Source organism: Crocodylus siamensis, chromosome 5 (genome assembly GCF_052110815.1).
Source record: "Crocodylus siamensis isolate JL-2025a chromosome 5, ASM5211081v1, whole genome shotgun sequence".
NCBI lineage: Eukaryota > Metazoa > Chordata > Crocodylia > Crocodylidae > Crocodylus > Crocodylus siamensis.
The window spans coordinates 81,500,120-81,609,089 of NC_143399.1; the positions used below are offsets into that span (position 1 = coordinate 81,500,120).

At 48.2% G+C, this 108,970-nt stretch overlaps 1 protein-coding gene and 1 long non-coding RNA gene across 5 annotated transcripts; one reads left to right on the forward strand and one right to left on the reverse strand.

The window, feature by feature from the left end:
- Nucleotides 1-7,896: 7,896 nt before the first annotated feature.
- On the reverse strand, nucleotides 7,897-106,509 carry LOC149864361 (scavenger receptor cysteine-rich domain-containing protein DMBT1-like). Of its 4 annotated transcripts, none has more exons than XM_090049522.1 (19): nucleotides 106,290-106,509; nucleotides 105,548-105,595; nucleotides 103,687-104,380; nucleotides 50,102-50,251; nucleotides 42,880-42,906; nucleotides 40,955-41,284; nucleotides 38,495-38,824; nucleotides 37,463-37,792; nucleotides 36,360-36,689; nucleotides 34,588-34,917; nucleotides 33,829-34,158; nucleotides 31,736-32,065; nucleotides 30,795-31,124; nucleotides 29,842-30,171; nucleotides 28,252-28,581; nucleotides 19,569-19,898; nucleotides 11,169-11,498; nucleotides 9,776-9,889; nucleotides 7,897-9,188 (listed from the first exon to the last, which is right to left on the reverse strand). In XM_090049522.1, the coding sequence occupies exons 3-19, from the start codon at nucleotides 104,204-104,206 to the stop codon at nucleotides 9,046-9,048; spliced, it is 4,914 nt and encodes a 1,637-aa protein (XP_089905648.1). In that variant the 5' UTR covers nucleotides 104,207-104,380; nucleotides 105,548-105,595; nucleotides 106,290-106,509; the 3' UTR covers nucleotides 7,897-9,045. The 4 variants fall into 4 exon arrangements, with proteins under 4 accessions (XP_089905648.1, XP_089905647.1, XP_089905649.1 ...); XM_090049521.1 differs by having other exon boundaries at nucleotides 105,548-105,667; XM_090049523.1 differs by lacking the exon at nucleotides 50,102-50,251 and having other exon boundaries at nucleotides 105,548-105,667.
- LOC149864362 (uncharacterized) lies at nucleotides 78,330-101,863 on the forward strand. Its single transcript, XR_016442644.1, has 3 exons — nucleotides 78,330-80,371; nucleotides 87,311-87,396; nucleotides 87,479-101,863. It is a non-coding gene; the product is annotated as an uncharacterized LOC149864362 (long non-coding RNA).
- Nucleotides 106,510-108,970: the final 2,461 nt, after the last annotated feature.

Genomic DNA, 108,970 nt, shown 5'->3' on the forward strand with positions numbered 1-108,970 from the left:
CTTATGCAATGACCCTTTTTATAACCAAAATTTGTTATATGCAAGGTAAATACACTATTATGCGATCGGCATAGCTGCCCTTCCCCGACAAGTAGGGAGGGAGGGGAAAGGCCCGTGGGGCCAGGGGCCCATTCATCCGAGATCCTGCTGCAGCTGCTCTGGGAGCGGCGATGCCAGTGGCCTGCAGCCCCTGGGCTGCACGTGCCCAATCCCCCTGGGGCCCCTCTTGTTCCCACTCACCCAGCCCCTGGGCTGTGCCCTGCTGTAGTGCAGGCAGGTGGTGTCAGCTGTTTCCCCGTCTGCTGCAGCAAAGTCTGGGGTGAGTGGCGAGAAGTGGAGGCCTGGGTTGCAGCACAGCTTGTCTCTGTTTGTCTGGGGGTCAGTACTGCATGCAAGGTAAATTTGTTTTATGCGAGGTACTGTAAGTCTGTAAGGGAAGGGCGGGGGGAAGGGTGCATTGGCCGCTCCCGGGGCTGCACCAGGGAGCAAAGAAGAGGGAACTGTCAGTGGGTATGGGATGGGGGCGGTGCACGGCTCTTGCTGCTACACACACCCTGGCAGGGCTGCGGGCTGGGGGGTTGCGCTGGGCTCTGCATGTGGGGGGGGTGCCCCTGGATCTGTGCACGGGATGAGAGCAGGCTGCTGCTGCAGGCTGGGGCTGGTGGTAGCACTGGGCTCTTCCCAGCGCTCGCTGGCAGCTCTGGGAGGGTAGGTTGGGAAGGGCTATGGCGAATTTTGGGGTGGCAGCAGCCCTCCTCCCATCGCCACTGTCCTCGCTGAGTGCTGGGAAGAGCTAGTGCTGCCGCCAGCCCCAGCCTGTAGCAGTAGCCTGCTCTCATTCTGCACACAGATCGGGGGGCACATGCCCTCCGGGAAGAGCCCAGTGCAGTGTCCCAGCTCACAGCCCTCCCTGGGTAAGCATAACAGCAAGAGACGCGCCCCCGCATCCACTGACATTTCCCCCTGCTTTGCTCCCTGCTGCAGGAGTGAGAGTGGCCGACAGGCTGTGCCGCACCCCTCTCCCCGCCCCTTCCCTAGTCTCAGCTTCACTCCCTGCCTCACCACCGCAGGACAGCATCCCTATTTGTTACTTTATAAACTGGATTCCCTTAATGCAAATTTGATTTATGCATAGTTTTCTGGGAACGCATGTACTGCATAAAGTGAGGGAAACCTGTACAGACATGGAGCTCAAGGAAACAGACTGGTAAAATGTTTCTGAGTGAACTCCAGTCCTACTACTGGAAAACTGTGGGAGAGGATGGAGAAGACATAGCCCATGCCACCTGGAAAAGGGACACTTGGCACGAGTTATTCCAAGACCCCCCGAGAGGCAGAGTGGACAGGGGAACGAAGAGGACAGTGACGCAACTGGACGTGGAGACAGAGGGGAAGACAGCTGCAGGATCAGCAGTTGCAGAAGTGACAGCAACAGCAACAGCAACAAGGACAGTGAATGAACTGAGAATGTAGACCTCAAATCAGGGGAAGGACTAAGGGACTGTGATGGGTTAGGGAAACGGTGGTGTGTGGGTGCGTGGAAACACAGGGTAGGAGGTGCGTCTATTGGAACAGGTGCACATCTTTTTTAATGTGGTTCAAGGTCTGTGAAGGAAAGCTTATGCTAGATGCTGTGTATGTGCGTATATATATAGAGAGAGAAAGAGAGAGAGATTAAAAAAAAACATGCTGAATTTTCAGTGCCTGCTTTTGTACCCAGAGTGCCAAGGTCTTTTCAGTGGAGTTTAACCTAGTGCTTGGCTGCATAGTCTGGGTAGACCTTCCTTGCATGGACCCTTTCTTGCAGAGGTGAAGGCAGAAGGTGACAGCAGCATCTTCCTTGGCTTGTTGTCATTTGATTCTCTGGCCTCTTACTCTTCTTCCTGTGTTCTGCCCTGAAATCATTTACACTCTCCAAAATCTCAAGGATGCTGTGGTCTCCTATTACTACTTCTCCAAAATGTGGACTTCCTTCAATGATCCAGAGTCCTTTGAACAGTTCCTGGGTGACTTTCTGAGCCGGAATGGTGAGTGTGCCTCTGCAACTAGGAGTCTGGGAATTATTGCAGGACACAGGGGTCTCTTCTACTATCAGTTGGCCTGTCCAGTGCCAGGTCCAGACATTTGCAGAGGCCCATCAAGCTGGATGCCTGAGGTCTCTAGTATTCTTAAACTCAAACTCTGGACAGAAGGTGGAGAAGTTTCTCACTAGCTATCATCCCCTACTGCTAACCCCTTCGTGAGTGTGGGGGGCATGACTCCACATGTCACAGGATCCTGGCTAGCTAGGTGGGATGCCATCTTATAGCATTAGAATTATCTACTTAGTTGCACTTCAGACACTCCATCTGTGTGTCAGCACCCAGCAGGTGGTGAGAGGCAGACACAGTAAGCACAGCAGCAGGTAGGAAAACTTCTCCCTTGTGCAGCTTCCCACACTGAACTGATTGCAAACAGCTCTTACCTGTTCTTTTCCCTTGCTCAGATCCCCAAAAGACTCAGGTTGCTTTATGTCCTTCCCCTCATGCCCAGGCACTACCATACCCTTCTACCTGTCCCTTTCCTGCTGCCTATCCCACCTGCAAGAAACTCCCTCATAGATCTGCCATGATTCATTCTGGCACTGCCACATGGATCCTGATTTGATCACATTCAAGTCTGGCTGGAAATGAAGGACAAAGAGAACTTCTTCATCACCTATGAAGAGCTGCAGCAGGTAAAATGTGACAGCTCAATGCCAAGTAGTGTAAATTCCCTCCCTCTCCTCCCCTCCACTGGAGCCATATACCTCCCTAGAAGTTCAGGATACTGATTTACCCAATACCTGTCAGTGTAAATCCCAAGGAACCCATGGCTGAGCCATGCAAAAAAGTGGAGTGAGTTGGTACCAGAACTGTCCCTCCACACCATCCGTATCCTCGTTACACATACAACATTTCTGCAGAAACTACTTGCCATGTGGAAGCCTTGCTTGAAAGCTATCTTTGGCTCTGGCCCGGTCTTTTCAGTGCTGGGGAGGTATGGGGAGAGGGAGAAGTCTTCTGCCAGGGCATGCCCTTGGTGTCTGTTAATGCCTGTTGTCTTCTCAGACCCCAAGAAGAACTGTGGGGGCTTTGGTCCACTCTACTCCTGTAATGGTAACCCTGTCTGTCACCCTAGGACCTGTGGGGGTTCTATGGGGCTGTAGCCTGGTTACTGTAATTGCCTCTTGTTTCCCTAGGACCTCAGGGGCAGCTTAATGAGGTTCTTCCAGTTTCTGGGGCAGGATTTGGATGATGGAGGCATCTCCTCAGTGCTGGAAAATGTCTCCTTCCAGGCCACGAAGGGAAATATTATGTGCAACTTGACACTGCTCCCAAGTGACATCATGGACCAGGAGAAAGGCACATTCCCAAGGAAGGGTGAGGTGATGAGCACCCTTTTCATACTGCCTATGGATCCTGCCACCCTACTGCTGGTCTTGCTGATGCCAGGAACAGCAGTGCCTTAGGTTGGCATGCTGGCATTGTTTTACAGGTGAAATGGAGTTGAGGACTGGTGCACCTGGGCCTCAGACATTCACAATGATGGGAGGTGCTAGGACCTAGTTTGATGGAGTTAATTCTGTCTCCAGGGAGTTGAGAGTTGGGGATCCCAGCTTGGTTCTTTATGGTGTCATAGCAGACAGAGTGGAGCGATTCTTCACTGAGGGCCCATATCTAAGAGACTCAGCCCCTTGCTCTAGGCATGAGCCCTCTATGGCAGTGGTGCTCAAACCTTTGGCCCTGTGGGCTAAATAAATGGCACAGGGCCAGTCCATGGGTCAGAACGGACTCTGCACCCCAGGAATCAGGCTGTTGCATCCAGACCCCAGTGCCACCAACTGGCCCTGCATGCATAGATCAGCCCCCTAGGATTCCATGCTGCTTCATCTGGGCCCAACACCCTGGGGTTGGGACCTGTGCTGACCTGTGCTGGATCCAGTACACAGGGCCATGGCCTGTGGGGCTCCCCATGGATCTGTGGGGAGCCTCACAGTGTGGACAACAAAGTGCCAGGGATCAGATCTGGCCCATGTCACCCCTTTCCTATAGCGAACAGGACAAGGGGAGATAACTGTGACCTCAAGGCTAGGTCTCAAATACTGAGCTAATGCTCCCCATACTTTCTCAGGAATCTGTGGTGACCAGACAAATCATTTCATGGTGGCACAGAGCAAGACCTTTGAGATTTATCAGGACAGGATGCAGGGCTTGCACAAGGCCTTCCCCTGGGAGGAATGCAAGGATCTCATCCCATCTGAGAGCAGTGATACATCAAAATAAACTTGACCACAATGTCTTCAGGGGTTTGGGCCTAAGTTATTGAAGGTGGTATAGTCTCTTGAGTCCTGTGGACCAGGCTAGCACATGGTCTGTTTCTAACAGCATGACTTTGGGCTAGTAGCATAGTCCTAGCTGATATCAGTTCATGAATCTCACATTGTCTTTGTGCTGCATCTAACCCCATTCCTCCATTCTGTCAGGCATATGGCCCAAGGCAACTGTGGTCTCCAATGCTAATTCCACCAATTGCCTAGTGATCGGTGAGTCCCCTTGGGCACAGGGCTGTGGGCCATAGGAGTTCCTGTTCTTGCCTGCGAGGCTGTTGTTCTGGATGCTTGGCACGCACTGTTGCTGGCCAGTAAGGATAGGGGTGCCGTAACTGGCTCCTGAGAAATTGGAGGGCATGATTCTGCATCCATAATCAAGGCTAAATTTTTGCCAGGCATGTGCAATGGGGAAAAGCTGCCATCCTCTTAGCCAGGATGAACCTGAACACAGAACTTGGTCCCTTTCTATTGCATAAAAATAAAAGGACTGCTATACTGAGTCAGAACACAGGTCCATCTAAGCCCAGCATTTTGTTTCTTACTGGCAGAGATCAGATGCTCAAGGGGAGAGTAGTTATGATCCATCTTTCCTTACAGATTCTAGGATTTACAGGCTTAGGATGCAACTATCAATTTTAATTTGGCAGTTGCATCTCTAAATAACATATTTAGTACCCACTGGTGGGCCTATCCTCCATGAATTTTTCCCAAGCCTCTTTACAACCTGATTAAATTATCAGTGTGTACAATATCTTGTGGCGACATCACTTGCATATCATGTGAACAAGAATTTTCTATATCTAATTTTAAAACTGTTTTCTAATAATTTTACTATACACCCCCTAGTTCTAGTTTTGCCGGAGAGAGTAAACTCTAAATTCCTATTTGCATTCGCTGTGCCGGAGTTGTCAAACTTACCTGGCCTCCAGGCCAGATCTGGCCCATGGGGCTCCTTTCAGGCTAGATGTAGATGTAGCAGGTTTTTCAAGCCCCTCATCATTCTTGCTGCTCTTCTCTGTTTTCTTTCCTAGCTCTGTTATATCTGTGTTGGTGCAGGGGCACCAGAACTGTACACAGTATTCAAGATGTGGGCCAGTGGTTCTCAATCTTTTTACTTGAGACCAGAGGTATAATGAGCAGCACGTGCATCCCAGGTACCCCCTGTTGGTGGGGGGGGAGGTGGGGGTGGGGAGGTGCTGTTGAATGCTAGAGAGGTGGGGTTTGAGAGAGGGGGTTGGGAGGGGAGAGGACAGGCAGGAGTCTTGTTGATGCTGAGGCTCAAAAACAGTCCCTGGCTGCTCTCACTGCATGGTCCCCCCATTTTAAGCAGCAGCATGGTGGCTGTGCATCGGACTCCCGCAGCAAGAGCAATATCATGGGGCAGTTTTGCTGCCAGAGCATGGACTCTGTAAGTGGGGTGGAGTGCGGAGTGATTCTGGTCTCCCTCCTAAATTGGCACCCAGGGCTGGAATCCCACTCACCCACCTCTAGACAGACTTGGGGCACCCCTTGAAAAATACCAAGTTTTAGTGTTCATGAATTTTTTGACTATGGAAAAATTATAGAGCAATTTTTCTGTTTCAAAGAACAGAAAAAGATCCCAGCAATTCAGAATGTTTCTAACACTCTGGATTCCTATTTGAAATGTATGGGTTTATCTTGTGAATCATGGTTGCATACCCAACAGTGCTACCATTCATGGCACCACCAGGAACCCTTGTAAGAATCTCAAGGCACCCAAGTAGCGAATTGTTGATTTTGTACAGTGGTAAAACTACACTTTCTATTTTTGTTTTTAATTCCCTTTTTAATAATTTCTAACATCCTGTTATCCTTTTGGACTGCTGCTGAGTTCTGTCCAGTTTTCAGAGAACAATCCAGAAGAATTCCAGGTTCTCTATCCTGAGCAGAAAAAGCTAATTTGGAGCCCATAATGGTGTATGTGCACCTCATGTTACTCTTTCCTGCATGCAATACTGTACACACAATAAACATCATCTTCTGGGTCTTGGTTTTGTTTTTTTTTGGGGGGGGGGGGTTGTTGCCTATTCACTCTCTTTTAAAAGATCTTTCTGCAGTTCTTTAGTCAGATTTGTTTTTTACCATCCTAAATAATTCGGAGTCATCTTGTTGTCTCACTATTTATCCACTTTTTCAAGTAATTTATGAATTTGCTGAACAGCACGGGCTCCACTACAGACTTTTGGGTAAAAGCACTTTTTACTTCCCTCCATTGTCTCCTGTTCCTTAGCTAGATCCATGAATGGACAATTCCCCATATGTCATGACCAGCAGTATAACTAAGTGTGTGTGTGTGTGTGTGGGGGGGAACTCAAGTAGAGCACCAGCCTTGGACTCCTATTTTTGTGCCCCTGTAAGTTGGAGCTGCTGCTTCTACCAGCAGAGTCACTGCTGCTGATATCCAGGGGCTTGGCCAGAGCCCTGTCCTATGAGAATTACTGCCCAGTTGCACCTCTGGTTGTGGCAACCGAATTTCATTAAGAACTTTTAGTGCAGAGTTTGTCAAGCTTGTTAAAAGTCCATATATCAACCCAGTCATTCTGATCCAAATGCTTGTTGATATCCTAGAAGAACTCTAATAGATTGGTGAGAGAGGACCTCCCTTTCCAAACAGAGACCACCACCATGTTATCAGGACACGCTAAAAAAATTGCTGACAGGAGAATGGTGGCTTCTCCCACTCTATTCTATCCAGTGGGTAAAGCCAGGTTCCTGGCCTGGGATCAGAGCCCTATTCTTCTAGGCCTGCCTCCCTGTTGTTTATGCTATATTTGTGGCCAGGTTTTTCTTCCAGCCATTGGTTCTCATTAGTTTCCTCTGCTAGAAAGAATAGCCTTCTTGTACCCTCTTGGTTCTCCCTGGGGAAGTACTTTGATACTGTAATCAAGCCATTCCCTTTATGTCTCCCAGTTCAAGGCATTTTCTCTATCCTTCCAGTCAGTTTTGTGGTTCTTTTCTTCAGCCTATCCAATTTTTCAGCAATTTAAAATGTGACCACCACAACTGAATGTTGAATTCTACACAAAGAGGAAAATTATCCTTCTTTTCCTTCTGATTGCTTTCATATTATATATCCATGGAACACATTCACCTTTTTGCCACATCTTTGAACTGGGTGCTAACATTAAGTTTCTGGCCCACCATGACCCCTCCATCCTTTCCAGAGTCCTTGCTTTCCAGGACACAGTCCCCCATCCTGTTGGCATGACTTACAGCATTCCTTGTTTTAGAAGTATGACTTTGTACCTAGTTTTGCTAAAACTCATTTCCTCTGAATGAGCTTATTTCGACAAGTCTTCCAGATGGCTAAATATGTATACCTCATATTTAATTTTACTCTGCCAATCTTTGTGGTATTTGGGACTTCCAGATCATGTCCAATACATTATATGAGGTGAGCAACAGCTGCAAAAGGACCCAGCTGCATCTTGGACCTACGGTACACTCTAGGGAAGCAACTGCCATAACTGTGACATCGACACGTTCTGATAGCAGTACAAATGAACTAAATCACTGTAACTAACTCTGGAGGAAACAACATTTATTTCCAAGAGTTTTGCTACACTTATATTGTGACAAGAGCATGCAGGCATAACAATTCCACTATTACAACCTATATTAGCATAATTCCATACAGATACAATTGTTACATCTACCAAAAGGCTTGAGTTGGCAATTGATGATATAATCTTTAACAGAAATACTTAACATTATCAGGTCTGGGTCTAATCCCTGTGGAAGCACACCAGGAAAAATCACATTCAGTGATGGCTTCCACTGGCAGTTATTTTTTTGAGAACTATCAGTTAGTCCTTAATCAGTTTATCATGTACTGTATTGACATTGGATCAGGTTAATTTTTCAGTCACAGCACTGTGGGATGAATGAAAGTCAAAGTATATTTGCATCCAGGTGATGGTCTTTGTCAACCAGACTTGTAATTGTCTCAAGGAATTAAATCAGGTTTGTCTGACGGGACTATTCTCCATGACACCATACTTTCTGGCAGTAAGGCCAATCCCCTCTCAAATTCTTTTTCACATAAGTCTTTCTGTCATCGTTTCCTTTGCATTACTCTGACATCAGTGGAAATAGTCAGTCATAACCTGGATCATTCTGGCTGCCATTTCTGAACAGTGGTATGACATTGGCATTCTTCTTATCTCCTGGATCTTCCCTGGTCTTCCAAAATGGATTAAAATTAGCAACAGCTCACCAGAAATCTCTGCAACCAACTTCTAAAGGAAGTTACCTGGGCTTGCTGTTCTAAATTTGTTTACCTTTAGTAGGTGCTGTTTAACATCCTCCGCAGGTACTAATGAACTGAAAAAACAGCTCACCATTCTTCTGTGATATGAGCAAGTTTAGGCAGCATTATAGGGAAGGAAGTCCTGACAGGGAAGCTGCAGGAGGTAATAAAGCTTGGGTGCCCCCACAAAGAGGTGGGGTTTTACAGCACCGGAAGTTCCCCAGGAGATCTTGGTGAGAATTATGGCATGGGAAGTCACCCCAGGGGAGCTGAGATCCTCAGCAAACCTAATACTGTTCAAGTGTTCATCAAGGGGAACAAGCATCAAGACTCCCCCATCCCCCAGGGAAATCAATCCAGTGACTCACTGCACCAGCTGCCGACTGCAACAGGCTTCTCTGCACAGGGGTCCTGTCAGCTCATCTTAATGTGTGACATCTTCTCTCATCAGCTGAGCTGTCTCACTGTCAACCTCCCCATTGTGTCCAAGCTTTGCTGCCAGGTATGTTGCTCCTTGGGCTTGGGCTGCTAACCCCATGTTCCCCAGCTCCTTCAGGTGTACATGGTCTGCAAGGCAATGGGAAAGAGAAACTTGCCAGGGCTCTGTGACTTTTGCCTCCAGGATTATATCAGCAAGGATTAAGTGGGAATGTGACCTCCTATCTACCAGGGAAGGGATACAGGTACAGGGTGCCCATATCCTGAAACTGTGGACCTAGACACCAAGGCAAAGCAAAGCCCTGATCTTGGGTGGGTGAATGGATGGTGTTTGCACTCAGCAATCCAGATCCTGTCTGGCTTTGGCCCAGCTGGTCCTGGGGCCTTGGCACCTGCCTTTACTTCTGTGTCCTAGGCCCCTTAGAATGTGTGCTCAGTGGGATAGCAACTGTGCTCCTCTGAAATACAGGGGGGCTCTTAATGTGGGTGAGTCTGGAAAGAGGGCAAAATGGCAAACTTCAGTCAGCATGGTTATGAACACAGGTGGGTATGGACATGAGGAGCAGGACAGTGGACTCCAGTCAGAGAGGCATAAGAATAGCTGGATCTGGACACAAGGGCAGGATGTCAGTCTCCCCCTCCCCTAATCCTGGCTCTGAACAGATGAGAAACTGCTTACAGCAAGCAGCATGGTTGGAGGTCCAGGGGGTTCTTACCTAGGGGACTTCCAATGGTTCCATTTTGCTTAATTCTCAAGTACAGCAGGATACTGCAGAGCAGTGCCAGGATGACAACCAGGCCAATCAGTGCAGAGCAGAGCAGTCCAGGGCCTTAGGAGAGTGTCAGAAAGTGAACTGTGTCCCTCCATACATTACCCACACTTCAGGCTAACTCCTTCCCATGCCCTTTCATTCCCTTATGCTGACTCCCTCTCTCCTCCCACAATGATCTTCCCAAAATTGGGCCTCACCAGCAGTTTACCCAAGGGTTGGTGCCTTGCTCCAACACCCCTGCAATGCCCCCAATTTCAATGTCCCAAATGCCAATCCTGGGGCAGGTTACACAACTTAAATTTTACTGTTGGTCCCTCACAAGGTCCAATCCCCAGGGCCCGGCCACCACTGCTGGAACATGTTTTAATGAGAAGCATAGGCTGAGCGCATCTACAAGTGGAAAACTAGAGCATACATTCAGGTGCAGGCATAGATTAGCACATCACTGGGTACATCTACATGAGATGCTACTGTGCAATGATTACTGCTCCTTTATTTACTACTTGAATAATTACATAGTAAATAAATGCACAGTAACTGGAGCTACCATGCAGTAGTGCCAGTGAACACCTTTTAAGTGATACTACTGTGCAGTAACCTAATAATACTGCACAGTAGTGTATTAGCACTGTTGGTGCTGCGATGTCTTACTGTGCAGTATTATTTGGCTGCTGCACAGTTAGTATCTCATTTAGACATGCCCACTGGGAAGCAAGAACACAGGACTTCCTGTTTTGCTTTTTGAATAATTTTCTGTTGAATGTATTATGGCATCCTATCAGGATTGCACTGGGAGGCCAAATGCTATGCACTCATGCCCTGTATGCTGCCATTCCTCTCCAAAGACTCCCTCCTTCAGCCCCCTGGAAGCTGTATTTCCTTGCTGCTCCTAAAGGCCCCCTCCCTCTCATCTGATCCCCTCTCAGGGCCATTCTCCAGTCATTGCTCCCCAGGATACCTGTCTATTCTATGGCCCCAAGATGCCTCCTTTAACACTTCTCCCCGTTGATTTTTCCTGCTGCCTCTTGAAGCTCTTGCCTACGCAGCAATTGGTTCCCTCCTCTGCCTGACCCTGGTTCTTCTGGCTGCACAGCCTTTATGCCCCTCCTGTCTTCTGTGCTGCAACAGTGCCAGGACTGGTAGAAAGGCAGTCCCTCAGTGGAGGAAGCTGCTCAAAAGCAGATGTGCATATTCCCCTAATAGGATGCCTCAGTGTGGTGGCCATAATCCTGGCTGTTCCTGCCTTGAAGCTGCCTCTGATTGTGCCTCCAACTAACATCTTCCTTGGCCTGTGGGATCAGGGGCATGGATATGGCACAGAGCCCTGGGTACTCACTGGTTTGTCTGGCACACACCACACCAGCTGTAGAGCCCTGGATACAAAGCCCATGACCTAATGGCCTATATTGGCACTCCGTGGCGAGAGACTCTGTGCCGGTGCAGTTCATGTTCTCTAACCAGATGGGCCTGGTTCCAAGGCCGAACTGACCCCCTCCTGGGGCTGACTGGGCTGTGCCACAGCCCAACTGCTTGCATACCACCGCTGCCTCAGTTAATCCCCATCCAGAATCACATACACTGCCCCATGTGTCATTGTACAGCACCTCCACTCTTCCAGAGCAATGGGTAGGACCACCTGTCAGTTGCAGCAGCAGCGGAGGAGGACCTGAAACACAGATCATAGGACATGAGAAACTGCCTTCTGATACCTCCAGCCTCAATCATGGTACCAGGCAGAGAGAGCATGAATAGACACCACACCAACTTGCAGCCTGTGGGCTCCTGCTTGGCCACCCTTATCACTCCAGATGCCACTGCTGTTGGAATCTTCAGACTCCCCTTCCCTCCTCTAGCTTCCACAGCACAGTGGGAGGGGACACCTGTGCAGTGCAGTGGCAGGGTTGGGGAAATGCCACATGGCCCAGAGGATGTGGGCCATGCAGCATGAGGCCCCTGAACACTGACAAGTTGAACAGCCACAGAAGTGATGTGCCTCTATGGGGGGAAATGTGCCTCTCTAGATTACTGCCTTGATGGCAGGGTGTGGGGCTGCAGCCCGGACAGAGCCAACACCTGGTAGCAGCAGGGGTGGAAGAGGCAGCACGGAGTTGTTCCCCGCCCCCCCCGCCCCCCGGTCAACACATACATATTCTATGGCCAGTCCTGTTCTAAATCACTCTAACTTTAACCTAAAATGAAACAGGATTAAAGTTGCAAATGTTTGCTACACTTGTATTGTTAAAGAACAATAACATTGTAACAGTTTACATTGGTACTCTTTGATATGCATACACTTGCCATACCAGTCTATACCCTCAATCATGTGAAATAATCCTTTTACTGTACTCAGCCCTCTAAAGAAATTACTTATAATGTTGTGTTCAATTTTGAGCCCACACAGCAAGACAAGGACCAATTGTAGAGAGTGCAGAAGACAGTAAGAAAAATTATCGAAGCGCTAGGAAAGAAGGAAAGACTGAAAGAGAACAGCACTTGTTTAATTTAAAGAAGATAAGAATTAGAGGAGCATGATAAGTTTTCAAATATATAAAGGTTCCTACAAAGAGTAGAAAACTGTCCTACAAGTCCACAGTGGATAAAATTAAGTAATGGGCTTTAACTCCAGCAAGATAGATTTAGTTTGAACAGTGGCCGGGGGGGGGGGGGGGGGGAATGGGGAGAGGGGAATAGAATAGTTCTCTAACAGTACCTGTGGAGATTGTAGTATCTCCATTATAGGTGGTTTTAAAAGTAGCTTAGACAAATACTTGTCAGGAATGATTCAGAGATGAGAATTTATCATGGATCAGTTGCATGGTTGGAAGAACTTTTGTACAAGCTTTCTACAACCAAGTTCCTCAGGTCTAAGATACAGGTAAAGGCAAGCCAAATTAAGTAACAGGGAGGAGGTTCTGTGCAAATAGAGGTATGGAGGAGCACTGTGAACTTGGAGTTAAGAGGCATTAAAAGTAGTTCAGTAAAATAGGCAAGAGTGGGCACATCTACACGTGCAATTCGTGCAGCTAAATATACTCTGACACAATCTGAGTCAGAGTAGACTAATCCTGACATCACTATCTACACATGCTGGACTGTCAAGCATGTGTAGAAGGTGACACTGTACTATACAGCAAATTATCTGCTGCACAATAAAGCATCTCATGTAACAGGGTGATTATTGGCAGTATTTGTTTGATTGTAATGGGCACATCTACATGAGATGCTTTACTGTGCAGTAGAAATAATTATTGTGCAATAAGCCTCTATGTCTACACATGCAGATGCTTACTGCTCAGTAATTGGCTCTAATCATGAGTAAATTTGCTACCTGAACATTCAAGTGGCAAATATAGTCATGATTATTAACTGAGCAGGAGCATGTGTAGATTCCTGAGCAGGAGCAACTGTGCTCCCAGTCTGTCAGGAAGCAGAGGGTGGGAGATTGCTCCATGCCCTCAGGAGCTGCCTGCTGTCAGGGCCAGCTCAGCCATCGGAGCTAGGGCAGGGGCCCCAGCAGCAGGGGGCTCCCATCCTCCACTCCATGATCACAAGGTCAGGGCTGACAGATCCTTATCTCCCCACCTGACCCCCCACAGTCACAGTCACAGTCACAGTCACAAGGACCCATCCTTCTCTCCCAGCCTAGGTCTGTGACCATGGGACTCGGGCTGGGAGAGAAGGCTCTCTCAGCTCTGACCATGCAATCACAGAGTGGGGGCTGAGAAATGAGGATCTCCCAGCCTGGGTTCTGCAACCAATTTCAAGAGTAAATTGGATGCTTATCTTGCTGGGATCCTATGACCCCAGCTGACTTCCTGCCCTTTGGGCAGGGGGCTGGACTCGATGATCTCCTGAGGTCCCTTCCAGCCCTAATGTCTATGAAATCTATGAAATCTATGAAACCAACTTGGGTTGGGAGAGAAGGATTTCCCATTCCCAGCCCTGCAATTGTGGACCAAGGGCTGGTAGCTCCCTGCTGTGGGTCGGGGACATCCCTGGCACAGCTCTAGTGGTGGAGCATGCCCCGGCAACAGGCAATGTCCCAGCCCCTGCCAGGAGACAGCTTAGAGCTCAACCTAGCTACCAGTTGCAGGGCCTCAAGGAGTGGGAGCAGTATGTTAGTAGGAGTATCAAATCTGCTTCCATGTCCTTGCATATATAGACATGTGCTCAGGAGAGTTTACTCTCAAGTAGTTTACTCAAGAGTAAACTGCTCCCAGACAGAGCCAGATTTACACTTCATGCACCCCTAGACATCCAATCTTCAGCATCACCTATCTACTCTGACTTCTGTTTTTCTGAGCCAATGACATTTCAACATCTAGCGGTCACCTGTACTGTGGGTAGTCCAACAGAAAGGTTTCAAGCATGTGTTGTGGTTCACTGTCCCTATCTATAATACGATATATGATATATATTTTTATGCTTATTATTCTTTTTACTCCAATAAAAAAATCACAACACTAGAACATCAGTGACCTGGTACACCAGCACCCCTAGGCACATGCCTACTTGGTCCTATGGGTAACCCAACCCTGCTCCTAAATTTTTGTTCATGGAGACACACCCAACAAGCCATAAAGCCACTATTTGTAATCATGGGTAACTGGTGCCACCTTAATCGAGGGGGGGGGATATGTCCCTCCCCCACCAGCAACCAGTCAGTGACCGGGGTGGTCCACCCGGGGCCAATCTCACCAACCGGGGGGGAGGGTCCCCTCATCCAATCTCACCAACCGGGGGGGAGGGTCCCCTCATGACTGATCTCACTCACCAACTTTTGGAAGTGGCCACAGCACTCCCACTCCCTGGCTGGCACTTGCAGGGGGGAACCAGTGCTCCTGCTGGTCCCCCCTGCCTGTTGCCTAAGCGAGGAGTCAGTCTGTCAGGGGGTGCACATGCACCCCTGTGTACCCCTTATGCATCGCCACTGGTTTGTATTAAGTCCAGATCTTTTACTGTCCAGTAGGATTATGGCTTTCTGTTCTCAGATCTATCTTTTGGAGGTGTTTTTTAGTGGGCATGATTGTTCTGTGAAAAAAATAGGCTCATTCCTATTGGTGTTTGTGTGTCTCTGTCCTTTATGGGAGACAAGAATATTTGTGGGTGAGATCTTTTATTGGACCTACTTTATGGTTGGTGTAGTTAGTATCAGGAAGATTATAATGGACCTTTTATAATATAAAAGAATATAAATCTTTTATAATTTTTCTGTACAAATTCCTAGCTCTGCCACTAACTGGATTGCCTATTCTATTGCACTGTTTGTCTTCTCTCTCAGACTTGAGAAAGTGCATTTGATGCCTGGACAGCACTCCCAACTACAGACTTAGTCCAATAAAAGATAAAAGGAAAAATCCTTGCCTATCAGATATTTCCAGGACCATCCTGACTGACTACAACACTGCAACTCTATTACTACAGGAATGATTTAGGTAGAGTTGATCCTGCCTTGGGGGAAGTGGCGGAAATGACTTCGTAAAATCCCTCCAGGCACTATGCTTTTTATGATCCTATGAAATTCCAGGATTATGGGGAATAAATAAAATTAACTTAAATTTTAAATAAACTAAGACTCATTTAGCATCACAACAACTTAATAATCAAATGCTACCATGCCACTGTTTGCTCTAAGGGATTTCTATGATATTGCTCTACCCTGCACCCTATTCCAAACCTGCTCCTTGTAATCAATAAAGTTCTCCTTTGTACCTAGTATGGGAGACTTATTGGGAGAGGGCCTAGATTGTGTCTTGGGGTCCCCTTGGTTCAGCTGAACAAGGGAGATCACTGTTTGTGCTTCAGACTGAGGGAAGCACCCCAAGTTCTTGCAGTGGGTCAAGTACTCTCAAGAACTACTAGGCCTGTATTTCCCAAAGGACAAAGGTCCAAGGTCAGTCCAGAATCTAGGTGTTAGCATTACTCCCAGGCATTACCCCCAGGCTTGTGGATGTGCTCCAGGAAGGGGGTCAGCCAGATGTGAGGTGCCCCCAAGGAGGCAATCAGAGCCTGGAAGGTGGTTGGATGCAGTGAGGTGGGTGGCTCAATGCAGGAGCACCTGCTACTGTCCCACCACACCTCTTACCACCACAGCCCTAGGCTGTAGGGGCAGTGTGGGTGTGGGGGCTGGTTGGGGGATGAGCCTGGGCAGTGATGTTCTGGGAATGCTCCCCAGGGGAAGGTTGCTTCACACACAAGGAGTTCCCCCATTCCAGAGAGTGATTCTAGGGCAGAGAGAGCTACTGACACAGAAAGCCCCAGGAGCCCAGTTGGGAGTCATAAGGGGCCTGTCGTAGTAGTGCAGGGATCCTACCACAGGAATTCCAGCCCCAAAGGTGTTCGTAGAAATTGCTTTCTTTGTCATTTAAAGCCCTTTACTGCCATGACTTAACAAAAGTGCATGACTTTACAACACTTTATAAATGGGTACAGTGCTTTAAATTAACCCTTCTTAAATGAGGTATTAAATTTGAAGTGTTGTATTTTACAGCATTTCAGCAACCTACCATGTTTTAAATAACTTCTGTAGACTGGCCAAATTTCTGATCAGTGGAGAAACCCCACAAGGCTGTGGAGTGCCTCCTGCCTCCTACCCTGGAAAGTTCAGGGAGGCACAGAGACCCCCTACCCCCACCAAACACTTCTATTATGTTTAAGACCTCTGTAACTTTATAGTGCTACAAAAAGTGCTCTAAATTACAGTACTGTAAAATGTGCACAGAGTACTTCTGTACACCCCCCAAATCCTCAGAACTGCTGATCTCCCCCACTCCTTCCAGCAGAGGTGCAAGTGACTTGAGTGGGCCCCCTTTGGGAGCATGACCTTATGACTGGATAACTGGCAGGTAGAGGGGTTTGGAGTTGGAGTGTCAAACTCCTAGCAGCATCCCCAAAGAACCCTGTTTCCCCTTCCTCTCTCCCGACCTCCCACTCCCTCTGTTTTCTTCTCTAGCTGTTCTCCTTCACCTCCTCCTCTGCCCTCTCCCTGGTTAAGACTGCTTGAGTTTCACTGGTTAAGACTGCTTGAGTTTCACTGCTAGGGAGCTGAGAGTAGAGCTGCATGTTGCTGCGTCCTTCACTAGAGCCCCCTGGTGGTGTTAGAGAAGTCTGCAGCCTTGTGAAAGCCAGGAATGGCACACGGGGGCACGTCTACATGTACATTAATGTGCTTTTGCTACTACATATTAAGTTTAGTACCTCTAATATAAATGCGTGTTAGGCTGCTCTAATGCACAGTAGCAAAAGTGTGTGCCTTTTCAGTGACGCTTTAATGTGCACTAGTCTATTTCTACTGCATATTAGCGCACTATTTTAGATATGACACTTTAATAAGCAGAATAGGCTACTGAGTACTTATTATGGTACCTATTCCCTTCTTTATAGTCAGTCATCAAGCTAAGGGCATCCTATGGCTCCCTGTCTCTTGAGATGAGCTTTACTACTGAAAGGACTTTGGTGATGATATTTGGGGCCCTGGAAGGCTTGTTTAGTCCAAGGCCACATAGAATCCCACTCAGGACAGGCCTGGACATTTCCTGCTCACACTCAGCCTACTTGCACCCTCAATTATATTCCAAACTGGGAATATGTCCATGAGGTTCAACAGGCACTTACTTGTATGCTGAAAACTGAGGGCCAGACTCAAAGGCCTCACCACTCAAGTTATGGGTGTAGAAATTGAGTGTGGGTGGAGAGGGGTGTGACATGGGCAAGACCTGTTTATGCTTGTTCTAGCTGGGAAACACCACCATGATGGTACAGACAAGCTTAAAGACAGCAAAGATAGGGTCCTGATCTGGTAGGGTTCCTGACCCACCCAAAAGTGTAGACACCCCTTGTCTAAGGGTCTTATGACAACATGAGAAAGAGTGTCCTGTAAGTAGATGGATGTAGACCAGTTCCCTTCATGCAGAGATGGGAAAGCTGATGCCAGAGCAAACATTTTGAATTACAGCTTGCTAATGAGTGTCTCTTAAGAATCTAGTACCAGTTGCCACCCCTCTCATCTCTTTAGAATCAGGAAAAATTCCTGTGAAACTTCTTTCATTTGAGGTGCAGGATAACTTGTTTATACACGACAGAGCCAAGGGCGGGGGAGGGTGAAGTCCCTTCTGTAGTAGTGTCTCATGACAGGCATCTTTGAAAAGAGACAGGGGAGGGGAATTTGGGGTAAGCAGCAATACAAACCAGACGGAATCCCGTTTTGTTATGATTCTGAGAACCTCCTGGTCCCTGCTTATTTGTGCCCAGGTGATATTTGTGCCCCGATCTGAGATGGGGCTCATGCATGGCTCAGCTACATGATCCAACATCCTGATCAAAAACAAAAGGCCTTACAGATGAATTCTAGGCTACAGTTGGGTGTTTATGCTTTGAATTTCTGGCTGCTCTCTAGGAGGCTACTCTCCAGCATGAAAGGTAGGTGACAGTAATGCACCTCCCTTTGGGGATTCACAAACTAAGTCTAAGGGGTCCACAAAAGATTACTATGATCAATCAAACATATGTGAATACCGATCGTTACAATTCAAAGAGGTCCACACCTCCATACACATTTTTTTAGGAGTCCTCAAATGAAAAAAGGTTGAAAACCACTGCTATAGGTAAAAGGGTGAACTGAAGCAACTGGCAGAGTGGATCTCACAGACCTCGGCAATAATACTTGCTAAGTCATGGGAGACAGATAAGGTACCAGGAGACTTTTAAAAAGGCAAAAAAGAGAACACAGGGAATTATATATCAGTTTGCTTGATCTTAATATGCAGGAAGTTAGTGGAACATATCATAAGGAAGTTCATTTGTGTGCATCTGGAAGTGGAAAGGCTGACCACAAGCAGTCACTATGGACTTCCCAAGAACAAACTGGGTCAAACAGAAATGGTTTCCTTTTTTTAACAAAATATCCAGCTGGGTGGATGAATGGAATGCAATGGATATAATAGCAAGCCAAGGTTAATCATAAATGGATCCGTGTGAGAAAGGCATGAAGAGATCTAGTGGTTGGAATCAAGGCTAGGCAGGAACTGAAAATGGTGAAATAATAAATTGATGAATTAATTTCTGGAGGGAGGTGATGGGTTCTCTGTTGTTGATATTTCAAATGTGTTAAACATCTGTCATGGTTCAAACACAAGTCACAGGTTGGATCAATGAACTTCTGCCTGAAAATCCCTGGCCTGTCTTGTTTAGTTGGCCTGTCTGGATAGCCATAATATTCTTTATCAACCTTAAAGAATATAAACATAATAATTTGACCAGTTTCTGCCCACAGCTTCTGAATGAGAACAGGCCCAGCTCAGACTCCAAGACAGAGAAAGAAAGTCAAGGGGTTCGGGACAGACAGTGAGGAAAAATTCTGTGTTCAGGCAAAGCTCGCAAGGAGTGGCACAGGTTCAGACTTCATTAGCTAAGGTACAGACTGCCAGAGCAATGCAGTTAGGAGCCCAACTCTAGTTTCTAATCCTTGTGAGCTTCTGCAGGACCTGACTCCCAATTCAAACAACAGGATTTAAGGTTTCACAGCATACCATTGAACCAAGAAAGGCCAAAGTGAACTTTCTGCTCAGAGCTGGGAGAGGAGCTTGCAGAACTTGTATCATACCCGTTCATACAGCACATCCCCCTAGGGACATGCTGAGGCATTAAGGACATCATGGATTCCTAGAGGAAAGTATCATCTACTAAGTTTGTGGAGCTAAAGTATCATCTACTAAAATTTGTGGAGCTTGAGAGTTACCTGAGCACACCACACTGGCATCTTCTCCATGGTGGCAGTTATTTTCTCCCCAGGGCCTGGCCCTACATTCAGAGAGGGTAGCTTCTGCCCCAGAGCAGTTAACATCAGCCAGCCAGATACGGTCAGATCCTCTCCCAAAATTAGCTCCTTCTTGGGCTGATACAGCTTTCCCACAGCCCAGCTGCCTGCAGACCACTGTAGCATCTTTTTGGTCCCAGCCATCATCACACACAGTTCCCCACTGCTGGTCATGGAGCACCTCAACTCTTCCAGCACAGCGGTTTGAGCCATTCACCAGTCGGAGCTCTGCAGAGACAGGAATGTTTGCGCCTGTAAAAAAAGCCAAGGAAAGAAATTTACAAGCATTCCTCTGCTGTTATCACTGGTGAGGTGGGGAAATCATTCATTCATAGGACCATACAGCTTGAGCACACTGTGGCTATGCACCATCAGCTCACTCTCCAGCACTGGCATGCAGTCACTTCTGGGGCAGGACAGTACCCAGAAAATGCCAGTCAGTACTTTGGGGTTCTCAATAATTCTCAATAATTGATGTGGAAATAACTCAGACAAGGTCTAAGAAGGCTAACAATCCAAAGTGTGATCTCACATTCAGTCCTCTTGAAGAGGTGCTGGCTCCAGCTGACAGCAGTTCTGACCCGTGAGACCTGTAATAAATGGCACCCCTACTGAGTCATATGCTGGTTGGGAGTCAGAACAACCTAAGATGGGAAGGAAGTTTGCACTGCCTCCAACACCCAGCCCCTTTTGACAGAGTGCTACTATAGTACTGGGGCATTTAAGTCAGCAGTGACTTAGGGAATGCAGAGCCCTGGACTGATTGCCTCCTGTTCCCTGCAACCTCATCTGCTAGGCCTGTGCTAGGGCACTCTGTCACAAGAACATCCCATCATTGTTAAAAATGAAATATTGTTAAAAATAAAGTATTGTTAAAAATGCACAGCTTGCATCTTGCACCCGATAAGAAAGAAACACTGCCAAAAACTTTGTTCCTTTCCTAGCCTTGCCACAGCTTTTCTTATACTAAATCGCAGACTCTCCCCCAGCTTCTCCCTAGCCTTTCTCATACAGATTACAGAAGCTGGAATTCAACTGATTGTGTCCTTGAAAGGGGGGGGGTTTGAACTCTTGGTGACCTATAGTAGTCTCTGAGCATGCTTAATTAGCTAATGCATATTTACCTCTCCACCCTGCATACTTAAGTAGTTAATTATACTATACATGCAATGTATGTAGTGATGTAACCACATGTATGCTTGTATAAAACGGAAGTGAGCTGTAAAAGTTCCTGTTTCTGCACACGTGCCCAGGAAAAAAAAGATAAATACAGCCTGCAAAATTCCTTGGTGGGTTCAGAGTAATCTGAGTTCTTAACTCTGCTCTGACCCTATTTGCAAATACACCTTTTGTGCCATCTAATGAGTGTGTGTCTGTAATTTTGGTGGCCTCCAAAAAAACAAACTGCTTTAAGCATCCATCTGGCACCCCAGATGGGACGTCTCTGGATCACCTCGGGGCTCAGTGACAAGATCGTCTCTGCCACCACGGGGAGTGCGTACCGAGGCGCCTTTTTGGGCTCGCCCAGGGGGTTTGAGACGTGAGTCGGGGTACCCGAGAGATTAAAGGCTCCTGTGCAAAATTTTTGGTTTCTGAGGACGCCAGACACACATTCTGGCATTCTGATCGAGATCTCTGGGGCATTTGAGTGAGTATATGAATTCCCTTGCCCAATTTGGTCTGGATCCGGGAACAAAGACGCGTTCGATTTGGTTTAACACTGGGAAATTTTCGGCCTGGTATACGCGAACCATCTGTAACTAGGATCTTTTGGTATTTGGTGTGCATTGGATGCACTTTTGTGGGCATGTGGGTGCGGGTTGCTCCCGTGTAGAAAACTCAGATATGCCTTTAAGTTATATATTACAAAACTTCAGTAAATTTGCAAAGCAGGCAAATTATGGAGTAAAGATGAAAAAGGGTGATTTAATTAAGTTTTGTCAACTCGAGTGGCCAACATTTGGGGTCCACTAGACCCTGAAAGGATCCTTTGTAGTAAAAGAAGTGATAGCTATCCATGAAATAGTTATGCAGAACGGATATTGGAATCAATTTCCTTATATCGATTGTTGGTTGTGGGTGGTTCAAAATCAGCCACCTTGGATTAAGAAAAGCTTAGTAAAGTCTCATGTGATGGTTGTTAAAGGAAAGACTTGAGGAGGACCGCCTGTACTCCCTGAGTCTAATGAGGGGGGGAATTCTGAATTGGCTGAGTATCGAACCCGCTCTCCGGTCACCCTGTCAGGTAGCAAGGATAAATCAAGCACCTCCTCGGGATCCAGTCCCTCTGCACCACTGCTCCCTCCCTCAGGGAAACCATCACCAGCATATCAAAGCATACCTAATGATTCAGAGTGTGAGCCTCAGCCAAGTGCCCCATCTAAATCAGGAAATAAGGGCTATTATTTGCGCAAGACTGTAAAATCACAGCCGGTGCTGAATTGCCCGATGCGAGAGGTTATCAGAGAGGGGGGCAATGCAACTTTTGTCTACACCCCATTTAGTACTTCAGATTTATTTAACTGAAAGAATCAGAGCCCCTCTTTTCGTGAAAACCCTGAAAAGATGAGGGACCTGTTTCAATCTATTGGAAAAACCCATCGACCCACTTGGGCTGATGTCCAGATGATGCTCCAAACCCTCCTGAACCTGGAGAAGAGGAGATTAGTGTTGGGGACGGCAAAGCGCTTTGCAGCAGCCAGGGTAAAAGTGAAGGGAGCTGCTGGTCGTACCTTGCGTGATACCTGCCCTGTTAAGGAACCAAGATGGAATAATCATACTGCAGAAGGAGGAGAGCTGAGTGCACGGTATCTGGAAATTATAGTGAAAGCAGTGGGGAAGGCAGTGCCTCGGGTTACTAATCTGTCTAAATTGTATGAAGTGAGACAGGGAAGAGAAGAGGATCCCTCAGCTTTCCTCGGGAGGCTGTATAAGGCGTTCTGCAGGTTTTCGGACCTAGATCCAGAAGCCCCAGATAATCAACGCATGGTAAATCTTATGTTTATTGGTCAATCTGCTGCTGATATCCGTAAGAAGTTACAGAAAACTGAGGGAGGTGCTGGGAAACCAATTTCAAAGCTGGTGGAAATTGCATATAAGGTATATGGGAATCGTGAGCATATGCAGGAGCGCAAGGAGAATAAAAAGGCTCAGCAACAGATGGCAGCGCTGGCAGCTGCTATAACTGGAGGTAACCCTGGAAAGGCTGGGATGCAGAAAGGGAAAGGAAAAAGAGTGGGAGCAAACGTTTGTGCTTACTGCAGGGAGAAAGAACACTGGAAGAGGGAATGCCCAAAGTTAAAGGAGAAGAGAGAGGGTGAACCAAGAGGTCACCTCCTGCGGGCAGAGGAAAAGGGTAAGGTCACAAAATGAAGGGAACGGGGATCTAAGACCACTACCCTTCGGGTTGGAGCCCGAGAAGATCCCATGGTAACCATTAGGGTTGGTGGCAAAAACTTTGAAGCCTTGGTGAATACTGGGGCTACATTTTCAATGATTCCAGAAACACCCCCCTGTGCAGGAACTAGTGAACAACATGTACTTGTGGAAGGGATTGAGGAAACGCAATCCCGACTCCCTGTTTGTAAGCCACTTCTCACCAAAGTTGGGGACCATTTGCTTGAGCACTCCTTTGTATATTCTCCAAGTTGCCCAGTTGCACTACTTGGGCAGGACCTACTCACAAAATTGCAAGCTGAAATATTTTTCAAAAACGACCAAATGGTGGTCCAGCTACCTGTCAAGCACAGCTCGAACTATCAAATGGCTCTCCTGGAGGACCGACGCCCTGTAGTAAGTTCTGAAAATCACATAACTGGAGTAGACCCTTCGGTATGGGCTGATGGAACCCCTGCACGAGCTAAGTCGGTCTCCCCGGTAAGAATCATGCTCAAGGATGAGGAGGGGCCCGTTCGGGTAAAGCAGTATCCACTCAGCCGAGCGGCCAGAGCTGAACTCAAGCCGTTAATAGAGAAATACAAGAGGTGCGGATGGCTACTGGAAGGGTCCTCACCATATAATACCCCCATTCTTGGAGTGCCGAAGGCAGATGGGGTCTCATACAGACTGATCCAAGACCTGCGAGCAGTAAATAAAAAGGTTCTTTCAGACAACCCTGTAGTCCCGAACCCACACACGATTTTAACACAAGTACCAGGGAAAGCTGAAATATTTTCAGTGCTAGATTTAAAAGATGCTTTCTTCTCCATTCCCCTTCACCGAGAGAGTCAAAAATTGTTTGCTTTTGAATGGGAGGATCCAGATACTTTCCATAAAGCCCAACTCATGTGGACAGTTCTTCCACAAGGATTCATAGCAGCCCCCCATATTTTCAGACTTGCCCTTCAGAAGAACTTGGAGGAGTGGAAGGGATCACACCCCGCAGTGACTCTCCTCCAGTATGTGGATAACCTGCTAGTTGCAAGCCCAAACATGCAACTCTGCAAGGAAACCACCAGGTCACTGCTAAACACCCTAGGGGAAAAAGGATATAAAGTCTCTAGAGAGAAAGCCCAAATATGTCAGCCTCAAGTTACATTTTTGGGATATAAGCTCTCAAAAGAAGTCAGAGCCCTGAGTGCGGATCGCATACAGGCAATCCAAGGTCTAGCCTCACCTAAGTCACCCAAGGAGCTGCGGGCATTCCTAGGGCTAACTGGGTTCTGTCGACTATGGATACCAGATTATGGTGGAAAGGCTAAACCACTGTATAACTCCCTGACTAAAAAAAGTCTCACTAAATGAAAATAAAATAAAAAAATGCAGCATGCCTTTGATCTGCTTAAGGCAGCATTAACGCAGCCCCCTGCCCTGGCCATCCCAAATAGTAAAAAGCCATATCGACTGTATGTTCATGAGAATCGAGGGGTCGCATCAGGGGTGCTGACACAGCCATCAGGCCCGACCTGGAGACCCGTGGGATATTACTCAAAGGTTCTAGATCCAGTTGCACTCGGGTGGCCAGCCTGTCTTCGGGCTGTGGCAGCCATAGCAGTGGTTGTTGAAAAAGCCCAAAAGATAGTCATGGGTGCGAATATGAAAATACACACCCCACATGGAGTTCCCCAGATTCTAGGAACTGAGGGAGAAAAGTTTCTCAACCCCTCCAGACAATCACAGTATAAGATATTTTTGCTCTCTAATCCAGGACTTACTTTCAAACATGCTACAGCCTTAAACCCTGCAACCTTGCTGCCGAAGCCAGGGAAACCGACGCATGACTGCCTTGAGGTCCTGAATCAAACCACACAGGTGCAGCCTGATTTTGCTGAGGACCCAATTGAAGACCCAGATGCTGAATACTTCGTAGACGGCTCCAGCTCTGTCATCAATGGAAAAAAACAAACAGGATGTGCAGTGGTAACCTTGAATAAGGTAGTATGAAGGAAGTCATTGCCAAGCTTATGGTCAGCACAGGCCGCAGAACTCACTGCGCTCACCCGAGCATTACAGCTGGGGACAGGCCAGCGGGTTAATGTATACACTGATTCTCGCTATGCTTTTTCTACGGTCCATGCGCACAGACTATTGTAAAAAGAAAGGGGTTTCATTACGGCTTCTGAAAATAAAATTGCTAACGGCCCTCAGATTATCAAGCTACTAAAGGCACTCCACCAGTCTAAAGAGGTAGCAGTCATTCATGTGCGGGCCCATGGGAAGGCTGCTGAGAAAAAGCATAAGCTTGGAAACGCAAAGGCTGATGCGGCAGCAAAAAAAGCAGCATTTATTGGTGGAGAAGCAGAGGAAGTATCCAGGCAGGCCATGTCCCATGCCATATGGCCATACGTCTGGGATATAGTCCCACAGTATTCCCCTAAAAAAAATAAATTTGCACAAAAGGCTTGTGCAAAAAAGAACTCCCAGGGGTGGTGAATAGTACCGGAAGAAAAGGTCATGATACCCAGGCCATTGCTTCGGGAAGTGCTGCATCAGCTTCATGCAAGAACCCATATGAAAGGCTTGGCTATGGGTGATCTAGTGATCCGCCAAGCAGTAGCCCCAGGGCTATATGTAAAAGCTCAGCGTATTGCTACCAAGTGCATCACATGCCAGAAAGTAAACCCTCAAAAAAAAACCCCTGTGCCAATGGGAGGTAGACCCTGAACAAGCATGGCAAATTAATTTTGCCGAGCTCCCACGGTCCGAACATCATGGGTTTTTACTTGTCATGGTAGACCAGCTCTCTGGTTGGGTCGAGGCATGGCCCACCAGGACTGCCACTGCGGCTACAGTAGTGAAGTATTTGTTGCAGAAAATCATTCCCCGGTATTCTCTGCCTGAATCCATCGAGTCGAATCAAAAACAACACTTTGTGGAAAAGGTAGTTCAAAAAGTCGCACAAGCTCTCAAGATCACTTGGAAACTACACACACCATAAAAACCACAAAGTTCAGGACAAGTGGAACGCATGAATAGAACCTTAAAAACTCTACTCACCAAAATCTGTATTAAAGCACGCCTTAAGTGGCCTCAAGCATTGCCGCTAGCTCTTACTTGCATTCGAAACACTCCCCGATGGGGCATTAAATTAACCCCATATAAAATTATGTTTGGCAAGCCCCCTCGAGTCTTACACCCTGGGATGCAAGAAAATGTAACTTTTAAATTAAGTAATAGCAAGCTTCATATGTACGTTATTGCTTTGCAGTCTGTCTTGTCTTCTCTTCACGGGTATGCAGCCTCCTTTCAGCATCTGCCTTTAGACGTACCAGTACATAACTTCTGCCCGGGAGACTGGGTCTTGGTGCAGCAGTGAAAAAAGAAACCTTTAACTGAGAGGTAAGTGGCCCTTTCCAGGTACTTCTAACAACCCACACCGCTGTAAAGATTGCTGGCCATGACCGTTGAATACACCATACCCGTGTGAAACGACATCCACAAGCGTCAGAGGACACCAACTCCCAGGATGAACTCACTCTGGTAGCTGAGTCGTCCTCGGAACAAGAAGCCAGCAAGTGGAGCTGTAAACCTACTGGTAATCTCCAAGTGCGCCTAAGACGGCTTAATCAAAGTTAAAAAAATTAAACAAAAAAGTTAAAAAAAAGTTTAGGCTGTATTTGATCTCAAAAAAGGGAAAATATGGTGGGAATCTTAATATGCCTTGTTGTTATCTATGTAGTAAAAAAAGCAGGATTGAGCAGCCCTAGCCGCCAGCCTATATCCCCGCTTCCCCCAATTGCTCCCCCAGGGACAAATTTGTATGTTAACATAATGAAAAAAATTGCAGGTACTTTCAGTCTCACCAACTGCTGGGCCTGTGGGGGACTCCGAGAGGCCGAAGAACAGTGGCCTTAAAGGGCTTTTCTTTTGGCCCCAAAATGGTTGGTAAGTAATAAGGCAGATGTTAAAAGTACTGGTCAAAAATGGAATAAAAACCGCAGCTGGAATCTTTCCCAAGTGGCATTAGAAAAGTACTGTATTAGCAATAATGGTACAGGAAGGAGTTTGGGACATAGCCAGTGTACATGGACATTAAAATGGGTCCAAACATGCACTACCTGTTATGCCCTTAATTGCAGCAAGTATGCAGGTCAATGGAATTCTACTGCTGTTCAGCTCCCAAACTCCACGTGGATGAAACGTAACCCATCCACTCCACAATCATCCCCGTATAATAAAAACACCTGCTTCAAAAAAATTAATAACCACCACAGTTAAAGGGATGCAAGTTGCAGCAGTCCCCCTCAAAGCGCAGACTGTAGCAAAAGTCATGGTACTCAGAAAAATTCCTTGTAATTATCTTAATCTGCCTAAATAAAAATGGGAAGCAAAAAGCATCTTGAGGGGGGAATATTGTTAAAAATGAAATATTGTTAAAAATAAAGTATTGTTAAAAATGCACAGCTTGCATCTTGCACCCGATAAGAAAGAAACACTGCCAAAAACTTTGTTCCTTTCCTAGCCTTGCCACAGCTTTTCTTATACTAAATCGCAGACTCTCCCCTAGCTTCTCCCTAGCCTTTCTCATACAGATTACAGAAGCTGGAATTCAACTGACTGTGTCCTTGAAAGGGGGGGGGGGCGGGGTTTGAACTCTTGGTGACCTATAGTAGTCTCTGAGCATGCTTAATTAGCTAATGCATATTTACCTCTCCGCCCTGCATACTTAAGTAGTTAATTATACTATACATGCAATGTATGTAGTGATGTAACCACATGTATGCTTGTATAAAACAGAAGTGAGCTGTAAAAGTTCCTGTTTCTGCACACATGCCCAGGAAAAAAAAGATAAATACAGCCTGCAAAATTCCTTGGTGGGTTCAGAGTAATCTGAGTTCTTAACTCTGCTCTGACCCTATTTGCAAATACACCTTTTGTGCCATCTAATGAGTGTGTGTCTGTAATTTTGGTGGCCTCCAAAAAACAAACCGCTTTAAGCATCATCATGATCCCTAATGCTGTCTCTGTAGGGCAGCCTCCCTCATGACGTACTGGGTCACGGGGATCAGCACTCACTGTGAAGGTTGAACGCCTCCTACTAGACTCATGTCCCACTCATGGCAGCACAGAGTGGGACATTAGAGGGACTCTGAGGGAAGAATGATCCCTGGAAGATTCCCAGACTATTTCTCTGCAGCAGTCCAGTGCCAAGGAGAAAGGACATCACCTGAGCAGACCACACCGGCGTCTTCTCCGTGGTTACAGTTATGGGTTCCCCAAGGCCTGGCCTGGCATTCAGAAAGTGCAGTTTCTGTCCCTGCACAATTCACCTCATCTAGCCAGATAGGGTCAGGTCCTCGTCCAAACCGAGCCCCGCCTGGGGCTGATTCTGCTGTCCCACAGCCCAGCTGCCTGCATACAACTTCAGCATCTTTTAAGTCCCAGGTGTCATCACACACTGTTCCCCACTGCTGGCTGTGAAACACTTCAACTCTTCCAGCACAGCGATTTGGGCCTTGAACAAGTCGAAGTTCTGCTGTGACTGGAATGGCTCCATCTGCAAGAAACCCAAGGGAAAAAAATCTCAAGTTACTCTGCCTCTGGTTATTAGTGATGTGAACACAGCATTTCCTGCTGACAGGGTTCTATGGCCTCTCCATAAAGCTACTGAATGTGAAATACCCACCCATCAACATTGCCATATAACCACTAATGGAGAGAATAACATAAAAAACAATTAATGCCAACCAATGTGATCCAACATTTTTGGATAATTAATTATTCACTGAATTCATGGGCTTAATAGCCAAGATGAAATTAATTGCAAATGAAGTCTAAGGAAGAGGCTAAAAATTCATATCGGGAGCCTGAATTTATAGGCTCTGTTAAGAGCTACAGGCTCTATGTGACAGCATAGAGTCGAATCTGTACTCTGCAAAGCACCTCATCAAGCCACATGGTGTTTATGTGTCAGGATGATCTATGTTGGGAAAAAAGATTTCACTGCCCAGACACCTAATCCCCTCTAGCATATTCCTAGCATGGTGCCTGGGCATTTGGATCAGCAGTGACTCAGAGCATGCCAAGGCCTTGACTGCTTGCTTCCTGCTTCCTGACACCATTTACTAGGCCTGTGCTAAGGCACTCTGGGAGCATTGCTTACTTTGACATGAGAGCATCCCTGACCATTATAATGCAACCCCCCTTGCAACACACTGGCGCACTAGGGTCAGCATTCACTGCCTGGAAAAGACTTCCTCAACTGAATCCTAATGATACCCTATTGTACAGCCCCCCACCATGACACACAAAGACACTGGGGTCAGTCATTGTGAGGGCAAAGCATCCCCTACTGTACTCTAAAGCTTGCTCACCAGCACAGCCTTCATTGGAATGCACTAAAGCAGTGGAGGGCAAACATTTTTGGCACTTAGCACAAATTAGCCCCACACCCTCCTAAATGCCACTGTGATCCGTTCTTCTTAGCTGATCTGCTGCTCAGCTTTCTGCTGCCTGCCCTATCTGCCACTAAGCTGCCTGTCCTCTCCCCAGTCTGCTTCCTGCCACACACAAAGATTGCCCATGCCACTTTAGATACCCGTGCTGCAGATTGGCCACTCCTGCACTAGGGCATTGGGCTCAGCACTCAATCTGAGGGATAAGCACCTCCTACTGGATTATGGGTTCCTGCGCCACAGGACCCCTTGGGACCAGGGTGCAGCAGGTCTGGGAGCATCCATGGCTCAGAAACATCCTGCAGGGAGACTCCAAGATAAGTTCCTTGTAGCAGCCCAGTGCCAAGGAGAACGAGCATCACCTGAGCAGACCACACCGGCGTCTTCTCCGTGGTTACAATTATGGGTTCCCCAAGGCCCAGTCCTGCATTCAGAGAGTGCAGTTTCTGTCCCTGCACAGTTCACCTCATCTAGCCAGATAGGGTCAGGTCCTCGCCCAAACCGAGCCCCGCCTGGGGCTGATTCTGCTGTCCCACAGCCCAGCTGCCTGCACACAACTCCAGCATCTTTTAAGTCCCAGCTGTCATCACACACGGTTCCCCACTGCTGCTCGTGAAACACCTCAACTCTTCCAGAGCAGCGGCTCGGGCCATTCACCACTCGGACCTTTTCTAAGCTGATAACAGCTCCTTCTGCAACAAACACAAGAGAGTAAAGAGATAAAAGAAATATCACTGGAACAAATTAGATTTATTGGGATGCAGTTCAGACTAATGGGACACAGCTAGTGTGGTAATTCATCATTTCTGGACTAAATAACCATAGTGAAACTGTTCAGATGAGGTTAGGGGTGGCCAGCAATTCAGAATGAGACCCTGAGCTCGCTGTCCCCAGGGGCAGCTGTATGCTTCCTCAGACAGCAAATCTAGCCTGTGGAATCTGTGTCACAGGATACCTCATACACCCATACTGAGCTTGGGAGTTGACCATAGGTGATGACTTTGTACTACCTCATGTACTTCACTCCCTCCCAACAGGGACTTAGCACAGTGCCAGGACATTTGAGCTGGCCCAGGTGCAAGGTATGTTGAAGCCTGTACTGATCTTCTCCTGCTTGCTGAAAGGCACTCTACTAGCCCTTTGCTGAAGTACTTGGGGCAGCATTAACTCTAAGGGGAGAGGAGCTTCTGCTCCACAAGGACTTCTCCCTCTATCACAGTGCCACCTAGAACCCGTATTTAGACAGCACTGTCTCAGGGTGATGTTTCAGTCCCCCTCCTGGTGTAGCCCCAATGCTGAGGATCAAGAGTATCACCTGAGCACACCACCCCAGCGTCTTCTCCATGGTTGCAGTTATGGGTTCCCCAAGGCCGGGCCCGGCATTCAGTGAGAGCCTCCTCTGTCCCTTGGCAGTTAACATCATCCAGCCAGATACGATCAGATCCTCGCCCAAACCGAGACCCACCTGGGGCTGACACTGCTGTCCCACAGCCCAGCTGCCTGCATACCACCCCAGCATCTCTTAAGTCCCAGCTGTCATCACACACAGTTCCCCACTGGTTGTTGTGAAACACTTCGACTCTCCCAGAGCAGTGGCCCAGGCCATTCATCAGTCGGAGCACTTCTGAGGTAAGAACGCCCGCATCTGTAAGATACCCAAGGGAATTAACACAGAGGAGCCGTCACTGAGTCAGGGTAGGGAAGCAGTTCAGACTAATAGGATGCAGCTATTTGGGGTAATTTATCATTCAGTACTTTCTGGGCTAAAAAACTTCAGGGGAACAATCCAGATGAAGCTAGTGGAGGCCAGCAATTCACAATGAAACCCTGAGCTCATTGTCCCCAGGGGCAGCTGTCAACTTCCTCAGGTAACAAATGCAGCCTTTGGGATCTGTTGTCCCAGGATACCCCATATTAAGCTTGGGAGTTGATACAGGTGATGACTTTGTATCACCCCATGTACTTTACTCCATCCCAACAGGGACTTAGCACAGTGCCAGGACATTTGAGCTGGCACAGGCTTAGGGTATGTTGAGCTCCATACTGATCATCTCCTGCTCTCTAAAAGACAGTCTGCTAGCCCTGCGCTGCAGCACTTGGGGCAGTATTAACTCTGAGGGGAAAGGGACTTCTCCTGCTCCACAAGGACCTCTCCCTCTAACACAGTGCCACCTAGAAACCATATTTAGTCGGCCCAGGGTGATATTTCAGTCCCCTTCCTGGAATAGCCCCAATGCTGTGGATCAAGAGTATCACCTGAGCACACCACCCCAGCATCTTCTCCATGGTTGCAGTTATGGTTTCCCCAAGGCTGGGCCCGGCATTCAGTGAGAGCCTTTTCCGTCCCTTGGCAGTTAACATCATCCAGCCAGATACGGTCAGGTCCTCGCCCAAACTTTGCCCCACCTGGGGCTGACACTGCTGTCCCACAGCCCAGCTGCCTGCATACCACCCCAGCATCTCTTAAGTCCCAACTGTCATCACACACAGTTCCCCACTGGTTGTCACGAAACACTTCAACTCTTCCAGCACAGCGGTTCTGGCTGTTCACCAGCCGGAGCTCTTTGGTGGCAGGAATGGCTCCATCTGAAAGAAACCCAAGGAAATAACTCTCATAGACATTCCTCTGCTGCTTGCCGCTAGTGTGATGGGGGCATAGCACCTACCACTGACAGGATGGTACAGCCTTTGCATAGAGCTACTGCCTATGAAAGCCAAATTTACTAAATATCGGTGGGCAGCCACCACCAGGGCAGGCTCCAGTTGTTGGGAAGGAGGCCAAAGAAATGTTAGCAAGTTATTTTGGGTAATTTATCATTTATCAATTTTGGGGTTAAATAAAAGACTTGGAAAAATCTAGAACAGGGTCTTATGAGACCAGCAATTTACAGAATGATCCAGAAGCAGCTGCAGCTTCTCTAGTAGCAAATCTGACTAGTGGATATGTGCTGCATAGCGTCCCATAGAGCTGGACTGGGCAAAAGGCCTCTCACACCTCCCTTAACACATCTCCTTCTTGCTTCACATCCAAAAGCCCCACAATGGGTTATCAGATCAACATGTAGTGAGGAGAGCAACAGCTAATGGGGGCCCTTATCTTTCCAAGAAACACAAGGGGGAAGTTACAGTCAGACCTGAGTGCAAGGGGAAAGAATGGCTAATGAGCCCCACCTCTGTCCTTTTAAGACCTGCTATCACATAATGGATGAGGGGTACCTGAGCATACCACACCGGCATCTTCCCCGTGATTACAGTTATTGATTCCCCAATGCCTGGCCCCACATTCAGAAAGGGCAGCTTCAGTCCCTCTGCAGTCTGTGTCATCCAACCAGATACGGGCAGATCCTTGTCCAAAGAGAGCCCCACGTGGGGCTGATATGGCTGTCCCACAACCCAACTGCCTGCACACCACGTTAGCATCGAAAAAGTCCCAGTCATCATCACACACGGTGCCCCACATGTTGTTATAAAACACCTCGACCCTCCCAGCACAGCGACTGGAACCATTCACCAGACGAAGTGGAGCCAGGCCGGAAATGACTGAGCCTGCAAACATGCCAAGGGAAAAACTCTCAGAGGGTTTTCTTTGTATCTGGTGCAGAAAGCGATGCTGGTGACTGTAGCATTAGTGATCAGTCTGACTGGCCTCCAAGAGGGATGTCTACATATCAGTAGTTCATTTGCTACCACTGACATGCAGCCACCTCTGGAGTGGGATGGGGCAGCCAAGAAATAGGACAGGGAAATAAGCGTGTGGGCTAGGTAGAACTGGAAGAAAGAACGAACCTCTATCTTGACACATTTGGGGAATGTTAAAGGTTAGAGCTCATTATATAAATTGCAAATTGGGCACAACAGCATTAGGAGCATGACTCTTGACAAAGTAGCCATGGGCTTCTTGTCTCTTGCAAGTGGCAGCCAGCTCCACATAACATCAAATTCAGCTGGTGGGGTCTAGAGATATACACTGCTCCATTATGCTGTAGTGGGGCACAGGGATCAGACTGATCTGACATGGACAAATGCCTCTTTCTTCAACCCATTCACTGCTCCTGACCAGAATGGTCTTAACTCTGTACTGGATCATCAGAGTCACTGCTGACTGAGCGGCAAGAGTGAATACCGTCCCCCACCCCTCCCAGCTTTCCTGAAGGAAAGGCTTTCAGAACTGCATAGAGGATCCAGGATCAGCACAGACTGCAAAGTTGGCTGCTCCTTATTGAAATGTCTTTGCACTGCCCTGGTTGCAGGTGTCAGCATTGCCTCCATCAGAAAAAGCAGACTATGAGATGGAAATTTCCCAGTCTGCTTTTTGCAGTACCTAGGGAAGCATGGAGGATGGGGGATACCTGAGCATACCACGCCGGCATCTTTTCCATGATGGCAGCTATTGTTTCCCCAAGGCCTTGCCTTGCATTCAGTGAGAGCAGTTTCTGTCCCATTGCAGTTAACATCATCTAACCAAATGTGCTCAGATCCTTGTCCAAAGTGAGCTTCAAGTGGGGCAGATAATGCTGTCCCACAGCCCAGCTGTCTACACACTACTTCAGCATCAGTTAAATCCCAGCTGTTATCACACACAGTTCCCCATTGCTTGTCATGGAGCACCTCGACTCTCCCAGCGCAGCGATTTGAGCCATTCAGCAGCCGGACGTGAACCGGTTCTGGAATGGTTGAGTCTGTAAACACAACAGGAAAGAAATGCTTAGGAGGGATCTTGTATATATGATCACTAGTAACTGTGGGGCAGATGGGTTCTTCTGCCCCTCTTTATGACTGTTGATGTGCATCCATCCATGGCCTTAGTATAGTTAACACCATATTAAGCTGTGATATGGCATAAAGAGTGATGGGAGGGTGTCTCACAGAGACACCCCTCTTCCTGTAAAATAATATTTTGTATCACTGCCATCAACACTGTGGTCAGTAGTGACTTCACTGCAAGGGGGAGCACCCTTTATCACTAAAGGGTGCCCACAGCCACCTCACTCTCTGCAAAACACACCTTTAACAACCCATGGTACAAAACATTCAGAGCTGCCTTCAAGGGGAAAGAGCCCCTTAATGACACCACAACCTGCTCCATGTAGCAATACTGCATGAGATACCTGAACACACAACGCCAGCATCTTCTCCATGGTGACAGTTATGAACTCCCCAGGGCCTGGCATTGCATTCAGTAAGGGATGCTTCTGTGCCCGCACAGTTCACATCATCCAGCCAGACACGGGCAGAGCCTCGTCCAAATTGAGCCCCTCCTGGAGCTGACACTGCCGTCCCACAGCCCAGCTGCCTGCAAACCACACCAGCATCTCTTAGGTCCCAGTTGTCATCGCACACTGTTCCCCACTGATGGTCATGAAGCACCTCAACTCTCCCAGCGCAGTGAGTGTGACCATCCACTAGGCGGACTGAAGCCAGGTTTACAATGTCTAAATCTGCAAACATGCCAAAAAAATAAATACATGGAAAATCCTGTGCATCTGATCATTAGTAACAGTGGAGAATGCAAGCCCTAACTGAAAGGCTTCTGTAGACAGCTACAGTCTGTCACAGGCTCCCTCACCACCACTGATAGGTACCAAACCTAGAGGTAAGAAATGGCACCTGAAACAGGCAGGGGAAATCTGGAAGTGTGGGAGTTCTGGATCCCATCATGGCTTAAGGGAAGGTTACAGGTTCAGAGTAATACCGTAGTTAAGCTTGGCCAGAAAAATGGGATGGGAAGTCAAATGACTGGCCAAATGTCTCATTCTATTCTTTCTTGATCAGCCATGACCAAGTCTCTCTCTGGTACTCCTTCTGAATCTGGCCTCTTGGGCAGCCCTGGGAGGGAGGTTTGCAGGAAATGTGGGGCCAGGAGGAAGGAAGCAAGCCAGGTGTGTGTGGCTCAGTGAGGTGGCTGCTAAACAAGAAAATAAAGGACTCTTGTTTCCAGCAGTGGGCACTTTCTCCCTGGCACTCCCCTTCATCCATTTTTTTCCAGGGGCTGTTAATGGTTCAACTCCAAAAAGACTGCTGGAAAAAAGGCTATATAATGCTTGACCTGAAGTATTCTGCCCTGATTTATGCCCTGTCTGGGTGAAAGGGGCCTAGAGATCAGGACCCAGCCACTAAGCTGTAAGGAAAACGAGATATGGGGAAATAACCCCATCCCCTTCCCCCCTTTTTTCTTCCTGAGGTTAGGTCCCATAGTCACAGGGTCTGGCTGACTCCATTTTCTAGGTCTGCTATGCATCCACAAGGGGCTTGTGCATGAGCCCTGGTCATGTATGCATGACTAATATACCCATCCTTTCACACAGGGCTACATGTCAAGGAGTAGGATTTCCTTGGGCACTGAAGTGCCAAAAATACCTTATAGACATCCAAGAAAGGGCCACTTAGAGAACCAGGAAAGAATAGAATGCCACCCAAAGTATCCCAGGGTTACTAGTGAAAGGTTGCAGGCTGCCTGGCACTGTATCTAACCACTATGTTCAATGGCCAGAGAATGCATTGAACCACAGATGGGCATAGCATTCAGGGGACAGAAAAGGCCTTTTATAGTGACCCCCTTATCCATTCCTCCTTGCTGAAACAGCCTCCCTTAGGACCACACGGGGGCACTGTGCACACACTCTAAGGGGAGAGTACCGCACTGCTATCCCAAAATTGCTCTTAATGCTTCAGGCCCCAACCCCTTGCTGGAACATCATGGTGAACAATGAGTCTGATGGGTGAGAGCCTCTTACTGAGTCCCACCCTAATATCTGCAGAATATTTTGACAACACAGTATGGAAAACTGAATCTGGACTAACTACAAGGGAATGATATTCCACTAAGAGCCCTCATCCTGCTCCCTGAAATAACCATGGTGACATAATGAATGAGGCTTACCTGAGCACACCACACTGGCATCTTCCGCATGGCTGCAGTCAGTTTGACCCCAAGGCTTTGCCTTGCATTCAAAGAGGGCAGCTTCTGTCCCCACGCAATTAACGTCATCAAGCCATATGGGCCCAGAACCTGGCCCAAAGTGAGCCCTTTGTGGAGTTGACACTGCTGTCCCACAGCCCAATTGTCTGCACACAATGCCAGCATCATTTAAGTCCCAGTTGTCATCACACACGGTTCCCCACTGACCATCATGAAAAACCTCAACTCTTCCAACACAGCGACTTAAGCCCTTCACCAGCCGGACCTGAGCTGAGGCTGAAGGAACTGAGCCTGTGAACACCACAAATGAATAAACACTCAGAGCGATTCCCAGGCATCTGATCTCTACTGATATCAAGGAAGGGAGCACTTTCCACTCCTGGATCCAAACTGCTGCTGCACATAGCTACTGCACATCAGGGGTCTCTGTAAAGGGTTTCTCTGCAGGGTGAACTGCTGTCACTTTTAGTCTGGTAAAGAGCAGTTGATTGAAAGGGCATGGGTAGATTTGGACTTTGTTGGACAAGAAGTGAAGAAATATCTTCTGTCCTCTCACAGCTAAGAGGGATGTTATGGATTCATATTTATTACCAGAGATTTAAAATGGCCCAAGTAAGGAGGTTAGAAGGCTTGACATAGGACCGTGGTTGTTTCATCCTCCTGATAGGCTAGATGCACTGATTCAAACCAGTGGCATCAGTGGATTCCAGAGGATCCTGTTACGCTACAGCAGGGTATAGAGGTCAAGGAAACACCATTCTATAGCATTTTGCATACTACTTCCTCTGGTGCTGAGCCCCTTTAGTACCAGGCTGCAGAAGATGGCTCAGTCACAATTACAAAGATTTCTTCCCCAACCATCTCCATATTGCACAGTGCTTTAGTGCTTCCCTGAGACATAGGTCTCACTGCAGGGGAGAGTGCCTGTTAATGTTATGGTCAACCCACAACCTGTGTTGGGGCACTAGAGTTAACTCAGACTCAGACAGGAAAGGAGGCGGCATCATGCAAACTTCTTAACCTGCCTCTGCAGCTCCCTGATCATTATGAAAAGGGACAGTTACCTGAGCATACAACACTGGCATCTTTTTTATGTGTACAGTTACTGTCTTCCAAAACTGTAGTTCTGCACAGGGAGAGGCTGGTTTCTGTCCCTGTACAGTTCACCTTCTTTGGCCAGATGTGGTCAGATCCTTCTCCGAAGTGAGCCCCGCCTGGGGCTGACACTGCTGTCCCACAGCCGAGTTGCGTGCACACTACTTGAGCCTCAGTTAAATCCCAGCTGTCGTCACAAATGGTGCCCCAGGTGTTGTTGTAAAACACCTCAACTCGCCCAGAACAGCGATTTGTGCCATTTACTAGCTGGGTTGTACCTGGACCAAGAGGATTTGAAGCTGCAGACACAATAAGAGAATAAACACTCAGGGAGATTTCTGTGCACGGACATACTTGGGAACATTGCACCTCAAATTGATGGGTCTAAACAGTGTCTATACACATGGTCAAGAATTCCCTCGCTATCTCTGACATGCAGCCAACCCTAGATAGTAACAGGCAACAGGGACAGGCAAGGGAGATCTGGCTCAGGCAATGGTCACAGGAAGTGTGGGACGGTCCTGGACCCAATTACAGCCACAGAGGGTGTTAACATTCTGGACTAATACTTAGGGATGCAGAGAGGGCAGAACAGTTGGGTTTGGAGACAGGGGCTTGGCAAAGAATTCCAGGGTAACTAATCCTTGTGGGAGGCTGCACGCTTCATCTGGCACTGCATGTGTCCAGTAAGATCAAGGGCAAGAGTGCTACATTGTACTCTTGTTTCTCACAGGGTTCAAAGACAGCAGATATGGGAGAAAGCCTCTCACGGTAACTCCTGCATGTCTCCCTGAAGCACAGCCCTCCTTAGCATCATCCAGGGGCACCATGAGCAGTACTGGCCCTGAGCACCCTTATGGAATCCCCCCTGCACCAATCTTGTAGCACAGGCCTTTTCACCATAAAGAACACCAAAAGCATCAGTGAGTACAAGGAACAAGCATCCACAAGCAGCCCTTGCTCAACTCTATACAGCACTCATGGGGACATTTGAGAACTACCTGAGCACACCACAGATGCATCTTCCCCATGGTAACAGTTATTGTTTCCCCAAGAACTGGCTTGGCAGTCAGAGAGGGCAGCTTCCAACCCCGTGCAGTTCACTTCATCCAGCCAGATGCGTTCATGTCCTCGCCCAAAGTAAGCCTTGCCTGGGGCTGACACTGCTGTCCCACAGCCCAGCTGCTTGCACACCACTCCAGCATCAGTTAAATCCCACCCATCGTCGCACACAGTTCCCCACTGATGGTCATGAAGAACCTCAACTCTTCCAGAACATGAGTTGGGGCCATCCACCAGTTGGAGTGGGCCTCGCTCCGGAATGTCGGAATCTGCAAAGACCCCAAGGAAGCACATGCTTAGAAAGAATCTAACTACGGGAGATGCTACAGGATTAGCAGTGGCCTCTGCATGCAGCAGCTGCAAGTTAAGGAGTTCCTTGACCACCAGTGTCAGGCATCCACCACTGAGAGATCAGGGCCTCTAGGAGACAGGGCACAAGAACAGGACTGTGTAGCACAGCAGGGGAGGGGGACTTTGGTGCCCAGACCCAGCTTTGAGGAATGTTTCAATTTCACATTTTACTACCTATAACAATTTGATCAGGTTCACAGCTAATTACTCATAATAATGGGATGAGAATCCTTTTTTGTGCAGGAGGAAGCCCTAGTTCCTAATTTGTTTGTGTGGCTTTAGGCACAGTTTGACACTAGAGCTGACTAATGGGAGCAAAGGTCTCACAATGCCCCACAGTGCTCAGTGGGACACAGTTACAACCAGGAAATGGGATGCAGGAGGGCTTCCTATTGCACTGCATACATCATCTCATGCAGTGCAGGGCCAACACCTTGCTGGGCTGCCAATGAGAGGTTATCACCAGGGATCCAGGTTTTCCATTTTCCATGGATTTTCTCCTTTAAAGGAGAAAAACCTAGGAAACCATGGGTTTTCCCTTGCAGGTTGGCAGAGTTCCAGCCTTCAATGGGCTGCTTGGGCCAGGGGGGAGGGGATGCAGAGGGAAGGGGGTGCCACATGCATGTGTGCATGCAGACATGCAAGTGGCAGCCAGGCAGGATGGAGGAGAGCACCTCCCACAGCTCCCTCCAGGTAAGCCTATGGGAACAGCTGAGAGAGGCACAGGGGACACATTGGGGGGCAGGGGGGCACAGGCAATGCAGGGATGGGGCACCTGTGCCCCCATATTTATGCGCCCACAGCAGGGCACAGAGTTGCAGCCGGGCCAGACCAGATCCAGGCAGGGGCTCCTTCCATGGCCTAACAGGTAGGACTTAGTGTGGGAGGGAGTGCTACCATGGCTACCAAAGGGAGGCACTCCCTGTCCACCCAGCAGCAGCAGGAAGAACAACACCATGCTGTTGTGCTTCACCTTGGCAGCCATGGTGGCATAGTGCTTCCTCCCAATGCTGGGTCCTCCCTGCTGGGCTGTGGAGGCAATTCCCCACCAGAGCTGGCTCAGCCCAGCTGCAGCCCTGTGCCCTAATGTGGGCACAGAAATCTGGGGGGTGGGCACAGGCTGCCCCCCCCCACTCCTGGTGTGTCACCTGTGCCCCCTTATCCCCAGACATGTTGCATGTGCTCTTCTGCCCCCCCTTTCCCACACACCCACCCCCTTCCTCACACACTGGGGGCTGTGGGTTGAGGGCATTGGGTCAGAAGTGATGGACACTGGCAGGGCGAGGGGGCCGTGGGTAGGGTGTGAGGGGTACTGGCAGGGACAGGGGGATGTGGATTGGGAGCTGGGGGCACTGGCAAGGCTGGGTGGCTGTGGGTTGGGAGTGAGGGGAACCATCAGGGCTGGAGGGGCTGTGGCTTGGGAGTGAGGGGCAATGGCATAGGCAGGGGCAGGACACCAGGATATCAGGGCTGCTCAGTGTGACAGAACAGCAGGGAGGAGAGAAGACAATGGCAGCTGGACGCATGTCTTGGTGAGCAAAGGGGGCAGGGGGAGCTCTGATATTTCATGATAAAAAATTCAAAATCAAATGCCAAAATATATACAATTTATTTTATTATAATGATTGGGGCACTGGTAGGCTTCCAAATTGCTTCAAAATTATAAATATATCAATAAAACATTGTGTTCAATTGATACCTATATCTATATATAATGGCATTTCATTTTAATTGCAGAAGAATGTAGATTTTGGAGTATTTTAATCAGAGAATTTGGGATTTTTAAACAGAGAAAACCAGGATGGCTAGTTATGCCTTTACGTTGAATCCCATATCCCTCTAGCTAAGCCAGTGTTTAGCTCCTGGCTGAATCAACGAGGTCAATGTGCAAAGAGTACTGTGACTGATCTGCTACCCTGCTCCTCACAGCACAGACTCTGCACTGAGCCCTGGATCAGTTCTAACTCACAAGGAAAAGTACGATATATGGTCCAAGGTGCCAAACCTGATGCCTCCTGCCCCTGAGCTTTGTGAAGTATGGAGGTTACCTGAACACACGACGCTAGCATCTTCTACGTGGTTACAGTTATGTTTTCCCCAAGGAGCTGCGCTGCATTCAGAAAGGGCAGATTCTGTCCCTGTGCAGTTTACTTCATCCAGCCAGATACGGTTAGATCCTGCTCCATAGTGAGACTCACGTGGGGCTGACAGTGCTGTCCCACAGCCCAGCTGTCTGCAGACCACATAGGCCTCAGTTAAGTCCCAGGTGTCATCACACACAGTGCCCCATGAGTTATTATAAAACACTTCAACTCTCCCAGCACAGCGACTTGGACCATTCACTAGTCGGATCTCAGCTGGGCCTGGAGCGGCTGAGCCTGCAACAGCCCAAAGGAATATTCAGATATAGGAATAAGACATGGAATACAGAGAATTTCTTCCGCAGAGGGATCTGGTAGTTGAATGAGTGGCTCGGGAGGCTGGGAATGGAACACAAGGTCTTCTCTACCCGTGGTCTAGGTCTGTTCTCACAAACTCTCAAGAGGTACAGGGCCAAATTTGTTCCTGCATATTATACAGCATCCAAGGAGATGGGACACCCCACCGTAGAGGTGGGTGTCCCTGTGATCATCAGTGCCACCCTGCAGCCTAGCCGCTTGTGCCCAGCCACCTCCCCTGACTCCTTTTGTTGCAGCTGGCATCATTGACCTTTCCCCCTCTATTTATGAGTGGGTCAGGACTGCTCACCTGCCGCAAGCAGGGCTGAGAAACCCAAATGGAAGGCTGGCCTGAAATGTCTCCAACAAGAAATAAAGACAAAATGTCCATTAGGACCAGATCATCCCTCCAACCTAAGTATGTGATCACTCTTTCACTGTAGGTTATGAACAGAGTCAATCTGGCATTACACCAGGACAGTACTAGCATCAGGGTTCTGGTTGTGAACCTGGTTACCCCCCAGTCAATCCAGGTATACCCCATTTGCTTCAGTGAAGTCAGGGCTCCATTCTGATCTCAATTACTTCAAGAGAAAGCTGGAATCAATAACTTGCTTCAATGAAGTCATGGCTGGATTCTGACCCCAGCATTGTACAGTGACTCTGGTGGGAGTGCCCACCCAACAGATGCCCCTAGAAAGCCTACCTGATTGGGCATCTCTGGTGATTTGGGTACATGGATGTCTAGCATGTGAATCCCAGATGGAATTAGGTATGAGATGGGCTCTTCTACACTTGACTCTGCCAAGATGACAGTGGCTCTGGGCATGCTCAATACCTGGACTGTAGGTGCCGAGGGGGTGAGGCAGCATTTCTCTGATTTTGCTTTTGAGATCCCATTTAACATGCTTCAACTCCTTTGTGAATCCTGGCCTGAGGTGCTGTTGAAAAAGTTGCCCCTGATCCTTTCACATGCATTTGGGGCTCAATGCTGCGATTTTTTCAGTGACTGGAAACTGCTAATATCCACATCAGAGATCTCATTTTTCACTGAGTCAAACTTTTATTGACTTTGCTACCCCACACAAGAGCTGATCAAAGGCCACACATCACTCTGACTCACTGGGCAATAGCAGGTCCCAGGGGCACAATATGGCCTGGGTCTTTGGAGAGCCAGGATTCCATGTGTCCTATTTGCCCTTCAGCCACACTCAGTGGTTTTAGTAACATAACTGTGGATTAATATAGCCTCTGTCATCCAGGGATCTCAAATGTACAATATTCACACCTCACAAAATCCTAACCAGGCTGGGTCAGTGTCTATTATTCCTGACTAGCTGGAGAGGAATATGCACTGCATGGAAAGGAAATGACTACATGAGGATGTAGACCACCATCTCCCCAGCTCCAAGTGCCATAATATAGTCACTACTTAAATAACCCTAATACTACCATCCTCCACTCCAATTTATGGGCTAAATACCCAGAGAATCATGCACAGCTTCATGTACCACTTGCACACTGCAAATACTTACCAGGCACCAGGAATCCTGGAATGGAAACTGAAAGAAAGAAAAGACATGGCATAAGTCTGCTTTTCACAGCTCTGCAAAAGTTGGACTTCCTGGGGAATCTCAAAAGACTTATGGAATCATAGAATTGGAAGGGAAATCAAGAGTCGTCTTGTCCAACTCTGCACAAATGCAGGAATGTTACCCCAAATCCTTGTCCAATGCTTATTCAGCCTCCTTTTGAAAACATTCAATACAGGGTATTCCACAATTTCCCTGGTCAGTCTATTCCACTTCCTCAGTCTTCTAACTGTAAGGAATTTTTTTCTTGTCATGTTTACATGTTTATTAATGCACCTTAAATACTGCTTATTTAGTTTAGTATTTCCTTAATGAAGTACTAAATAAAACAAAAGTTTCTGCTCAGTAGCACTGGCACCCAGTTACTTAGTGATGCTTACTGTATATTAGCCAGGGGGGTTATCACTGGGGGTACACGTACCCCTGGGGGTACTTGAGAAGGCCCTAGGGCAGGGGTGGTCAAAATGCGGCCCGTGGGCTGGATCCGGTCCACCAGGTTATTCTACCTGGCCCACAGGGCCCTTCAAAAATTTAGAAAATTAATATTTATCTGCCCCTGTCTGCCTGCCATGTGGCCCTCAATGACTTGCCAGAACTCAGTAAGCAGCCTTCTGCCCAAAATAATTGCCTGCCCCTGCCCTAGGTGGTATGCGCAGGCAGGCAGGGATGGAGTGCTGCCACCAACTATCCCATGCTGCTGCACAGGCGCTGGCCGGCTGGCCGGACACGGGGCGGGGGGGAGGAGTGTGGGGGGAGTTCACATGTGGCAGCTGCTGCCACTCTGCATCTGGCTGCCCACCACCCAATGCCCTAGCTCTGTGTCCAGTCATGTGCCATCTCCGCCCCACCCCTGCTCTGTGTCTGGCCACCACGGGTACACTGATCCAAAGGCTGAAACCCCCTGCATTAGCCTAATAACACTGAGCAGTAGGCTATTAGCATGTTTTTTGTGGTGACGGTACTGCGCAGTGTTATTAGGCTAATACGCAGTAAGCATCTTGTATAGACATGCCCTCTGATATCTAGTCTATACTTGCTTTCCTGCAATTTGAAGCCATAGCTTCATGCCCTGTCCTCAGTATAAGGGAGAAACGTTGTTTTCCCTTTTCTCTATGGCAGCTTTATAATTATAAGGAAACTGCTACTATGTCTCCCCCCTTAATCTACTCTTCTCCAAGCTAGAGATGTACGGTTCTCATTGTTTCTTTCTACTGCTTGCCTTCCAACCCCCTTTTTCAAAAGAGGGGCCTCTGGAACCTCTCCAGTTTTTCAACATTTTTCTTAAAATGTGAAGTACAGAATTGCACTCATAACTCTAGATAAGACCCAGGCAGTGACAAAAAGAGTGGTATTATCAATTTCCATGTCTTATACCTAATACTCTTATTGATGCAGGCCAAAATTCCTTTTTCTTTTATTGAGACTACACCACATTGCTGACTTAAGTTGAGTCTGTAATACAGCAACCACTCCAGATGCTTCTCAGCAACACTACTGCCAGCTAGAAGGTCATTCCTGGTAGTTGTTCCTCAGCTTTGCAACTCCCTCCTTCCTTGAGGTCCACTAGGGCCTAAGTCTGGCTATCTTTCACAAGTGATGTAAAACCTTTTTTGGGTAGGGTTTTAGCAGACAGGGGTATGTTTTGAGATATTGTCTGTGAAATGTATTATTTGTTTTACCCACTGTTATGATTTGTTTACATTATAAGCTGCCCCAGAACTTTTTGGGTGAGGATGGCATAGAAATCAAATAAACAAACAAAAACATAAATATTTAATAAGCATGTGAAATAGCACTGGACTCAGGATAGATTCCTGTGGGACCTCCACTGACTAAACATCGGGAAGGAAACAAGACAGGGGAATTTGATCAGAGTCAATCACTGCTAAAAAACCTTCCAAACCAATATCTGGTTTCATGCTGTTCTCTTGTAAAACAAGGCATCCCTGAAATCTACCTTCATTTATTTTGGTATGAATTATCTATTGGGAGCAGAGCCAGATTCTGTTCTCCCAAGCCCTAAATCTAGACAACTAATCATAATGCAGCTATTTTGTAAACTTTCTTATCTACAGATCATCTACTGTGTTTATTCAAACTACAAAAGGAGGATTTCCACACCCCCCAGTTTGCATGAGGCAAAAACCCCCTTGCCTTATGATTGCATACAATAAAATCTCACTAAATACATTGTCAATCATTAAACTGCTGTCAAAAGCAGCATGTACTCAGCAGTGGAAATCAACTATGAAGTTGATTAAGTGCAGTCAACACTGAACATGACTATAAAACACATGGCTCACATTGGGCAAGCATGCTGATAATAACCATTTTATGAACAAACTAAAAGAAACTACATTCACACAACGCTTGACAACCTCCACCTACAACACTACTTTGTTCTTATTACACCTCTTTCCATCATTAGCATACTAACCACTCACAAAACTCCTTTAACCCAAGAAAAAGCAGTACATTTCTCTCCATCCCTTTGTCCTTTTGGAAGAAACACTTCCACGCTTCTTTCCTTCTCTCTTCTCTGTCTTATCCTTCCCCATCTCATCCGCATTTTGACCCACATAGTATTTCAATTCATATATTGCCAACTCCAAACACTCCTTTCTGGTGAAAGCCAGTCCCCTTGACCAACAGTAGATTTTTCACCTTCCATATCCTTTCTGTCACACAAAATAGTACGGTACTCATACTGTCTCCAGCCCTTTGGGCATTAACCCAAACAACACCATTTCATGTGTTAAGTCACAGTTCATATTGATTGCCTTCAAAAATTGACACCCCCTGCTCCTGTACCCCTTGCATAAAATACAGGTGCAGTCACCAAATACATGTGGATTCTTCAGACACACATTCCTGTCTTGGGAATGCTGTCAGTCTTACCAGACACCATTTATGTTGATTACCCCTCTCAGCAAGAATATTTCATATCATTGTTCATATGATACCCATATGGTTTCCTTTCAATGTCACTTCTTTCCACACATTTGCCATCTGTCTTTCCATCAAATCCCCAACTATTGTTATCTTATCTTCTTTTTTATCATATTAATCACCTTCTTATGGCCTTTCAACCTCTCTAATCCCACCCTTCAGGTTTATTTACCCTTAAGAAGCGCTCCATCTTTGCATAGTTGGATGTCAGCTGCCATGTCCATGGCCTTTTCCAATCTCCCCCATACATGCCCCATCTTCTAAATGTTCATTCTATTAGGTAACAGCAAAAACATGCAGTCTTCCCCACCTCTTCCATTGCCTCTTTACAGAACATACTTACAAAGTAAGTATACAAAAAACTTTCCAGATCTGACATTGCCCAGTCTCATAAATCCCTGGCTTTGTATAGCTTTGTTCTGGTTTCCTTTTCTCTTTTACTGCCCCCCCTCCAACCCCCCCCCCCCCCCCCCCCCAAAACAAAAACAAAAAAACCCCCAACAACAAAAAACACCATGTCTGCCTCTGCACCTTCCTTATTTGTTGCCATGATGGTGGGCACAGCACTCATCGTTTCATAGTTTCATAGTTTCTAGGGGCAGAAGGGACCTGAGCAGATCATCAAGTCCGACCCCCTGCCATGGCAGGAAAGAGTACTGGGGCCAAACGACTCCAGCAAGGTGTTCATCTAACCTCCTCTTAACAACACCCAGGGTAGGAGCCAGCACCACTTCTCTTGGAAGTTGGTTCCAGACCCTAGCCGCCCTGACTGTGAAGTAGCACCTCCTGATATCCAACCTAAACCTTCCCTCTGCCAGCTTGTGACCGTTATTCCTGGTCACTCCTGGTAGTGCTTGGGGGAACAGTGACTCCCCCAATGCCTGCTGATCCCCCCTGACTAGTTTATAACAGGCCATGAGATCCCCCCTCAGCCTTCTCTTCTGGAGGCTGAACAGGTTCAGGTCCCGTAGCCTCTCCTCATAGGGCCTGCCCTGCTGTCCCCTGATCATGCGATTGGCCCTCCTCTGGACCCTCTCCACGCTGTCCTGTGTAAAGGATGATCAGTAAGAGTACTGTTTTTATGGCAGCTCCTTTGCCCTTGAAAGATAGCATTCTACCACTCCACACTTCCAAAATCTGCTTCACTCGTACCTCTAATTTCTCCTTTTCTTTTGTTCCTTTTACTTCAGCATCCACTGAGATGCCCAAGATTTTGATTACACCCTCTACCACCTGCAGCTCAAACTTCTGTACATTCTTCCAATACTCCACACCCATCAATGAACTTTTCATCATATTTAATTTGGCACTTACACTTCACCTTAGTTCTCAGTATGCTTCAATACCCTCTCAGCTGATGCATTGTCCTAAGCCAGTAAGTTCATATCATCCAAGTACAATGTATATTTAACTTCTCCTCTTCCTGGTATCTTCACAGCACTTATCATCTTGTCATCATGAATTCTCTACACCAATGGCTCCACTGTACACAGGGAAATTTAGGGAGACACTGGGCATCTCTGTCCAGACTTCCAGTTAAGTAAGGCAACAAGGCTATTCAAATGTTCTGCTTTAACTTCCAGAATGCCAAACAGTATTTCCTCTATAAACTCATATCTATCCATCATACAACTTCTTTATTCTCCTCCCCCTGTTGCTTATTCTCAGGCATAGATTACATGCCACACCATCTCTTCCCTCCTCCTCTCTTGTTTCTCTTTGTGGGTCTGGCTTAGTCCTCCCACTAATCTTCTTTCCTTCAATCACTGTTTCATTCCCCATTTCTCTCTCCTGACCACCTCTCCTCATCTTCCCATGTTCTTCCTGCTGACTGGACTCTTTGCTCATTCCTTCTTCAAGAAAGCCTCTTTCAAAACTGCCCATCTCACCACACCTTTCTTTCCTACCTTCTTTCATCCTCTCTTCCCTACCTTCGTGTCCACTCTCTGATTCACTTTTTAACTCTTGGTCCACTTTCTTCTATAGCTGCCATTCTCCTGTCTGAAACCACTACCAATCCTGTTCGGGGCTCTGAGAATACCTCTTCCATCCTGGCACTCTGTCATCAATCCAGGCAGTAAACCAAGCTTCCAGCTGGCCACTACACTTTACCTTAACCAGGAAGTTGTTGAGAAGCTATACCACTAATAGGAATCTACCAGAAGTCGAAGCTAGCATACCCTATCTCAATAAGACATATGCTAGGGCCCACTAAGCACAGTGCCCCACACCACTGACTCTTTTTCCAGTCATGGTGAGCCACAATATTATACACAGGTCACCAAGAATCCCTCTGTTGGCCCTTCTGTCAGCCTGGTGCATATGATTAGCATGGCCTCACCCTCCATGAAGTGAATCCAGACCAGGTTGCCTTGTACCTCATCTGCATATACATTTTGGAGCATCCCAGGACTAATGACAAGAAGACCTGATTCCAGTCATTGGGGAGGGAGGGGAGGGGGGATTGCTAATTAGCACATGAATCCTTTGTGGAGAGTATCTGGAGTATACACACATACTGAGCAGAACTGTTTCTAGGAACTGGTCAAGAAACTTTCCTGGGGACTTGGGGGAGAATGGGCAGCTCCTGAGAGCTCAGAAATGTCTGGGAAGGCAGGCTTGGAAATCCAGAGTTGAGGGCCCTGACTGCTTCTGTTTACTTCTAGTGTGTTCAGGGAGAGAGGACTTTGTGCACACTGTAAACAAACAGGACGGCTCCACATAAAAGATCTAACTCAAATAATCAATTTCTTCCCCTAAATGCAACAGCCTGGAAAGACCTTGAATATTGACTAGCTGTTTGGGGCAGGAGGCAGTGATATTAAGGCTTGAAGAGACTGTTATGATTATTTGGTCAATTAGGCCCTACCCTGACATGCACACTTTTTTAACTCTTCCGTAGTTTAGGGGTTGACATATCTAAAGGGAGTTATGGGCCTATCTCCCAATGAATTTCATCCTGACTTCCTGTACCCCTTCTCACCCATATATCCTGTTCATCTTGATTATAAGGGACTACCTCTCACTGGGCACATGTACATGTGAAATATGTGATGTGGAGCATATCACACCAGAGTTTATTGTTCCTGGGTGCAGCATTTACACATTCACATTGAGCTGGGTCAGAGTAGCTCTAGGCTGGAGCACATTAAGCCAGGTCAGAGCAACCCAGGGCTGCTCCGACACAGCTCAGTGTGCTGCAGAAGGACTGTCTGGGGCAGCTAGGAAACATCTCCAGGATTAAAAAACATTCCAGTTCCTTTCTACTCTGACAAAATTAAAAAAAAAGAAACTAACCTTTTCTTTTTGTCAAACCACAGAAGCAGTAAATGAAAGAAACTGGTGGACACCTTGAGGGCTTAGGAGGATAAAAGAACTAATGAAGTTGAAGTCAAGAAAACAGTTATATTTTTCTGATACTTCCCATTCCACTGTTCTACTTACTAGACCCACCCTCACCTTTCATTGCTGGGAAAAATCTGGATGCTGGCTTCCAGCCTCCATTCACAACCAAAGGACTTCACATTCCTCTCAAAGACAGGATGATAGCCCAGGTGTCCTGGCTCCCGCCTGTCAAGTTGACATGCCTTGGGCTACACTCACTATCCCAGAGTCAAGAATAGCACCTAGGTGCACATCCTCATAAATGTGCACATGAGGTTTGTGGCACCGCAAACCACACATGAAACACATGCACACACTCACCATGCTGCTCATTTCAGCACAGCAAGCTTTTTTTACACTGGGAGATCCCAGTGTCAAAAAAATATACTAAAAAGGGTGGTATGGCACACAGTGTGCTGCAGAAAGGGAGCCTGGCCAGCCAGAGCCACATTCTGGCTAACGGCCAGGCTCCAAGTGCCCAGTTCACTACCACTGCTGCCCCAGAAGGCACCCAGGACCCCAGGTAAGTCTGCTGGGGCCAGCCCAAGTGCTGGCTCTAGTTTTCTCTACCACACCCAGGGCAATTTTCCATACACTGAAGCATGCATGCAGGGACATACCCAGGGACAACTAGAAGAAGCAGAAATATGTGCTGCTGCTATTTATCCCATGGGGAACATGTGTCCCTGCAGATGTGCACTCATGGGGACTTGCCCTAAGAGTCCTGGGGTTATGGACAAAGCAGTCCAATGAACGATGTTATGTGGGACAAGCAGTGCTGAAGGCTATCATGAGTGCTGGAAGTTAGAATCGAAGGGATAAGGCCACTCACCTGAGAGCCATGCCAAGAGGACAGGAATCCTTGTGGTTCTACCTCCAGTGCAGGCAGCTAGACTTCTGCCTAGAAGGAACCCTGAAATCTCCATTTTGTAGCGCAGACCTTCTGGGAGACCAGTTCCAGCGAGGCCGGCAGGATGTGTGTCTGGAGATTACAGCAGAAGATTGTCCTTGTTTGAGAGACAAGCTGAGTTCAGTGTCACATTGCAGGTTGGGAGGGCTGGAGATGAGACAGGGCAGGGACCCAGGGGCAGGGCATATGATAGAAATATGCCTTCCCCCTTCCTCCTTCACTTTTTGTCACTGAAGCTGATTTCCTTCTAACTTCCTCCTTCAGTGCTCTTGTACATGGCACTGTACTCTCAAATGGAGAAATGGCTTTTGCACCCTGTTCCATGGCATTATTTATATCACTACATTGTGAAATATGGAGCTGTTCCTGGAACTGCCTAAGCAAACACTCCCTTCTGGTTGGGGGGGCCTAAATGGGGGTGGGGGTGGGGAGTTGTCTCCAGAGCCTATTATGAATGAATTCACAGATATTGGCTTTGGAGTGCATAGGGGCATGGGGAAATGTGGATGGGCTTAACTGAAAGTGCAAATTCAAACCCATGCAGTTGTAGAAGTACCAGTGCTAGGTGGACCCATTCATTCAGGTGGCAGAAGGTTTAGGCTTACATTTTCACAGGAAAGCATTACTACTTCCATGCACTGCTACCAGCTGATATAAATGAAACCAGAAAAGTCCCTCTTCTATTGGAGTCAACATAGCACATTCATTTCACTGAACAAAGTTCCCTCTTAGACAAGGTCTAAATCTGTGTAGACATCCATTTCAATTAAACTGGTGTCTCTTCTGAAGTTGCTGCTCAGAACTGTGGGTGTAGACACCTATACATGGGGTATGTTTTAAAATCCCATTTATGTAGTACAGCTTGCCCTGTACCCTGTGTGTTTTCACACCTAGTCACACTTGTGTAAATGTGACCCAGTTTGTTTCCATCTGTATTCAAAGCTGGGAGAGTTTAAAGGGGATTTGGGATATTATGGTGAAAACTCTCCTTATTTCTAGTCCAGGCAGGACCTCAGAAATCTAAGCACCCACTTCCCACTCCCTTCCTGGCAGAGGGAGAGAACAGGGTCACTCAGGAGAATTTCTCTGAACTCCCACAGGCCTCAGAATTATGTGGTGCTAGCGGGTTGTGTTTGCTCCTCTAGTTCCAGGAACAGCTCTTTTGTTTCATAATGCATTGCTATAGATAAGGGAATATTCAGACATTTGTTCATCTGCTAGGAATAGGCTGTGCAGGGATTTGCTGGATAATGAAGACAACAGGCCAGGATGGATAGGGAGGGATTGCTAAATACCAGGTGAGAGGGTCCATGGGTAATGTGATTGGTGGGGATCCACAAGGCAGATACCAAAACATGTATTATGAGAGGATGGAACCATTTAAATATTCAATGTCTGCACTAACTGCCACCAGGCAGGGACAGGACCAAAGCAGCTCCATAGGACCCAAAATACAGAAACCATTGGCAAGCCCAACACTGGATGCATGAGGGCCAACCTAGTAAGGAAGGCTTTAAATTAGGTTCCATGGGGGTGGTGATCAAAATTCTCCATTAATATTGCAATCAAGGTGAAAGGACTGGAAGAAGCACCTCAATTCGGGGAAAGGAACAGAGGCAGAAGACAGTAACAGGTGAGGGAAGTAAATCATATTGTAAAATATGACTAATGTCTGTATGCAAAGTGAGATGTATGGGGAATAAACCAGATGAATCACAGAATCATAGAAGTAGGGTTGGAAGGGACCTTGTAGATCTTCAAGTCCAACTCCTGGCCTGGGCAGGAGAAAAACTGGGCTCAAATCACTCCAGCCAGGTAGGCATCAAGCCTCTTCTTAAAGACCCCCAGGGTAGGAGCCAGCACCACTTCCCTTGGAAGTTGGTTCCAGATCCTAGCCACCCTAACTGTGAAGTAGTTCTTATAGAAGTCTAATCTAAACCTACTCTCCAACAACTTATGGCCGTTATTCCTTGTTATGCCAGGGGGTGCTTGGGGAAACAAGGTGTCTCCCAAACCCTTCTGGTCCCCCCTAGTGGGTTTATAGACAGTCACCAGGTTCCCCCCTCAGCCTTCTCTTGTGAAGGCTGAACAGGTTCAGTTCCTGCAGTCTCTTATTGTAGGGTCTGCCCTGTTGTCTCCAGATCACATGGGTGGCCCTCCTCTGGACCCTCTCAATGTTGTCCACATCCCTCCTGAAGTGGGGCACACAGAACTGGACACAGTACTCCAGCTGTGGCCTGACCAGTGTCACGCAGAGGGGGAGGATCACCTCCTTGGCCCTGCTTGAGATCCCTTTCTGCCTCCGTGCTGTCAAGAAGGGAGTTTCCCATCTTATAAGTGTGCTGCTGGTTACTACTGCCCAAGTGCAGCACCCTGCGCTTGTCAGTATTGAAACACATCCTGTTTTTGTTAGCCCACCCCTGTAACCTATCCAGGTCTTGCTGCAGTCTTTCCTTCCCTACTAGTGTGCTCACCTTACCCCAAATTTTGGTATCATCAGCAAATTTGGACAGGTTGTTTTTCACCCCAGCGTCCGAATCGGTGATAAAGAAATTGAACAGCATGGGCCCAAGGACCAAGCCCTGGGGGACTCTGATGCCCACTTCCCCCCAGGTCGAATATGACCTGTCCACCACCACCCTCTGAGTATGACCCTTCAGCCAATCTGCAATCCATCTGACTGTGTAGGCATCAATGCCACAGTCACCTAGTTTTTTAATGAGAATGGGGTGGGAGACAGTGTCAAAAGCCTTGCTGAAGTCCAGAAAGATTACGTCCACGGCGATACCTGCATCCAAGGCTTTTGTGACCCGATCATAAAAGGCAATCAGGTTAGTCTGACATGACCTGCCCCTAAAGAAACTGTGCTGGTTGCCCTTGAGCATCATCCCTGAAGCCGGCCCATCACAGATGTGCTCCTTGATGATTTTCTCAAAGAGTTTCCCTAGGATTGAGGTAAGAGTGATGGGCCTATAGTTGCCCAGGTCCTCCCTCCTCCCTTTTTTGAAGATAGGGCCCATGTTGGCTGTCTTCCAATCATCTGGCACCTGGCCCGAGCACCATGAGTGCTCGTAAAGCTGTGCCAAGGGCCCTGCAATAACCTCTGCTAGCTCCCTCAACACCCTGGGGTGGAGAGCGAGCATCTGGACCCACTGATTTGAACACGTCCAGCCTCTCCAGAAGCTCTCTAACTTGGTCCTCCCCAACCTGAGGTCTGGAGGCGTTCCCCTCGAGTCCGTCTTGCATCACGGTGGGGAAGTCCCGGTCCCTGCACAAGAACGGAGGTGAAGAATTGGTTAAAGAGGTCTGCTTTCTCCTCTGGCGCAACCACCAGATCGCCCTGCGTATCTTGCAGGGGCCCCACATTTCCCAGTGCCTTCTTCATCCTCCCTATATATTTGAAAAAGGACTTTTTATTTATCTTTGATCTTGGATGCTACTCCTAGCTCCATGTCCGCCTTAGCTTTCCTGACAGCCCCCCTACAGGCCTGAGCAGAGGAGGTATACTTCTCTTTGGAGATAGCAACCCCCCTTCCACTGAGTGTATGCCGCCTTTTTGGCAATCAGGCATTCCCAGATGCCCTTGGTGAGCCAGGGGGGCTTTTGGACACTCTTGCCCCCCTTGCTTCTTGTTGGGATGGTCACCCCTTGGGCCCTGAGTATCATCTCCTTAAGGAATGACCACTCATCTTGGGCCCTGCGTTCCCCTGCCCTCGAGAACCCCAGCGCCTCTCCCACTAATCTCAGCTCATTGAAGTTGGCCCTCTTGAAGTCTAGGGCTACCACCTTGCTGCAGGCCCTTGACACCCTGCACTGGATGGTGAATTCCAGCAAGCAATGATCGCTAACACCCAGGTGGTCAAGATCCTGAAGGCCCCTTACCAGGTCGTCGCCTGTGGCCAGGACCAGGTCCAACAGGGCATTTCCTCTGGTGGGACTGTGTACCTCCTGAATTAAGTTGAGGTCCTGTATCTCAGCCAGGAACCTCCTGGAATGGTCCGACCCTGGCTGACTGTTCCTCCCAGCATATGCCTGGGTAATTTCAATCACCCATGACAACTACATCCCTTGCCTTAAGTGCCTCTGCAAGCTGGCCTGAAAATTCCTGGTCCAGCTCCTCCCCTTGGTTGGGGGGTCTGTAGTAGACCCCCACCGTTAAATCCCTCTCCCCACGGCCCCTTTGTATCTTGACCCAGAGCACTTCAGCTTGCCCCTCCTCTGACCCCATTCTGCTGGCAGAGGATGTGTATTGCTCCTTGACATAGAGCGCCACACCCCCACCTTTCCTTCCTTCTCTATCCCGCCTGTAAAGCCTATAGCCCCTAATGCTAACTGTCCAGTCGTGGGATGAATCCCACCACGTTTCCATAAGCCCTATTACATCTGGGTTTGAACTGGCTATTCTGAGGGTGAGTTCCTCCTGTTTGTTCCCATACTATGAGCATTGGTATATAGGCATTTAAGGCCTTGCATAGCTGCATGTGCCACTGCCCCGATTTGGGAGACTATCTGGACCCCTGTTTCTTACTTGGGCACTCCTTGCATTTGTCAGCTGTCTTGCTCAGGTGATGTCTCCTTGTCTTCCTGTGGCCCCCCTCCCCCGGCCAGGGTAGTTTAAAGCTGGAAGCTGCAGCCTGTGAAAAGAACTATTACTTAATTGGTACCAGTGAGCACATCTGCACATTCATCAATACTCCGTAATCAGTGCTACTGTGCATTAGTGCAGATGAACACTTTTTAAGTGATGTTAATGCCCATTACATTAAATCTACTGCACATTAGCATATTAGAACAGTTTTTGCCAGCTGCGCTAATGCATAGTAGCATTAGTCTTCTGCACATTAAGCATCTTATGTAGATATGCTCACAGACAATTAATGGGACAGCTCTTATGACCGGTATGTCTACATTGGGCACATCTACACGTGCATTTGATCTGGGCTCAGTTTACTTTGGAGTAAACTTCTGTGGATTAAGCACTCCCGGGAGGGCATCTACACATGCAAGAACTAGAAAGCAGATTTGCTGCTCTTAGCACCAAACTTTCTGCAGCCCTGAAATGGGCCTCTGCCACAATTGTGGGGAGCTCTAAGCTCTGGCCACAGCTGCCAGCAGTTAGCAACCATCTTTAAAATCCAGCCCCACTCTGTTCCCAGTCACTTCCCTGCCCAGAAACAACATGTATAGTACAGAGGCAGCATGTGGCAGCTGTCTCCTTGCGCACTCTGCCTCCCTATGCTATGGCTGCTTCAGCCCCTGCCCCTGGCTTTGTTGACCAGTGTCCTAAGCTCATGATGGCTGCTATGCTGGCCCTGCTGACCTCTTGTGTTGAACGCTGCCTGGCCCATGGCCATCATGGCCAGCCCAGTTCTCCCATGTGTAGCAACTGCTTGACTGGCCACAGTGCACTATCCCAGGGACACTGCCACACAACAGCCACTGTCAGGGACTCTGATGAAGGGCTTCCAGATACCACTGCTCGGGCTACCATTGCCCTCTTGGGCCTCCAGCCTCACTTCCTCTGGGTTGAAAGATGTGACAGTGTCCAGTTCCTCAAGCTACAACCCAACTTTTTTTCAGTATAGGTAAGTCTTAATTTTTAGATACTTCTCTAAACAACACACAATAGACTTAGAATTAGGAAAAAAAACTTAGTTCCAGTCCTTTAAGTTCAATCTGCCTAATTTTCTTGGGGGATTTTTTTCCGCTTTTTTTGAAGATTATCAATCTAAAAAACCCCCAAACAATCAAAAAAAAGATGTCTGCCCTTTTAAGTCTCTATGCGAGGTCAGGCTTATCTTTCCTCTGTTAGTTTCTTCTTTGTAATGTTGCTTTAACCCAACTCATTACTTAAGAGAAATACAAGAAAAGTTTTACTCTGCACTGTAGGGCTCAGTTGACTGCTGACCCTCGAAGTCATGCCAACTTTCCAATCAAGTTCCCAATGATGAATCCTACATCTGCATCTCTCGCTTCACTGCAACTCTCCAGTTGTTCCAGCCAGCTCCCAGGCCACTCCCTTCTGCCCCCACACCTCCAATTGGCCCTGCAATCATTCTCCAGTGCCCGGTCTCTTTCCTTGTCCCCTTCCAGGGCTCTCTCCTTCTCCTTCTTCCTCCAGGGTTTTTCTAGCTTCATGGAACAGCTGCTCCAGAAGTGTGGCTCTTTTTTTCCTTTATTGGTTCTTGCTAGTGTTCAGTTCTTACTGCCACAGGCTCTCTATCTTTATCGCACATTTTATCACGCATCTTCCCCTTTAAGACGCCGCTAGGTGCTTTTTTTTCTATTGCCAGCTTTATATCATTGGTGATTTGTTGCCTTTGGTTGACATCCAACTCAAGTTTTTCTGATCAACACCAAGATAAGAAGTCTGACACCACCTTGGTCTGGCCAGCCCCGTATTCAATTTGGAAATGAAAAGGTTGTAAGGCTAAGGCCCACCGGGTGATCTGAGCATTGTCAGTCTTTGTGGTTTGTAGTCACTTTAGACAAGCATGATCAGTGATTAAGGTAAACTGCTGGCCAAGAAGATAATAGGAAATATTCTACTCCCCACTTGATAGCTAAGCATTCTCATTTGATTGTTGCATACCTTTGTTCATGGTGGTTAAGCTTGCAACTTGCATAGGCTATGGGCCAGTCTACTTCTTCGTGTTCCTGTGACAGTACTGCTCCTAGGGTTTGATTGGATGCATCTGTCTGCAGAACAAAAGATTGCTTGAAATCAGAGGTCTGCAGTACCACTTCCTTACATAGTGCTGTTTTTGTTTGTTGGAATGCCTTAGGGCAAGTCTCAGACCATTTGATTGGACCTGAAGCTCTTCCTTTTAGGGCATTGGTTAGGGGTGCTGATACCTCAGCAAAATGAGGAATGAAAAGCCGATAATAGCCAGCTAATCCCAGGAAGGCCCTCAACTGCTTTCTGGTTTGTGGAGGCGAATAGTTTCTTATTGCCTCTATCGTATCTACTAAAGGACGTATCCTGCCCTGACCAACCAAAAATCCTAGATCCTTGGTTTCAGCTTTTCCCAGTGTGCACTTCCCAGGATTGGCAGTGAGACCAGCTTGCCAGAGTTTCTGAAGAACAGCCTGGAGGACTCTCAGATGTTGCTTCCACGCCTCAGTGTAGATAATAATGTCATCTATGTAAGCTGCCGCATATCTTCAGTGTGGTGCTAAAACCCAGCTGATGAGCCTTTGAAATGTAGCAGCTGTCCCATGTAAGCTGAATGGCATACATTTAAATTTGTAGAGGCCCCAAGGAATGCTGAAGGCTGTTTTTAGTTGATCTTCCTTCCTAACTGGAATTTGCCAATATCCCTTGGTTAAATCTAATATGGAAATATATTTAGCCTGTCTGACCCTTTCTAGCAATCCACTAACCTGGAGCACTAGGAAAGTGGCAAATCTCGAAATGGTATTTAGCTTGCAAAAATCCCCACACAGCTGGAGTGAGCCATCCAATTTCAGTACCACCACTAAGGGACTCCTTCAAGGGCTTCATGATTTAGTGATTACCCCCAGGCCAACATCTAATCTGTCTCTTTCCTTATAATGTTGTAATGATGGTACGGAATTCTCCACCATTTCTGTCTTAGTACTTTGCCCTCTGGTGTGATGATTCAATGAGACATCCCTTTTGTGCACCCAGGAACTTCGCTGAAAACGTCTCAAAATTCTCTTATTAGATGTACCAGTTGTACCCACCGTCTCTCATCCAGTTGTGTTCCTATGTCTACAGCCTTTATTGCATCCCCCCTTTCTTATTCCTATTTTCTTCAGACCTGATCTTTACCTTTTCTTGTGTGGGAGTGGAGAGGGGGCCCTTTCTTTCCACAACTTCAACAGGTTGATATGGAAGATTTGTTTTTCCTTTTTATATCCCAGTCGGAACACTTCATAATTCACTGGGCCAACTTTCCTTATAAACTCGAAGAGCCCTTGCCAACTAGTCGAGAATTTGCTAGAGGCACTTGGAAACAGTACTAACACTTTCTCTCCTGCCTGGAACTCCCTCTGTCATGTCCCCTGATCATATGATTCTTTTTGCTTTGATTGAGCTTGAAGAAGATGATCCTGCGCAGCCTCTCCTATTTTATGTAACTGACCTCTCAACTCTTTTACATATGTTCTTTTCTGGGGAGATAGGGCTTTCAAGCCGAGATTCTTGCAGGGCAACTGTTTTTTTCTGGGGAGAGGTTGGCTTCAAATCAGGGTTTTTGCAGGGCAACTTTTTCTGGGGTACTACAGGGCAAGTCTCTTTTCTGGGAGATGCTTGGTTCAAAACAGGGTTATTGCAGGTCGGGCCTGTTTTCTGGTGAGATGCTTCTTTCAAAGGCCAGTCAGCCAAGAATGAGGAGGTATACCCAAGAACTATCTACCGTTTTCTGGGTAGATACTTCTCGGGTGTGCCTATTCAATGATCCGGTAAAAGCAAGTATTGTGAACCCAGGGCACATAAATGGGTTCCAGGGGACATCCTAAACCACACATTTGAGTTTGAAGTAGATGGGCAGTACATCACCTTCCCACACACCAACCATGGTAAAGGGGAAAGGCTCTGGTATGCCAGTGCTCAGTGCATGGACACCTGACCAGGGTAATCATTGACATGCAGAAAGGAGGTCACTTGCAATGCTAACTGAGTGAATGCAACTCCAATTACCACTAAGAGCACCCCTTCCCTCCCCTCTCCCCCACTGCCCTGCTTGGTGGTGATGCTGTATGCTGAGAAGTGGCTGTGCTGTATATGTACAAACAAACTGGCTTCATGGAATTCAGATGGGATGAACGAGGAGGACCAAATGGAGATTCAGGAAGAAATGCATGAGGACAGGAACATGGAGAGTGGTGACAAAATGAGTGAAGAAATAGAGCATCTGGATGATATGAGTGAGGAGGAGGAGGAGGAGGAGGAAGAACTGTTGCTAAGTATTCTGCTGCTGGCCTTGGATTTACTGCATAAAATAGAGGTGCAGCTAATGATGGCAGCGTATGCTATGTTCCTGCTTCTAAACGCTTCTGATGAGATGTCTGCATGTGGATATGCCAGATGTGTGGTGCAGTGGGTTAGCCAAGAGGCAGGTGTAGAAGTGGAGGCTGACAGGGCTCTGTGGAACTCCCTCAGAAGTAGCAGCTGCAGGGTCTGGGCCCACATGAGCAGCTCAGACTGGTGGGAGTGAATCATACAGACCACTTGGAATGATCAACAGTGGCTCAAGACGTTCCAAATGACCAGGGAGACTTTTAATCACATTGTCTCAATTCTGGGGCCAAAAATTGTGAGTCAGAACACTGTCATGTGTTGGACCATAGCTCCAGGCAAGAAGGTGGCCATGGCCATCATGAAACTGACCACCCCATCCAGTCACTGCTACATCATGAACTAGTTCAGTGTGGCTCCCTACACAGTCAGGCTAGTGACTTGTGAGGTATGCCAGCTGCTGCAGAACATTGCGGCAAACAACTTTATTTGCCTTGGTAACCTGCAGGAAGTTATTGATGGCTTCAATGCCATGAAGGTTCCCTAATTGTGTGGGGGCTTTAGACAGCCCATACACCCCTGTGCAGTCCTCCCTCGGGAGGTGGGAGTGGAGGGGTGGGAGATCATTCACAAGCAAGAAAGGATTTGCCTCGGTGATCCTGCAAGCTGTGGTCAGTCACTGGGGCTAGTTCACTAACATTTATACAGGGTGGGCAGGCAGTACGCATAACATATGTGTGTTCAGGAACTCTCTGCTGCCTGGCTTTATGGAGAAAGGACACTATGTACTGGGAGTCCCCAAGATAGTGCTCTGTGGTGTTGCCATCCCCCTGCCTATAATAGCAGATGCTGCTTATCCCCTCCAAGCCCTGGATCATGAAGCCTTATGGAGGGCATGTTACCAACCCATAGAAGATGGCTTTCAACTACCATCTAAACCAATGCAGGATGGCTGTTGAATGTGCCTTTGGCAGCTTCAAAGCACAGCGAAGAGCACTTAACTGTGGGCTCAAGCTAGAGCCAGAAAACATAACGGCCTTTACAGTGGCAGCCTGTGTGCTCCACAATATTTGTGAAACCTGGGGGGAGATTTTCAGTGAGTCATGGGCTGATGAAGTGTGAGAGGCAGTGGACAGACAGAGACGCAGTGCAGGGAGTGAGATAATACTAGCATGGAGATTCTGGTCAGGCATCCCTTGTGCGGGATTGCATGGCAGCACACATTATGGATGCTGCTGACAACTAGCACTGGCTGTTCTTACAAGTAAAATAAAATTCTTTCCTATTTACACCAGAAACCATCTGTGTCTTCAGTACATTTTTGTCAAAAGTGGCAGGGAGGAGGTTTCAGTGTGTGTGTGGGGGTGGGGGGGACTGGGGGTGGAGGATGGGCAGGGCAAGTGGGGAGGGGATGGAGCAGCTGCCTGGACTGGGGTAAGGGGTTATTATTTGCAGGTTGTCACTGCGGGGAGGGGAGGCAGGCATGCACAGCTCAGTGCCTCCTAGCCACCTTGGATCATGTCCTGTGAATGGGTTAATTAAACTTCTCCTTGGTCCAAGCAGGGGCGGGTGGTATGAGCAGCTTGAAGGAGTCCTCAGCTTTCTGGTGTGTGTTGGGGGAGGGAATGGTGGGGGGGCGGGGGTTCATTTGCCTTGGTTTTTGGGGGGACAATAATCGTCCTAAAGATGTCTGCTGCTGAAATGCTCTATCCAGCCGCTTCCTAGTCACATTTATATCCCACTGTGCAAAGACTGCTTTTTGGAGTAAAGGAAAGGTCTCTGCCCAACCGTGCACACCACGGTTACACAGCTTAGAGGGAACGCTGCCTGCTGCAGGCAGCTGCAGCTCTGTGCCCACATGGAGCCAGGGTGAGTGACAGGGCTGGACCAGGTCGGGACGGGGCGGGGTGGGGGACAGAGGCCAGGGCAGGAGCTCCTGGCAGCTGGAGGCAGTGCAGAACCTCCTGCCAAACCCTGGAAGGGGCCTGCTGTAGGGTTGTATATGGCTGCAAGGGGGAAAGCAGGACTAGGGTTGGGGGCCAGGCAGCAGGCAGCATAAAGGTATCCACCAAGGTCAGAATGGTGTCCATCATTGTCTATAGCCCATACTGCCCAGGCCAAGATCATGTTCTGCTCCCTTAGCAAAGTGCAGCCACTCACTCTTCAGGGCCAGGATCTGTGCTTGGAAAACTCTGTCTCCCTGGTCCCTCGTGTCCTTATGGGTGATGTCATCCACCTACCAGGCCTGTGATCCTCCGGATGATCCTCCAGTGCCACCACCAGTCACTGTAAGAGGATAGTGCGTTTTACTGTCTGCCTTTGGCAGAGTTGGCTCATTTGCAGTGCCCTGGTTGTAGGCAGTGCCAACCCTGAGCCTGCATCCCCACTGCCAGGTGTGGCCTCTCCCCCATATCCAGCTATAGGATCTGTAGAGCCATGAGACAGAAGCTTTTTTTGATAGTTTGCAACATTTCAGAGATAAGATGCCCTGTACCAGAGGCCATGCACTGCCCAGCCTCAGATTTGGGGTTGGCCATGCAGGGGTGCTCAGGGACCATGGTAAGTCAGTCAGGTAGACCCTAGCCTAGGTGTCCACCAGCTGAGCCCCACATCCCTGCTCACACCCCTGGGGCCAGTGGGCCTCTGGTTGCTGGCTGCAGGCAGCCTGCCTCTCCCACACCATTCCCAGTGTGGGCCAGGCCAGGCTGATTGTAACACCTGCTGCTCCAGCTCCAGACCCCACTGCCCCTCCTCTCCTTCTGCAAGCCAATTGCTCTGCTGCACTGACACCCAGCCCATGGCGCCCAGACTTGGGGGGAACAGGTCTCCCAGATGACTGGGAAAAGGAATTATTTGCATCCCTGCCTTCCCTACAGAGGGTATTTCCAGTGAGGTAACCTGGGACCAGCCCCGCCACTGCACCACCACTGCACCCTGAGTGACCCTGTAACCCTGCTGCTCATGCCCCGGGTGCTGCAAGATGATCTGTTTGCATGGACTGTGGGGTGCCCAACCCCCTATGCCCTGCTGATAATGATCCCAGTGTAGGGGGTGGAGAGTTGGCCCCAAGGAGGGGGCTAGAGTCTGTGTCACCCAGTGAGAGGCTAGCAGTAGAGTTAGCTCAGAGTTTGGTTAATTGATTGGTCTGTGCCCAGATGAGGCTCAAGGATGGGGCCCAAGAGGCTGAGCCAGGGCTGGTCAAGTAGTGAAGAGATAAGCCTGATGGCCGAGCAGGGCAGAATATATGTGGCCCAGAACAGGGTGGAGTGTCAGAGGCCCCTCAGAGAGTGGGGAGGAGTCAGGGAGGCCTTAACAAGGCTGAATTTGATCTGGCTGCAAACTGAGGTGTGGCTGGCCATGTCACCACTGGTTGCCATCAGCACTTGTGGGGGTTGGGGGCAGCCAGTTTCCTGCATGCCACACCCTGCTGTCTGAGGACACTGCTTGGAGCCGCATGCCATCACTATTAGCCTGTGTCCCTGCAGCTAGGCAAGCATGGGCCTCTCAAATGTCAAAGAACACATTGATGCTATCTGAGAGGCCCGTGCTTGCCTAGCTGCAGGGACCCAGGCTAATCAATAAAGTTCTTCACTGTCTCCTGCCTCTCTGCATGCAGTGAGGGGGAATCCAGAGCCAGAGAAGTGTGGGCAGGCTTGGTGGGGAGGGGGTAGGGACAGGAGCTGAAGGCAGTGGTAGGGGTTGGGGCAGGGAGGGACCTCCCCACATTGTGGGGCTTACCATATGGCTGGGGCTGGCATGGCAGCCAGTTCCACTCAGTTCTGGCTGGCAGTGACTGCATGCAGCTCCAAGCAGTGTCCTCAGACAGCAGGGTGTGGTGTGCAGGAAACTGGCTGCCCCCAGCCCCCACAAGTGCTGATGGCAGCCAGTGGTGACATGGCCAGCCACACCTCATGTCTGACCCTGGGGGTGTGGAGGTGGTGAGGCAGGTACTGGCTCAGGCTCCCCAAGTTGATAGTAGTGAGTATAACCAGGAATCTCAGCAGGATGGGCTGCTGGATGCCCAAGGGGCCCTCCTCTGGTGATGTGTTACTGGGGGTGCCAGGCTGGGGCAATCTGGGTCCCAGGGTGTAAGGATGGCCATCAGTGGCCTCATAAAGGACATGGGCTTATGGGCATGACCAGACCAACAGTTGTGGTTGGTCATAGCAGCCCACTGTGCCCATAAGGTCTTGACCTTTATGCAGCACTGCTGCATCAATTGGTTGTGCCCATGTTCCCACATCCAGCCTGATGCATCACATAGATGTGGGTGTTGGAGTGCCCACCCTGCTCCTCTGCACCTCTGCACCTCTGCCTTGCCCCACAGTGCCACAAGGTCCCAAGTCTCCTCCTTGATTGAATTGGGGCCTCAGGTGGTGGGCATCGCCATCAGCACATCTGTGGATAGGGAGAAGGCCATTGGGTATCCTGTGCTGGCTCTCTAGGCCTCTGTGCTGCTGTCCCTGTCCTGCCAGCCCTGAACAGTTCCCTGCAGTGTCCAGCACAGGGTTCTGGCATTAGACGGGCAGCAGAGGAAATTCCCCATAGCACCTGCAGGCTCTGGGCAGGCTACTGGGGGTGTGTTGTGGGCAGGTGGAGCCGGCCCTACTGGCCATAAGCTGCCCACAGCTGGGCCTGGGGCATGACAAGCCTGGCCAAAAGCTGGAACATCCTGTGGCCCTGGACCATGTGGTCCTGGCAGCTGAGTGGCAGGCAGCAGGGCTGGGGTGCAGGCAGGCTCGCACAGCTCAGCTGTGGCCTTCCCAGGGGAACACAGGGCCTGGAGTGCCCTCAGGCTCCGTAATGGTGTGCCCCAGGGCTCAAAATTTCTGCATGCTTTTAAAGCCTGAGGCAGAGGCTGCCATAGAGGCAGCTGAGCCCTGATGCAGGAGAGGCTCCCAGCCTGGAGCCCTGAGACTAGCCTCAGGCCATCCACCTAGCAGTAGGACTGATCCAGGAGCAAACTTGCTCCCTGATTGTCTTTACACATTTGTTACTGTGCAGTAACTAATTGTGTCTATGTTTAGTCCATGATTTTTTGTATCTAGTAGATTGATGAAGTAAAGTTTGTAAGCTCATCTGCAAAAGGTGTTTTGTAAATCCCTTTGGGGATCAGAAATAAGAGATTGGAGAGAGAGTGGTTATCTTATGAGAAATGTGCACCCATGAGTAATTGGGTATTATTGTCTTCAATAGATTTTCAGTGTGCATTCATTCTGGTATGGAGGAGTTGTTTGTTTCTCCTACTTTTTCTGACACTTTCACACATGTGACAGCTAACTTGGTCAACAAGTAAAGGAAACTATCAAACACAATTAAACAAATCACAAAGCCAAAAAGGAGATAAGAGAAGACCTTACATTAAATAATCCATATATACTTTATTATAGCTTTATCTTAAAGTAGTAGTAGTGATTGATGTAACCAAATGCAATAGATGTTATTTTGCTATATTAGATATATTTTTGTTAAAATGCTTAGATAATTTGTAAAAACAAAGCACCCTGTCAGGGAAGACCATAGAGTAAGGTAAGAAAGAAACAAAACCAGCATTCCACCATGGGGAAGGAAGTGAAATGAGAAATCTTCCCTCTTTGTCAAAGATATAAATTCTAACTAATTGACACCTTCCAAGTCCACAAGAGATCTGGCTCAACCAGTTCCAAAAGTGTCAGTGGAACAAATAAATTTAAATAAAACCAATCAGAGGTCATTTATTAGAATATCAAAACCAGCCATCTATAAATATAGGGCATAGGCTGGAGGAAAATTTGGATAACTCATAAAATTCAAGAAGACCTGCTGCCAATCTGTGTGCCACTGTCTTCCCACCTCCCAAGGCTCCTCAACTGGTATAGGTGAGAGTCTATGTTGTGCTGTTGCAGGCAAACAGATAAACTTTGGGATAAGTGTTTGTTCTCATGTTTTTAGGTGAAAGCAAGTAAAAGGTTGGGCTATAAACCTGTTTCCACCACTTTTTTTCTCTGTAGCCTATCCACAAGATTACCTGTAATCTAGGTAACACAGTGCAATGACATGGAAGTGACTAGTTAATATGCACTCAGAGTATTTTAGGCCATGGACCATGCCCCATGCTACCGAGGAAGGTAAAAGCTCCTAATAGTTTGTGCCAAACAGGCCTAGTTGAAAAATTCCTCATGACCCCATATTTGGCAGTCTGTGAACTGAAGAGCACGGTGCTCTTGCCAGGAGCCTCTGCATTGTTCTAAGTGTATCAGTGTGCTTTAGCTAAAAAAACCCTAGGCTTAGCTATAGCTAAGAGGAAGGGTAAAAAAACCAAACCTAGTGGCATTTCATGATGGGAAAAATCCTTTCTGGCCTGAGTGGGTGACTGGCAAAACCCTTGAAGCATTGGATTACCAAACATGTACCTCACTGCAAAAGAGAAAAACTCTCTTTCAGTATTATAGTATTTGCTAATCCCATGCACTCAGACCCTGATATAAGCATTGCAAATATTTGACACCTGTGGCATCTGTTGATCATTAAACCAAAAGCTCCCTATCCTATCCTCCCATCCCTTCAATAAATGTTTTGAATTTAACTTTTAAATGATTTTGATTTTACCCCCTCACACCACTACTTTGTTCAAATTCTGCCTAGCCTGAAAATTTTGACAAGATTTTGGATTCACAGAAGGGGTGAAATCAGACTGGAGGATTGTATCTTATCACTTTTTTATTTTGCAAAAATCTGTTGCTCTCTTGTACTCATTGGATGCATCTACACATGGTATTAATGTGAATTGGGCTTACTGCACAGCAAAATACTGGGCAGTAAGCCAGCCCTGGGAAGGTGTCTACACATGCAGCCTCTTGGGAGCAGAACTGCTCCTTACAGGATTAAGTAGATCCAGTCCTGCACCTGTCCTGTTCTGCCCCCTGCAGCAGCCTGGGGAAGCTGGAGGCTCCAGCTGCAGCTACCCAGGTGCCAGGGGCACTCTCTTTTAAAAGGCAGTCCCCAAGTTGTTCTCTGGCCATATACTTTTCTGGCCCACAGTAGTCTGCAGTCAGCTGCCACAGCCCTCTATAACAGTGTCTGCAGACCTTGTGCCCAGCATGCAATGTCTGCTCCACACTCAGGCTGCAGCAGTGATGACCTGTGTCCCAGGGTCCTGCTGGCCACCCTGCTTGATGTGCTTCATCACTGTGATGACACCACCTGGCCTAGGTCAGTTTCAGCCCTGGTCGTCCTGCCACGTGATAAGGCTGTGTAACCAGGCTCACCGTGGTATCTCAGGGCCCCTGTCACTGAGCTGTTGCTGCCTGGACCCCGTGCTGCCACCTGGACTCCAGTAGGGACTCCGATGACATGTACATGGACTCTGCCACTAATGCTGTCCATGAGCCAGTGGGGATCCAACCCTGCTACCTGTGGGCTCTCCCGGGCAGCCAGGACTGGCAGCCACACAGTGTCCAGCACACCTGGGACTATAAGCAGTGTCTGGAGTTGTTTTGCATAACCCGGACCACCTTCCAAGAGCTCATCAAGCATCTCTGTCTGCACCTGGTGTGGGAGGCCGCCACCATGTGGTGGCCCCTCCCTCTGGACACCAGGCTGTCCCTGGCCTAGTTCAAGCTGGTGATGCCTAACAGCCTGCACTATGTCAGCCATCCCTTTGGCATGGGCAAGGTGACTGCCAGAGCTGCTGTTTGGAGGTATGTGGTGCCCTCCAGGACACAAGATGAGGCAAACCATGCTCTGGGTGGGGTACACCAAGCTCTGGGTGCACAATGCCCTGGAGGTGGTGGCAGGGTTCCATGCCCTGGCTTTCACCCAGTGCATTGGCACCCTAGATGGGATCCATATCCCTGTTACCTGATTGCTCTGTGGAGACTGACTTTACTGCAGCTGGAGAGGCTTTCACTCTGTCATGTTCCAGGCTATCATCCACCACCATGGCACCTTCATCTATGCATGCACCACCTGGGGAGACAGTGCCCACAATGCCCTCATCTTCCACAATTCCACCCTGCCAACACAAGTGGAGAGCAAGTGCTTCACGTCATGGGTGCTGGACCTTCAGCTGTGTGCGGTGGCAGTCCCACCCCTCATCAGGGACCCCACCTAACAGTTCCTCCCCTGCTTATGCATCCCTACACCAGTCAGCTAGAACCCCACCAGGAATGTTATAACAGGTGTGTGGGCTGGACCTACATGCCGGTAGAGTGCATCTTTGGGTGCCTAAAGGGATGATGGTGTACCTTAGGTCATCATCACAGCCTGTGTGCTATATAACATCATTGAGAGCCAGAGGGAGTTCTTTCATGAGGTGTGGGCAGAGGATACTCAGTGGGTGGAGGACTGGCACCAGGAGCCCCAGCTATGGTGACAACAACAGCAATGGGCCCCCCTTCCACTGAGGCCCCACGTTAGCCACACACTTGGCAGTGGGGGCCAGGGCACTGGGTCCAAGAGGCACTGGTGAACCATCTCCTCCTGACCTCCCCACTGTAGGCCACCTAGATGGCCAGCCCTACATCCCCACTGTGGACCCCCAACAGCACACGCACTGTGGATGGTTTTCAGAAAACCATCTTATTCCTCTCCACAAAAACGGAACACATACCCCCTCCCTCCCTCTCCTCCATCCCTCAGAGCAGGCCCCATCCCTGCCCTCCCTCCTGAACCACAGAACCCCTTCCCCCAAACCCATAGAGGCCCTCCACCACCCACCCTACCTACCACTAATAAAGCACCCTCTTCCCCGTACAGACTATGTACAGAGTGTGCTGTGTGTACCTTCCTAGGGAGGGGGGTTGTGGGGTGGAGGTACCTGGAGGTGGAGCCTGGGGACAGATGCCCAGCATCCTGGCCTCCGGCTGCACCACTGTGGATGTGCATGCTGTGGCAAGGCTGACAGATGGGAGCCTCATTTGGGGATGATGGCAGGTGCTGCTTTGCCAGAGCAGCAGCTCCTGCTTCTGCAGCCAGTGGGCTGAGCCAACAGGGCTGATGTGCAGTGCAGGCCATACTGCAGGAAGCTTTTGCTCCTGGGCCTCATGGAACTGGAGCGAATGGCAGAGCAGTGCCCAGGTGGGGGGCTGGCTGGAGGATCTAGGACAGTGACATTTGCTCTCAGTCAGCATCTACATAGTTTCATAGTTTCCTAGTTAGTAGAGTCGGAAGGGACCTGAGCAGATCATCAAGTCCGACCCCCTGCCATGGCAGGAAAGAGTACTGGGGTCAAATGACCCCAGCAAGGCATTTGTCTAGCCTTGTCTTAAAGACCCCCAAGGTAGGAGCCAGCACAACTTCCCTTGGAAGTTGGTTCCAGATCCTAGCTGCCCCCTGAAGTCTAATCTGAATTTACCCTCTGCCAGCTTGTGACTGTTATTTCTAGACACTCCAGGTAGTGCTCGGGGGAACAGGGACTCCCCCAGTGCCTGCTGGTCCCCTCTGACTAGTTTGTAACAGGCCACTAGATCCCCCCTCAGCCTTCTCTTCTGGAGGCTGAACAGGTTCAGGTCCCGTAGCCTCTCCTTGTAGGGCCTGCCCAGCTGCCCCCGATTATGCGATTGGCCCTCCTCTGGACCCTTGCAATGTTGTTCACATCCCTCCTGAAGTACGGTGCCCAGAACTGGATGCAGTACTCCAACTGCGGCCTGACCAGTGTCACATAGAGGGGAAGGATCTCCTGCTTGGGATGCATCTGTGGATGCACGAAAAGGTATGGTTGCCCTTCCTGACTGCATCCCCACACTGCCGGCCCATGTTCATCTTGGAGTCAATGATGACTCCAAGATCCTTTTCTGCCTCTGCACTGACAAGAAGGGAGTTCCGCAGCCTGTAGGTATGGTGCCTGTTGTTCCTCCCCAGGTGCATCACCTTGCACTTGTCTGTGTTGAAACCCATCCTGTTCTCATCTGCCCACCCCTGTAACCTGTCTAGGTTTGATTGCAGCCTATCCCTCCCTTCTAGCATGCCCACATCCCCGCATATCTTAGTGTCATCAGCAAATTTGAACAGGGTGCTTTTTACCCCCTCGTCCAAGTCACTGATGATGATGTTGAACAGTGCGGGCCCGAGGACCGAGACCTGTGGAACCCCACTGCCCACATCCTTCCAGGTCAAAAATGACCCATCCACCACCACTCTCTGGGTGCGGCCCTCCAGCCAGTTAGCGACCCATTTGACTGTGTAGGTGTCCACACAAGAGTCCCCCAGTTTTTTAATGAGAATGGGGTGAGAGACAGTGTCGATGGCCTTCCTAAAGTTCAGAAAGACTACGTTCACTGCTACCCCTGTGTCTGAGGATTGTGTGACCTGGTCGTAGAAGGCCACCAGGTTGGTCTGACAGGACCTGCCTCTAATGAACCTGTGTTGGTTGCCCCTAAGCATAACCTCCCGCACTAGCCCCTCGTGGACATGTGCCAGGACAATTCTCTCAAAAAGCTTACCCAAGTTTGAAGTAAGACTAACTGGCCTTTAGTTTCCCGGGTCCTCCTTCCTCCCCTTTTTGAAGATGGGAACCACATTGGCCCTCTCCCAGTCCTCTGGCACCACACCAGAGCAGCACGAGTGCTCATAAAGCCATGCCAGGGGTCCCGCAATGACTTCAGCTAATTCCCTCAGCACTCTGGGGTGGAGATTGTCCAGACCAGCTGATTTAAATACATCCAGCTGATTTAAATACATGTGCACTACTGTACAGTAACTACTCCATGGTTAATTTGCTACCTGCATTTGCATTAGGTGGGTCATTGTTTAGATAGGGCTGGTGATTACGCTCATTAGCATAACACTCATTCTCTTTCCAGTTCATATCCCAAAATGATCATTATTTTTACTGTGAAATCCCCTTATAACAAGGTATCTGATGGCCACACATTTTTAGCACCTCTCCCATACATTCACTCATCGGACACCATTTTTCTCCCTTTGCCCACAAAACTTTTGGAGCATTGACCAGACACTTTTATGCTGCTAACCCCATATTGGCACTACCCACCAACCCTCCAAATCTCCCATTTTCCCATCATTTCATATTTAAATGAACCATGGGAAGCCACCCAAGTGACCTACTGCCCCCCTCCCCCACCCACCTTCCAGGCTCAAGAGATTCTGCAGCCCCCCCCACACACACACACTTGGATAGGCAGCAGCCACAGTCTCTGGAGCACCCAGATGTCACCTTTCTTCCGTCCCCCTTCTCCCAAAGAAAGCGAAGAATTTGTCCTTTACCTCCCCTTCCCCCACAGCAAAGCAAAGAGTTCCTCTGCATCTGCCTCAAGCAACCACTTCCCCCTTCCCACCCGCTATTACCATGGAACAACCCCCCCATCCCAATGTAGTCAATGCACTGATCAGACACATTTGATTGAAACAAAAATTGTATTTAATTTCCAGAAAAACTGAGTAACACATCTTCACTCAAGCTTAACAGCAAACTTGAGAAGGTTTTACTTTGTCCAACAGAGCACACATTGTCTTCATCAGCCAGAAGGCATGCAGCCAAGAGATTTCTCATGAATCAGAGTTAGAGCTGCTCTCATCTCCCCACAGCTGTCCATTGTTGTCCTCTAGGTTTAGACAGAAATCCCTTATAGTTGTCAGATGCAATAATTCATCCTCTTCAAATGAGTCCAGCAGGTCAAAAAGTTCCATCATCATGGTGCACCTTGAAGATGAAATGCTGAGATGGTATGTCATTGAAAGGTTCATTATTCCATATGCTATGTGCAGCATCATGAGCATCTTCTCCTTGAGCAGCTGAGTTGTCTGCTTTAACCTTTCCAGGGCCTTCAAGAGCAGCTGGTGGTCTTTTCTTAGTCCAATAGGAGTGGATGAATCCATATTATTTTGAAGCAGAAAACAGAGACATAGTTTGGTCTAGTAAGGGGGAGGGTGGGGGCAAGTTACACAGGGCTGTAGTATAGGCCTATTAGAATTATAATAGTCATGCTATTTACATGTCAATTCCTGTACACTGAAGGTCATGTTACAGTCCCTACTTTGCTTACCTTGGGTGTCCACTATCTATAGCATCATCCATTTCCAACCCCTCATTGACCAAACTCGGGTCTTGCTGACAACACACAGTTTGTATATGAGCCCTGAAATCAGACTAGGCTACCTATGGGTTGTACATTGCAAGCACAATGTACCAAACCACAGCTTGACTGGCTCACAGTCTGCATTCTGCATCAGAGCCCTGGCTCATTTTTGGGGTTGCCACCTCTGGCCCTGGCATGTCCTTACTGTCCAAACTTTGGGTCTCTGAGCAGGCAACATTCTGCAACATACCCTGAATTCTGGCAGTGCTGCATCCTGATGTTATACCACCCAGCTATGCCTCTCTCCCACATGTACAGTGGCTCAGTGCTCATCCTGAATTCAGCTTCAGAGCCCTGGCTCACTTTTCGGGTTCCCACCTTTGGCCCTGGCATGCCCTCACTGTCTAAACTTTGGGATTGCTGAGCAGGCAATGTTCTGAAGCATAATCTGAATTCAGAGGACGCTGCCTCCTGGGGTTACTCCCCCAGGCCATGCCTCTCCCCAACATGTACAGTGGCTCAGTGCCCAAGCCAGCATTCCACATCAGACCCCTAGCTTGCTTTTGGGGCTCACTGCCCACCACCCCTACAAACCTCCCATTTTTCCCATTGGTTTGTATTCAAATAAACCTCGGTAAAACACCCAAATAATGTCCTACCCTTCTTCTGACCAAGATGGCCAGCTGCCACAGTCTCCAGAAGGGCCAGGTGTTATTTTCCCTCCCTTCCCTTCCCCTCACCCCCCATCAAAGCAAAAAATTTATCTGTGTCTGCCTCAAGCAATCCCTTCCCCCCTCCTACATCCTCTTACCATGGAAACCATCCCCACCCAGTTTCAAGGTGGTCAATGCACCGATCAGACACATTTGATTGAACCCAAACTTTTATTTAATTTCCCCAAAAACTCTGTGACACAGCTTCACTCAACCTGAACAGCAAACTTTGGAGGGTTTTACTTTGTCCTACAGAGCACATTCTCCATCTGAAGTAGCCATAATGTGTGCCACCCAGCAATTTCTCACAATAGCTTCCCTACCACTGGTTGCTTGCATGTCTAATGCCCCACCGTGCCTTACTTGCCCCTGTCTACATCTAGCACCTGGTTTTACTTCGATCCTGGAGAAGCTCTTTGAGAAGATTATCAAGGAGTACATCTGTGACGGGTCAGCAGCGGGGATAATGCTCAGGGGCAACCAGTATGGTTTCATTAGGGGCAGGTTCTGTCAGACCAACCTGATTGCCTTCTACGATCAGGTCACAAAATCACTGGACGCAAGTGTCGTGGTGGATGTAGTCTTTCTGGACTTCAGGAAGGCCTTTGACACTGTCTCCTACCCCATTCTCATTAAAAAGATAAGTGACTTTGGCATTGATGCCTACACAGTCAAACGGATAGCAAATTGGCTGAGGAGCCATGCTCAGAGAGTGTTGGTGGACGGGTCATATTCAACCTGGAGGGATGTGAGCAGTGGAGTCCCCCAGGGCTTGGACCTTGGGCCCACACTGTTCAGTTTGTTTATTAGTGACTTGGATGAGGGGGTGAAAATCACCCTGTTTAAATTCACAGATGACACCAAGATTTGGGGGGAGGTGGGCATGCTAGAAGGGAGGGACAGGATACAGTTGGACCTGGGCAGGTTACAGTGGTGGGCAAATGAGAATAGGATGGGATTCAATACTGACAAATTCAGGGTGCTGCACTTGGGCAGTAAGATCCATCAGCATACCTACAGGCTGGGGAACTCTCTTCTCAAAAGCACAGTGGCAGAAAGAAATCTTGGAGTCATTATTGATTCCAAGATGAACATGGACCACCAATGCGAGGACATGGTCAGTAGGGCTAACTGCACCTTGTCATGCATCCACAGCTAGGCCAAGAAGGTGATCCTCCCCCTCTATGCAACACTGGGGAGGCCACAGTTGGAGTACTGCATCCATTTCTGGGTGCTGCACTTCAGAAGGGATGTGGACAGCATTGAGAGGGTCCAAAGGAGGGCCACTTGCAGGATCCGGAGACAGCAGGGGAGGTCCTACAAGGAGAATCTATGGGACCTTAACCTGTTCAGCTTTCACAAGAGAAGGCTGAAAGGGGACCTGGTGGCTGCCCATAAACTTACTAGGGAGGACCAGCGGGGAATGGCAGAGACCTTGTTCCCCCGAGCGTCTCCTGGAGTAACAAGGAATAAAGGCCCTAAGTTGTTAGAGAGTAGGTTTAGACTAGACATTAGAAGGCACTACTTCACAGTCAGGGCATCTAGGATCTGGAACCAACTGCCAGGGAAAGTAGTGCTGTCTCCTACCTTGGGGGTCTTTAAGAGAAGGCTTGATGATTACCTAGCTGGGGTCATTTGATCCCAGTTTTTTCTCCTGCTGAGGGCAGGGGGTTGGACTAGAAGATCTGCAAGGTCCCTTCCAACCCTACATCTATCTATCTATCTATCTAATTCTTGAGCCCAGGAATCACTTAAAATGTCACCCAGAATTTCACAAGTATTGTGAAGCACGCAGGCTACCCCTATGAAAGCAGTGATGTTTTCTGATTCTACCTTGAGCCTGTAGTTCAGTGACCTCCATTGGTTGTTCAGGCAGCCACAGACATATTTAACACTCATACAGCATTTGGGTAGGTGATAGGTGAAGGTCTGCTTTTGCCAGTCAGTCACTTCCTCTCCTTATAGCTTCATGAGCCAGGGCAGGAGTGGGTGAGCCATGTCCACAGTGATGTGCGGTGGCACAGAAACACCCTGGATCACAACATCATCCAGTCCTGCTGCATATTGGCCTTTCTCCATCATCCCAGGCAGCAGCAAGTTTCAAAAGACATGTGCATCATGAGCACTTCCTGCCCAGCCAGTAAAAGTGTTACTAACTCTTCCATGGTGATCCACTACAGCTTGGAGGATCACTGAATGAAATCCCTTGCTGTTGATGAATGACTGGCTCTTACGGCATGGTGGCAGGCTGGGGATGTGTGTGTAGTCCAATGCTCCCACATAGTTAGGGAGCCCTATTGCCTTGAATCCTTCAACAACTTTCCTGGGGTTACTGCGGCAGATGAGCTGGTTTGCTGCTACCTCCTGTAGCAGCTTGCATACATCTCTTATCACCATTCCTGTTGTGCAGGGAGACCTGCCAAATTGTTTTCTGATGAAGCGCAGGCTTGTTGGGGTGGCAATTTTCACAATGGCTATATCCTCCCACATTTCTAGGGTGATGGGCTGCTGTGCCACAGTTTTCTGGTGTTCAATATGTGGTGACAGCATATCAACTATGTGGAAAAATGTATCCCTGCTCACTCTGAATATCTTAAGCCACTGCTGATCTATGCAAGTCAACACAACAATGCATTCCCACCAGTCAGAGCTGCTTACATGTGCCCATACACCTGGTTATCATTGCCTTTAAGGGTTAACTACAAAGCCCTTATAGACTCCTGATCCATTAATTCCTCTTCTTTAAATGATTGCAGCACCTTGTAAAGTCCCTTCATTATCCTGTGTCTTGAAGATAACATCGAGTGATAGTATGCCAGGAGGTTGAACATACACTGCCCTAGGTTAATTAACATGAAACTTTCCTCTTCATCTATCTGAGTTGTCAGTTATGAATTTTCCAGGGCATGCAAGATTAGCCAATTCTTTTCACTCAGTCTGTTAGGAGTGGACAAAACCATGTTCTCTATTAAGCAGAGAACAGAGACAGGTCTGCTAAGGGTGGCCCTGGTTACATAAGTCAGTTGTATAGGTCCATTTACATTATAACACTCACACTATTTACATGTAAATTCCTATTCATCGCAGCTAGTGCTACAAGCCCCTGTGTCCAGTTCACTACGGTGACCCTGTAGTGCAACAAAAGGCACTAAGTCTTGAATTTCTTTTAAGCAGAGGTAAGTTTATTGAGTCGATATATTTCTTTCTAATAAAGTCCTATCCTCATCTAATACCCCCCTCCCCACACACACATATTCATACATCACTGGATCGTGTTGTCATTGATTGATGGCCAGTCAAACAGGGCTATGAGGTCAGGGACCTGGGTTCACAGTCCCCGGCAATAGGTGGTGGCACTTGCAGTGGAACAGAGCCCAGCTCCCCCACTGCTGCCAGCCTGCTGTGGGCTTGAGTGGGGGCAGGGGCAAGGGCAGGCAGTTTCCCTCCACTGTGCACACTCCCAGGGAGCAGGGGGTACCCATGCCCCGAAGGTCTTCTACCAGATTTGCCCATTACTTTGGGAAGAATTTACAAGGAATGTGTGTCTGGGAGTGCAGGCAGATTTCCTATTGTTTCAACCCTTTGCTGATAAGGCAGAGTGTAGAAAAATAAATTCTGATATTTTGATTGAAGGAAACAACATGCATAGAATAATGCCTATGCAGCAGCTGCATCCTTTGCACTACCACATGGCTTAATGGTTGTGCAATACTGTTTAAAGCCCAGATGCACTTCAGTCAGGGAATTTACACCCTTGAAGCACCCCTTTTCCCACAGACATTTCCCCTTCTTCATTACCCATCTCTCTAATCTATTGTTTTTCTCCTGTCTCAAGCAAGCAGCTAAGCAGGCTTTTCTAGCCATCTCAACTTCCCTTATCACAGTACCAAAACCTCTTTCACACAGTCACTCAAATTTCTACCACAGACATAGTATTGCTCTAAAATCTTAATTCTAAGGTATAACTCTTAACTCTTTATGGCACCGTCTTAAAATTATACTAGCACGGTTCTTAACTTTAAAAGTTACAGGAGGTTACAAAATAGTCTATGAGAAAGAGACATGGCTAAAGGAGCTTGGTCTGATAGAAAAAAAAAGAGAGAGAAAAAAAGAAAGAGAATGGTTTCTCAGATCTGTGCCTCAGTTTCCCCACTCTGCAGCAACTACTCAACAATTACCTCATGATTAGGGTCATGCGGTGCCCACATTCTCCACCAATTTGTTACTAGATTTGCCCATCACTTTTGGGGTATGTTCATTTATTAGGGGTACATTTATGGGGTCTCTGTAATTCTATCAATGTGCTGCTTGTGTTACTTGTGTTTCTATATGGAGCTGCATCTCTCTCTTCTGCAAGTCCTCACCCCCAATGGAGCTATCTTGCAGGAGTCAGGTTCAATGGGGCTGGGTTCATCCAACCACCAAATCAGTCAAATACATGCATGCACATACACACACAGATTAACAGGAAACACCTGAGCCAGGATGGATTATTCAGCATTCACAGGCTGATACCCTCATGTGCCTAGAACTCAGTTCATCGCTTATTTCAGCAGGACAATAATAAATGCAGTTAGACACACATGCTAACAGAATACATCTTAGCAGGCTGGATCCAATCAGCACTTTCAGCTGGGCTGATACCCTCATGTGCCTCAAAACTCAGCACATCCCAATCTCTTGTCACAATGGTCCTAGTAGTAATTCCCTTGATGAGCAGACTCCACTGTAGTATTGGGCATTACAGGGATCTTTGGCTTAGGTAAAAGAAACATTACTGCAGAGCAAAAGGGGATGTCAAGGGAAAGGAAGAGTAAGTGAGGTTCAGAGAGACAGTATAGCAACAAGCTTGACTATAAAAGTTATTTGTTGCCAAGTATATGAACTTATGATGATACCAGTAGTAACAGCCATACAAGAGAGATAAACAAAACGGTTACAATATTACATAGTTTCAGTTAGGTATTTGGGGAAATCTAGCTCAAGTTAGATTAGCAAAAGTCAGGTTTATAAAGCTATGCCTGGAGCAAGAGAGTAAAAGTCAGGTTCCTGGAGTTAGAAAGAGAGAGAGAGAGCAAGAGAGTTGGGATGTCCCCACTCAGCAAAGCTTGAACCAGTCAGGGTTCCCAGGTGTTGTTGGAGCTTGCAGACAGGCAGAGTTCTGAGCATGATCAGTGGAGGGATTCCAGGTAGAAAAGGAGTGGAACTGGTGCAGCTTTTGGATCCAAGCACGAGGACAGAAACTTGAGCTTGGGTAGGGTTTTTTGTAGAGAACTAACAATGACTCAAGGGAGAATACTAGATTTGTTTATGGGTAAATAATGGCTCATATGCTGGATAATAAGAACTGATCACTCCTAACTATGGGTGTCATTACTCCAAGGGAGCTCACAATACAAGCAGGCCGATTCAGTGTTTTGGGCATCATTACTAGAATTGGTCTGATAACTGTTGAGTTGGGTGTGTGTAGATGTGGGTTAGCATTTGGAGCAGGGATCCCCCATCATGCAGTGCTCCCCTGCTTCTCTGGTCCCAGAATTCAGTGTGTTCCTTGCCTTGGAATCTCTGTTCTCCATCCTGAAAGCTAATGAAAGTGCATTCTTGTCCCATCTCCCATTTAAATGAGTTGGTATCTGGTTTCATTTTGGATGCAAATGAGACATGGGGAGTTGTTTCACTCTTATCACCCTTGTCTGGAAGGCTTTAGATGTGTCTCCCACTGCATCTTCATTGTCTTTTGTAAGTCCTTCCTCTAAGCAGGCAGAGGTGGGGAGGGGGTGAGTCCTTTGTGAGTCAGACAGGCTGCATACTGTGCCAGGGTTCCCCAAGAACACAGAGCTGAGAGGTAACAGATCTGTGTGCAGATCTCCAGCTCCCACCCTGCTGTGCTCTCCTTGGGCCCTTGAAGCCTGGCAGCCCAGTGCTGCAGGGCAGAGTGCTGCCACACAGAAGAGCTGCTTGTTGCTGCAAGCTCTGCCCTGTCCTGGTTATGTGCAGAACTGCAGCAAGGGGTACAACCCCATGCCAGTGCTCTCACTGCAGCTGTGTACACTGGGGACACACTGCCAGGGGGGCATAGAGCTCACAGCTGCAAGCAGGTTTCCTTCATGGCCCCACTGTGCGCTGCAGTGCCAGGTCACACCCACCAGGTTTCGGAAGTCCCAGAAGTGGGCAGCAGGGTGTGAGCCCGAGCCTGCAGTGAGCAGCCTGCCCCCACCCCATGAGCACTCCCCTACCTCTGGGAGTACACCCAGTGTTGGGGAGCTAGCCACACCCCTGCCCCCTGAGTGGCCCTATCCCACTCCCTGATTGAGCCCTGCAGCTGCAAATAGTGGCCCTGGGCCTCAGGCCCCAAGTCTCATACACTGCCTGGCTGGGCAGCAGCAGCAGCCCCAGCCCCAGCCCCAGCCCCAGCCCCAGCCCCAGCCCTACCCTGTCCAACTCCCTACCTGCCCCCTATGGGGGCCTCAATCCCACCCTGCCACTTACCTGTGGGAGCTACTCTCTAGGCTGTCTGGCAGCTATGTGCATATACATGCACATGGCACCCCCTGCCTGACCACCCTCCTCCTGTTCCCTCCTAGCTCTTGCAGGCTGGAGCTCTGCCAGCCTGCAGAGGGCTCATTGCAAAGTGGCAAAATCCATAAGTTTCTCTGCTAAAATGAAAAATGCATGTTTTACTCCAGTAAGCAGGAAAATTTGCATTTTACTCTGTTTTTCTGTGGAAAACAGAAAACCCAGATCCCTGGTGATAAACTGTAGAACTTCCCTTTGACAGGTCAGCCCTATAACTTGGCTAGGAACAACAATATCCCTCTCATCAGTTTTGTACTTTTCTCCACTAGCCAGGATCCCCCTTTTTACATGCAACACACTCACCACTGATGGTTTGTTTGTGCTCACTGGAACACCTGACACCCTGAATTCTGGGGCATTTTGCTAGAGTTGGTCTCAGGTCACAGCTCAAAATTTAACAATAGGTGCCATTATCATATCTAGGTATGAGAGCTGCACATCATATCATTACTCCCAAGGTTCCAAAGTAACCCAGCCATCACCAACTTGTTTTGGTGCTTGGATCAAAAGCTTCACACCCCAGATCGACCCATTCACCCCCCAAAATAAGACAGCTTGGCTCTGTTGCTTGGGCAGCATATGAGCCCACTCCTGCTCCCAGGGTTAGTGTACCCCACTCACACTGTGTCATGCCTTCCCCACCTAACTTTTGGTGCACCCAGCATTCAAGATTTGGGTGCCTGAATTCTGATGGGTCTAGCTACAAGGTTTCATCTGGCAATCCCAGTCATTGACCTTGAAGAACACAGTCTTGCTCTGTTGCTTGGGCAGCATATATGAGCTCAGCCCTGCTCCTGGGGTCAGTGTACCCCATTCACACTGTTGCATGCCCTTACCCACCTAACTGTCAGGGCACCCAGAAGGTAAGATTCAGGTCCTATCTCCAAATATAAAATAGGTTAGCTCAATGGAAGCACACATCCCTTCACGCACCAATAGGTACTATTAGAACACTCAAAGTTATGCACAGCATGGCGAAACAGGTCCTGCAGGAGAGCTAGGGGAATGGGCCAATTGTTGACCAAACAGCAATGGATTTCAATTAAGCTCAAATTAAAATTCTGGTTTTACCAGCAGCGAGTCTTTAGAACCATTCTGGACAATCAACATGACAACTGGTGTCAGACTATGACGGTTATCAATGGCACTGCCTTGACTCACAAAAGACAAAACTCGAAAAAATGTCTGCTGAAGGCACAGATGACACATGTATAACTATGCATAACTTTATATGAGGTAAAGAGGTTTTGGCACGTAGGATACATATGCTGAGACCAGGTCATAAAGCATCAGGCACTGCTGCAACCAGTGTCTCAATCATCATTCCTCACTTGCCTAAGCCAGTGTATGAATCCATTGCTGAGCAAATTAAGGAAAGGGATGACAATTGTGACTGGGAATAGTGTTGTAGTAAGATCAAGTCCCTAAAATGTGCTTTCCATCGAGGCAAGGACAATAATTCTCATTCTGGAGCAGTACGCAGAGTAATCCCCTTCTATGACAAGCTGGCAGCTGTTCTTACAAAGAATGCTGGAGGTGCTTGCCTGCAGTCATTCAGCATGACAGGTGTGCTGGAGACAGCTGCAGAGCCACCAGCCCAGTGCCAATATATGGGCTGTCCTGACAACAGAGTGGGATGTGTGGTAGCCAGTGCTAAAACTTCACAAAAACAGTCCCAGTTGACTGCAGTCTGAGAAGCCACAGGACATGGAGAACCTGGATCAAGAATGAAACTTGAACTTGACTGCAGTCTCCCCATAAAGTTTCCTCAGTATGAGAGAGGAGGAGGAGGAAGAGGATGTCTCAGACTCCACTGTTAACCTAACCCAGGAAGCTTTAAGCTTGCAAGGCAGTTCAGTCTGTTCTGTGCAGAAGATGCCCCAAGAAATGCGAACACTGACTTGTAAGTAATAAGTGAAAGGAAGGAACGGGCAAAAAAATTTCCTTGCACTGTAGTATGGCACTGAGGCTGGGGGTGACTGTAAGAGTGAACTATGTTCCATCTTTGTTCTCAGTCTCACATGCAATGATTGAGTGTGTGAGGGGGAAGGGAGCCTTTGGCGCTAAGATTTATGAGGTCTGTTTTTTCTTTTACCTTCTTGCAAGCTACCCCTACCAATACAGTTGTGGCATACACGGCTGAAAATTGTACACTGGCATGCAATGAAGCTGAGCAAATGCATGAGTACTGCCACTGCCAGTGACAGTCAAGGGAAGGCATGCTGGAGCTACTGGTGACCTCATGCCAAAATCTATCTACGAGTGCTAATTGCTTGGGTGATGACATGCACCAGGTCTTTGGAAGTCTGGAACACAGGGAAGATGCCAATCTTGAAAACCTCATGACCAGCACAAAAGAATTCGTAGAGATAGCTAAAGATTTCCATCTGGGTGATGAGCATAGAGGACCTTTGGCAATAAAGTTTAGACAGGAACTGCTTAAGCATCTTGACAGATTGACAGGGAAAGGGCCTTCAGTTGAAAATGACAGGTGTGCCTCCTCTAACCATAGGAGAGCGCCATTATGCTTTAGGGATGAAGGTGGGCGGGGGGGAGATACAGAGCAGGGATGGGGTGGTCCACTCATGGGCATCAGATTCACATGCTTAAAGAGTGAATTGACCAAAGAATCAGTGGAAAGTTTTAGTGAAGGTCAACAGTCAGTGGAAATTAGGAATGGTGTCTTTAGCAGTTCTTATTATTCTATAGAGAATGTGAGTATCTTACATAGGAAATCAAAACAAAAACTTCTGACAATGGGTGAAGTGAGTCTCTCTAGGGGTGGGAGGGAATGCTGTCTCATCTGCTGTTATCAGCTTTGGTTATGAGCTCTGAGTAGCATTACTTCTTTTAGGTCTCATCCATAGGAAGATGCTGAATGAGCTCATGCCACAGGGTGCAAGGTGGGGAAGGTCCTGGGCAGGGGTAATTTATGGATATGTCTTTCTAGCTGTTAGTATCTCTTCTCTTATGGTTCATTTAGCTGACACTTCAATAAACTATAAGAATAAATTTGCAATGCTTTCCTTTGCTGGTTAATTCATAAAAAAGGAAAGTATACAGTAGCCTAGTCAGCCCTGCTCCCCACCCCCATGTTCCCTGTTAGCACCCCCAGTGCACAAAGGTAGGCAACAGGGAAACAGTACAAGCATTTCTTTATTGAACAGCCACTAGCTGCTTAGCTGTACTTTCAATGTCCCTGTAACAGGGAACCCTAGCCCTGTCACCAGAAGGCAGGTCCACCCCTTTAAGGCCAGAACTTGATGATCATTGCAATTTTCTGTACGTCTCCTTGTGGCTGCTCTTGCAAATGACCCCTGTAACACTGCCCACAAACTGTCGAACCTGTCTGATCAGTTTTTTAATCCAGTTTGCGCATTCATTAAGGCTTTTCACCAGCTGATCTGTTCTTGCATAGGCTGCCTTGTTTGTCCACCTAACAGTCCTCAGCAGGGATGTTGCAATCAGAACTGGAAATGAACAAAAGTAAATAAAATCTACAACACATCCTGTAAAAACACTAATTATTATTGCAGTGTGAGATATGCAGGTTTGGCACCAGAACACAGTATTGACTGGGGTCATTCTTGGGGCGGGCTGGGTCAAGACAGTCCTAGACAGGATAAATGAAGAGACAGTGCAAGGAATGGCTAGGTTGGGCAGTGTCAAGGGGAACCATTAAGGCTTGCTTTGCCTGTGGGCAACTCTAGGATTGGGGGAATGCTGGGGACCCAAAAGTTGAAGACCAAGTGAGAATGCCTAATGCAGAATGAACCCCATTTTTCAGCAATGGTGGATTCATAGATTGTAAGGCCAGAAGGGACCTTGGAAGATCATCGGGTTCAGCCCCCTGCACCAAGCAGAAAAGACAACTGGGGTTAGGTGAGCCCAGCCAAGTGATGGTCCAGTCTTGTCTTGAAGACTTCCAGGGTAGGTGATTGCACCACCTCTGGAGGGAGCTTATTCCACAGTCTGGATACCCTAGCTATGAAGTAGTTTTTCATAATTTTGGGCCTGAAACAGTATTTGAGGAGTTTGTGACAATTACTCCTAGTTTTCCCCAAGGATGACCTGGTGAACAGTTGTTCACCGAGCCTTTGGTGTACGCTTCTGATGTAGCAGTAAGCTGCTACCAAGTCTCCACTCAGCCTTCTCTTTTTCAGGCTGGAGTGTTCCAGATCCTTCAGTCTTTCCTCATATGGCTTGCCCTGCAAGTCTCTGATCATCAGGGATCTAGACTTTCTGTTTCCCATGGAAAAATGGAGAAAACCACAAATTCCCTGTTTTTATTAGAGACAACGCGGATTTCCCTTTTTAGCAGAGAAATCTGTGGATTTTCCATTTTTGGAAAGAGTTCTTGCAGGCTTGCACAGCTCCAGCCTGCAAGAGCCAATTGCAGAAAGGGTGGGAAAGCCTCAGCCCTGCCTGGAGGGAGAGGGAGAAAGGCGGGTCCTAAGACTCTGAGGCAGCCAAGGCTAGGCTTAGACTTGCCCTTCGCCCCAGAAGCCTAGAGGTAAGTGTGCCTGTGGGGCAGGGCTGGGGAAAATGGTTGGGGCCTGAGGGAGCTGGGGGTGCTGCCAGCCCCAGGTGGCACACCACAGCTGGGAGTAGGGCCAGGGGTGAGGGCAGGAGTGCCCCTCTGCAGGGGGCTTTGCAGGCAAGCGATGCAGGGTGCAGTGTGGTGGTGCCCGCCATGTGCAGGGGAGGGGGAAAGGGAGGTTTGCATGCAGCCAGATCACAGCTCCATGGCTGGCTTTGCAGCCACAGCAAGGAATGGTGGCTGGGGGGGTTGGGGCCTCGCATGTGGCAGCTGCTGCCACTTACCTGGAGGGCCATGCCAGCGGTAATAGCTGCTGCCTACAAAACCTCCCACTGCTGCTGCGGAGCCATGCCCAGAGCTGTGCAGCTGGCCGCTGACAGCAGCAGCAGCAGTGTGGTGGTGGCCAGGGAGCATGCAGCATTCTCCACCACCACCCTGTGCCGTGCTGCACCATGCTGCACCGTGCCGCTGGCCGCACCATACTGCACTGCTGCCACCGGCTGCACAGCTCTGAGCATGGCTCCATGGCAACAGTTGAGGTTTTGTACACAGCAGCAGTTACCACGGGCACGGGCAAATGCCTAACGCTGAGCAAACCTCATTTCTCAGTGATGAGCAACCTGCTTGGAAAAAGCCAGGTGCACCCTAAGGAGCTCAGGAACATTTCCCTACCTCCCAACATTGCCACTGTATGCCTGTGAAAACTTGCACAACCAGACAGAGGGGTATGGAAAGTATCTGGGTTTGGCACCAGCATGTGGTGTTGACTGGGGTCATTCTTGGGGCAGGCTGGGTCAAGATGGTCCTGGCTAGGAGAGATGAGAAGACAGTACAAGGAATGGCTAGGCTGAGCAGTGTCAAGGGGAAGATGGACTGCTGAGCACAACAAATTTTAGCACTAAAAACAGACATGATTTAAAAAGGTGCTGGGAAGGAGAGGCTAAAAAAACTGACAGGGTGCCTAGGCTGTGGCTTTGAGTGGGACCCCTATGAAAATTTGGATAGCCAGCATGGCACTGGAGCCACAAAGGACCCGCCGGACTATGAGCGCAGGGTTTGGGTGAATAAGTGTGTTGCTGAGTGCCACCCTTTTGTTAACACTAAAGGACATGATAGTAAAAAGAGGGTGGTGGGAGGGAGAAGTGAGTGAAAAAAATGGTGGGTGGCTGGCTCTGAGACTGGGAGCCACTAAGGCATGGGTTGTCAGTGTGGAAGCTGACCCATGCAGTACCCAGCAGACACAAATGTCAGGGTTCAGGTGAACAGATGTTTTGCTGGGTGCAACAAATTTCTTATCAGTGAGGGAGCTGCATGTAAAAAGAGGGTGATGGGAGGGAGGGAGAAGTCTCCAGTGGCTGCGATGATGGTACATATAGACATGAGAGGTGCATACCTGGCACCCAAATAAACCAAGCCCTACCAAGAGCTGCTGTCCAATTTCTTCTTTCATGATCCTAAGACAGCTAGGATCAATATGTGGTCCCACCACCCCCAGAAAGCTGCAGTTCATTAATTGTTCTTGAGGTTCCCTGTCCAAGGAAAGTTCAATACCCCACCAAAGCCTGGGCAAAGTTGAAAGACCAAATGTGGCATGCTCTGGAAATGTATTAATTTTGGGTGGCAGACCAAAGTATTCACTAGGGTTATTTTGGGGGCAGGGTGGGTCAAGCAGGGGTGCTGTGCATAAACCTGAACCAATTTAAGATCCGTGAGCAGGTTCACAGAAATACGCTTTATACATTTGATGGTAAGGAGAACAAATCCGCCAAGAAGGCAAGGATGTCAGCCCCCCTTGATTCTTCCCCACCCCACCCTGGGTCCTTTTCTTGTTCTGCTTCAGCCTATACCTTTCTACCATTGTATCCTCCTGATATGCCTGCCACCCACAGCAGTCGTTATCGTGCCGTCCAATGTGGTTATTTTCCAGCCACTCAATGTGGTGTGGCTTTACCCCAGCCCACCACCTCCTTCCCTCAAGCATACCAGCCCCACCAACACCAGCAGCAAGGATGGGAACATGAGCTGTTGGTAAGTGTTCTGTTGTGGGGGGACCTGGGGATATGGTGATACGGGAGACAAAGAATTGCTTAGTGTAGGTGTGAACATGTCAGGTTAAATGCTGTGTCTCTCACAATTGCACTCCAGCTGTGCATTGCTTGACTGTAGATGCATCCACACAGACTCCTGATGATGGATATTTAGCGGCAACAAATGCATAGGTATTTTCACAGAAAGCTTGGGGACATATTGCTGGGGAAATCTGCTGTAAGGGGAAAGAGAAAAACCACTATCTCTTCTCTTTTCCTGCAGAACAGCCATCGCATCAGAAAAAGGGGCCAAGGCGAGTTATTATTTTGGATATTTAAGAAGAAAATAAAGTACAGTAAAAGCTCTGCTTTCCAGCATCCCCCAGGAATGGGGGATGCAGGATAACAAAATATGCCGGTTAATTCAGTGGCCCCAGTTGCTCAATTAACCATGTCTCTCCACTCCTTCCGCAGCATCACTGCCCCTCCTGCCTCATTGCTGCCCCTCCCATGGGCCCTGCAGGCCCCACAGGACAGGGAGGTGGGCGCCACACAGCCCCACGCAGCCTGTTATGCCCCCGGGCTGTGGGGGCTTAGCAACACAGATTGCTTTGCCCCATGGTGGGCATGGTGCCCCATGGCGGGCACTTCCGGTTTCACTTCTCCTTATAAGCCAGCATGCTGGTTAACAGAGCATGCTGGCTTGTAAGGTGCCAGTTACCAGAGAGTTTACTATATTATTCTTTTACATATTTGTATCTACAATCAATGTATGCATTGGCAAATACTTTGTGGCCTGGAGCTGTTGGGGATATGTGGTTGTTCCTTAAGGGGCTGGGGGAAATGGTTTATGTATGCTGTATGGGGGGGGTGGGTTCAGCCATGAAGGCCATCCCATGGTATACCGCATGGAATTTCAATGTTGGGGTGTGGGGCATAGCTGTGGCTGTGATAATTGGAATGCTTAAAAAAAATTGGGTGTGTACTAAGTAAGACACAGTAATTTACAATGCCTTAAATCGTGGTTCAGGTATAGAAGCATTCTGATGAGTGGACAATATATATTACCATTGATGGCATCTTTAAAAAGCAGGGATTGTGGGAAATATTGAAAATCTAGTACTGGGAATTTTTAATTTTGAGATACGGCCAGAGAGGCGAATTTAGGAAACAGTGAGAGGGATGCCTAAGTCTAAAACTGTCAGGAGGACTAAGCAAGACATGGGTCAGCCACGTTGAACTAGATGCCAGTGGTACCTCGAGGAACTCAACATCAGGGACCAGTTTTGAATCTGTATCACTTGGGAAAGCCCATTTACTAGCACTGAGGAAAATGGCTGCATAAAAACAGTGCTGCATGGTAGTTTAGACCAGGAAATGTTGAGAGGAAGAACAGGTCTTTCAGTGTCAGGAGCAATGATTAAGACACAGGGTCAGCAGTGTCAAACTGGACACCAGCAGACACTATTGTAAATGCGTTTCGGTAAGCTACACCAGTTGTTTTCCTGCAGAGGAGCTCCCATTAAAAAATGAGGGCTCAAGGGTGCCTGGCATAGTTCAAAGTACCCAACCTTTGAGACACCAACACACATTGTAGCTGTAAGTAGAGTAAATTTTGAGTCTGCTAACAGAAACAGGTTTCACTACAAAAATAACTTTTAATTAAATTAATTAACTTATTAAGGAACAAGGAATGATCTGTAGGCAGAGCATTAATCGATGTCCAGCTCCTGTGTTGAGCTCTGCAGCAACACCTGCTGTAAAAAGGCATTAATTACACAAGACAGCTGACAACTGAACTGCGAATTTACCACTGAACTGAAGTGGCACGTGATGGCCGAGGGCTGTCAGAACAAGTAAAGTGGTGTATTTAGCTGTATGACACATGTACTCATGACAAATTTGCCATGATAAAACTAGTCTTCCTAGAACAATTTGCCACTATCAAACTAAAATACATTGGAGGTGGTCTAAGTTGCTGTGCTCAAACAAAATTTGACACAAAAAAGTACACATATACATGGTGACACCATTATGCTAGACAAATGATTTTTTTTGTCACTCTTCATCACATGTATATGGTCAAATCTTAATGTGTACAAGTGCCCTGAGACTCTGGTCCCAGGACTAGGGTACCTGGACTGAAGCATCCTAGACCCCAAGGGCTCAAACCAGATCTTTGTGTCTGAGAACTGGAGGACCAGAGCTTAGACTCAGTCTGGGCCTGTTGGCTTAGGAGTACACGGAACCTAAAATATAGTTTTACTCCAAACAGGCTTGGGACAAGGCCAGATTGTAACAACACCCAACCCTAGCTGACAGGTTTTCAGGCATGGAAAATTCCTCAAGTTGATACAACAGGTAATTTCTCTCCTTGTTAGAACTGGGTTATGTTGACTCAAGAGAGCTAACTCCATTGACAAACCTTGTTTTTGTGTTTCAGAACTGCAGCACTTAACAAAATGGATCCTCTTGTTACAGTTATAACAGTGCTTTACAAATTCAGCATGATGTCTGGGGCCATGTTGCCTTCCACATTTTCTGAAAGCCAGTCTCCTTGCCAATGGAAAAATCCTCCCTGGCTTTCTTTGCCTGCCTTCTTTCATACCTAATACATGCACAGTGTCTTTTGGTGCATTCAGCTCTGCAGCCGGGATCCTCACAGTTGCTGCTGCCCTGAAAATCTAGGTAGTCTTTTTTCTAGGGACAAGTTTCCCTCATGCAATAGCCTTTTTTTGTAATGCAGTTTCTGCAATGCCACAGATGATCCAATCTATAATCAGGGAGACTGTAAAGTTCCCCAAAACACAATTCTTAGTCTCTTTGGTTCAGTAACATTGATTTATATTTTCTCCTGTTGTTTATTTTCACATTAAAAATCTGTGTCTTTCAAGGGTCACATTCTTTTTTGGCATGCAGTATTCCTCAATACTTGTCTTCTGTCCCCACAGCTGCTAGGTACCATTTCAACCTTTATCTTAATGCCTTCAAAATCTCTGCTGTATTTCCTGACGACAATAGGGCAGGTTGAGGAAGCAACATTTACATGACTTACTATCTTTTAATTAGACCAGTGTTTCTGAACCAGAGTGCCACAAGAACCTGCCAGTGTGGTGGTGGTGGTGGTAGTGGTGGTGCTGCCACCATCATGGGGTGAAATTGCCTCAAGTGTCCTGTCATGCATGGCTTTGCAAATATTATTGTCAGTGGCTCTGAGGTTTCCTCAGCCAATTCCTTTGGCAATCTCAGACGAATTTCATGAGGCCCAGTTGACTTAAATTTGTCTAAAGCTCTCTGACGTGTTCTTTCCATTCATGATCTTTAGTACTTCCCCTTGGATTTTTTTCTCCTTTTTGTAAAGACAAAGCCAAAGTAATTATTGAGCAATGTGACCCAGTTGGCAGCTGCAGATTCTGACACTATATCTAGGCAGCAGGGTCCACCTTTATACAATATTTCCTTTTATTGTAGAGGGGAAGGGGGATCAGAGTAAGCTGGCATGAGAGAAGGCTTCTCAGAGCTGCAACACATCTCTGTTGTACCCATCCTTGTACCTGCACTCAGTACACTGTGGGTATTTATGACTGTGAATGCACCCTCCTGAGCCCCACACTTTCTCATGTGAAACATAGAAATATAGCCTTGACTAAAGGGGGTGGGGCCAATACTGAGGAAAGGGAGCGCTCTCTAGGGCTGTGTGAAATTTCACTGGCTGTTTTGTTTCGATGCTGTTTCAACTTGTTTCAAGCTCGAAAGAGCGAAAACAAAATGAAGCACTTCAAAACAGCCTCAAAACGAAAGGAGAGTAGTCAAAATGTTTCAAAACGTTTAAAGTTTTGAAACTCAGGCAGGGCTGCTGCAGGGAAACAGAAAGGTAGGGGGGTGGGGGTGGGGAGGCAGGACTGCTCTCATATTGACTGTGTAGCTGGCCAGTGACTGATCCTTACCTGAGGTTCCTTCCAAGCCCAGCGCTCTGGGGGAGGGCTGGAAAAACAGCATAAAAGGCAACACTGTTTGACCTGTCGTGCTTTCTGTCACCCATGTCACAAATTTGCTTGTCTGCAGCCTGAGGTGCAGTTTCCCAGAAACCCTGGCACCTGTCTCCTTGAAACCCAGCAGGCTTTATGGCTTTATCAGGGGCAATCATGCCTGCAGTTTTCACCCCCGTGTCTTAATGCACACACAGTCACACATCACAAGTTTTGCTTGCCAGCTGCCTGAGGTGCAGTTTCCCGGAAACCCCTGCACCTCTCTCTTGGAAAGCGTGCAGGCTTCATGGCCTCAGCAGGGGCTACCATCTCTGCAGTTTTCACCTTGCTGTGCCTTAACTCACAGTGTCACCCATGTCACAAGTTTTGCTTGTCGGCAGCCTCAGGTGCAGTTTCTCAGAAACCCCTGCACCTATCTCCTTGAAACTTGGTAGACTTTGTGGCCTCAGCAGGAGCTACCATGCCTGCAGTTTTCACCCTGCTGTGCCTTAACACACACAACACAAGTTTTGCTTTCAAGAATTTGAGGTGCGGTTTTCCAGAAACTCCTGCATCTACGTCCTTGAAACATGGCCTCAGAAGGAACTACCATCCCTGTAAGTTCCATCTGAATCAGGCAAGACTAACAAAGTTATAGGAAATTCGTAGTTCCCCATTATAGCCTATAGGTGAAATGTCAAAACAGTGTCGACATAGCAAAACAGTTTTGACAAAATGAAACAGAATAGTGGTTTCAAAATGACGTGAAACTTGAAACTAAACATTGTACCATTGAAATGGTGCTGTTTCGCACAGTTCTAGTGCTCTCCTACTGTAACCAGCCTCTGCCCCTGCAGTAAAGGTCCCTAGTGCTGCAACTAGGAGGTGGCATCTGCTGGGAAAGCAGGATGTATGCTGGAAGCTTCCCAACCTGCTATTTGCAGCATTCATCATCCCCTGAAGCATGATTCATACTTGTGCATGCAACACTGGCATCCATTCCATTGTCACAGTCATTGAGTCCCCAAGACTTGGACTTTACTGATAAAGGGCTTTTTCTTTCCCTGAGCAGTTCACTTCATCCAGCCAGACTGGGATAAATCCTTCTCCATACTTAGTCCCACGTGGAGCTTATAATGCTGCCGCACAGCCTAGCTACAGCATCTTCTAATCCTCAGCCTTTATCACACATGGTTCTCTACCAATTGTTATGAAGCAACTCAGCTTTCCCTGGACAGCGACTTCAGCCATTCACCACCCAAACTTGTATCTTTACTGGACCAGATGGGCCTGCAAATACCCCAAAGAAATAGGCCCTTTAGACAGATTCCTGAGTATCAGAAGGGTAGTACTGCTGGGACATGTGGTACCCTCTGGTGATACCACATACCACCACAACTTGTCAGGAACTTCCTCATCTCCACTGGACATGTCTATGCATGAGCTTTAATGCTCATTAGCTTATTTTAATGTGCATTAAAGCATCGCAAAAGTGTACTTTTCCTAATGCTTATTAAAATAGGCTAATGCACATTTTTCTAGTACTTCACAGTGGAGGTACTAAATTTAATACGCATTACCTAAAGTGCATTAAGAAACATGTAAACTCACCCACTGATAGGCTGCAAAGCCCTGGAGGGAAGGGAAGAGGAGACACACAAGAGAAATCCTGCTTGTGTATGTTACCAGAATTCTGAGGAACATTTTTGGATCTACAAAAAAATGACACACTTTCAGGACTAATTAGATTTACATGGACTAGCGCATTGGGATGGACAGCTGAAGTATCCTAGGTTTATTGTCCCTAAGAAAAACTCTAGGCTCTATTCTAATCATTGGGACGAATAGCTAATTAATGCCCCATTGTATGGTCATCAAACATGGTTCAAAGAGAGCAGGGATGGAAAAGTTGTCTCATAGCAACTACTAAATCTCTTGCTGCAGTGCAATGCTTTCTAGCAGCTTGTTGTAACAGAGAGGGCAGCACTGATGCTGAGAAAGGACCACCTTTGGGATAAGCCCTAACTGCAAAAAAGAAGAGCTGAATGAGTCAAACCCCACTTTGTTCAGCTGCCAAAGTGACACAATGAGGGAGGGTTACCTGTGCATACCATGCCAGCATCTTCTCCATGGAAGCAGTTATGTTCTGCTGTAAATGTACATTCAGAGAGGGTAGCTTGTCCCAGTGCAGTTAACTCATCCAGCCAGATGAGGTCAGGCCCTTATCCAAAGTAAGCATCTTTTGGGTTTGCTATGGCTATCCCACAGACCAGCTGCTTGCAAACAACCTCAGCATCTTTTATATACCAGCTATCATTGTACACACTTCCCCACCAATCATTATCATAGAATCATAGAAGTAGGGTTGGAAGGGACCTTGTAGATCTTCAAGTCCAACCCCCCACCTGGGTGGGAGAAAAGACTGGACTCAAATGAGTCTAGCCAGGTAGTCATCAAGCCTCTCCTTAAAGATCTCCAGGGTAGGAGCCAGCACCACTTCCCTAGGAAGTTGGTTCCAGCTCCTAGACATCCTAACTGTGAAGTAGTTCTTGCAGATGTCTAATCTAAACCTACTCTCTAATAATTTGTGTCCATTGTTCCTTGTCTTGCCAGGGGGCACTAGGGGAAACAGTGTCTCCCCTAAACCCTTCTGATCCCCACTAGTGAGTTTATAGACAGTCAACAGGTCCCCCCTCAGCCTTCTCTTGTGAAGGATGAACAGGTTTAGGTCCCGCAGTCTTTCAATGTAGGTGTCCGGGAGTTACCCAGACTAGGAGGCTCCGGGAAGCCCCTTTGCCCCAGACGCAGGGGGTGGAGCGAATGCTTACCCAATCCAGGTACCCGGACAAGGCGGCACAGTTAAAAGACAGCTCGGGATCAGACCCGGACCAGGGAGTGACGGGACCAGAAGTGCAGAGATGGATGCTAGCAACCGGCAAAGGAAAGGAGGTGCGGATCCATGCCGCCCAGTGCGGAGCAGCAGGACCGGAGCTGCCAGGGCAGATGCCAGCCGCCGGCAAGGGAGCGGAGGGGCGGATACACGCCACTCAGCGTGAAGCCCGGATGTTCTGGAGCAGCAGTAAGGCGATGCAGGGATGCACAGCAAGGAAGCTGGGATCCGGCGGTGAGTCGGATGACTGAGGCGTGCAGGAGCCGCAGGATCCTGTGGGTGAAGGGCGGAGTGGAACCCCAGTGCCTGCTAGGGCGTATGGACTCCAGGCGGTGGCCCCGCTATGCGAGAGCAGAGGAGGGGCGCGGGACCCTTCCCCTGGAAGGGCTACAGGGATAGGAGCAGACTGAGTGGAGGAGATGGGAGGAACTTCATATACGAAGGCCAGAAACGTCGGGGACACTATTCCTCAACAGCTCTGGTGACGTAGGACTGAGATTGCTTGAAAGAGCGATAAGGATGCTCACCCCAGAGGACCGAGCGAGGGTGTATGGGTGGAGGAGCCCTCAGCTAGCTCACGGACCACCAGTCTCAATTTCGGACATTTTTGCACGCACCGCACAGAAATCCAACTGAACCAGGAAAACATCAAAGTCGTGGCAGGCAAGCACAGCGCACGCAGATTGGGAGAGAGAAGGGACTGGTTATAAAAAGAATGGACACTTGGACCGAACAGCCGGATGAGCGATAGGCTCGTTCACAGTGGTGCATTGGCCGGGAAATCTCTAGCAGCGGCCTTCCTGATGCCAGTTGGTGGGGCCAATGGAGCATTAGGCCAGTTTAGTGGGCACGGAAACTCTGCAACAGGTCATGAGCCTGCTGGTACAGATATTACAGCAACAGCAGCAGCAGGCCATGTGCCAGACTACGCTGCAAGAGCATATGTTGCAGCAACAGTTATGGGTGCACAAGGGGTTCAGCGAATGTTGCATGCCCAAAATGACGAAGGAGGATGACCCAGAGGCCTTTTTGGAAATATTTGAACGAGCAGCGTTAGCGGCAGGCATTGAGAAAACCAAATGGGCGGGTCCATTGGGGACACTGTTGATAGGTCAGGCACAAACAGCCTATAGGAAAATGTCACGGACGGACGCACTAGACTATGATGGAGTAAAAGCACAGATATTACACCGGCTGGAAATCACGCCGGAAAAACATTGCCAAGCTTTCTGAGCAAAGAAGGCAGGGGAGAGGAAGTCACCCCGTGCGCTGTGGCAATGCTTGGCGGACCTCCTGAATAAATGGCTGAGGCCAGAACTGTTGTCTAAGGAGCAAGTGTATGATCAAATCCTCCTGGAGCAATTTATTAATGATCTCGAGGAGGATACTCAAAGGTGGGTAAAATGCCACTGTCCCATGTCATCGAGAGAGGCTCTGCAGCTAGCAGAACAATTCGACACAGCTCAAGGCGGCCGTAGGCAGGTGAAAACTGCGAAAGGGACAGAGGCCCCGGTGAACAGGAGCATAGATTTTAAGATGGGTCATAAGAAGACCCCACTTAACCTAGCTTGTTTTACCTGCAGGCAGAAAGGGCACATAGCCAGGAATTGCCCTCGAGGGAGTCAATTTGGCCTAGCTAATGAGCCAGATTTGGCAGATGGGCGACTGGGACAAGGACTTCCTCGGGAGGTTGAGTCCATGGAATGTGAGATAGGCGGCCAGGGACAAGACCTTGTACAACCGTTACCACAGGTTCAGGCGTGGGTGGAGGGGGTTCCGGTTCAGGCAGTAGTTGATATGGGCTGCGTGCAGTCTTTGATTCGGCCCTCTCTGATCCACTGGGAAAACACGCCCCGATGTTCCGGGGTCTGCATAGGCAGAAGAGTTATGTAGAGCGGAGATTGCTGACTGTACGGGTGCAGGACATTCAGCGGAGCCTACCCATAGGCCTCAAGGAAGAGATCCTGTACCCAATGATCTTAGGCAGGGACTGGCCAGAAATATTTGACCTGCTGGTGGCGCAATGGGGGATTGGCAGAATCAGAGACGGGTTGGTGGGCGCCGAGGACGATGGACCAAGGCATCTGGCACTAGAAGACATGGCTCCAGCCAGCCAATTCCGGGCTGCACAAGAGGCAGATCCGGAACTTCAGTCATTTCAGGAGATAGATGCAGCGGGTGCCAGGGTTCAGGTAAGACATCCCGAACGCGGTGAGACATTCCCGAGGGTAGAACTCTGAAACGGCCTGTTGTATAGGATCTGACGGGGTGGGCCTGAAGGGAAGGAAATGGCAAGTTGATCATTCCCTGGGTTTATCGGGAACAGCTGTTATGGCTAGCCCATAAGAACCCACTGGCAGGACACTTAAGTAAGAATAAGACCGAGGCACGTTTGACCTGGTGGTGTTTTTGGCCACATTTATATGAAGATGTGGAGAAGTATTGCCAAACCTGTAAAGAATGTCAAAGGGTGAGCACGCATAAACCCCCGAAGGCACCATTGATATTTATGCCCTTGATCAGGGAACCATTTGCAAGAATAGCGTTGGATGTGGTGGGACCGTTACCCCAGGGGGTGGTAGGCCATCAGTACATATTGGTTCTAATAGATTATGCGACCAGGTTTCCAGATGCAGTACCCTTGAAAACCGTTACAGCCCCCAAAATTGCAGAGGTACTGATGCAGTGGGTATCTAGGTTCGGGATTCCCCGGGAGATCGTTACGGATCAGGGGTCCAATTTTATGTCGGCCGTATTGGGGGCGCTGTGTAAAGTACTTCGTATACGTCACTTAAGAACGGCGGTATATCATCTGCAGACTAATGGTCTAGTCGAGCGGTTTAACGGCACTCTAAAGAGCATGCTGAGAAAATGTACCCAGAAAGAGCCCAAAAAATGGAGTTCAATGATTCCCCCTCTCTTATTTGCCGTGAGGGATGCCCCCCTCAGGCCTCGATGGGATATTCGCCCTTCGAATTAATCTTTGGACACCGGCCCCAAAGCCTATTAGATCTGATGCGAGAAGGCTGGGAGGCTGACCCTAGCCCAGGCCAGAGGGCACATGAGTTGGTACGGGATCTTAGGGAACGGCTACAGACAGTACAGGATATAGCTCAGGACAGGTTGGAACAGGCACAAGTTAAGCAGAAAGAAAGGTATGATGAATCCACGCAGGTGAGGGAGTTCGTAGTTGGGCAGAAGGTACTCGTGCTACTACCTGATGCCACGAGCAAATTCCTAACGCAATGGCAAGGCCCATTTGTGATCACGAGACGGGTGGGACCCGTAGATTATGAGGTGAGGCGTCCCGGAGCCAGGCGGGAGAAACAAATTTACCATGTCAATCTATTGAAGGAATGGCACGAACCAGAAGACCTTCTGATGTCCCTGGGCCCTGAGGGGGAGGGGTGGGAGACCGATCTAGAGGGTCTTCCACAGGGCCAAAAGAACAAAAGCGGGGTACAGTTAGGGGAACAGCTGGAAATGGCCCAGCGTCAACAACTGGAGGGTGTAGTGGAAGAATTCCAAGATGTTTTCTCAGACCAGCCAGGGAAGGCGCGTGGGGTGGAACATAAGATTGTCACTAGGGAAGGTCAGATAGTACGCGAAAGATGGCGGCGTATCCCTTATTACAAATGCCAACTGATTAAGAGGGAGCTGGAAGAAATGTTAAAGCAAGGTGTTATAACACCCTCACGCAGTCTGTGGCACAGTCCTCTAGTGCTGGTAGAGAGAGCGGATGGCACTCTGAGACTCTGCGTAGACTTTAGAAAGCTCAATACATTCACTCGGTTTGATGCTTTTCCAATGCTGCAAGTGAATGATTTAGTGGAGCGCATCGGCCAAGCACAGTTTATTTCGACTTTGGATCTGTCCAAGGGTTACTGGCAAATTCCGCTACACCAGCAGGACCAGCAGAAAACAGCTTTTGGTATCCCTTGGGGCCTATTTGAATTTAAGAGAATGCCCTTTGGACTTAATGGGGCGGCGGCTACATTTCAGAGACCAATGGACTGGGTGCTTGCACCATACCAGGGGTATGCGGCCGCATACCTAGATGATATTGTCATCTATACTGAGACGTGGGAGCGGCATCCACAGGCTCTCTGGGCCGTTTTGAGGGAACTAAGGCAGGTGGGCCTGACAGCCAACCTGGGCAAGTGTGCTCTGGCCTGACGCAAAACAAAATATTTAGGATTCCTGGTCGGGCAGGGTCGGGTGCGTCCCCTGGTGGACAAAATTGCAGCTATTAAGAACTATAAACCCCCAGTCACCAAGAGGCACATGTGAGCATTCCTGGGTTTAATGGGCTATTATAGGCGATTTATTCCCAAGTTCGCAGAATTGTCCAGGCCACTGGTGGAGGCCACGAAGGGCCAGCGGAGAGGGATGGTCGATTGGAACGAAGAACGACAGAGGGCATTCGAAGAACTAAAGAAAGCTCTGTCCCAAGAGGTAGTACTACACACGCCCAATTTTGCTGCCCCGTTTACCTTACAGACGGATGCATCCGCGTATGCCTTGGGTGCGGTGCTATCGCAAGAGGTGGATGGACTGGAACGGCCGGTGGCGTACGCCAGCTGGAAGCTGAATCAATAAGAAACAAGGTATTCCGCTATTGAAAGGGAATGTCTGGCAATTCGGTGGGGGGTCAGCTATTTCAGATACTATTTACTGGGGAGAGAGTGTAAATTGGTTACGGACCATGTCCCTCTGAAGTGGCTTCACACAGCCGAAACTGACAATGCCCGGATAATGCGGTGGGCATTAGTGCTCCAACCTTTTCACTTCCAGCTGGCATATAAACCGGGGAAACTAAATGTGGTGGCAGACTTCCTGTCCAGGTGTGGAGAGGAGGGCCACAGGGTGCCCGGGGTGGAATGCTAGGTTACAAGACCCCTAAGTAGCGTCTTGAGGGGCGGGAAGTGTCCGGGAGTTACCCGGACTAGGAGGCTCCGGGAAGCCCCTTTGCCCCAGACGCAGGGGGCGGAGTGAATGCTTACCCGATCCAGGTACCCGGACGAGGCGGCACGGTTAAAAGACAGCCTGGGATCAGACCCAGACCGGGGAGCGATGGGACTGGAAGTACAGGGACGGACGCTAGCAACCGGCAAAGGAGAGAAGATGCGGATCCACGCCGCCCAGCGCAGAGCAGCGGGACCGGAGCTGCTGGGGTGGACGCCAGCCGCCGGCAAGGGAGCAGAGGGGCGGATACACGCCACTCAGCGTGGAGCCCAGACGTTCTGCAGCAGCAGTAAGGCGATGCAGGGACGCACGGCAAGGAGGCTGGGATCCGGCGGTGAGTCGGGCGACTGGGGCGTGCAGGAGCTGCAGGATCCGGTGGGTGAAGGGCGGAGCGGAACCCCAGTGCCTGCTAGGGCGTATGGACTCCAGGCGGTGGCCCCGCTATGTGAGAGCAGAGGAGCAGTGCGGGACCCTTCCCCTGGAAGGGCTACAGGGATAGGAGCAGACCAAGTGGAGGAGACGGTCAGAACTTCATATACGAAGGCCAGAAACGTCGGGGACACTATTCCTCAACACCTCTGGTGATGTAGGACTGAGATTGCTTGAAAGAGCAATAAGGAAGCTCACCCCAGAGGACCGGGCGAGGGTGTAGGGGTGGAGGAGCCCTCAGCTAGCTCACGGACCACCAGTCTCAATTTTGGACATTTTTGCACGCGCCGCACAGAAATCCAACTGAACCGGGAAAACATCAAAGTCGTGGCAGGTGAGCGTGGCGCACGCAGATTGGGAGAGAGAAGGGACTGGTTATAAAAAGAATGGACACTTGGACCGAACAGCCGGACGAGCGATAGGCTCATGCACAGTAGGGTCTGCCCTGTAGTCCCCAGATCATGCGGGTGGCCCTCCTCTGGGCCTTTTCAATGTTGTCCACGTCCCTTCTGAAATGGGGCGCACAGAACTGGACGCAGTACTCCAGCTGTGGCCTGACCAGCATTGCATAGAGGGGGAGGATCACCTCCCTGGCTCTACTTGAGATGCACCTGTGGATGCTACTTGAGATGCACCTGTGGATAAACCACCTCAGCTCTCCCAATGAAGTGAGTTGGGCCATTTGCCAATCAGAGTGTGCCAGTCTCTGTCATGATGTCCCTGCAGGCATACCAGAGAAGAAACACTATGGGCAATAGTAAATAGTAATACTTTTGAATCTGATCACATGCAATGCTGGGGATCATGGAACCTCACAGGGAACACTCTCTGTGCACAGTGATTATATGTCTTGAGTTCACTCCCCACCCTGACATGCAACCACCTCAGACATGGAACAGGATACTGAAACGTTGGGCTCATCTACACAAGATGTTTACTGCACAGTTGACTAATTAACTGCATCATAAACATCTCCATGTCTACACATGATCCCCTATTAAGGTGTATGAAACTAATAAACTCCGCAGTAGGGTAGTACTTGTATTTTTTGTGTGCAGCAGCACACGTGTAGCTGCTAAGCCAGCTGACTGGGGCACTTCAGTGGTGGGGCTGCCTGCCAGGTAGCCCCTCAATGAAGTACCCTCATGCCCCAGCCAGCCCCCCCGAAGCACAGTTAGACCAGTTGGAGTAGCCCCGGGCTGGCAGGATGACACCCAGGGCCCCTGCCAGCTAGGGCTGCTGCAACCTAGATCAATGTGCTGTGGTTTGGGCACATGTGTAAAGCTCATGCCCAGGAGCTTCCTGGGAGCAAAAAATGGCAATAAACTCTGCAGTTTATTGCTGCTTCCTAATGACATGCTCACAAAAAACAAAAAAAGGTTGGCTGTATAGGATAGGAGACAAGAAGGTATGTCCAATCATAGATCTGACAGGTGTGTTCCAGAGGTGGCAGAGGGTTGCACGCCGTGCTACACATATCTCCCATCAGTGCAAGCCCACTTGCCTGCATGACACTACAACAAGTGGGTCAGCACCTGATGTGGCTGCCACTCTTATGCCTGCAGCACAGACCCTTGTACTGACCTGGGTCCCTGCAGTCATTTTAGACTCACAGAGGAAAAATTGGTCTGTTGTTCAAGGACCCCAACCCAGTTCCTTGCATATCCCCGAGCATGGGGATGAATGGGGATTACCTGAGCCCACAACACTACTATCTTCTCCATGGTTACAGGTATTTTTTCCACAAGACTTCATTTTGCATTCAAAGAGGGAAGCTTCTGACCCTTTGCAGTTAACATCACTCAGCCAGATAGGGTCAGATCCTTGTCCAAAGTGAGTCTTATGCAGTGCTGATATGGCTTTCCAACACCCCAGCTGCCTGTATACCACCTGGGCCTCTTCTAAGTCCCAGCCATCAGTACAAACAATGCCCCAGGTATAAAACACTTTGACACACCCAGAACAATGATCTGGGCCATCCATTACACAGAATTTATCTTGTACAGAAACAGCTGCACCTGCAAACACACAGAAGGAAAACCGCAGGGAAAAATCTGTATTAGTGATGCTGAAGAATTACATGTGTAACAACAACTGCATGGTCAAGAACTCCCTCCCCACTGCTCCATGCAGCCAGCCCTGGGGTAGTAATAGGCAGGTGAGGCAGGCAAGGAAATCTGGGTCAGCAACCTATACAGAAAGTGTGGGAGGGTCCTGGATCCAATCACAGCCACAGAGGATGTTAACATTCTGGACTAATACCTAAAAGTCACAGTGGTCAGAACAATGGAACTGGGAGCTACGGGCTTGATAGGGAGCCCCAAAAGAAGTAGTTCCTGTGAGAGACTGCAGGCTCCATCTGACATTGTATTTGTCCAATGGGATCAATGGCCTGAGAACTGTACTATATTGTTGTTTGGTGCACAGTTTAGAGGGAGCAGAGATGGCAGAAAGCCTCTTTTTCTCACTGTGACCCTTGTAGCACAGCTCCTCCTAGCATCACCCTGGGGCTCTGACATGACATCACCAATTACTGATTCTGCACTCCACTCCTTGAATTGCAGACATTGGATCACACTGTATGGTACAATTAACATCATCTAGCCCGTTATGATCAGATCCTCACCCAAATTTAGCTCTACCTAGTGCTGTTATTGCTGCCCGATGGTCCAGCTGTCTGCATACCACTTCAATATCATGTAAGTCCCAGTGGTCACTGAACACAGTTCCCTTCTGATCATTATGAAGCACCTCAACTCTCCCTGCACAGCGATTCAGGCCATCTGCCAGTCAGAGTGGACCTGGATCTGGAATCCCTGTGTCTGCAACCAGCCCAAAGAAAGAAATTATGGGAAGGCAGCACCTTCCACTGGCAAGCCAAACTAGCTTTAGTGTACAGTGACTGCATGTCTTGAGCTCACTTCCCACCCCTGAGTTGCAGCCACTTTGGGGATGGAACAAATATACTGAGACATAGAAAGCAAATGAATGTAGTCTGTGTAGGACAGGAAGCAAGGAAGCATTCCACGTCTGATCACATCTTTGACAGGTGTTACAGCTTCAGGGAGAACCACCTGAGGTAAAAAACATTCAGAACAATGGGGATTAACAGCCAGACTCTTGGCAACATCACTCCAGGTTTCTGTTCTCTATCTGTTGGGTGTCAGGCTCCATCTGACACCCAATCTAGCCAGTGGAATTTAGATTCCACACACTACCTCATTGTGATACGGTGGGACGGGGGAAGTTAGAGGAATCTAAGATAGCAGAGTCTCATGTTGTGCTACACACACCTCTTCCATCAAAGCAAGCCCCCTTCCCTACACCGCACTGCAACAAAGGGGTCAGCACCAAATGTGTGGAAAGCCTTCCCATAATTTCTTTCCTTAGACTGGTTTGCTCCCAGCACAAACACTGCAATAAGCCCTGGGATCACTTCAGACTCATAGTGGGTGCGTCTACACAAGTTGTTAACTGTGCAGCAGCCAAATAATACTGAGCCGTATCATGTCACAGCGCCAACAGTGTTAATATGCTACTGTGCAGTATTATTAGGCTACTGAGCAGTAGCATCACTTAAAAGGCATTCGCCACCACAACTGAACAGTAACTCTGGTTACTATGCATTTTATTTAATACTTGATACAAGTACTAAATTCTTGTTTGTCCTTCATGGGTGGAGACGACTGTATCCAGCAGAAGGGGGGTGGAAGAAGAAGAGAGAAAAGAAGTGGGAAAGAAACAGGGAGAGAGAAAAAAGGAGAAAAAAGGAAAAAAAAGAGAGGAAAGCAAAAGGAGGAGGGTGGAGGCTATGTTGGGTGGGTACATAGATGATTTATAAGCCCGATCTTTGCTTTGAACACTGCTGCAGCAGGGGCAGGAAAGTGATGAGTACTGGATACGAGAGGTTTTCATTTTCTTGGCCACACGTTTCTTCATTGCTTATGCCATGCATTGCTGTTTGAAGGCCAGTGCTCCATTCTCGATTCATAGATTCACAGATTCATAGATTTCTAGAGTCGGAAGGGACCTGGTAGATCATTGGGTCCAACCCCCTGCTCCAGGCAGGAAAGAGTGCTGGAGTTAAGTAACCCCAGCCAGATGCTTGTCTAACCTCCTCTTGAACACCTCCAAGGTGGGGGAAAGCACCACCTCCCTTGGAAGCCCATTCCATATTTTGGAAACCCTTACCATAAAGAATTTCTTCCTTATGTCCAATCTAAATCTATTCTTCTTCAGTTTGTGGTCACTATGAAACTATGAATTATTTTTGGTAACCCCAAGGGGCGCCCTAGTAAACAGAGTGTCCCCTATTCCCTGCTGACCCCCCTGATGAGTTTGTAAGCAGCCACAAGATTGCCTGCCAGCCTTCTCTTGCGGAGGCTGAAGAGATTCAGGTCCCTCAGTCTGTCTTCATAGGGTCTTACCTGCAGGCCCTCAACCATATGAGTAGCCCTTCTCCAAACCCTCTCAAGGTTGTCCACATCCTTCTTGAAGTGCAGCACCCAAAACTGGATGCAGTACTCCATCTGCAGCCTCACCAATGCCACATAGAGGGGAATTATCACTTCTCTACACCTGCTCATGATGCACCTGCTGATGCAAGAAAGAGTGTGGCTAGCCTTACTTATTACCTCATCACACTGGTGATGCATGTTCATTTTTGCTTCAACCAGGACTCCGAGATCTCTTTTCACTGTTGTGGTACTTGGAATGGTACCCCCCAGTCTTTAGGTGTGTTGGAGATTTTCTCCCCAGGTGCAGCATCTTGCATTTGTCTTTGTTAAATTGCATCCTATTCTGATTCTCCCACTTCCCCAGTCTGTCCAGATCTGCCTGGATTCACCCCTTGCCCTCCAGTGTGTTTACTACACCCCATAGTTTAGTGTCATCTGTGAATTTGGACAAAGCACTTTCAACCCCTTCATCCAGATTGCTGATGAAGATATTAAACAGTACTGGTCCAAGGACAGAGCCTTGGGGGACACTACTGCCCACATACCTCCAGGGAGAAACCTACCTATCCCACCACTCTCTGGGTGCATCCCATAAGCCAGTTTTTCACCCACCTTACTGTGAAAAAATCCACATCACAGCTACTCAGTTTGCTCATAAGAATTGGGTGTGACATTGTGTCAAAAGCCTTTTTAAAATCCAGGTAAATAATATCTACTTCCACTCTTGCATCTAAGCACTTTGTGACCTGGTCATAAAAAGAGACCAGGTTAGTCAGGTCCAGCTATAAACCCATGCTGGTTGCCCCTTAACATTGTGTTACCTTTAACATTGTGTTACTCAAACAGTTGTGCCAGTGGTTCTGCTATGTTATTGGCCAATTCCTTTAGTAGCCTTGGATGAAGATCGTTGGGGCCCACCGACTTGAATACATCCAGCCCTTCCAAGTGCCCCTTCACTAGATCAGTGCTAACTATTGGTGGATTGGTATTACTATCACTCCAGAGTAAAGACTCACTGGGAGGTGTATTTGTATCCATGTCCAGGAAAACAGAAGCAAAGAAATTATTAAAGAGCTCTGCTTTTTCCATCCTATCGATTGAGTTGCCCTTGTCCATTCTGTAGCAGCCCTATGTTATCCTGCGGCTTCTTCATGCTCCTTATGTACTTAAAGAAGGACTTCTTGTTGTCCTTAATCTTTGTTGCCAACTTGAGTTCTGTATGTGCTTTGGCTTTCCTCACTGCTTTCCTGCAAGCATGAGCCAAGCAGGCATACTCCTCCTGTATTATTAAAGAACTCTGTTAAGAACCTACGTGAACAGGCAGACCTGATTGACTCCTCCTCCCAGCAGATGCCTGGGTAATTTAGGTCACCCATGACAACTAGGTCTTTTGAGCGTACTGTCTTTGAGAGCTGTTTTGAGAACTTTAGGTCTAACTCTTCTTCCTGGTGTGGGGATCTGTAGTAGATCCTCACTATTAAGTCCCTTTCACCCTTATCCCCTTGTAATCTGATCCATAGGACTTTGATCTGCCCTTCTTCTGCCCTCATCTTTATTACAGAAGATTTATAGTGTTCCCTAATGTATAGAGCAACACCCTCGCCCCTTTTTTCCCCTAATCTATCCTGTCTGTATAGCCTATAGCCCTCAATGCCCACTGCCCAGTCATTGGTAGGGTCCCACCAGGTTTCTGTTAGACCAACCAGGTAGAGATACTTGTCTGCAAGTAGGAGTGCAAGTTCCTCCTGCTTGTTTCCCATACTTCTAGCATTAGTATAGAGACACCTAAGCCCCACGATAGGTGCCCTTAGAATTCCCCTCTCCTGATTCTTAGTGGGCCCCTTAGTACTTAGCTGATCATTCCCAGTGTGTGGTTTGTGGTTTGTCCTACTCAATCTCATCCTGAACTCAGCATCCCTGTCACCCAATGAAGCACTCTTACCTTTTGAAGAGAGATGTAGGCCATCCTGTCCCAGCAAGGTCTTATCTTGAAAGTGTGGACCATGGTCTAGAAAGCTGAACCCCGCATGGTGGCACCAGCTCTGAAGCCATGAGCTGACCTTCTCAATGCAGTTGCTGTGGTGCTGGCTGTGGCTGCTGACTGGGAGGACTGGTGAGAAGACTACTTGTGCCCCCAAGCCTCTAAGCTTGTCTCCCAGAGTCATGTAGTCAGTCATGACCTGTCCCAGACTACTCCAGGCCACACCATTCATTTCAACATGGATGAGGACCATGGGGTAGTAGTCAGTGGGCCTGATTAGGTCTGGAAGCCTTTCTGTGATGTCCCGAATCTTAGCTGTGGGCAGGCAGCATATGTCCTGTACTGCAGGATTCAGGTGGCAGATTGCTACCTCCGTTCCTCTCAGGAGGGAGTCACCCACCACGATAACTTGACGTCTTCTCCTCTGGCTGCCCGGTTGGCTCTCAGCCTGTCTGGTGGTAGCTGTGGACATGGCCTCCATTGCTGTATTGTCTCCCAGTGATGCTAGGGCATCATACCTGTTTCCCAGCTGCACTAGAGGAATTGTTCCAGTAGAGCAACATCTAGTTCTGTGACATCTAGATCTGGAGGTGACTGTCTTTCATCCTTCTGCATTGACCACCTCCTGTGATGCCTTCTCTCCAGGTGTGTGGTCCTGCAGAGAATGAAAGTACCTGTCAATCTCTTCCTCAACCGCCCTGATCCCATGCAGCCTGCTGACATCCGCCTGGAGTTCCCTCACCTGCCCCTCCAGGGCCTCAAGTTGGGCACACATGGGACAGATGAGGGGACTCCTGGTTTGCCCAGGTGCCAGAGCCCCTGCCAGGCAGGTGCCACAGACAGAGGGCCAGGGTGTTTCCAACCTCTCCAAAGGCCTTGTCTGGGTGCACAGGAGCTGAGCTGGAGGCAACTTCAAGGCTGGGTCCCTGGCTGTGCTCCAGGATGGATGTCAGGAGCAGTTTACTCCCATGACTCTGGGTTGATGCCAAAACTCCTTAGGGAAACCTTTAGGGTGTCTTTGTACTATTTCTTTGGTGCACCATGAAAACATACTCCATTTGACAGCTTGCCATAGAAGATTTTCTTCATCAAGCGAGTGTTAGGCATTCTTGTATTAAAGTACTAAATACTAAGCTTTCACCTCTCTTCTTGTGCCCCTATTCACCCCCGCCCCGTCCCCCCTTTCTGTCTATTTGAATTGTGATGAACTGGGTCTGCAACACATGGCACAACAGGGGTATAAATATGGACTCAGTCATGGGATGCTACTCCAGTATGAACTGTTCTGGAGGCACAATAATACTTAATAAATTAATGACCTGACAACTGAGGTCCTATTTGGGAAGAATAGACAGATGCACTAAGACAGATCAAAGGCAGGTGGGGAACATGTCTGGGTTCAGAAACCTGCTAGGTTTTTTTTCTTTTTTTAAATTTTGAAAAACTAAAAAGTTAAAGCAATTGTACTGTAAAATTTTACAGGTACACTAGGAATATAGATAGAGAAAGAACACTCCAATCCCCTTGCTACAGCCCTCATCATTAGTCTGAACTCCCTTTCCAGATCTGGGCAGAAAAAAATCAGTATCCCAGCCCTCTGCTCTACTCTACACCTAACTCTTGTTCCTGAACAAGGGATTATGATCCCTGGGTTACTGCCCACTCTCCATTCTCTCCACTCCAAATTACTTGAATCCAGTCCTTGGGAAGAACCCAAGTTCCCAGGACATAAGCATCCTATGGATGGTGGGCTCTGGGATACTGAATGGCACAGGGGCATGCAGGACACTAAAATAAGCAGTAAAGGGAAAAGGCAACTCACCCAGAGAGATGCCAGGATGATTTAGGCCCACGTGGTTTCAGTTTCAGCCTGGAGCAGGAAGATGCCTTTGTTAGAATGGTAGAAAGATGCTGAACTTAGTATCCTCACAGGCTGTGAGGGCTGAAATGAAGATAAGACATGGTTCTAAGAAGCAAAGTATATGACAGGAATCGTCTTTCATTGACCCCCGCCCCCCATCTCTCATATTGACCTCTTCCTCTTAATTTTCCCTTACTGACCTTCCCCCTTGCAATGGCTCCCTCCCAAACCATTCTGCATTGGCCTTTCTCCTTCAATGGTCCCTGCCCTTGTACCAGACATTCTCTTAACATCCTACTAAAGTGAATCACTGAGTACATGAAACTGTACCCCAAAAAAGTGACCCTTGCACCTTGTTCTGTGGTATTTCATGTAATACATTATGAAAGACAGGGCTGTTCCTGGAACTCACTGAGCAAACACAACCCTCTAGGAACAGCTAGTTCTGAAGCTCCTAGTGGAGTCTGTTCCTGAGTGAGCCCAGAGCCTATTCTGGGATGTGGAGCTTCGAGATGCGGTGTGCACTTGGGTGAGCCAAAAACATACAATGATTTTTTGAAAAAAGGGGTTTTTATTTAACTATGGAATGACCCCTAAGATAGAAAGGTACATCAAAATACAACAAACAATGGTGGCTACAACAAATACAACTATGCAAAGGTCCAACTTATCAATCATTGCTATCACTTTAAATAATACTCACGGTTAGGTAAAAAATCATAGGTGATAACAGATGTAACATTACATCATGCACATAAATGTCGTCGGGTTAGGGAAGTGGGTAACGCAAAGGCCTTAGAAAACGCCTCTTTGCAAAGAGGGGAGAGTCGGCTTGGGGTGATCAGTCCCTTGCCTGTTCAGCCTCAGAGTCGTAGTCTCTGTTCTGTCTGCAGGCGCTCTCTCTGAGCGCAGGGAGAAGCATGGTTTAAAACACACTGCTCGATGATTGTCCAATCATCTTGCGCGCTGCCGTGTGAACCCCTTATATGGTATGTTTCCTGTTTAAGCCTGTAAGAGTTTTCGCGCCAACTGATTGATGGTGTATGTGCTGCAGCGGCTTCCCACCACAGCACATCAATCCAGAATCCTCTGCAGGCTTAGCTTTTGGCGCTGAGGCAGCCTGGCTATTCATCCGGGTACAATTGCAAACACATTCCACAATGCAATTGCAAAGCACCTTTGCACAGTGCAATTGCAAACACATTTTCACATGGGAGAGTTAGCAGGACTGGGCCTTGGAGGAAAAGGAAAAGGTGATCAGCCTTATATAAAGGTATGAGTTCAAACCCATGCAAATACAGCAGTGCCAGGGCCACATGGACCCCTTTACTCCAGCAGCAGCAGCAGGATGAGGCCAGCAGTTACTTTAGCAAACTATCTCAACATAGCCTCCCTTGGAGATAATCCAATCCCAGGACTGGAGAGTCCTGGCAAGGTTAACTCAAACCCCATCCCACGTAATGTATATAAATCCAAAAAGCCCCTCATATCAGAGTCCTATGTGGGCTGTTAGGAGATCTCAGCTCCCTGCCTGGCACATGTGCCAGGTGCATAGTACAACTTAACTTATAGCTCATGAGCTTTCATTTCAGGTGTGACTGTGACATAAACATATGTAGTAGCTCTCAGCTTTGTCTGCATCAGTGTTCAAAATGGAGCTAGTTCAAGGGAATGGTGGCCATACAATACAGGTACTCCTCACTTAACGTCATCCAGGTTAATGTTGGTTCATTATTATGTTGCTGATCTGTTAGGGAACATACTCATTTAAAGTCATGCAATGTTCTGTTATAATGTTGTTTGGCTGCTGCCTGCTAGTAGGTAATTTCTGTGATGTAATTGGATTTGCTTAACATCATTTCGCCTGGTCGCATTTTTTAATGAGGGACTCCAAGCCCACACCTCCCCTGGAACATGGGGGAAGTGTGGGAGTTAGCTGGGTCACCCAGGAACAGCTTGTACCTCATTTATTCTGTCTCCAAAACCACCTCCTTGCAAAGGACTGTGTTTGCTTAGCAAGTTCCAGGAACAAGTATGTTTCACAATGGATGGCCACTACACCTAATAAAACATCATTCAAAGAATGGGACCCATGCCTAAATGAGGAACACAGAAAGGTAGACAGCCTCTGGCAAGTTAAATGAAACCATAAGGAAGCACAAACAAATCTGAGGAGACAAAATGCTCCTCTTACTTAAGACAAAAATGCTAATAATTTGCTGTTAGTTACATCAGATGCTGGAAGCCTTTCAGAGAGTTAGGAGGGACATAAGATGAATAGGATACAAGAGGTGCACTCAGGGAAGACAGGGTGGTTTCAGAGAAGCTAAATGAAAACCTCCAGCTGCAATTTAGCGATCCCTAACTGCACAGAATTATTTCTTTGGTTGACCCCTCCCACTTTGAGATCTTCCTGGCTGGGGAATATGCTGTGTCCTCCCACCAATGAACACTCCAGCTTTAAGGCATGGCATTGCATTTTCTCTAAGGCACTTTAACAGGGTGGAAAGAACAAGCCAGGAGCCACAAGGGACTTCCATGGTTTTAGAAATAAATAATAATCAAATAAGGCAAAGAGTCCAAAGGAATGCTCTGTCAACTCCAAACTCCATGCATAAACTTGTTCCCCATCTGTGGGGTACTTGGGAAGAGGAAGGGGATTTTGAAAAACAGCTCCCATTTTACTAGTGTTTCTTGCCCTGAACAGGGTGAAGAGGAAACCAAAATTACATAACTTGTGCAGCAGCACTGCCCTTTTCTTGATCTGTAAAGCCTGTGTATTCTGAGGCGCAGGTCCCCCTCTCCCACTCTGTACTAAATCCTTGCCTCTGGATTTACATGGGCAGCATTGAGAACAGAGCCCATGCTCTGATATCCACAGGCTGCAGAGAATGTAGTGATAGTAAGACAAAAGCAACTATGAAAGGGGCTGGCTGCTCACTGTACTGGGTTCTAAACTGCCTTTTTTCTCTCTGTTCACTGGGCACTGCCTTCTCCTTTTCTCTGCTAGCCAACTCCTTTGAATATGGGGAAGTTGGGGACAGAAGTCCTGTTGACCTTTACGCAAGAAGAACAAACTTTTGCTGATGCTTTTGCACTCCCTGAATAAGCACTAGGAACTGCAAGACATGCAATGACAATTGCTGACATAAGGCAAGAGTGGGGGGGTGGCAACTGAAGCTGCAAGACAACATCTGGACTAAGCCTGTGTCTGACCATCTGGAATGTGCTTCAGGGACATGAGTACATGGCAGTGGGCTGTGTGGGCATGTACCTTGAATACAGCAGGCCCTGTGGGACCCAGCACAAGGGTGTTGCCAACAGAATATCATGTTTATAACTGGAGTAATGCTAACAGAAAGTAGTTGGAAGAAAATGATCCAG

Excerpts from the sequence above, each read along its gene's own strand:
- LOC149864361 (XM_090049522.1), bottom strand. The coding sequence starts at position 104,206 with ATGGAGGCCATGTCCACAGCTACCACCAGACAGGCTGAGAGCCAACCG. Across the intron at positions 37,793-38,494 it reads TGCATCTGTGGTGTGCTCAG|CTTCAAATCCTCTTGGTCCA; the intron begins GTAGTTCTCAAA and ends TTGTGTCTGCAG. Across the intron at positions 34,159-34,587 it reads TGCTGGCGTTGTGTGTTCAG|ACTCAACCATTCCAGAACCG; the intron begins GTATCTCATGCA and ends TTGTGTTTACAG.